This window comes from Medicago sativa, chromosome 2 (genome assembly GCF_051527215.1).
Source record: "Medicago sativa cultivar Bolivia chromosome 2, Bolivia_mono, whole genome shotgun sequence".
Classification (NCBI taxonomy): domain Eukaryota; kingdom Viridiplantae; phylum Streptophyta; class Magnoliopsida; order Fabales; family Fabaceae; genus Medicago; species Medicago sativa.
Genome location: NC_140750.1, coordinates 2,115,480 through 2,259,658, shown reverse-complemented (window position 1 = coordinate 2,259,658; position 144,179 = coordinate 2,115,480). Strand labels below are relative to the sequence as shown.

At 34.0% G+C, this 144,179-nt stretch overlaps 8 protein-coding genes, 1 long non-coding RNA gene and 4 pseudogenes across 14 annotated transcripts; 6 read left to right on the top strand and 7 right to left on the bottom strand.

The window, feature by feature from the left end:
* Positions 1–1,402: 1,402 nt before the first annotated feature.
* LOC146943548 (chaperone protein dnaJ 20, chloroplastic-like) lies at positions 1,403–2,115 on the top strand. The gene has a single exon (XM_085741830.1). The coding sequence runs from the start codon at positions 1,447–1,449 to the stop codon at positions 1,963–1,965; it is 519 nt and encodes a 172-aa protein (XP_085597956.1). The 5' UTR covers positions 1,403–1,446; the 3' UTR covers positions 1,966–2,115.
* Positions 2,116–6,713: 4,598 nt separating this feature from the next.
* LOC146943547 (uncharacterized) lies at positions 6,714–9,128 on the top strand. Its single transcript, XR_015028107.1, has 2 exons — positions 6,714–8,308; positions 8,708–9,128. It is a non-coding gene; the product is annotated as an uncharacterized LOC146943547 (long non-coding RNA).
* Positions 9,129–14,867: 5,739 nt separating this feature from the next.
* LOC146943546 (uncharacterized) lies at positions 14,868–17,663 on the top strand (annotated as a pseudogene). The gene is made up of 8 exons (XR_015025601.1): positions 14,868–15,008; positions 15,113–15,432; positions 15,522–15,759; positions 15,858–16,043; positions 16,136–16,228; positions 16,306–16,410; positions 17,037–17,354; positions 17,458–17,663. The product of XR_015025601.1 is annotated as an uncharacterized LOC146943546 (transcript).
* Positions 17,664–20,762: 3,099 nt separating this feature from the next.
* Positions 20,763–25,355, bottom strand: LOC146943545 (high affinity sulfate transporter 2-like). Its single transcript, XM_085741831.1, has 14 exons — positions 25,309–25,355; positions 24,739–25,092; positions 24,538–24,586; positions 24,255–24,459; positions 24,000–24,174; positions 23,692–23,757; positions 23,481–23,594; positions 23,282–23,398; positions 23,066–23,192; positions 22,478–22,764; positions 21,857–22,047; positions 21,614–21,699; positions 21,448–21,524; positions 20,763–21,118 (listed from the first exon to the last, which is right to left on the bottom strand). The coding sequence occupies exons 2-14, from the start codon at positions 25,081–25,083 to the stop codon at positions 20,978–20,980; spliced, it is 1,980 nt and encodes a 659-aa protein (XP_085597957.1). The 5' UTR covers positions 25,084–25,092; positions 25,309–25,355; the 3' UTR covers positions 20,763–20,977.
* Positions 25,356–65,030: 39,675 nt separating this feature from the next.
* LOC146943544 (uncharacterized) lies at positions 65,031–68,085 on the bottom strand. Its single transcript, XM_085747718.1, has 3 exons — positions 67,808–68,085; positions 65,960–67,741; positions 65,031–65,052 (listed from the first exon to the last, which is right to left on the bottom strand). Exons 1-3 carry the CDS (start codon positions 68,083–68,085, stop codon positions 65,031–65,033), a joined length of 2,082 nt encoding a protein of 693 aa, XP_085603844.1.
* Positions 68,086–70,460: 2,375 nt separating this feature from the next.
* On the bottom strand, positions 70,461–71,898 carry LOC146943543 (uncharacterized). Its single transcript, XM_085747717.1, has 2 exons — positions 71,813–71,898; positions 70,461–71,538 (listed from the first exon to the last, which is right to left on the bottom strand). The coding sequence occupies exons 1-2, from the start codon at positions 71,896–71,898 to the stop codon at positions 70,461–70,463; spliced, it is 1,164 nt and encodes a 387-aa protein (XP_085603843.1).
* On the top strand, positions 71,825–74,231 carry LOC146943542 (F-box/kelch-repeat protein At1g22040 pseudogene; annotated as a pseudogene). 2 transcript variants are annotated; one of them, XR_015025598.1, is made up of 2 exons: positions 71,825–71,933; positions 72,528–74,231. The product of XR_015025598.1 is annotated as an F-box/kelch-repeat protein At1g22040 pseudogene, transcript variant X1 (transcript). The 2 variants fall into 2 exon arrangements; XR_015025599.1 differs by having other exon boundaries at positions 72,492–74,231.
* Positions 74,232–74,693: 462 nt separating this feature from the next.
* On the bottom strand, positions 74,694–78,405 carry ALD1 (AGD2-like defense response protein 1). The gene is made up of 10 exons (XM_085741820.1): positions 78,254–78,405; positions 78,100–78,137; positions 77,937–78,004; positions 77,670–77,786; positions 77,416–77,478; positions 77,174–77,278; positions 77,025–77,075; positions 75,691–76,011; positions 75,393–75,599; positions 74,694–75,233 (listed from the first exon to the last, which is right to left on the bottom strand). Exons 1-10 carry the CDS (start codon positions 78,310–78,312, stop codon positions 74,928–74,930), a joined length of 1,335 nt encoding a protein of 444 aa, XP_085597946.1. The 5' UTR covers positions 78,313–78,405; the 3' UTR covers positions 74,694–74,927.
* Positions 78,406–88,512: 10,107 nt separating this feature from the next.
* LOC146943540 (protein RAE1-like) lies at positions 88,513–97,597 on the top strand. The gene is made up of 10 exons (XM_085741829.1): positions 88,513–88,750; positions 88,846–88,926; positions 90,887–91,080; positions 91,569–91,710; positions 92,849–92,929; positions 93,649–93,777; positions 95,076–95,153; positions 95,260–95,331; positions 96,183–96,263; positions 97,235–97,597. The coding sequence occupies exons 1-10, from the start codon at positions 88,604–88,606 to the stop codon at positions 97,283–97,285; spliced, it is 1,056 nt and encodes a 351-aa protein (XP_085597955.1). The 5' UTR covers positions 88,513–88,603; the 3' UTR covers positions 97,286–97,597.
* Positions 97,598–98,381: 784 nt separating this feature from the next.
* LOC146943539 (BRASSINOSTEROID INSENSITIVE 1-associated receptor kinase 1-like) lies at positions 98,382–105,148 on the bottom strand. The gene is made up of 11 exons (XM_085741821.1): positions 104,937–105,148; positions 104,304–104,433; positions 104,139–104,210; positions 103,889–104,032; positions 102,549–102,620; positions 102,333–102,404; positions 102,168–102,244; positions 101,097–101,225; positions 100,643–100,996; positions 99,873–100,279; positions 98,382–99,216 (listed from the first exon to the last, which is right to left on the bottom strand). The coding sequence occupies exons 1-11, from the start codon at positions 105,031–105,033 to the stop codon at positions 98,833–98,835; spliced, it is 1,938 nt and encodes a 645-aa protein (XP_085597947.1). The 5' UTR covers positions 105,034–105,148; the 3' UTR covers positions 98,382–98,832.
* Positions 105,149–105,795: 647 nt separating this feature from the next.
* On the bottom strand, positions 105,796–111,722 carry LOC146943538 (BRASSINOSTEROID INSENSITIVE 1-associated receptor kinase 1-like). Of its 2 annotated transcripts, XM_085741822.1 has the most exons (11): positions 111,518–111,722; positions 110,662–110,791; positions 110,492–110,563; positions 110,258–110,401; positions 109,206–109,277; positions 108,997–109,068; positions 108,832–108,908; positions 107,988–108,116; positions 107,547–107,888; positions 106,813–107,207; positions 105,796–106,535 (listed from the first exon to the last, which is right to left on the bottom strand). In XM_085741822.1, the coding sequence occupies exons 1-11, from the start codon at positions 111,621–111,623 to the stop codon at positions 106,212–106,214; spliced, it is 1,863 nt and encodes a 620-aa protein (XP_085597948.1). In that variant the 5' UTR covers positions 111,624–111,722; the 3' UTR covers positions 105,796–106,211. The 2 variants fall into 2 exon arrangements, with proteins under 2 accessions (XP_085597948.1, XP_085597949.1); XM_085741823.1 differs by lacking the exon at positions 109,206–109,277.
* A 1,930-nt stretch (positions 111,723–113,652) lies between these two features.
* Positions 113,653–121,971, bottom strand: LOC146943536 (BRASSINOSTEROID INSENSITIVE 1-associated receptor kinase 1-like; annotated as a pseudogene). Its single transcript, XR_015025600.1, has 9 exons — positions 121,878–121,971; positions 120,491–120,623; positions 120,314–120,385; positions 116,508–116,804; positions 116,109–116,185; positions 115,363–115,497; positions 114,919–115,257; positions 114,264–114,658; positions 113,653–114,125 (listed from the first exon to the last, which is right to left on the bottom strand). The product of XR_015025600.1 is annotated as a BRASSINOSTEROID INSENSITIVE 1-associated receptor kinase 1-like (transcript).
* LOC146943537 (uncharacterized) lies at positions 118,858–119,535 on the top strand (annotated as a pseudogene).
* Positions 121,972–144,179: the final 22,208 nt, after the last annotated feature.

Sequence of the window (144,179 nt, the reverse complement as noted above, 5' to 3'; positions counted from 1 at the left end):
TCTAATATTCCTTTCACACACACAAACACTCAAATAGTCGTCTATCGATACGAGTCATTTATCATTTAGGTTCACGCATCAAGTTTAAATAATGTGTTAAGAGTCTTACATTTTGTTGAGATAAAATTGAACATGATTTACAAATAGTGGTAATCATCAAATTCAAAGATATCATAACTTACACAAGATCCATTAAATCATTTGCTAGCACGACACTGTTACAGGGCCATTCATGTCACATTTTTAATGTACGGTCTTGGGTGTAAGGGAGTGCTTTTAGAGCCTGCATTTGATCAACAAGACCTGAACCTATTGAATTATGCCAAACATGAATTTTAACAGGTAAATAGTCATTTTGGTTCATGAATGTGTAACGAGTAGCCACCATAATCCCTCAATATATCGAAATTTCAAACTAGTCTTTAATTGTGCACTTTATTAGTCAAAATAAAAACATGACCGGTCCACTTTTTCTTTTAATTTGTTCGCAGAACCATAAAATTACTCATATACTTCATCCGTTTCAAAATCCATGTCCAAGTCAACCACTTCACATATGCCAATGCACAATTTTGACCGTTAATATCTTTAATTATCTAAAGTAAAAAATTATAAAAATTTAATATTTTAAAAATATTTGTCGAGACAAATCAAACAACATCTTACATGCTAATATTTGTATTTATAGATTAATTAAAACGTATGGTCAAAGTAAGTCAAGTGAATAGTATATATTGCAAAAATTGAACATGTATTTTGAAACGGAGGGAGTATATATTAGCCCTCTCTTGAAATCTATCAAGCATCTTCCAGAAAAAACAACCACTTACCATGTTTTGTATCAATAGGTTTTGTGATAACATAATAAATAGCAACTGCTCTTAGAAGAACAATATAATTTGTCTTTCTTTCAATCTCATCTTCAACCACCTCTCGCATTAATTAGAGATTTGATACCGATGAAGACCATTTCCTGATCATATACAACCGAAGTTCATGTTATAATAATTTTTTACCCAAAGTTGTTTTGTGTCGTTAATATCAATAATGTGTGCAAAACTTTTTCATCAAAACCGCTTAATTAATACTTCTTATGTCTCTAATCATAAGACAATTTTTAAACATTTGTTATTCCTTAAATAAATATTAGAAAATTTAGACACATTCGTTACTTTTTTTCAAATATATCTCTTATTAAGATTATCAAATTGATTAAAAATAACCGATGATCACCATGCAGAAAACGCGTAGACATTGAATAATTAATTCATAAATAGTCTTTCGGTTGAAAAAATTATTAAGTATTCTTATGGTCTAATACAAATCAATTGACAATTATATTAGACGAGTTCAAACAACATTCTTCTAGCTATAAATATTCATATAATTGTGTGTAATGCACTCTCATCACATGCATTCTCAAAAACAGACAGAAAAACAAAATTCATGGATGTTTTATTATCCTTAAACTCAGGCCTCAATACCATTTCCAAACCATATCAACATCATATCCTTCCACTCTCAAATAGACAACCTCGTATGCAGTTTTGTGTTTCATGCAGAGCCACAAAAAATGTTTCAATTCATAATAAGCTGGATGATGATGACAACTTGTACAAAATACTATGTTTGAGTCCAAAAAGTGCAACAATGGATGACATAAAGAGAGCATATAGAACAATGGCTCTTCAGTATCATCCTGATGTTTGTCATGATCGTTTGAAGAAAGAGGAATCAACGAGGATGTTTGTACAACTCAATGCAGCTTATGAGACTTTGTCAAATCCAAAGCTTAAAGAAGAATATGACTTTGAGTTGAGTTTGGGTTTGAGAAGAAGTAGGTGGATGGAACAAATGGTTGAATTGAATAGAAGGTCTCATACACGTGAGGCTGGATCATCATCATGGGGTAGTAGAATGAGGGCCAAAAACAATGTAACCAAAGATGATCATGATAACAACTAGTCTTTTAATTAGCTCCCTTTACATGTGATTATTTTGTTGATGTATTGTTTCATATAATTAACATTAAATTCATTCATGTATTGATCCAAAAAATATTCTTTCATTTATCTAGGTGCAACTCCTTCAAAATATATGGTGGTTTTTATTTGTAAGCGGGCTTCCAAACTATTATAATCGGATTACTATTTTTGGTATAAATTGGTATTTTTGGCGCACATAGAATGTGGTAACTAGTTCGAATCAAATTAATGATGGATATAGAAAATGTTGATTTTCTTTTCCCTTGTTTGGCGGCCATCATTCTTGCTTGAAAAATGAATATTTGTAGTCTTATCCCTTGTACGCAAATGTTTTTTTGGATTCCATAAGTTGTCTTGTACTCTTGTATGACATTTAATCAAGAAAATCACACCTGTTTTAATAGCAAAGTTGTCACAAACGAACAATTGGTTATAGCATATTGTAGGTAGCACACATGTCATCCTCTTAACTTTATAGTCTTAAAATTGACTATAATCCCAGATATGGATGTAATTCCTAAATATAAAAGTTTGAAGAGAAGTAGTATAGTAACATTAGAGTCCAAATTGAAAAAGAGATATAAAGTAAATTGCTTGAAAAAAATATCCACCTACACTAGTTTTATAGTTAGTACTACCTCCGTCCCTAATTATAGGACCCTTTTGAAAAAATAACGGGAATTAAGATAGTGGATATTTGTATTAAATATGTTTCTAATTACTATTGGTTTTACAATTTTATCCTTTAAGAGAGAGGGTTGGTTTATGTTTTCAACATGTTATTTATTGCTTATTGAAGAAAAAGATGTATAATAAATAGGGGCATGTATGTAAAGAAATAATTAATGTAGTTGGAAATAGCAAAAGGGTCTTATAAAAAGGGACAAAAAAAATTCTCAAAAGGGTCTTATAATTAGGGACGGAGGTAGTATATATCAATATCAATATTGTGGGCAAAACGTTTTTCATCAAAACCGCTTAATAAACGCCTAACCAAATACCCAAACAGCACATAAAAATAACCGACACAATGTCGAAAACGCGTAGGCATTGAATAAATAATCAATTAACATAAGACGAGTTCAAGTAACAGTCTTTTATCTATCAAGAGAGTAATATTCTTCTAGCTATAAATATCATACTTCCTCCGGTCACATTTATAAGCAAAAAGTAACTTTTTAAGTTCATTCAATAACTAATGTATCTAGTCTATATATAGGTCAGATACATTAGTTATTGAATGAACCTAAAAAGTTACTTTTTGCTTATAAATGTGACCGGAGGGAGTAATAGTTTTGTAAAAAAAGAAAAAAAAATCATTATAATTGTTTGTAGGAAAATGTTAACAATGAGTGTGTTTGTTAGGTGGGCTTTTAGTTTCTTAAAAAAAAACGAGTGTGTTTGGATAGAGAATTTTAAGAAGGAAATGTAATTTTTTGGAGTATTTAAATTGTCTTGGACCAAATTCCACCGTTTGGGAAAATATTTAAGTCGTTTTTAAAATTCAAGTTATTTAGATAACAATTTCACTCTTGCAAAATTTGAAGGATTTAAAATAACACCTAAATTACAAAAATTCCAAAATTCTCTGTCATTTTCATCACACGTGTTTCTCACACCACTCTCATTCTCTTCTCCCGCGATGTTTTTCTCTCATTCTCTTCATTGCGTCTCTCTCTCCTCGCCGCCATGTGCTTCTCTCTCCTCGTCGCTATTTGCTTCTCTCTCCTCCCATCATCTTCGTGGTTGCAGACATATTTTATCGCATCATCTTCGTCGTCATGTGCTGCTTTCAACCTTGCTATATGATTACCGCATCATCTTCTTCAAATTTCTAGCTCAAGTATGTATATTTTTTTGCTTATAATTGATAGATCAGAGTGCTTATTGACTTATTTCATTGTTTTTCTGATTTAAACCATTAGAATTGTTGAATTTCACTGTGTAAGTGGTTCGAACTCTTTGATTTCAGAGTTTTTTGGATTATAAGTTGTTAGAATTTACTTATTTTATTGTTTTTCTGATTTAAGCCATTAGAATGAGTCAATCATAATGACTTAAATCAGAAAAATAATTCAATTATAACAACTTAAAATCCAAAAAAAAAACTCCGAAATCAACAAGTTTTAACCGCTTACACAGTGAAATCCATCAATTCTAATGGCTTAAATAAAAAAAAACAATGAAATAAGTCAATAAGCACTGAGCTCTGTCAATTATATATAAGCAAAAAAATATACATACATGAGATAGAAATCTGAAGATGATGTGATAATCTGTTTGCAACCGTGAAAATGATGTGAGGAGAGAGAAGCAAACGACGGAGAGGAGAGAGAAGCACACGCCGGCGATGAGAGAGTCATCACCGCGGCGAGGAGAGAGAGGCACAATGAAGAGAATGATAGAGAAGCATTGCGGGAGAAGAGAATGAGAGTGGTGTGAGAAACGCGTGTGATGAAAATGATAAAGAATTTTGAAATTTTTGTAATTTAGGTGATATTTTAAATCCTTCAAATTTTGCAAGAGAGAAAATCTTATCTAAATGTCTTGAATTTTAAAAATGACTTAAATATTTTCCGAAACAGTGGAATTTGGTCAAAGTCAATTTAAATACTTCAAAAAATTACATTCCCTCATTCAATTTTTCTATCCAAACACACTCGTAAGGTATTTGTTTTTGGCTAATAATTTTCTTAGGGTGAGGGGATGATTCCCATGCCCTAATCGAAGGTATAGAAAACTTTCAAGCTCAAAGAAAGAGCTTTCAAATGTATTTACATTTACCCCTCTCTAATTGTATTAGCAGAGCTTGAACCCAAGATCTCTCATATTGAATACCTATCTTTGTATTACTAGCCCAGACCTCTGGGCTATGTTTGAATTGGTGGAGAGTGGTGGAATATAATGGAATGGAGTGGGATGAAGCCAGATTCTATCGTTTGGTTTTGTAAAAAAAAAATTGGAATGGAATGCAGTGTGATGGAACTCATTCCATCTAATACCACTCATTCAACTAATTTTTCATTCCTCCAATTTGAGGTGTATCCAATGGAATTGAATACATTGATAATACAATTACAATTTTGAACCTATTTTTTTTTCTTTCTATTTCATTACACTCGCTTTGTTTCCTCTTTGTTTTTCTCTTTGACCTTTCTTATTCCTTCATTGTTCTCCTCATCTTCTCCAACTCTTCGGTGTTCTCTCTTTTCCTCTCTGCTTCTCCTTTTTGTAACTCCCATGTTATTATATCCTGATTGCACCCAATAATGTTTGGAGGCTTCTATCAAAATAATATATGCTTGTTACTCAAATTGCATTGTTTCTTAGATGCACCCAACCATGAATAGCTTTCGAAGAAACAATATAGGCTTGTTTACAGATCTCATGTTAGTAAATCCCGATATGGTTGCTATGACGTGTGTTGGCTTTGAGTACTCATGAATGAAGGTACTCGTTTAAAAGAAACCATGTATGTTGGTACTTTTTTTTTGCACAAGAACCATGTATGTTGGTACTACTCATGAACATGCTAAAATAACTATATATTAATTGAATTGAGTTGAGAATTTTATCGATTGATTTTTTAAATAAAGCGTGAAATTGGAATAAAAAAATTATAATTTATTCGTTCCGTTAACATTCCAAACAAAAAAATGGAAAATTAGTTTCATTTCGTCATAAAACATCCAAATAGTAGAATGGAGTCTGTATTCCATTCTGCTCCATTCCATTCTGTTGTGCTACATTCCGTTCTGTTAATTTTAAGTTATTCAAACAAAGCCTTGGAGTTGCTTTAGAACACTTGTTAAAGAAACTAATATAGTAATAATATTTTGGAACTTGCGTAAAAATTACTTTAAAAGTTTAAAAACTGTTATTTTGGATACAAAATTTTCTTTTCTGAAATCCTTAGCAAATGTCTTAAATGCAATTATTAGCATGACCTTTAATGCAAATGTTTTTAACAGAGGGAAAAACAAAAGGGAAATGAATGTTTTATTATCCTCAAATTCAAGCTTCAATAGCAATTTCCAAACCACATCTACATCATATCCTTTCACTTTCAAATAAGCAGCAAACACATCCGCCAGATCAATAATAGATGCATATGATTGTCAAAAAAAGGAAGGAACAAAAATAGTCCTAATATGATAATAAAATGAGATGTCAGAAATTAAATGGTAACCGTAGAACCTGCTAAACATAGAAACGGACCAACACTACCTCACCAACTATCACAGTTTTTTCATAAAAATTAAAATTTATTAACTTTTAAAAGAACAAATAATCAGGATTAATCAAATAGGAAAAAAAAAATAGATGAGATCAATGGTGTTAGAATCTAGATGTGTGAAAATAGCAGAATATGTCGTCAGTCCAACCTCCAAGTATTTTGTCTCTACTTACTTATCACATCAGAATGTGTGATTGAGTGGGGTAGAGGTGCATGTGAAAGTAGGGAGCTGAATGTGTCAATCCTTCACTTATTCTTAAAGCTTAATAATTAGGTCATGCAACACCTAAACCTAGAATTTTCCCTCTAATTGTGATGCATCCCTTACTCAAAATGCTTTTTAGGTCTGGCAACACTTTAACCTAATTTTTCCCTCTAATTCCATGCAATTAATGCTAATCCTAATTTTTCCCTCCTAAAGCATGTGCAATTTGAAATTCAAATATTCCCTTGCTGACTGTAAAAACTAAAAACCCACCCACATCGAATTTTCCGTTGCATTTAATATCCATTTTGAATTTTAGTCGTTTAAGCAAGGCTTTCCAGTGTGAGTCTCGAGCCACTCAAAAACAGGTTTAGCATTTTTGTTTCCCAAATTAACATTTATTGATTTATGCTTTCAACATACCAACCTAATTCATTTGAGAATTTTTTTTTTTTTTTTAAAAGCCAAAATTCATTTGAGAATTATGAGAACAGATCTCAGAATACCCAGATGCTATTCTCTTCTTCATCTACCTCAGATAACAATCGATGCTCTCCTCTCAAAATATTCTTCATCTCATCTCTCTCATTTGCTCTTCATCTCTCTATCCATCTCTCTCTCGCTCTAATCGCCGGAAACTTGGGATATTCGATAGATTGTGTTTTTTTATCTGATTATTCTTGAACAGATTATGCCCTATGATCATCGATTTTTACCATTTTAGGGATTTTTTAGTGTTGTCAATCGCGGATCAGAGAAAATATTTGATTGTTCAAATTCCTCTATTTGATAACACTTTGTACTGATTAGCGTATTGCAGAATCATATCAATTTGTTCAAGTTCCGCCACGCTATAGTTCTGCTATAGCTAGTATTTTATAACACCAGTGTACATTTAACTTTGTTGAAAGCTTTTCAAATCAAGAACATGATTTTTTTTCATAATAGTTGTTAATGGATATATTTCACTCTTTGGAGGTGAGAATGATTTAATATTTAGGTGTTTGTAAGCACCAGGTATAGTCTAAAGTTATGAAATGAAACGTTTTGTGCAAATGTTTTGTTCTTTTGCGGAAAATAAACTTGATCATTGTTTTAACTCTTTGTTCCCCTGAACCCTAATATAAAATGTGGCTTTTTGTTGTACCGAATAATGATGTACTCACAATGAGCAGGAAAATAACAAAATGCTATAGACATAGACATCAAGAAGTCTTTGGAAAATAATGATAAGAGGGAACAAAAGCTCTGATTTTTGTATCAGAAATTGTTTTAACATCACTGATGTATTGGCTTTGCTTGGGAAGTATACTCAATCTAGCTTGAGTAGTAAAATACCCTCTATGTTTGTTTATTGTGCTTCTGAATTGTGAAATAGAAGTTAGTTTTTTTTTTGTTAACCCTCATTTTAGCGTTTGATAATCACTTTGATTTGTTGTTATTGCAAATCCATGAGTTTCTTATATCCAGTTTATGTATAGGAAATAGTTTCCTATTCTTTATTGCAAATCCATGAGTTTCTTATATCCAGTTTTCTATCAAATATACTTTCATATATATTTTTTTTCAGTTTGCCATCTTTCTATCAAAATGTAAAGTAATCTATGTGTTGTGAGATTGTGCTACTACAGTAGGAGAAATATAATAATGCCTTAATCAAATACTATCAAGGTTCCAATATTATAGACACTTCTATGAGTAGTGCAAAAAACTCGGTTTGTAATAATCTTCATTAGTTTGAGATAATATTATCAATGGTTTGTTGTTGATGTAGGGAGCAACAATACTGGGGTACCAGTCGCTTTGTTTTGGAGCTTCTGTATGTTGCGGCGAACCCATCCATAAACATGCATTTGGCGACCGAGAAGCGCAACCAAACAGGTACATCCTCTGTTTCTGTATCAATTTTCTGATAGATTTGATCTGAGTTTGGCACCATATATTGATTCTTTTAATAATCTAGAACTGGAGTTTTGCTCCACTAATACTCTGGTTTTGTTTTGGCATTTGATAGTCAATGAAAAGATTTGTTGCTTGATCAATTTTAAGTGGACTTTTAGCTGTTATTGTGTTTGATTGCTATGAAATTTAATTTCTATTCAGATTTACAATAGAAATTATTTATCCAGTAAAATATTTCAAAATATAAGTGTTTAAATAAAATTTGATGGTGAAAACTCTAGGATTGCGACTGAATGGTGTTGGTAAGATTTATTTGGTTTTAGAACAGTCAGATAATGTTTTGCTCATCCGAATGGGATCCTGTTATGGTTTGTGCAGGTTTGGAAAGGTGTTCAATGATATAATTGGAGAAGCTCATGCTATGTTTAGATAAGAGGTAGCAAAGTTAAAATAGGTCAACTTAAAATGTAGTTGTTATGAGTGAGGGATAAAAGAACTAAAATTAGGAAGGCCAATGTTCATTGCAAATGAAAGGAATAAATGAAATGCAGCAGGTTTGGTTTCTATGGCATGAAAAAAGTATAAGTGGGCTGGAACTTTTATAATATTTTGTTTGAATTTCAGTGTGAAATCCTTACTATATTACTTTGTTGGTTGTGTCCATTTTCCTTACTCTTGCTTTATTCTGAATACCTATTTAGGATACAATTATTCTTTGTACTGCTAGCAATTACAATAAGAAATGTATGTGATGCTTTTAAGAGAGAGAACACATTTATCTTTCATGATGGTTATTTCACCCTTCATAGTTTCTGTATATTTGATTTTAATATATTGCTACCGAATTTAGAGGGTGGCTAAGACCCCTGCCTATTCTAAGCACTTTGATTTGATTAACTAAGTGCTTTGATTTGAGTTTGGGATCAAATTAAACGTTCGGATGGATAACTAAGCGCTTTGATTTGGTTATGTTGTGTACTTCGACACGGTTCTGCTGTGAAGGCTGATTTAGAGCGCATCAACAATTTTTTCACCGCAGTTTCTATGCATTTCATTGCATTGATGTGGTTCACGCTAGAGATTTTGGCGCTTCAGTTTGGTTGCATAGATATTACGGTTTGGAGCGGTTGTTTTGCGGCTTTTGTAGCAGGGAGGTTCAATTTTTTTTCTTTGTATTGTTAGGTTTTAGGTTGTTAGTTTTGGCCTGGTGTTACCTTTTTATTTCTTCCTTGCTATTGCAACCATTTTGTGATCTTTGGTTTCAAATATCGATTATTCTTTGCAATTTAAAGTGCTTTAATTAACTTGGTCATTAGTTTTTGTTTGCAATGGCATAAACTTTTGTTGGCAGTGAAGCTCAATGCATAAAAGGTGGTTTGAAAGAAGGAATTGGACTTCTCAAAGAAAAATAGCTGCTGCATCTAATCTTTTTGGTTTTATGTTTTAGTTTTTTTGTTGTAATTTTAGTTATAAAGGGAAAATATACCAAATGTTCAAACTTAAAAGAGATGGTTGTGTGGTATTTTATTTTTTTTACTACGCAAGGGATGAAAAATGAGATTAGCAAATTTTAATTGCTTTAAGAAGTTCGTTGCAATTTTGATGCACGTTAATCAAATATTTTTTTAATTAAGTATGCAGTGTTTTTTTTTTCTCGAGAAAATGATAGCCCTTCCCTCAATTTTTTTGAACTGATATAAGAAATGATAGCCTTCCTTCAATTTTTTGGACCGGTATACTGAATGAGTAAGCACCAATCAATTTCCACAAACACAATTATTTTTGTAGTTGCAGTTAAAACTCTATAAATTAATAATGTCAGGACCAGAGAAATTTATTAATTTAGAGAGTTATTAATTTATCGATAAATTAATAATTATTAATTTAAAGAGTGTTTAAGTAATTATACTGTACATACCAAACAAAAAGGCAAATTAGTCTATGCCTCTTAGAATTACGTTGCAGCGAACCTTGGGACTCAACGTAAATTAGTAACTAGTGCGTTCATATGCATTGGAAACCAATAATGACTTTTGAAGTACAGTAAATGTAAACAAGAGGAACAAATGTGTTCAATGTATTCTTAATATATATTTTTCAGTTTCTATGAATTATTAATTTATGATTTTCTTGGGACCGAAAATTATAAAGGGATCTCCCGAAAAATTATTATCTTATTATTTTATCGAGTTTTTCAATTTTTTACATTGGCCCAAGTCGGGACCGGACAAATTTATTATTTTAGAGAGTTTATTAATTTACCGAGTATTAAATTAAAGAGTTGTAACTCACCAGTACGTCGCACAGGTTTATTGAGATGATGAGTGATAAACTTGAAAAAAAATATTGGCTACTCATCCAAATTCTATAATTATCAATTTGAATTTTTTTATTACGTGATTATTACTCCTCTCTATATTAACTACTAATTCCTAACTCTTTCTATCCTATGCATTGTGAATTATGTTGAGCCACCTTTCTTACATTGTATCTTTGCCTTCTTTTATATATTTCTTTGAGATTAATTTCTATTTTTTTGGTTTTAAAAGCTTTATTTGCTTTCTCCGAATATTAGAGATTATTTAGTGAAACTAATGAACTACATTTTATTATCTTACTGTTTCATATTTATCATAACTGTAATTTTAGTTGAGCTCGGTTGCAAATGGTCATTCTCCACTGTTTTTGCCATTGTGCCACACAAGTTTTGGTTGAATTAAATTCGTTTTTAAAATATGGGAAATGTTAACCAGTGCCCCTGGTTAAGGAGTTAAATATAGAAGTATCTTGCATTGAAAGTTGTGCTGTCATTGCATTAAAAACTTAAAAAGTGTTCTTTTTGACTTAAAATTTCCACTTTAGGCTTCCTTAACCAGTGCCCCGGGGGCACTGGTTAACATGACTCTTAAAATATATATTCACGATATTAATCTTTAATTAATTATACTTTATTAGCAAACATCTAAAATCGCCCCCACTTCTTATCCCAACTTTTCCGCTTCCTATAAATTAAGACCCGTGCAGCACACGGGTCATCAATCTAGTTAATTACTAAAATTGCTAACCCGAAAATATTTCCCTCCAAAGTCTTTGCCAATTTGAATTCCAAAAAAAATAAAATGGTGCACCGTCCTCATTTATATGAGCTGCATCGAAAATGTAATACTTGAGTTGAGATACAGTAGAAACTCTTTAATTTAATACTCGGTAAATTAATAAACTCTCTAAAATAATAAATTTGTCCGGTCCCGATTTGGGCCAATGTAAAAAATTGAAAAACTCGATAAAATAATAAGATAATAATTTTTCGGGAGATCCCTTTATAATTTTCGGTCCCAAGAAAATCATAAATTAATAATTCATAGAAACTGAAAAAAAATATTAAGAATACATTGAACACATTTGTTCCTCTTGTTTACATTTACTGCACTTCAAAATTCATTATTGATTTCCAATGCATATGAACACAGTAGTTACTAATTTACGTTGAGTTCCAAGGTTCGCTGCAACGTAATTCTAAGAGGCATATATAGACTAATTTGCCTTTTTGTTTGGTATGTATGTACAGTATAATTACTTAAAAACTCTTTAAATTAATAATTATTAATTAATAATTATTAATTTATCAATAAATTAATAAGTCTCTAAATTAATAAATTTCCCTGGTCCTGACATTATTAATTTATAGAGTTTTAAGTGTACTTTGTATTGCATTTATTTATGCTATTTTCCATAAAGGTAATATACCACTAAATTTTGGAAATGAAAAAATGGTTAAGCGGTTGTTCCAATCTTACAGCATCTCTACCTTTTAATCTTCATATTCTTCCTTTTTCTTCCCCTCATAATAAAACGAGTTTCCTTCTGCCATGAAACTCCACTTGCTTCTCTCTTTTAATCAACCAATCAGCAGACATGGAAGGTATTTGAAGGGCTTGGTTTAACATCTAGGTATTTAATTAGTTTTTGGTGTATCATCTTTATCAAATTCTATACTTTTGGATTCAACTTAGATGCAAGATTAGCTTCTCTGATATAATTAGCTTTCTCTCTTTTTTGGTGTATCATCTTGATATCATAAAAACATCTTTATAATAATTTTATGGAGTCGGTCCTATATTTCTTTAATGCTATTTTTTCTGTTCCTTTTGAATTTGTTTTATTACTTATATTGTTGCTTGAATGAAGGAAAGATTGTTGAACATAGACTATCAGATGATAAACTACGGTTGTGACTGCCTAAAAGCATACATACTATTATAATTACTCTGATTTTTTTACAAAAAGAAGTGACAGATTATAGATAGTATCTTTGGGTTACATACTGTGTTTCAAATATTTTGTAAGTAGGTTTATTATTGCGAAGGATAGCTGAAATTTTGGCTGTTTTTTTTCTTTTCAATATCTACCCATTAAGCTTGGTTTCAATGTAAGTTACAACCAACATGATTACTCTTTAGTCATTGATCTTCTCATGCAAAAGTGTTTGTTTGATTGGAAACTAGACTAAACCGGTTGATATGGTAAAGTGAAATCACATGTTTATGTATCATACTAATTTATATTGATCTAATTTATATATTATACTAATTTATCGATGTGAGTCTTATGCATCATACTAATTTATATTGTTACTAATTTATATTATATTGTTGCCACAAGTTTATTTTTTAATTAAGACGCAAAGAAGCAAAAGTAAGTTGTAAGAGAAGTCACAATATGAGTATTATGTATCATGGAGACTGTCCGGGTACTAGGTTGCGAGATTGAGGCTGTCCGGTTACAGGCATATGATTTCAATGATCTATTCTTCAAATCTTCTCACTACAAGAAATTTGCCATATAGCAACACACATCTTTAGTGACCGCAAAAAAAGGCGTTGGAATAGATAAAATATAGCAATTAAAATCTCATTCGGGCGTTGCTATAGGGTTGGAGGAAAAAAGGCTTCACGTTTTCATCAAATATTCACATACCTCCAAAAGTTAGCGCTCAATTTTTCAGTCTCTTTTCAGTTTTTTTCCACCTATTCTTTCTCTCACACAACAAAATAAAACAAAACAAAACAAAAAAAATTAGTAATTTTCCTTTCTCCTTTCTCCTTTTGAAACCCAAAATCGTGAAACTATAATCAGTATTACTGAAACCCAAAATTTTCCTTTCTCCTTTCTCCGTCTCAATCTCCATTCTCTGTCTCCATTAAATTTCTCCTTTTCTCACCAAATTACTGAATCGTGAAACCCTTTTTTTACCGTGAAACTCAAACCCAAATCCTCCGTCGAATCCAACCACCCGATTCTGACTTCACCACCGAGCTCCACCGTTGAGCTTCACTCTTTCTTCATCGTCACCAACTTTGCAGTCTCCGATTGAATAGTGTCGCGAGACCCTCTCTCAGTTCCTTTCTAACCGTCGCTGTAAAACCATGTTCCGTTGTGGTTGCTGTGCCACATATGAACAAATCTCAGGTTCACTCTCTTTCTCCTTCCCTTTACATCTCTTGTTGCTTATTTGATTTATTTAGTAAAACTGATGTATAATAAGCATTTAGAAATTTTGAATTACACTAATAAATCTATAATAAACATTTAGAAATTTTGAATTAGGAAATAGGCGTGTGTACAATATGGATATATTGAAGTTTTTAAAACTGAGAAATTCAATTCAAGACCAGTTTTGAGGAAAACATAAATATGATTGTCCCTCATGTGTTTGCTTCATTTGGCTGCTGATTACAAATTTTCATTGTTGCAGATTTTTCTATCACAGTGATCTCTGGTGGTTTCCCCGAATTTGGGTTAGTTTACCTGTTAAATTGTTTTTTCTGTTTTTGATATTATTATTTAAGATAGCTTCTCCTATTTTACATATTGCTTTTAGGAAAAGTACTCGACAACTTTAATAAGGGTTAGGAACTTCTTATAGAATGAAATTGGAGAAATTTTGAATTAAGCTATTAAGCTATTATAAGCGTCTAATAAGCTACTTAATAGTTGTTAGATTTATTTGGTGATTGAATGGATAGAAATTATAAAAAATTTATTCAAGGCATCTGTCTTAGAGGCAAACATTAATCCTTATCATAACCTAGTAAATACTGATCCGAAATATGTAGAGTATATATTATATATAACACTTGGCTATATATGTTGCTATGACTGATTACTTGAATTCAGATGATATTGACTGTAGTTTGCATGCTAAATATTTAGTATGTATCTAAATTGCACACTGTTGATTACTCTTAGAAACCATGAAGCTTGATTTTCTCCTTCTTCACAATTCCCACCTGCACGAGGAAAGTAGAAACATTCTTCCTTTGATCTCCCTGAAGTTGTATGCCTTGTCCCAACTCAGGGTCCTCGACAACAGTACCATTACAGCAGAACTCTTTCTTCAGGTCCATGAGTATCTTGCTATAGCTAGACTCTATCTTTAACCCTTGAACAGTTGTTAAGCTTTTCCTTCCGTTACGCAGATGCACACGAACATGAACATATTCTTTTGTATCAGGTACGCATGATTACCGGAGACAACCTTCAAACTGCAAAGGCAATAGCTCTGGAGTGTGGGACACTGGCTTCAAATGAAAATGCAGTTGAGCCATGTATAATTAAAGGAAAGGTATTTCAGGAGCTATCTGAAAAAGAAAGGGAACAGGTTCCCAAGAAAATTACGGTATGCTTCGTTGTTTCTTCCATTGTGAATGACTTTATACCTTTTTGTATGCAATTGGACTTAACTTATTAGTTCCTTGTGTTCATCACTCACTTAATTGAAAGTATTGAAGCAATGGCAAAGAAGAGAAAATTGAATATTGGGAGTCGTAGGCTAAAAGAATCAAGCCAAGGAACTAGTGCAACTCATACAGCCTCAGCTCATGCCCAAGGAAGTAATGTTGAAGAAATGCATCCAACATCAACTCATGCTCAAGGACGTAATGCAGAAGAAACTCATACAACCTCAACTCATGCCTAAGGAAGTAATGTTGAAGAAACAAGGCCCAACCCAAGTCATGTGGAAGCTGTCACACATGAGTCTGAAGATTCCTACTTTATTCCTTCAGATATGGAAGCAGAAGAAGAACTAGAAATTAATAAAGGTCTCAATTATATATAGTTTCTGTTTTTGTAATTTATTTTATATTTAGTTTATGTTTAAATTATATAACATCTTTTGTTTTACCTGTAGATGTTCAACCCAAAAAAAAAGAGGCCCAACAAGAATGTATGATGTATGGGAAATGGATCCTAACAGTTACATAGTTGTTAAGATGGACAAGCGTGGTCGATTCATTGGTACGGAAGGGTCAACTCTTACTCGTTTCATAGGGAGTTTGGTTCGAAGGAATCAATATGCTCCAATTAACTACACATCTTGGAAAGATATGCCTGATGACAATAAGAATGACATGGTTCTGGAAATAGAGGTATTTGATTAACAATATATTTAAATAATTATGTACCCAATTTTTTTATCACTGATGCTGATGCTGTATTTACTTAACACATCTCTATATGTGTAGAGACTACAAGAGAATATCTGAAATATGAGATGAATATGAAGTGGAAACAATGCAAGTGTTCTATAAAAGAAAAGACATTTGACGCAAGTAAAACGGAAGAAGAAGTTGCATCCGCTAAACTAGATTCTCGAGTTGATCGAAGTCAATATCGTGAATTGGTTCATCATTGGTTTTCTGCAGAGGCACAAGTAAGTCAAATTTAAAAGAGATATTGTCATATTATAAAAATATTCGAACTTGATTCCTTCTTTCGACTAACATTATGTTGTATCAATTGTAGAAAGAAAGTAAAATGAATAGTCAGAATTGTAAAAGATACAAAGATAATCATTGCATGGGTACAAAAAGTCTCCCAAAATTGATGAGAAGGTTAGTTAATATTTGAACTTATAATTGAATAAATTGTATTTATAAAACAAATTACTTATAATTTCATTTGTTTGGTATTAGAAAGAAAAGGCCAAAGGAGTGTCGCCCACACGCAAGGAGATTTACATTGATACACGTACTCGTAAAGATGGTTCAATTGTTAATGTACATGCTGCAAGATTTACTGTAAGACTTTCTTTTGTTCATACCTTTTTTGATTCTATAACTTATACTGAAACAATATGTTAAATCAATGAAATTGGATCCCCGACTGTTGTATAAAATTGAATGTTGTATAAAATTGAATTGAATGTTGTATAAAATTGAATTATGACCGTAAGAATTGAAACTGGTTCAATTGTTCTGTTTTAATTGTTCCCTTTGAATGATTTTTATGATGCCATTCAGGTGGGGAATTTTGTTATTTATATTGGCCTTATTTCGGATTGTCTTGTCATGATGCTGTGTGTTTTTATTGTTGGTAAAATTGAACTAGTTGTTACAAATAACTGATATATTCAAATGAGCGGTCCCCTATTCGAATGACCATCCACAACCATTACTTTGATCCTGCTTATTTTGTTTTAATTGTTCTGGTTCAGTTGTTCTAATTTAATTATGTTCTGAATTTTGTTTTAAATTAATGAACTCTGTTTTGAATTCTGTTCTGAATTATGTTCAGTTGTTCTATTTTAATAATTCTGTTCTGATTATGACATAAAAGTGACCCTTTTCAATTGTTTTGATTGTCATCTTAATGAATTCTATTTTAAAATGAATTCTTATAATCTATATATCTTATAATTTTTCAGGAAGAACTAAAGAAATATAATAATGAGGCAGAAACTTCTCAATCGGTTGGGACACAAAGTCATATGCCTTGGAAGAATGACATTTATTCCCGAGTAAAAGGAGCTGAAAAGAGGGGACATGTGCGTTGTATAGGCAATATTCCCAAACCTAAGAAATCAAAAGCTTCTTTGTCTGAAAATCAAGAATTGAGGGATGAACTTAAGAAAATGCGAGAAAGTCAAGTGTGGACGAATGTGTTTATGGCAAATATGGTGTTAGTGATTCAAAATCGATTATCTCAAGAAGATTTGAATGATATTTTACAAGCTGCAAAACAGGTATATTATATAATTGATATTTTACTTTTCAAGTTCAGATTTCGAATATTATGATAACATGAATTAAGTAGAGTTTGTAACATTTTATTTTTATTTTTAATAGGCCACAAATGGTGCTAGTACTCCAAACCATATAAATTCTTCAAGTCGATGCAGTGATGAAGACGGAAGAGAGGAATATTAGAAATTGTTTTTATCTTGGATATGTTTAGGCTTATCTAGTGTTTTTTTGATGTAGTATCTATTTTTGTGTTGGTTATTATATAAAATTGACATTATTTTGTTATTTTGATATGTTTGTAAGACTTACTACTTTGATCATATAATTAATTTTTTTTTTTTATGTTACCTTAAATTTTGTGTAGTGCAATAAAAAAGTATTGTCGAATATATTTTTTTGGTCAGGAATTATTGTGAAAATTTTATTATTATTAAAAAATATTTATATTAGGGTGAATTTTATTAAAAAAAAAACAGAGAGAACCTATAGCAACGGACAGTTTGGTCCTATACCAACGGATATGGTGGTTGACTAAATCTATTTAATAGGTGTAAAATGCCGTTGCTATAGCTCCGAAATCTATAGCATCAAGCTAATTTTCCGTTGGTATAAGCTATTGGGACGGCATTCTTGCCGTTGGTATAAGCATAGTATCCTAGACGGTAGCAGGTGGGCGTTGGTATAGGTTTTATGACCTATAGCAACGGCTTTTGAGACCTTTACCAACGGTTTCTGCCGTTGCTAAATGGCAAGTTTCTTGTAGTGTCTGCATCATTATCACACATTGAGTGTAGTGAGTGGTGCTGATATGGAGCTACAACCTGCGATTATGGAGAGGTACAAATGAAAGCACAACTACTATGGGCCACCAAACCAGCGTTTTAGTGCAGCAGTGGCACACAAAAAAAAAATTATGACTCGAGACAGACCCTGCATAAGAATTTTAGGAATATGGTTCAATGGAAGAAAAACCAAGCTACTAAACCGTAATGTGGATGCATGTGTTAATTTTATTCTTAATGGAATGATACGAGTTTGCTTGCCTAAAAAAAATCCAGTTTCTCAAAGTAGCATGAATCCTTATTCTTCATATTTAATACTTCTCATGAAAAAATCTTATAGTTATAGCATTCAACTAAAGTCTATAGAAGAAATTGAATATATCTTTAACTTGATCTAAAATAGAATTTTTTATTTCATTTGTTATTTTTGTTGTTCTTTTTAGTCCTCACAAGCTTGAAGAATAGGCTTTGGTAGAGAAAGGTCATTTATTGGAAGAAATTTAAAGAAACAAAAATCATATTTATACCATGAGAGACCAAATCGCAGATATCATGTGTTAGTTGTAGATTGGATCAATCTTTATAATGAAGAACAAGGATACCATCTATGAGTAGTTGTTTGGTGAGATCCTATTTAAAAGTGAAAAATTGGGTAGCATCTGCAATTTTATCTTAAATTTTAGTTAACATCATGAATTATGTAGTTCTTATATATGACTGACCCGTCTAAGATCTAGAGAGGATTACATGAGTTACTTCAAGAGGTGAAGTATATGTTGGAATATATACACGTAAATACTTGTGTTTTTACATTGTAAGTTTTGTCGTAATTTCAAGAGTTACTTCAAGAGAAGGGATGAAGATACTGATAAGTGATGAATATGATGAAAATACTAATGTAACTTCAAATGTGATCTATAAAGAAATATTTTGTATTTTATGATTAAAATAATGTACTTAATTGTATTATACAACTTCTTAAAAAAATTGCATCATACGATTTTTTTAGGGGATTATACAACTTATATAACATCAACTCTTTTATCTGATATACTTTATTCTTATATATTATTGTCAATATGACCCGTGCGATGCACGGGTCGACAATCTAGTTATTATAAAAGCTACACTTGCCAAGCTGGCATGGTAGCCCTAATCCATCCTCATTTTTCCTCCCTAATACGTAATTAATGTTAATCAACTCAGTCAACCACTCTCTACATCTCAGCCCTAGATCTCATAAACTTTCATATATGCTTTTATGGCTGCAATGAATAGTAATTATTACCAATAGAAGACTATGGTCATTCACATTTAGAACTTTCAAATCTCACTTACCACGAATCAATTAATTAGCGTGCTACTGTTGTTTAATGTCCATGCACGTTATTTTGGTTTTTTCAGAACCAAAACCCTACAAGTGTTATCTTCCTTTAAGACTCTATCCTATATGTTAATGACATGTTATTTTTGTTTAGCGAGTACAGATGCATGCCACTGTTCGTAAATACCTGTTGCCAACGATTCAAAAAATGGTTGAAGAAGGAGGAACATATAAGCTAGAGAATGTCATGGTAGGATTTAACGAGGGAAATTACAAACTCTTGCCACACAAGTACAAACTTAGCATGATGGGAAATGCGAGATTTACTAAGGTTAATGCAAGCAATGTGCCTCAGAACGTGTTTGAATTCATGTCCTTCAAAGACATTTTCATCTCTCAGGAAGAGGACGTGGTTGCTGGTATGAAATCCTACCTTTTAGTTATGCGAATTTGTTTTTAGCTGTTTATGTAAATGATAATGCAAATTTTTTTGTTGTAGATGTCCTTGGTCATGTAGTCGAGAAAGATAGTGTAAGAGAAACCGAGAAGAATGGAAGAAAAAGCAAAGTCATTGATGTTAACATGGGTGAAAATAAATAGAGAGAATGAGTTAGGGTTTCTTTTTTTTTTTTTAATGAATGATTGAGTTAGGGTTGAATCTGTTAATTGTGTTCCAATCTTTCTTTTTTATTACCGAAATTATAGTTTCACTTTTTTCTCCTATTTTTTTTCTGGACTATGATTTTATTTGAGTAAGTAAATCATTCTGTTTTAGAAACCTGTTTTTACAGTTATCTACCCCGGGTATTGTGAGGTGGAGTTGAGTTGCATGCCCTTAATTTTGTCTTAATATATTTTGATAGATCAAATAAATTTGTTCTTTGCTTCGCATTATCATGAAAAATAATTTATTTGACTGATTCTTGAATGAAGTAATTATCTATGTGATTTATATATGAATTTAGTTTTCAAACCGTCCAAGTTCATCATGTATCATTCTGTTAATTTAGTTGCATGTGTAGGCCGTGACATCAACTATATAATAAACCCTAACTCCGAAACATTGTTTATTAATTTATAATAATATCCACATCCATTATATATAACTCAATCAATTCATGAAGTCAATTCTCTCTCATTCTTTCATTTTTAATTGTTTTTTTCCTCCAATCATTGAGTATATATAATTCACAAAAGAATATTATCATTATTATTAGATTCCACACTATAAGATAAACAAGAGGCAACTAATTTTTTACAAGTTTTTGCTTAATTATATCCAAGACCATACACCATAGTAGTATAATCAACATAAAAAACATGTATTTCTTCCCTTATGACTATACATCACATCAACTGGAACTAGAAATCAATGAGAATAAACAAAATTAAAGAGAACAATTCAACGTGCCCCTTCATTGTTCCTAAGAGATCCCTTAATAGTTTCACACACCCTTTTCGTTATATTTGATTAAATACACACTTCAATTGGAATAGTTATTATGTTGTACGTTCTTCATAAATCTAACCCCTTTGGACCAAAAGTTGCAACAGCATCACCTACGGTTAGAAATATTTTATCTTCCCCGATTAAGTCTGATAACTTGGACGCATGGAGCTTCTCGATTAAAATTGGTCCCGGGTTTGCCAAGAGAAGCTGTCAAAACATCACAAACATGAATAATTTTTTAGTACAAAGTTGAAGCTGTGTTATAAATTATAATTATATCATCATAGATGGATTTCTTGGCACACAAGAAATTCATTTGACTACTTGATTGAATTAAGCTATGCCATAACAAGCATGTGGTTGTACATTTAATTGATGGATAAAATTATTGGTGTGTAAGGAATAATGTGATAACTTCAAAATCATTTTGAATTTTGTTAATTTCAGAGATCAAACTTTGGAACTGTTTACCATTTGTTTCCAATTTTAAGAAGAGTTCTTATAGTAAATGTTAGAATTTTGAAAATGTTAACGACCTGGATATCTCTTTTCTTGAGGCTCTTAAGTAAATCTTCAAAGGAATGGATGCCACTAGTGTCAATATCAGTAACAGCTGCAATAATATGGTTGCTTAATTATTAAATTGAATCATCAAAATAAATCATGAAAGATTGGATGAAAGGATGTCATTAGAAGTCTTACGTGACATTTCAACAATGAGATGCTGTATGCTTGGATATTCACTTGATGTCCTTAGAATCTCTTCATCAGTCAGCCACTTCAATATTCTGTAAATTATGTTTCACTCATTCATCAGCCTCAATTCCATCAAAATTGATCAGAGAGTGTGTACAAACTTGAATATATATATATATATATATATATATATATATATATATATATATATATATATATATATATATATATATATATATATATATATACCTGTCCTTGATGTAGTTGGAGTTCGAGAAATAGATCGCAGAATCAACCCTGACGATCAACATGCCTGGAATCTGTGCTGCTTTGGGATATTGCAGGATGTTCCTATAAACAGTTGTCCCTGGAAGCTTCCCTAGTACTGCAGTCTTTGGCCTTGTCACTTGTAAAAGAATTTTGGCAAAAGATATTGCCACCTGCATGCATAAATAGGGTTAAGTAAATGTTAAACAAGGTTTTAAATCGTAGATTCGTAGTTGTGGTTTGTAAGTTGAAGTTGTCAAACTCTTCATAATCTCTTTTCAGACATATAAACTCTGACACCAAAAGTAGGTCAAGGGACGGTTTGTAAAGTGACGGTAAGTTTAAGCTCTGATACCATATAAGTTTTTATACTAGATATAACTCATATTTACACAATCGGCTTGTAACGTGAGTAATGTCACTCTTTATATATTTTCAAACTTTATCTCTTATCAACGTGGGACTTGAGTTTTTCCAATGATCACGATATTTAATATCGTAAAATATTATGGCCAAATCTAATATGTAGCTAGCTACAATTGCATTCGCAGAAACATGAAAAAACTTGATTTAAAAGAGAAAGGGTTTTGATATTCTAATTACCGCAATCATAAGGCCAACTTCAACACTTTTGAAGATGACACCAAAGAAGGCTCCCATGCAAGCTAGAAAATCAAATTTGTCAATCTTCCACAGAAGAATGGCTGCTTCATAGTCGATCAGGCTCATCACAGCAGCTATAATAATTGAGGCAAGCACTGCATTTGGAGTGTACTTGAATAGTGGTGTAATCACTAACAGAGTTAACAGCAAGACTGTGGACATAACTAAGTTTGATACAGCAGTTTTACAACCAGCCATATAGTTCACAGCTGAGCGAGAAAATGATCCTGAAAAAAATAATCCGAAACACTCATCAAAATAACAGTAATAATCGTGAAACTAGGGGAACAAAAATCGCGAATCAGCAAAAGTATAGGACCAAAAGAGTATTCAAGCCAAAATAAAAAAGTTGATTAATTGAAGTGCATAAGCTATTTCTATACGAAAAGAGATAATAAAGTCAACTAATTAGTTGTTTTCATTAGCCATCATGGCGAGGTTTTGAAAATAAGCTAAAAACAGCTTATGGACATGTCATAAGCTGTTTCCATAAGCTCTCTCAAACAGTAAATAAACCCTCTTTGGTACCTGTAGCCACATAGCAAGATGTCAAAGAACCAACAACGTTCATTGTTCCTAGTGCCACCATTTCTCTGTTACCATCTAGTGAATAGTCTTTCATAGCAGCAAATGTTCTTCCAATAGCCACAGCTTCCTATAAGGTTAAAAAACAATATTGACTCAAATGTTCCATAAATGTTTATGAAACAAAAGGGATGAGGAATTTTCTGTAAATTTGCTTACCGTGAGTGCTACCATACCAGAAATCAAACCAATCCGAATTGCAGCACTAAAATATTTTCCACTGAAAATTAATTTATTAATAGATAATGGATTGACACCCTTCTCAATATGTCTCACCTGAAATAGAATACATTATGAGTCTTAAAAAAGTGCTTCATTTTGTTTGAAATTATTGCAGAAATAATTATATGCTACTTACAATTGCTACTCCATCCTTGTCTGCCCTTGTAATGTAAACAGATAAAGTAGACACTATAACACAAATCATAGGAGACATTGCAGACACCCAAAAGAGTTTCTTATTCTTCTTAGCCTGTTTTATTGCAACATAAGAATAGTCATAAAAGGCTCAATAAATATAAATAGTAAATGAAAATGAAGAGAGGAAGGGTAGTTTTTGGCATTCTTACAATATATTTTGTTATAAAAAGGAAGACCAAGAATGATAGTCCAATTATTATTGTCTGCCAATTCCACTGTAAGCAGAAACAACTTAATCAAGTACTTATCACATAAACTCTTATCATATAATTGCTTATGTATAAACTCTTTCTATAACAATAGATAAAATAACGTCTAATTGTTTTCATTATAACTTATGAAAATAAGTTGAAAACAACTTACGAACAGTCTTGCAAATACTTATACTAATAGATAAGCTCAAATTTAAATAGATAACGTAGTGGAGAAAGATTTCAAAAGAAAAATGAAGGCTTACCCCATGGTGGGCTGCCTTAAAAACCGATGTCATGACAGAAACAATATCAGTTTTCTTGGTGAATTTTTTTATACCAAGTAGACCTTTAAGCTGTTGGAGTGCAATAGTAATGGCAGCTCCACCCATGAATCCAACAATGGCAGCATGAGATAGGAAGTCAATCAAGAAACCAAGCCTGCAAAATGAAGAAAAAGGAATTAGTCAAAGCATACACAAAGACAAGAACCATGCATTTATAGTAGTACTGTAGTTTACCTTAAAACTCCAAGTGCCATTTGAACGACTCCTGCAAAGAAAGTGGAAGTAAAAGCAAGAGCAAGGTATTCAGGACTTTTGAAGTCACTGATCTCCTCTGAAAGCAGACTTCCAAGCAAGAGAGACACCACAGCTACTGGTCCTATGGCAATATCTCTTGAACTTCCCATGAAAGCATACACAAGAGGAGCAACAAAACTTGTATCTGCAAAACCAACTCGTCGTCAATATTAACTGAAGAAGGTATATAATCTGAACTACATAATATATCAAGGTTGCTTACATAGTGCATACTGAGGTTCCAAATTTGCAAGCTTTGCATATGCAATATCCTATTTATGCATTCACATTTACACAAACGTCTAATCAGATTTCTATGCATTGACATGCCATAATATTTACACAGACGACTAATCAAATAGATTTTACTCTAGCGTCGTGTCATAATATTATTTTTACGAGACATTTGTACAAATAAATCTACCTGAGGAATGCAAAGACTTGCAATGGTGAGTCCAGCAATCAAATCACCCTTGAAACTTTTAAGATTGTAACCTCTTCCCCATTCCAAAATAGGGAAAACAGATTGGAGTCCAAGAACAAACTTTCTTTTCTTTGTTTGGTCTTTAAACTTGGCAAAAGGGTCATCAGAGAAGAAAGTTTCATTGAAATTGTGTTTGAAATCTTGGAAAAGTGTCTGCTTAGGAGGACTTGACACTTTGTGCATGAGTGGATGACTATGATCAGCACCATGTCTACGTGAAGAAGGATTGCTTTTTATTTCTTCCATGGCCCTTGACACAGCCTCATCACTAAAAACTTGACTCATTTTAATAACCTGCAAAAAACCATACACTAATTAGCAATAATTCAGAAACAGAAACTAGCTTTTGTAATTTAGCATGAAAGTCTATTTTTCTTAGAGTCAACAGATAGCTGCATAGTCACATTTTGTCATGTGAAGTTTAGCTTAATTTAAAAGAATAATATTGGAATTGCCGTTTAATTTGGATAAAGAATATAATTGAATCAAAAAGAGACAATGTGAAAGTACCAAAACAAGTGATGTTACAAGGAAAGATATGACCCTTAACTTGTTTTTATTCTTGTGACAAGCCAATGCTATGCCTATATATAGAGTTAGAAATGAGACAGGTGGAAATATATTAATTCATTATTTTAAGCTTTGTATCAGGATGAGATATATTATCACATATTAATTCTATTATTTGATCCAAGTCAACCATTATATTTAAGGTCAAGTTGTTCTAAGAAAATAATTTTTATTTTATCTTTTATTTTTATTAGGGTTTGATAAATATCTCAATTTTTTTTTTCTTTTTCCCTAAACATTTTTCGCACTTTTTGGCCCCCAAAAGCTTTCCATCAACACTTTTAGTCCATGTTATCTATTGAGATTAACTAAGGGTGACATGGCACTGCCACATGTGCTATCTCTAGCCATGTGGTGTTGACATGGCTAAGTTCAGGTTATCATTTAGTTTAGCCACGGTCAAAGCCATTTTAGACACGATGAAACCATGACTAAATAGAAGAATAGAATTTTCAAATTTCTTGATCATTCTTACGGCTTCAACATATCACCACTAAGTCATAGCAATGCTGAAATCTCATATTTGAGGCCATGGTTTAGATCCACCTTCAACATAAGAACGACGAATAAATTTGGGAATTCTATTCTTCTATTTTAAATGTGATTTAACCATGACTAAATAACACATAAATTGTGGAACATGAACTTAACAACGTCTGTGTCATGTCACCCTCCGTTAGTCCCATTTAATAGTTGAGACTAAATGTGGAGAGGATCAAGGAAAATAATGTCTCCGAGCCAACACAACAATGGAAGGCTCATAGAGAGCAAATAATTTTTTGAGTAATAGAGAGCAAATATAATGGTTGACTTGGATCAATTAACTAAATTAACAGCCCCTTATTCAAATATTTATGAGAAGATTTATGGGAACGTCATATAATAATACCAATGTTAATTTGGTTGATGTGCAAAATATGATGTTCAAAATGAGATCCATAGAAATAATCATGAGAAGATTTCGAAGAGAGAAAATATATTGCATTTGTCACAAAACTTTTGTACCTTTAATTCTAATTTTAATCAATCTAAAAGACCACATATGAGGTATCTTTGCACTCCTTTTGCAGATAATGTAGATGAAATGGTCAACTCTTTAAAGAAAAATTCGAGTGATTCTACATTGTTGAAATAGTACTTGATAATCATTGAAATAGTACTTGATAATCATGAAATCAATTTATCTTGATGAAATGGTCCTTTTCTCTCCTTTTGTTTTCCCTATGTTAGGTTTATTTCTTTTTTGTTTGGTGGTGGCGGGGGCGGGGTTTGAACCCGGGATCGAGTGATTCTACACAGTACTTGATAATCATTGAAATAGTACTTGATAATCATGAAATCAATTTATCTTGATGTTGATGAAATGGTCCTTTTCTCTCCTTTTGTTTTCCCTATGTTAGGTTTATTTCTTTTTTGTTTGGTGGTGGCGGGGGTGGGGTTTGAACCCCGGACCTTGCATATTTTTTTGCATTGTCCATACCAACTGAGCTAAGCTCACGAGGACAGGTTTATTTCTTTTGAAAGCCCTATGTTAGGTTTATGTTCCGCTTGTTTTTGTTCTTTTTCCTTTATTATAATATATTTCTAGATTATAAAAAATAATAGCTTTCAACTATAAATTGTTTTTATCAAAAGATTTCAAAATATTCTTTTATATATTCTAAGTGTTTATCATTTAATTTTTCAAAAACAAATTTATTTTTCTCACTTTTAACATTGTTACTCAATAACCCTAGTGTACGATATCCTTTAAAAAAAAAAAAAAAAACATTAGTGTACGATATGTTTTAACACTGTGTTAGAATTTAAGAAATAAAATAAAATAAAAATCTGACTCAAACCTATACGAGGTTTGTCTAAGATTTGTAACATTCATTTATGTAACATTTCTACTTTTCCAAATTTATGTAAAAATAAGTTAAGTACAACTTGCACGTTATTTACATACTTATAGCATAAGGTCAAATATTTGTATAATTGATAACAAAGATAGAAAAATGAAAATAAAATGTATTTTCTCCATACCAAATATTTTAAGACGTATATATAAACAACAAAAGTTTTATATTTTTCAAGTGGTTAGGGAAAAGTGATCAGTTGACAATGGAGAAAAATGGGATATATGATAAAAGTCTTTTAAATGGGATTCTCGTATAATGTAGAAGAACCATGATACATGGATAAGCTTAATTATTGGCATTGACCAAAAATTATCAATTCATTTACACACCGTGGGATGGCAAAGTTTGTTTTTGTTTTTCTTCTCATATGTTGACGTTGGCCATTCATTCACTCAACTAGTATAGTGACCCGTGCCAAGCACGGGAAATAAAAAACTTTTTTGATCAAATGTATAGATTTTATATTATGTTATCTTAAAATTATAAATGTGGCTATAATTTAAATTTGATATGGAAAAAAATATCATCTTAATGTTGTTAATTTTGTATATATTTTGAAATATCTAAACATTGAACATAACGATTAAAGTATTTGAATTTATACTTATACTAATTATTTGTAGTATAAGATGTACTCATTGTTAAACTTAACATATGTAATATTTATGCAAAAATACGCCGACGTACTGTATATTATTATTTGTTGACATAATATATTTTATTAATCATAAAAACTAAAAAGATTATATTTTTTTTATATAATAGTCAGTGTCAGATGTATACCCATAGCCTGTGAATGCAAACGTTAAATTTTTTATGGGTGTGTCTAAATATAGTTTGGGCTACAGAAACGTCGATTGTTATTTGTTTTTATTTTTTACAAAACCAATGGTCTAATGTAAATTTGTATTTTGGGGTAACAACGATGTAAAAAAAAAGTTGTGCGTACTGTTATACCTAAAAAGTGCATCAATTAAAAGTCAATGGCAGGAGGATCTGCTTATATAGAAATTGCATGTCCTGTAATGACCAATACGTAGACATGGCAACGGGGCGGACCGGGGGCGGGTTTGAGAATCCCCACCCCCGCCCCCGCTTCCATGCACCCGTACCCGCCCCCGCCTCCGTCCCCAAACCATATCAGGGGTAAAAATTGAACACCCAACCCCGCCCTCAACTCCCGGCTCCGCCCCCACCCCCACCCGCGAAAACTTTATTTTTTATAAAATATTTAAAAAATGCATATTTTTTCATTTTTTCATAGCAACAAAAACACAATAATTATATTAATAATTATTTATCTAATAAACTTTTTTCAAAAGAGCAAAATAATGATAATAAATATGTTTCTAAAGAGTAATATTATATTAAAATAGGTTGGTACTTATGGAAATAAGATTATAAAATTTAAGAAAGAAAGTTTTAAAAAACGGGTGCGGGGCGGGGGTGGGTGCGGGGCGAGAGTAAGCATACCCCGCACCCGTACTAAAACTCCAAATTTCCCCCACACCCGTACCCGCACCCAGTTAAATCGGCTTTTCCCCGTTAAATTCGGGGCGGGGGCGGCCGGGTCTTGCGGGGGCGGGGTTTGTTGCTATGTCTACCAATACGCCTTACAAAGAAATTAAAAAAGAAAAACGACTTCCAAACAATATGTAACTTTAGTTTTTTAAATTATAGCAACAACAATTCTAAAACATAGCCAATGATCATACTTTTTGAAAAACTTCACGATACACAACATTTTTGGTTTCCTTGCAAACATTATTATCTTCATCCAAGATGAGCAGCTTCAAACCTTTTCTAGAAGTAACTCGAGAGACAACGACATAGAGTTGTCCATGCGTGAACACGGGCTTAGGAAGATAAACTCCCACTCGAGATAAAGATTGACCCTGACTTTTATTTATTGTCATCGCAAAACAAAGCGTCAATGAAAATTGCATGCGTCTGAATTTGAAGGGTAGTTCTGGATCACTCGGAATAAGATTCATCCTGGGAATGAATACCCTGGTACCTGCCCTTTCTCCTGTAATTACAGTAGCAACTACCGTGCTCTTCCCTAGATGTGTAACTGTCAGCCTCGTACCATTACACAGTCCATTGGCCTGATCAATGTTTCTCATCAGCATAGCCGGACATCCCACCCTTAGTTTCAACCGGTGATTTGGAATTCCAGAGCTCTTAATACCATTAAGAAATTCTGTTGTGAAATACTCGCTTTGGACATCATAATTTTCACACGATCGACAAACAGAATCAGAGCTTAAATACTCTTTCTCTTCACTTGGAATCAGCGACATCATATATTCGTTAACATGCTCAACTGAATCAAGCGTTGGTGCGAGTATTCCCCTTTCTTGGAAAAATAGTTGGTCACCAATGTTATCATTCAAATCAGGATACACAAAGTTTATAATTGACATCAACGGATTTGTTGTGTCTGATATGAGCAAATATTCAGGAATTTCTACCTTCATTTCACCATTCTCATCCGAAGCGTCATTGTCGTCTCGAGTTGAGAGTATCCACTTGCCAAAATTAGGAATTTCTTCCTGCTCTGCAGGTACCAAAGATGCACCCAATCTCATATTAACAGTAAGCCTCAACAAATTACAATAAGCCCATATCTTTGATGAATTGATTGAGGCATCAACAATATCCTGCCTCGTTCCTTTTCGGACAACAAACAATATCTGCCTGAAATCACCACCTAAAACTACTGTCATTCCACCAAAAGGTCTAAACTCGTTTAGGGGATCATTCTTGGACATCACACATTGATCGGTCAACTGCCTCAAAGCACCATCGGTGCATCATTGGAGTCTCATCCCAAATTATCAACTTTGCAGCGCACACCAGGTCGGCCCTAGGACTATCCTTTTCCATCGTAAGCGATGATGCCTCATTAATCTCAATAGCGACTGTCAGCGTCGAGTGCGCGGTTCTTCCACCTGGTAATAGAAAAGCCGCTATACCGCTGGATGCAACATTCAATACAATTAACCCCTTCGATCTAACAGCATCTGACAATGTTATCCATATAAAGGTTTTTCCAGTACCACCGTAACCATATAAGAAAAAGAAACCACCGTCGTCAGAACCAACGGACTCCATGATCTTGTCATGCACACATCTTTGTTCATCAGTCAACATCAGCGTGTGTCTTATCCAGTTCATCTTTGTTGTCATTTAGCTTATCAACGATAAGCTTGTTTGTGAAAGTTGGCATGTCTGCTGCATTTGGCCTGGGCATAGATTTGAAGTCAATAAGAGACCGTCCGTTTTCCTGAAGCAGCATTTCAATTTCAATCAAACACAGCTTCTTCAAGTCATCGTCACTGATACGCAGATCTACATATTAAATGTAAAGTCCCAAAATTAATATTAACACCTTTGCATGCATATGTGTGCAAGTTGAAGAGAAAGATAAAATATTAGCTTTATATGAGAATTCTTTATATTTAAACATATCAGCTTAAAAAATGTAGAAAATGCTGAATGGTATCATAGAGTTAGTAACTCTTGGTTTGTTCTTTACTATAATTGCCTCGTCCATGTCATTTGCACCCTGATGCTAAACTCGTCATCCCAGAATTCCAAGCAGTATTTGACTTGTGTTGCTTCAAAAACAACAACAAAGGAGTACGCAAAGAGAAGTGCAGTGGAGACAACACTAACAAAGCATATCTCAGTGGAGACATGTTTTTACTTTGAAGTTTTATGTTACCTCTTAATGCATTTTAAGTGCAGCTTTTCCTTTTAAAGTTGCATAATGACACGCCATTTGTTCTAATTCTCATCAATGACAATTGCAACATGTTCTGGCCTTAAAAAAAAATATCATTATGTCTTGAAACATGTCTATTTTCACTTCTGTCTTTGTCATAAAAACTAAAAATGATAGTAAGAGAATATATGCAATGCAACGGAAAAAATGATATTAAAGTTATGACTCAATTCTTAATCGAAAAAAGTTTCTTTCAGCTTAACTCAAACTAAAAAAATAAGCTTATTTGTAAAGGATTTCCCAAGCCATTATCTAATTAACGTGAAAATAAATAGATATAGAAACTGCTACAAAAAGATGTCATGAATGCTCACTAATCTAGATAACGTGAAAAATTAATCAATTAAAGAACAGTTTTGTGGCGTTGATAGTAGGTCATGCATTAACCTTATGTTGTTTGCATTATTTGTGGGTGTGTTTGTAACGCCGTCCTTTTATTTAATTATTTTTATTAAGTTAGAATCTATTTATGTGATTTATTTATATATATGATGTGTCAGTATTTTATTTTGTGGCATTATTCTACTAATTATTAGAATATGAGAATTATTAGTGTAAGTAGAATTGGAGGTTAGAATAGAAGGAAGAATAAGTTATTGGGCCTAAATAGATTTAGGAAGAGTGATTAGTATTATAAACAAGGAAGCTTAGGTTAGAAAGAGTTTTTACGTTAAACCACTTTTTTTGGAGAAAGAGGAGAAAGAGGAGAACTCAGAGAGTGAGAACCCTAGGAACGAAGAACACTGCTTTTGATTTCAGAAAAACAATCTAAGGTAAGGGTGGGACTATCTTTCACTAATATTAAGTCTGTAGATCATTAGATTGCATCTAACGTGTTTTAGGATGAGTTTTGTAAGATTATGAGAATTAGGGTTTGAGTGAGAATTGATGATTAGGTGATGAAAAACCGTTGAATTGATGTATGAGGGGAGTCTCTATTCATCATAAGGGTTGTGTACTCATGTGGGTAGTGAAGGGTTGCTAATTTTTATTATTTTCTCATTCCTTTGATGAATCTATGATTAAATTCGTGTTCTTTTATGTTGCCGTAGTTATATGTTTGACTGTAATTTCTGAATTGTGATGCTTTCATGTTAAATTTGTGATTGAATGATTTTGTCAATTTAATTTATTGTTATGTGAATATATGATATCCATGTTGCGTTTTTTTTATACGATTCAATTGGAAAATATATACTATGTGTTTGTTTTTATTTCCACCCATTTTTGCATCGTATTGATTGAATTTGATTCATATGGTCGTGTTCTTTTGTTTTGGCTATCTGTTTCTACGGGTTCTTACTTCAAAAGCCATTAATTGTTTTCCTTTGAAAATCACATATGAAATTGGTGGTTTTAAAAATTGTTTTGAGTTAAATAGCCTTTTTGACTTCAAAGTTTAATTAAATACGTGTTAATTTCTAATTTGGCCTATTTAATCTTGGAGTACTAATACTAATATTATGGGATCTTGTTGGAATACACGTTTGGAGTGCCACTGCTAACCGAAATATCTTGCCATAGTTGATTGCTTCTTGGTTAAATATTTTGTTTAACACCTCAAAATTTGTATTCTACTATTCTTTAAAGTGATACCTTCTGATTCTTAATGTTAATTATCAATGCTTTAATCAATTTCAAAGTGCCGATCCAAAATATATGGCAGAATTTGTTTCATGTGTTATGCGCTGTGTAACACCCCGTTTTCCCCAACTTGAAAATTTCATTTAAAATCAGAGTATTTAAATCATAAACGGAATGTCACATACTTCTTGAGAATCATAAAATAGATAATAATGATTATCCTTCAAGTTCAACATCATAAAATCTGAAACTACGCAGCGGAAAATAGTTCAACATAATAGAAATCTTGGCACACAGGCCTTATTGGAAATTCTCATAAATTAGTTCATAAAAGAAACACGTAAGGAATAGAGGTAAAAGCAAGCCCCCATCCCGTTACGTATCAGAGCACCTAGACACCAACTGAGAGTCCACTCATGAACGCCTCTAATCTTTATTACCTGCACATTACCCACGGTCGAGGCAACATATACGCAGAAGGGGTGAGATTTCATAATCAATACATTAAGCATATAATCCAATAAAATGCATTTAACAACTTAAACATTAAAAACATATCAACAATTAACAATTAGCATATTTTTCATTACATAACAAATACAATCATCAAATACCATTACTAATTTTCATCACAAATCATAATCAACTTAACACTCAACTTGACGACACAACTCATCCTTGACCATGCAACTCTATCAACTCAACAACAACCTAACAACATGACTCATCTTTGACCATGCAACTCTATCAACTCGACAACAACTCGACAACTTAAACATCATGAACTTCTTGATATGCAAATGCATGTGGTACCAATCAGCAACAAAATGAGCATAATAGGCTCTTCAACGTGTGAGCACAAAGGCTGCCGGGCCTAAAGCCCCCAACTTTAATGAGCACAAAGGCTGCCGGGCCTAAAGCCCCCAACTTTAATGAGCACAAAGGCTGCCGGGCCTAAAGCCCCCAACTTTAATGAGTATGCAATGAACTCAACTTCCAACAACTTAGACAACGACGTGTACAACTCATACGACTCATAATCATGGACGACTTCTTAAATTCCAACTTTTCACTTAATCTCCTAATTTTAACCTCAATTCAACATCTAATTATCATCTTATGGTATATCTGAGTTCTGTACACTAATTTAGCATCAATCTAACATCTGTTCATGGTTCAATCATCAAAATTGTTCTTAAACCTAATTCTCAATTCTCACCAAAACTTAACCTGATCATGCTAAATTCATCCTATAGAATCATACTCTTAATAATATTGAAAATTAGTCTCACCCTTACCTGGTTATGATGAAATCGCAGCTCTCCCTCTAGTTCTCCTCTTTTCTGACTTTTCTCCCTTTTCTCCAAAAGCGTTTCACGTAAAAACGTTTCTAACTTATGTTTGCCCTATTTATCTTTTCGTATTACTCTTCTCACCTCTAAACTTACTCTTTACACATCACAGCCCAACTTCTAATATTTTTATTTTATTTCTCATATCTTATTTTATTTAATAATAAAATAAGTCACACCAACATAACAACTTCACAACATCAATATACTTCACGTCATTCTAGAAAATCACATAATTTATCTATAAATCATGCAAACTATTTAAATTCTTAAATCATATATATATAAATAAATATATAAATCCTCATTAAATTAAGTAAATAATTAAGACGGGCGTTACAACTCTCCCCAACTTATAAGTACTATAACTATTGTTTATTTTTTTATGTGATAAAGAACAATTAAAATTAATATCGTGTTTTTTTTATACTATTCAATGAAGTGAATTGATGAGTTATTTGAAGATGTGTAATTGATGTGGTATTTAACGAAAAGTAATTGATGACTTATTTGACTAAGTGTAATTTGTGAATTATTTGATGATGTGTATAGATGTGTTATATAAGAGTTGTTATATGCTGCACTTGTTGCTGTTTGCTGTTGTTGACCATTAATGTCATAAAGTTGTAAGTGTCGGTCTAAGTTGTGAAGTCGTAAGAAGTTGTCCAAATTATTGGAATCATATAAGTTGTTTAAGAAGTTCAAGTTGTAAGATGTTGAGTCCATTGCATACTCATTAATGTTGAGGGCTTGATGCCCTGGAGCTTTTGCTCAACCACGACGATGGAGCTTTTGCTCAACTATGTTGAGGGCTTGATGCCCTGGAGCTTTTGCTCAACTATGTTGAGGGCTTGATGCCCTGGAGCTTTTGCTCAACCACGACGATGGAGCTTTTGCTCAACCACGACGATGAGGGCTTATGCCCTAAAATGGTACCACATGCATTTGCATTTTCATGATGATCAAAGATGGTTTAAGACGTTAAGAGTTGCATAGTCGAGTCTAGATGCATTGTCAAGTCAAGTTGTTAAGATGTCAAGTTGTCGAGATGTTAAGATGTTAAGATGTCAATATGATGAGCTATTAATAAAGTGCTTTATGAATGATTATGATGCTTAAGATGATGAATGCTTATGATGTGTATGATGATTGATTTTGAAGTTGCTTATGATGATTGATTATGAAGTTGTTTATGATAAGATGCTATGTGATTTATGGTAAGATGCTATGTGATTTACGGTATGATGCTATGTGATTTACGGTAAGATACTACATGTTTACTAATGATGATATGTGATGATGTATGTGATATTATTGATAATATAAGATGAAGTTTATGAATAATGTAGGAAGATTAATGATACTAGTTAATGAAGTTTATGATGTTAAATGTAATTAATGAGTTACCTGTTTAATATTATTGTTTGAGAAATCTCACCCCTCTGCTTGGAAATGTTGCTCTTCGTATGGGTAACTTGCAGGTAACCAAGATTAGTTGCGGTCGTGAGTGGACTCCTCACAAGTGTGTCTTAGGTGCTCTGATACGTAACGGGATGAGGATTTTAATACTATTTTCTGTTCCTTTACGTATTGCTTTTGAAGTTTAAGAATTATTACTGAACTAAGATTTATGAGACTTTTATGATGAGGCCTGCGTGCCGAGACTATTTCCATTGTTAAAATAAATCCGCTGCGAAGTTTTTTAAATATTATGTTGATGAATTTTTGAAGGATAAATTATTATCTATTTTGTTAAGATTTTATGATAAAGAGATGTAGCATTCCGTTTATGTGAATTACTCTGATAATTTATTATGAAATTTTTACGTTGGGAAAACGGGGTGTTACAGTGTTAGTGTCAGTTCTGCGCTGCTATTACGTGATGTAGCCGCTGGCTGGGAGGCTTTTGTGTGTGCATATTTGCTGTTGCGTCCGGTTGGCTTTTCTGTTTTTTAGTTGCAGTTATTTCAGCCTGTTGTAGTGCAGCTATGCTGCTGTGCAGCTGCGATTTTTTAGAGGATCTTTGTGGGCATTAGGTTGTGAGACAGGGGTACTCTCGTGTAGGCAGCACCACGGTTTGTCGTGGTACTTTGCTGGGTTTGGTCTTTGATTAAGGCAACCTAGTGTACACCTCGGCCTCATGATTATTACACCCGACCCTTGTATATGAATTTACCATCCGCATATATCTCCCTTAGATCATACCCCTATTCAAGCCTTCAAAACACTCCCTACATTCACATTTAGGTTCCCTCGTAGAAAAATATTTTCTCTTAGTGGTATATTTAGAATTAAGCCTCCTAAATCATCCCAAAATTTAATTTTAAAGTTTTTTTTAACCCTGCCCAGGGTGCATAAGCACTAATGATATTAAAGATGTATTGTTCCACTATAACTTTTAGGAATATGATATGATCTTCTATCCTTTTCACATCTATAATATCCTTCTTTCATTCCTCATCAACAATAATGTCTACCCTATTTGTCGGTCTAACTTATAACACTAAAGACGTATTGTTACACTATAAATTGTATAACTATTATATGATGTCCTATCCTCTTTACATATACAACATCCTTCTTTGATTTTGTATTCACTATGATGTCTACCTCATTTCTCGTTCTAACTTTATTAGTGTACCAATTCTAAAACCTTGAACTATCTAATTTTTTCGCCCTTTCATCCACCCACTTAATTGCATGATATTAAAGATGTATTGTTCCACTACACTTTTTAGGAATATGATCTCCTATCCTTTTCACATCTATAATATCATTCTTTCATTCCTCACCAACAATAATGTCTACCCTATTTGTCTGTCTAACTTGTAACACTAAAGACGTACTGTTACACTATAAATTGTATAGATATGATATGATGTCCTATCCTTTTTACATATACAATATCCTTCTTTGATTCTGTATTCATTATAATGTCTACCTCATTTCTCGATCTAACTTTGTTAGTGTACCAATTCTTAAACCTTGAACTATCTAATTTTTTCGCCCTTTAATCCAACCACTTATTTTCCTATATGCACGTACAATAATCTTCCTTCTAGTCATAGCACCAACTATTTCAATATATTTTTCTATAAGAGTGTCTATATTCCATGTTCCAAAACTGATCATACTCTCTTGTACTAACTTCTTTATCCACACATCATTTTTAGAGGTCCATATTACACCTCAAAATGAATGTGATACAAATAACATACATTTTGCCCAAACCATGGGTCGTTTATGCGTATGATGGTTTACCGAAAATTATCATTGATAGTTGAAAGACCAATTTTAAAAGGCTATATTGTGGTAGCAAAATATTTGCATTGATTTTGCTAGACTGTATTTTTTATTCATTGTTTGAAAAATGGAATATGTTATTTAGTATATCAATAATATTAATGAGATTTATACCGTCTTCAATAATTTTTATTTTTAAACCAAAAGTGGGCAATTAGAGTATCACCTCATCAAAATATATTAAATAAAAAATATATACAATAGAAAAAGAGGAGAGACCAAACCAAAACTCTCAGAAATTTAAGAATCTAAAGTTTGATAAACCAAACTTGTCTCCAACAGAATACTCACTAATTTGGGCAGAGATGCTATTGCAGTTAGTATAATCATTAAGAGTCAGACCTAAATTTGCTAAAGCATATAAGCAAAAATTTAATTCTCTATAAATATAAGAAAATATAACTTTCATAAGCATATATGTTCCAAATTTGTTAAACACTCATACAAACTTCTATAAGTAGCTAGCATTTCTCTTTATATATGTTTATATTTGGGTTTCTTAATTAAGATTTCTTTTGTCAAAAAAAAAAATTAAGATTTCTAAAACTTTTTTATATATACATTCAAAAAAAACTTTATTATATATGTTTAAAATTATATTTGTATAAAATTTGTTAAACACTCGTACGAACTTCTTATCGAAGTCAAATATCTTAAAATTCAATAATTTTTTATATACACTTAAAATTATGTTTGTATAAAATTTATTTAATAAAACACTGATAAAAATGTCTCAAGTAAGTCGAATATCTGTAAAGATTAAAACCAGTTTATATGTGATTAATGCATTAAAATCACGTGATTCTCCTTTATTTCTCCATTAAATATCTAAGGTATTTTATTAATGATATTAAATCGATTTAAACAAAATTAAATCATTTAAATAATGTGATTCTCATTACCTGTATAGGAGTAAAGTAGTCATTAAGGAGAATATCTTCATTAATATTAAAATGTGATTAATGATTTAGAAATTTTTTAAAATATGATTCTCATTAACGAAATATATATATATATATATATATATATATATATATATATAAATATAAACACAGCCCTCTCATTAAGGAGAATATCTTCATTAATATTAAAATGTGATTAATGATTTAGAAATTTTTTATTACATTAATATCATTTGTTTTTTTTATGGTCCTTTTGAATATTTGTATTTCTTCATCAGTTTGAAAACAAATCTTTATTGTTTGATGGTGAACAACGAAGACCATATATAGAACTTGAGATTCTTAGAATGCTTTTCCAAAGAATAAATATTTACACCAACAACACAACACGATAAGAAAGTGGTACACACCATATTATTGTAGCCAATATACATATGATTTACTAATAAATCCTTGAATGTCTACACATGACAATTGTCCACAAGTTCATTATGAATATTTCTAAAAAAATAATCATTATAAGCAGTGGTAGATGTGAATCCTTTAGTTATTTTCGTTTTTTTATTAAAAAAATTGATAAAATTTGTCATTTATTATTCTTAATGATTATCGAAAAATAATAATTATTCTTGCTTTTTTTTAGGCATTGTATACTTACTTGTATAAAACTTATAAATATTACCATGTATTGGACCATGTGAGATTGAATCCGTAATCCTTATTTGTAAATGATAAAAAGCGAATTACTCCTTTGATATTATACCAAAAATATAATATCTATTGAGTATATGTGTCTGCAATTAAATGCTCAAAAGATCTGCTCATAGCAATTATGTTTTGCCTTAAGCCAATAGCTTCTTTTGTTTAATGAGTCAATTGATTTTTGAAATTATTGTGAGACCATTATTGGTTAAATTTTACTTAGACTCAGGTCAAACTCCATACTATCATAGACCTTCCACAGAAACTGGAGGGTCAACACAAAAAATCATTATCATTCAAAATTATTATTTGAGAGTTTAGATTATCGGAAATTAAGAAAGTAACTTTTTTTTACATATATTACTTCAAAAAACCTTTTTTACATATATATAATTTGTTTTTTTTTATCATGATGGCCTACTATATTTATCTCTTTTTTTTAGGGATATTATATTCATCTTTTTAGGTGTTAATATTTATCTGTATATTTAATTTTAGCAACATTGTTGTGGTAAAGGGATGAAGATAATAGGAAAAAAAAAGTCATATATATGATACAACACTCATCAAAGAAATTAAATCAATAAAAAAGGATAGTGTCCACTCTAATTTCCTAATTACACAAAGCAAGTTAACAACAACTATCTATAATATTCAATATGATTTTAATCAATATTAAAATCATAACATAGTCGGTGAGCAAAAGAAACATTGCTATTTGAAATGTAAAATATGATCAACAATACAAATCGTAGCTCTAAAATTAAGTGCATGAATAGTTTTAAAAAAAAAGTAGTCATCGTGTGCATCATAATTCATCAAATTCGTTCTTCGAGATCCACATTTTGAACACCTAAAGAGAAGGTGAAATAGGTTTCCATATGCTGAATTTCCATATGTTCAGCTGAAAGAAAGAAAATTAGAGTGAAATAAGTTTAATTGTTGTACCCGTGGAAAATATAAAAAATAGAATCAATTTTTGGAGACAGATCTATGAAAATAAGAAAAAAATCAATACATTGAAAGATGGATTTCGAAAACTATTTTAAAATTCTTGTATGAAATTAGAGATGATCTAAAAATGGTGTGGAAAACATGAGCTTCAAAAGCAATATTTATAGCCAAAAAACACCAAATAACCACAAAAATTATTCCATTGATTAATGGATGCAATAATTGGGAATAAATTATACATTAATTTTTGAAACAAACTCATACACATAATCATGATATATTAGTCTTTTAATTTGAAATAATCAAAGTCACAATTTTTTTTATTATAACAATATATTGATTACGAAAAACGAAAAACATATAATAAAGATTTTTTATTTACGTATCATTTTTTTAACCCTGTGTCGATCTAGATTTAATCTTATAATTTAAATGTGTTAAAAAAATCGAATGAATAATTATTTAATTAAATATGTACAATTTTTTTTTGAAGAATGCACAATTATTTTTTATAAAGCGCATATTTTTTTCCACATCAAGAGTACACAATAAAAACAAATTATTTTTTTATAAAAATATAAAAATACTTGTAAAAACAAAGTAGAGTCTTGGAATAAGGTATGTTCCATGATTTATGTTTTTTTTTTTGAGAGAGTGATTTATGCTTTTTTGTTAAGACTTTTTTTACTATAGCCATATTTACGGTTGTTTTTTTAACTAAAATTGAAATCAATCTTTATGCAATTAATTATCATCAAAGTCTTAATCAATTATTATTAACGCCCAGAAAATGTCATTTTTTTTAAAATTTAAACGTGTATAAAATATAAATTTCTAATATCAAAATAAAAACATTATTTTTTCATACTGAACACTTTTTTTAAAAAAAATTCTTGGAAAATATAATAGAGTGGGGATATTTTTTTTTAAGAATAAAAATAGAAGTTTGAACACTCCTCCAAAATTTTCGGTTCATTAGAGTAATTTCATATGTAAATTTTCGGCTGTCATTCTGGTACATTAAATACTCCTCCGAATTTTAGCAAATAACATTTTGATGTGTATATGAAATAAAATATTAAATGCACCTTTCAATATAAGGTTGTCACGTGTACTATCAAAGTAAAACGTGTGAATTGAAATTCTTATGAATGAAAATAAAAACTAATCTAAAATAATAAAAAATAATGATTTGAAAAATCAAATTATATTTGAACCGTGTTAATAACAAAATGTAGAGATACACATATGTAATATTTTTTTGCATTATTCCTGCGATATTTTTTTTAATAGAAGAGATACACATTGATTGAATGATGTTGGGAATTTTTTTAATAACATTGCCAATTTATTGATATAATCTCGTTTGGCCATTGTGATTTTAGAGGAAATGTGTTGAAATAATTTTTTTTTATCTATTAAGCAATTCCGATTTTTTTTTTGGTTTAAGGCTTATTTTTTTTAGAGCAGGTCCACTAAATAGAATCAACTGAAATCATATTTTTGATATTCTCTAATGATACGTTTTCAATTCAAATTAAATACCTTCAATTCCAATCTTTTTCTGTCCTAAAATAAAGTATCCGATTTTCTTTTTCTTTCATAAAAAAAACATTGACCAATTGAACGAAATTCATTAAATTTTTTTTGGTGAAATCTGTTCAACGGTTTTTGCGATTTTAGAGGAAAGGTCTTGAAATATTATTTTTTTTAGCTATTAAGCAATTCCTAATTTTTTTTTTGGTTTAAGGCTTACTTTATTTTTTTAGGGAAGGTTCAATGTTTATTTTAGCAAGACCATTAAATAGAATCAATTTATATTATTGCCAAAAAAAGAGGAATCAATTTACGTTAAAAAAAAGAGGAACCAATTTAATAGCATTTAATATTTTTCTTTTTGTATTTCAACCAAAATTAAATTACATGATTCTACCAAAAATAGAAATATCTAATAAGAAAAACATGGGGTTTACGTCCTCTTTTTTTTTGCGGTAATCGGCGAAAAAATTAATTGTGGTGGAATTTATTCTTTGACAAAAATAACGTATACTTTTTAGTCTAGTAAATATTTGTATCATACATGACCTTAACAAAATAACCAAATATTATTTTTTTGGGCACCAAGTAAAATGTATCTAGTTAAATTATATAACAAATTAATGGTTACTACCAAATCTAATTAAATTATTTTAAAAAGTTACACTTTTATCAAATCATTTTTTTTTTGACAAATCAAATCATATTTTTATTATTTGACATATATCAATTATTTCATCTCTTTGATATTTAAATAATTATTTCATTAATCGTATTTTAATTAGATATTGCTTGTTTTATTTTAATATCTGAATTCAAATATATTAATTTAAATTATTTGATTATTCAAAAAAAGCATATTAGAATTTGAAATTGTAAAACTTCCTTTTGTATTTGTATTTCTAAAATACGAAACGTTTAGCAGAAAGAAAAAACATTTAATTATTTTTACAAATATAAAGCATACGTTTTCACAAAATAAATCAACAATAATTTGGAATTCGTATTTTTTGAATGAATAGGAAATGTTTGATTTGAAATTTGAAGCACATTAGAATTTGAAATTGTAAAACTTCCTTTTATACATAAACAATAAATACAAATTTGTGAGGATGAATGTGGTGAGAGTATTTTGTGAGGATGAATGTGGTGAGAGTATTTGAAAAAAGAATAGGATGAGAGTGCCACATGTCATAAGAATAGGAGGAGAAAAAACATTTCCATAAAGGGCTATGGAATCGGCCGTAAATTTATATTACATAGATAAGTGTTTTAGGCTACTAAAATGCTAGCTACTAGTTTTAGACCTATATACAGTTGATGAAAATATGTGTTATTTTAGAATTCATATTTTATAAAGGGTGTGATTTTGAGTCTCACGTCATTTGAGCTGTGATGAAACTGCCTAATTGTATTTGAAAATTAATACAACGGAAATAATTTATTATAAATTTTCTAAATATAGTGTATAAGAATTAAGTATGATATTAAAAAAATAAAGTAGTGGTCACACTGACATGCACGTCTATGCTGTAATATCCCGCCTGTCAGTGTCGGTATATTACCCGTGATCGTGCCAGAGGAATTAAATTCATGGAAAATTAAGTTATGGGAAATAATTTATGACATGTCAGCATAATACGGATAAAGTATCAGTGTAGTTTTAAACACGCTTAAGCCAAGGGTAAAATGGTAATTTCATGTGGGAAGGATATTTATTTGGGAGAAATGATATTTTGACAACCACTTTTTGACAACTTTTGGACAACTTTCTCTCTCATACTCACATGATGTTGTTATCCTCTCTCTTTCTTTTTCTCTCTCCATTGTTTTTGACCAATAAGAAGTGAGAAAAACAAGGTTGTCAACAAAGTTGTCATCAAATGGATGTCAAAATATCATTACTCTTTATTTGGTTTTACCCAAAAATATCTCATTTCCCTTACCCACTTCTCTCTCTTCATTGTTGGAAAACATTTTCCTCTTCCTTCTCTCTATCTCTCACGCCACTCTCCCTCTTCTCCCTTTCCATCAAACCTTCCAAATCTTCTTCCTCTCATGGCAAGCTTCTAGTTATGTTTACTTCATGATCTACTAAGCTATTGGAAGCTTGTATTTTGTTTGATTCCTCAACTTCTCTTCTCCTCCATAAATCTAGGGTTTTGGTAAGTTGGGAATTGAGACATGAAGTTGTTTAAGAAGTGGTTCTTTCATGATAAAGATGATGTTTAGAGGTTGGGTTGAAGAGCTAGAAGGTGGATTGTGATTCTTGGAGCTTTGGAAGCAAGGAGGCAAGTTAAGGTTTGTTTGTTGGAAAACTCAAAGATGGTTCAAGTAATGGTTTCTTTATGGATAAGGATCAAGGAGTCTTAGCTTGCAAGAAATCAACAAGATTGAATGGCTTAAGCTAAGGTTGCAAGAGAGTCAAGCTAGGGTTTTGTTGCTTGAGCTTAATGCTTGAAGGATTGTCAAGTTTGCTATGAGGTGAGTTCCTTAGATAGTTTTCCCACCCTTTGGGATTATGTTTATGCCATTTATGATTAGTAAGAAAACAATGAACATTCTAGGATTATGTAAGATGCTAGTTGCCCCTTTTCTTGCCATGCTTACTAAACATGTTTATACTTGCCAAATGAATGTTTTACAAGTTTCCTATGATCAAATATGTACCAATATGCTTAGAGACACTTGGTTTGAGGTTTTTGGGTCAAAAATACCATTTTTAAGTGTTCTGGACTGTCCTAACTCGCCACGGCGAGCTATTACTCGCCACGGCGAGCTAGAACTACGAATGGGGGGTCCTGCTCGCCCCCAACTCGCAGCTGCGAGCTGCTGCTCGCCTCCCCAGCAAATCTACTCGCCTAGGAGAGTAAGACAGGGAGAAATCTCTTTGTTTTGCTCGCTTTAGGTAGGCATGGGGATTAGCGATGCGATTTTCTCCGTGGTGTCTTTTTACGAATGTAAACCCCTCAAACCAAGGTCCCAAATGATGATCAAGGGAAGCAAGATTCTTATGTTAAAGAGGAAAGTATTATGCATGTTAGTAAGGCATGGTATACGAGAGAATCATGTCAGGAATCGGGTAGTAAATTACTCATTAAGCAAGGAAAAACTAGAGCCTCGACATAGTTGTCGAGAACTAGCTAGTTAGCAAGATCCCTAGAATGTTAAGACGCGAAGTGTAATCTCTTCGCATAAGAGTTAAGTGCCATATGAGTATGGCAAGACGTGAATCGATTCCGTATCCATTCACGAAGTAAGTTAAGCAAGCACTAAGCTTACCTCTAGTGGGATCGTTTAAGGGTCCGAGGTAAAAGAGAAGGCATGTTTAAGTTTATTTTTCATGCATAAGACTAAGACTTTTAAGAAAGAAAGAGTGTCATGCCTCTTGTTATCCAAATTGGATTCAAGGGGTTCCCCAAGGGGGAATGGTTAAGCCGCAAGGGAGCCGCATTTCACTAAGTTAAGGTGTCGTGTCTTTTGTATTCCTTCCAAGGTTGGGTACAAAAGGTTCTCCAAGGGGAATGGGGTAAGCCGTAAGGGACCCGCACGTTCACTAAGGGAGTCCGGTGCGCTCTTGCTAAGCATATCACCGGTAGTAAGGGATTATCTTCCGGGGTTACTCCACTCGGGACTAATCCGTAAAATGAACTCAGATAAGTTGTTTGTTACACGCTAACATAATCAATGAAGCTAACTATGCATATCTATTATACATGTTTATGTTATGTCATAGAGCCTTGACGTAGATCGTCAAGAACAAGTAGAGACTTGGCGTAGTTCGTCAAGAAGTAGTAAATAGCAAGAATCACTAAGGTGATAAGAGATGATATGTTGTAGATACAACATATTAAGCAAGTAGAAGCAAGTAAAGAAAGATATGCCGACGACGATCTTAGGTTACCCCTAATCGTCCGGTTTAGAATCGTGTCATAGAGATATAAGAGAGCCTTGATGCTTAGAGTGTACTCTTGGCAATGCGGTTTTAGTTCCCCCTTCACCGCCATGACACGTATAGCAGAGAAGCCAATAACAAGTTAAGAATATTAAGACGGCCCTAGCAAGCACCGCCGTCTAAGAAAGCAAGTCCCCACACACGTATAATCAACCGTCAGGTTGTATTGTAGACACGTGGTGACCGTAGGTTTCCCCCGAGGTTGCCTATAGCCTAGGGTTAGGTGGAACTCACTGAGACTTTATGTCTCATCCCAATCCTTATTTGTTTCAGATATCAAGATGGATTAGCAAGCTAGTAGCCGAATGGATGATGCGACAAGTGTTCGTTCGTACCCGCTGCTGGATGATGTGGATTTTAAGGGATGCATTTATTATTCTTTAGAAAAGCTGAGTTGTAATATTATTGTACGAACGCATTTGTTGTATATAATATTCATTCGAAGTTTTTATGTTGTAAATTTTTAATGTATCCAGTACTAAACTAATACACATGCTGGACTTTCTAGATACGTCTAGTATGGGTGTTACATTTGGTATCAGAGCAGGTCGATTCAGACCGTGCCTTGGGTCATTAAATTACAACTAAGGTAGTGGGACCATTGGGTTCCGGGTAAATGTTTTAATTGTCGTTGTTAGTTGAGCCTGATCAACTCAATTTAGCATTCGATGATTAGAATGGATGCCTGAGAGCTGAATAGGACCCAGGAGGAATGAAGTATGTGATGAAGAGGTTTGATCGTGCCAAAAGGTGGCCGGTGAACTAATCAAGTAGAAGTGTGAATCCTCCGGGAATGTAAGACATGTTAAGAAGGAATGTTCCAACAATGTTGGGTAAGATGATAGTGATATTCCATGTACCCGTAAGTGAAGAAGTTGGATATATGTATCTAACCATGACCGAAAGTTTCGGTAAGAGTTGTTGTTGGAATGGGTTTATGATATTCTGGAATGTCAGAACAAGGTTGCAAGATATTTAGAAGACGACGTATGTTGACGGAGTCAGCATGCTCTCAGGATGCTCTCAGGAATAGTCTTATATGAATGAAGTTCAGAACATGTAAGTTATCAAGTTGCGTTAAGTGGCAATGTAAAGAGGTAAGTTATTCATAGTGGTGGAAGTTAAGAATTCAAGAGAAAGTTTTATGTTATCAGGATTAAGGCATTGATTTACGACGTGCCAAGAATTGTATCGAAAAAGGTTGATGTTGCCATGTATAGGTTATAAAATATTTCACAATGATCGGAATGAATGATGTGCATTGGTTACTTGAGAACTAAAATTTCATGCAAAGAATGTTTTTGGAAAAAAATTAAGTTGGAGAAGCTCAACAATAGTGAACCTGGAACGGAACTTTCCTTTTTTTTTATGAAACCTATCAGTTCGTTCCTATGGTTTGCAATGACTATTGGGGAGATGTCTTCGCAATAATTTTTTTTATGTGACGAAAATATTTTATGACATCAAGTAACATATCTTAAGATTTTCAAGGAAAAAGGCATGGGCAACCATCAACGAAATCGATACGGTTTAAGGTAGCTTTGGAAGTTAATGTTTAAGAAAGATACGTTCAAGTACAAGACGAGTTGGTCAAAGGGATTTGAGTTTACTCGGAAATCAAGTTTAATGTATGTTATGTATACCACAGCAGGAAAATCCAATCAGCAAAACGTAAGTTTTACCCCAAGCTAAGTATTATGAGCTTAAGATAAATTATCACGAGTTTTGAATTTACAAGACAAGTGTAAGGTTGTGATGTTGGGTGCACCATGGAAGATTTTGAGGATAGTTTAAGAAGTAAGTATTCAAGTGATAAGCATGAATTGAAGTCTCAATTGCTCTAACGGATTAGAGTAATGATTTAAGCCAACCGGTGGGGATCAGAGTAGCGCCAAGGAAGCTAATTGTTAATCCCGAAACATGGAATTTTAGTTTGAAAGAATTTTTGGTTGGTAATGCAAGTTTAACAAGAAAGCATTATAAGACAAGCGAGGAGTTCTCGATGTGATAAGTAAGGATGGATGTTTATTCAATCAGTTTTGGCTAAGGTAAAAGTTTTTAAGTACGTGTCTTTTCTTAAGTAAGATGAAAGGACAAGAATTGCCAATTATGAATTATTCAGGATGCATGAATGAGGATATTGGGAAAACATGTGAGGTCCAAGGATTTTCCTACGGATATGTAAGCGGAATTGCGAGTATGTATATTGGTTAGACAAGGGAGGAATTTATCTTCGAAGTCAAGCATGTTATCATGATAGAGAAGCAACTTTTGAGTGATGTGTTATGAGATTCATACTCTTGTATGCAAAAACTTGATGAGTAAAAACGATACTTGTTAAAACATGTCAAGTCATGGTTTTATAACTTTTAAAAACTAAGATTGGTATTAAGGAACTTGGGAACGATGTTTATTTTAAAAACTCATGGAATTTTACATTTACGAAACTGATAAGATACGTTTTAAGCAAACTCACTTAAGACGTACGAGCTTCAGGATCAACTTGTCGTGGACAAGTTTGGGGCGAGTTGTTAAAACTTTTCAAAAATATGGAAACTCGTCCGGTGGTTCTGTGGTACCATTACACAATCAGTTTTGGAAATGATAAAAATCTTTTTAGTCATGTACAAGTTCGTACCAAGGATCCGAATACCAAAGTTTCAGAAAAATTTCTTCAAGAAAGATTTTAGAACACGTATCGTTATCATTTAACAAGAGATGTCACTTGAAAGTATGCACATGTTATTGGAACGACAATGTTCGTATGAAGCCAATATCCTATGGGATACACGGAAATGTATTAAGAATGTTTGATGTATGTGCAAGCAGATTTGCTAGAAAGTTTCAAGAACATGTTAACCACAATATTGGTTATTAGATTGTCAGAAGTACCTATTGGCAAGTTGATTTTACATTCTCATGTCAAGCTATGTAAGTATTTATTGATTCAGGTGCAAATAAATCGCATAAAGTCGGAGTATTTCTCAAAACTCGGAAAGATATAAGAGATTTATGGAATTGTTTATATGAGTAATGCAAGTAAAAAGCATGTGTCTCAAAGTACAGTAAGTAAATTGCTATACGAAGTATATGTTCACCCAATAAGATTACGTATGCATGGAAAGATGCTTTAAAGTTACAAGTAAGAACTGCAGGGCAAACCTAGTATCCGGTAGGATTTCAGTTAAAAGGCAAATCCTGAGTGTTCATGTTTATGATAAGTTACCTTAATGAATGGTTTATGTTAAGCGGGTAAAGTACGAGTCCGAGACGACAAGTCTTTGTGTAGCAAGGAATATTCTAAGTCATGATGTAACAAGTTAACTCTAAATTTTGAGTGATATTAAGATCAAGAAGGCTATGTTCAGTTGCATGTGGACTAAGAAACAAGATGAGGACATGATACGACGAACTTTATGATTATGTATGAATAGAAGATGTATGGATCAAACCATAGATGGTAAGTCTTTGTCATGATGATCGGTAGGTGATCTCTAAATTTCGAGGACGAAATTTTTTTAAGGGGGGTAGAATGTAATATCCCGCCTGTCAGTGTCGGTATATTACCCGTGATCGTGCCAGAGGAATTAAATTCATGGAAAATTAAGTTATGGGAAATAATTTATGACATGTCAGCATAATACGGATAAAGTATCAGTGTAGTTTTAAACACGCTTAAGCCAAGGGTAAAATGGTAATTTCATGTGGGAAGGATATTTATTTGGTTTTACCCAAAAATATCTCATTTCCCTTACCCACTTCTCTCTCTTCATTGTTGGAAAACATTTTCCTCTTCCTTCTCTCTATCTCTCACGCCACTCTCCCTCTTCTCCCTTTCCATCAAACCTTCCAAATCTTCTTCCTCTCATGGCAAGCTTCTAGTTATGTTTACTTCATGATCTACTAAGCTATTGGAAGCTTGTATTTTGTTTGATTCCTCAACTTCTCTTCTCCTCCATAAATCTAGGGTTTTGGTAAGTTGGGAATTGAGACATGAAGTTGTTTAAGAAGTGGTTCTTTCATGATAAAGATGATGTTTAGAGGTTGGGTTGAAGAGCTAGAAGGTGGATTGTGATTCTTGGAGCTTTGGAAGCAAGGAGGCAAGTTAAGGTTTGTTTGTTGGAAAACTCAAAGATGGTTCAAGTAATGGTTTCTTTATGGATAAGGATCAAGGAGTCTTAGCTTGCAAGAAATCAACAAGATTGAATGGCTTAAGCTAAGGTTGCAAGAGAGTCAAGCTAGGGTTTTGTTGCTTGAGCTTAATGCTTGAAGGATTGTCAAGTTTGCTATGAGGTGAGTTCCTTAGATAGTTTTCCCACCCTTTGGGATTATGTTTATGCCATTTATGATTAGTAAGAAAACAATGAACATTCTAGGATTATGTAAGATGCTAGTTGCCCCTTTTCTTGCCATGCTTACTAAACATGTGTATACTTGCCAAATGAATGTTTTACAAGTTTCCTATGATCAAATATGTACCAATATGCTTAGAGACACTTGGTTTGAGGTTTTTGGGTCAAAAATACCATTTTTAAGTGTTCTGGACTGTCCTAACTCGCCACGGCGAGCTATTACTCGCCACGGCGAGCTAGAACTACGAATGAGGGGTCCTGCTCGCCCCCAACTCGCAGCTGCGAGCTGCTGCTCGCCTCCCCAGCAAATCTACTCGCCTAGGCGAGTAAGACAGGGAGAAATCTCTTTGTTTTGCTCGCTTTAGGTAGGCATGGGGATTCGCGATGTGATTTTCTCCGTGGTGTCTTTTTACGAATGTAAACCCCTCAAACCAAGGTCCCAAATGATGATCAAGGGAAGCAAGATTCTTATGTTAAAGAGGAAAGTATTATGCATGTTAGTAAGGCATGGTATACGAGAGAATCATGTCAGGAATCGGGTAGTAAATTACTCATTAAGCAAGGAAAAACTAGAGCCTCGACATAGTTGTCGAGAACTAGCTAGTTAGCAAGATCCCTAGAATGTTAAGACGCGAAGTGTAATCTCTTCGCATAAGAGTTAAGTGCCATACGAGTATGGCAAGACGTGAATCGATTCCGTATCCATTCACGAAGTAAGTTAAGCAAGCACTAAGCTTACCTCTAGTGGGATCGTGTAAGGGTCCGAGGTAAAAGAGAAGGCATGTTTAAGTTTATTTTTCATGCATAAGACTAAGACTTTTAAGAAAGAAAGAGTGTCATGTCTCTTGTTATCCAAATTGGATTCAAGGGGTTCCCCAAGGGGAATGGTTAAGCCGCAAGGGAGCCGCATTTCACTAAGTTAAGGTGTCGTGTCTTTTGTATTCCTTCCAAGGTTGGGTGTAACACCCCGTTTTCCCAACTTGAAAATTTCATCATAAATCAGAGTATTTAAATCACAAACGGAATGTCACATACTTCCTTAAAACCACAAAATAGATAATAATAATTATCTTTCAAAATTCAACATCAAAATCTATAATCATGCAGCGGAAATTATTCGACATAATAAAAGTCTTGGCACACAGGCCTTATCAGAAATCTCATAAGTTTTAGTTAATGTTTATTCATAAAAAGTTCATGAAAGCAAGCCCCATCCCATTACATATCAGAGCACCTAGACACAAGTGAGGAGTCCTCTCACGAACACTTCTAATCTTTATTACCTGCACATTACCCACGGTCGAGGCAACATATACGCAGAAGGGGTGAGATTTCACAGTCAATAAATTAAACATATAATTCGTCAAAATGCATTTAACAACATAAATCATCATTTACATTTAAAACATTTACCATTTAGCATTATATCAAATCATATTCAATTATCATTGTCAAATATCATCATTAGTTCGTAAACAATTATCATCTCTAATTCATAAGCAAAAATCATCATTAAGTCATAATCAAGTATCATCATATATTTAACAACTTAAGACATCATAAACATCAGCATTAATAATCATTTAGTATCATATTATTATCATCATCAATCATAAACAGACATTATCATCAAAATATCATCATCAAATCATAATCAAACGTCATCATCAAAGCATCATCATCAAAACATAATCAAACATCATCATTAAAGGCATCATCGTCAAACATCATCGTTAAATCATCATTAAATATAAGTTATGACGACTCTACAATGCAACTACAACTTCAACAACAACTCAGACAACTTCAACAACAACTCAGACAACCTCAACAACAACTTAGACAACCTCATCAACAACTTAGACAACTTCATCAACAACTTAGACAACTTCATCATGCATGTGGTACCAATACAGAGCATCAAGCTCCCAACCAACTTATATGAGCGTAATTAGGCTCTTCAGGGCATCAAGCCCCCAACATAGTGAGCAAAAGCTCCAGGGCATCAAGCCCTCACCAATCATGTGAATGACTAAGCATTCCAGGGCATCAAGCCCTCAACCAACTTATACGAGTATGCAATGGACTCAACTTCCAACAACTTAGACAACGACGTGTACAACTCATACGACTCATAATCATGGACAACTTCTTAAATTCCAACAACATAGACCGACTCATGCAACCTCAAGACACTAACAGTCGACAACAGAAAACAGCAGCAAGATACAACATATAATAGCGTCTAAATAACATATCAACATTAAAGGGAATGAATCATAACAACTTATAATCATAACGCATCTTAAATAATTCTTATACATCATCACCACTAATCTCAGTCACCTAAACAGACCTCTGGAACTTCTGAAAGTATCCTAAACAACCATTTTTCTTACTTATAAGATCAACTCATGACTACACGTGCGAAAGGATCGCATCGGGACAATTTTGGGCAACTAACAGCCTAACTCGCAGTGGCGAGTAATTTGCTCGCAATGGCGAGCTCGAAGGTCCTACTCGCAGTTGCGAGTAACGTTGCTCGCAGTTGCGAGCGATGCGGTGCAGCTCGCCGTTGCGAGTGTTTCTACTCGCAGTTGCGAGCGATGAATGTCAGTACGGCCAGAAACCTAAAAATCACAACTTTTCACCTATCTTCATGATTCTTTCATCCATATGGCATCTAATTAACACCCTAGACAATATCTAAGGTCTGTAAACTAATTTTGCATCAATCTAACATCTTTTCATGGTTTAATCATCAAATCGGTCATTTAACCCTAATCTCAATTCTCACCAAAACTCAACCTAATCATGTTAAATTCAATTCTCAGAACCATACCCTTAATTATATTGAAAGCTAGTCTCACCCTTACCTTAATTCAGATGAACAAAGCTTGCGAAAAACAAAGTGATGAAAACACCCAAAAATACTGCTTCAGTGCGCGATAGTTTTCTCTCAACTCAGACCTTGTTTCGACGATCCGAACGGTGAAAAGGTAGACCCAGGTGTTGTGAATGCTGTGTCCAAAAATCGTCACGATCCAACGGTTAACGAGTGAGATATCATTGTTTTACTGAGGTAGGTTTCAGAAAAACGGAAATTGCTTTCTCTCTTCTTTTTGGTGGCTACTCTTCTCACAAAACAGTTTCTACGTAATAGCTATTCCAACCTAGTCTCTCATATTTATAACCCTCCAACTATTCTATTTACTCTTTCTAATAATTATAATTACCTACTAAATATAATCTAATAAATAATAAACCAAATAACATATATATATTTTCACACAAAATAACAAGTATATTATACACCGAATAACATATATTCACATAAATACATCACATAAATATAAATATATTTCCAGGCTCACATTACATAATTATTCAGAACACATAAATCATATAAATATATTCTAAATTCACATCACATATATAATCACATAAAATCACACCACATCATATAAATCATATAAAATCATATAAATATACACATCACATCACATAGTTCATATAAACATATAAGTCATATCAATATTCACATCTCATCACATAATTCATATAAATATATATAAATATATTTCTAGGCTCAATAAATAAACCAAATAAATCAAGTAACAAAGAATAAATCAAATAATTAAAAAAAAGTGGGCGTTACAACTCTCCCCCACTTAAAGAATTTTCGTCCTCGAAAATTGAACATCCTGCAAACAACTCTGGATTAGTCTATACCACAAACAACAATTTTAAACAACATACAATCAAACAACAAGTCAGAACAACAAAAGACAATGTAAAATTATTACACAACACTACGTTGCTTGACACGACTCTACTACTTGGCCGGACGGACCGACCTGCTCTGATACCAATTGTAACACCCCGTTTTCCCAACTTGAAAATTTCATCATAAATCAGAGTATTTAAATCACAAACGGAATGTCACATACTTCCTTAAAACCACAAAATAGATAATAATAATTATCTTTCAAAATTCAACATCAAAATCTATAATCATGCAGCGGAAATTATTCGACATAATAAAAGTCTTGGCACACAGGCCTTATCAGAAATCTCATAAGTTTTAGTTAATGTTTATTCATAAAAAGTTCATGAAAGCAAGCCCCATCCCATTACATATCAGAGCACCTAGACACAAGTGAGGAGTCCTCTCACGAACACTTCTAATCTTTATTACCTGCACATTACCCACGGTCGAGGCAACATATACGCAGAAGGGGTGAGATTTCACAGTCAATAAATTAAACATATAATTCGTCAAAATGCATTTAACAACATAAATCATCATTTACATTTAAAACATTTACCATTTAGCATTATATCAAATCATATTCAATTATCATTGTCAAATATCATCATTAGTTCGTAAACAATTATCATCTCTAATTCATAAGCAAAAATCATCATTAAGTCATAATCAAGTATCATCATATATTTAACAACTTAAGACATCATAAACATCAGCATTAATAATCATTTAGTATCATATTATTATCATCATCAATCATAAACAGACATTATCATCAAAATATCATCATCAAATCATAATCAAACGTCATCATCAAAGCATCATCATCAAAACATAATCAAACATCATCATTAAAGGCATCATCGTCAAACATCATCGTTAAATCATCATTAAATATAAGTTATGACGACTCTACAATGCAACTACAACTTCAACAACAACTCAGACAACTTCAACAACAACTCAGACAACCTCAACAACAACTTAGACAACCTCATCAACAACTTAGACAACTTCATCAACAACTTAGACAACTTCATCATGCATGTGGTACCAATACAGAGCATCAAGCTCCCAACCAACTTATATGAGCGTAATTAGGCTCTTCAGGGCATCAAGCCCCCAACATAGTGAGCAAAAGCTCCAGGGCATCAAGCCCTCACCAATCATGTGAATGACTAAGCATTCCAGGGCATCAAGCCCTCAACCAACTTATACGAGTATGCAATGGACTCAACTTCCAACAACTTAGACAACGACGTGTACAACTCATACGACTCATAATCATGGACAACTTCTTAAATTCCAACAACATAGACCGACTCATGCAACCTCAAGACACTAACAGTCGACAACAGAAAACAGCAGCAAGATACAACATATAATAGCGTCTAAATAACATATCAACATTAAAGGGAATGAATCATAACAACTTATAATCATAACGCATCTTAAATAATTCTTATACATCATCACCACTAATCTCAGTCACCTAAACAGACCTCTGGAACTTCTGAAAGTATCCTAAACAACCATTTTTCTTACTTATAAGATCAACTCATGACTACACGTGCGAAAGGATCGCATCGGGACAATTTTGGGCAACTAACAGCCTAACTCGCAGTGGCGAGTAATTTGCTCGCAATGGCGAGCTCGAAGGTCCTACTCGCAGTTGCGAGTAACGTTGCTCGCAGTTGCGAGCGATGCGGTGCAGCTCGCCGTTGCGAGTGTTTCTACTCGCAGTTGCGAGCGATGAATGTCAGTACGGCCAGAAACCTAAAAATCACAACTTTTCACCTATCTTCATGATTCTTTCATCCATATGGCATCTAATTAACACCCTAGACAATATCTAAGGTCTGTAAACTAATTTTGCATCAATCTAACATCTTTTCATGGTTTAATCATCAAATCGGTCATTTAACCCTAATCTCAATTCTCACCAAAACTCAACCTAATCATGTTAAATTCAATTCTCAGAACCATACCCTTAATTATATTGAAAGCTAGTCTCACCCTTACCTTAATTCAGATGAACAAAGCTTGCGAAAAACAAAGTGATGAAAACACCCAAAAATACTGCTTCAGTGCGCGATAGTTTTCTCTCAACTCAGACCTTGTTTCGACGATCCGAACGGTGAAAAGGTAGACCCAGGTGTTGTGAATGCTGTGTCCAAAAATCGTCACGATTCAACGGTTAACGAGTGAGATATCATTGTTTTACTGAGGTAGGTTTCAGAAAAACGGAAATTGCTTTCTCTCTTCTTTTTGGTGGCTACTCTTCTCACAAAACAGTTTCTACGTAATAGCTATTCCAACCTAGTCTCTCATATTTATAACCCTCCAACTATTCTATTTACTCTTTCTAATAATTATAATTACCTACTAAATATAATCTAATAAATAATAAACCAAATAACATATATATATTTTCACACAAAATAACAAGTATATTATACACCGAATAACATATATTCACATAAATACATCACATAAATATAAATATATTTCCAGGCTCACATTACATAATTATTCAGAACACATAAATCATATAAATATATTCTAAATTCACATCACATATATAATCACATAAAATCACACCACATCATATAAATCATATAAAATCATATAAATATACACATCACATCACATAGTTCATATAAACATATAAGTCATATCAATATTCACATCTCATCACATAATTCATATAAATATATATAAATATATTTCTAGGCTCAATAAATAAACCAAATAAATCAAGTAACAAAGAATAAATCAAATAATTAAAAAAAAGTGGGCGTTACATTGGGTACAAAAGGTTCTCCAAGGGGAATGGGGTAAGCCGTAAGGGACCCGCACGTTCACTAAGGGAGTCCGGTGCGCTCTTGCTAAGCATATCACCGGTAGTAAGGGATTATCTTCCGGGGTTACTTCACTCGGGACTAATCCGTAAAATGAACTCAGATAAGTTGTTTGTTACACGCTAACATAATCAATGAAGCTAACTATGCATATCTATTATACATGTTTATGTTATGTCATAGAGCCTTGACGTAGATCGTCAAGAACAAGTAGAGACTTGGCGTAGTTCGTCAAGAAGTAGTAAATAGCAAGAATCACTAAGGTGATAAGAGATGATATGTTGTAGATACAACATATTAAGCAAGTAGAAGCAAGTAAAGAAAGATATGCCGACGACGATCTTAGGTTACCCCTAATCGTCCGGTTTAGAATCGTGTCATGATAGAGATATAAGAGAGCCTTGATGCTTAGAGTGTACTCTTGGAAATGCGGTTTTAGTTCCCCCTTCACCGCCATGACACGTATAGCAGAGAAGCCAATAACAAGTTAAGAATATTAAGACGGCCCTAGCAAGCACCGCCGTCTAAGAAAGCAAGTCCCCACACATGTATAATCAACCGTCAGGTTGTATTGTAGACACGTGGTGACCGTAGGTTTCCCCCGAGGTTGCCTATAGCCTAGGGTTAGGTGGAACTCACTGAGACTTTATGTCTCATCCCAATCCTTATTTGTTTCAGATATCAAGATGGATTAGCAAGCTAGTAGCCGAATGGATGATGCGACAAGTGTCCGTTCGTACCCGCTGCTGGATGATGTGGATTTTAAGGGATGCATTTATTATTCTTTAGAAAAGCTGAGTTGTAATATTATTGTACGAACGCATTTGTTGTATATAATATTCATTCGAAGTTTTTATGTTGTAAATTTTTAATGTATCCAGTACTAAACTAATACACATGCTGGACTTTCTAGATACGTCTAGTATGGGTGTTACATATGCTAAACATCATACATAAAATCCTATTTAATACTATATTGTACTAAAAATTATGAAGAATATATTGCTCTTTTTGTGTTTGATAAAATATTTTAAGAAAATCCTCAAAAATACTATATAGTTTTGAAGTATGGTAATTGTGTAATTTTAGTCTCGTTATACACTCCATTAATATAAACAAGTTTTAATTGTTACACTCCATTTATATTTTAAGAACTTATTTAGACATTATTGGATACATGTAGAAAAAAAAAATTAATGTAGAAAAAAAAAATTATTTCACCAATTAAATTTGTACAAATATTTCAACTAATTTTTTTATTAATACTTTAACTAATAAAAGTTAAAATATTGATAAAAAAAAAATTAGTTCAAATATTTTAACTATTTAAAAGTAACAAAAACTGTACAATTCTGAAAAACTAAAAGTTGAATTAAGCGTCACAATAAATTAAAACCAAGATTCTTGAAAAGAAAGCCAGCTGAGGCTTTCCATGAACAGTGCCCGTATAGTGTCTAAGTTCATGGAGGTTTGAAAGGGTTGAATTTGTGTGTGTGCCACAACATGTACTAGGTGGAGTGCTATTAATTTCATGCTAATTTTAAATCTTCAAATTGCGTGTCACAATAAATTAAATAAGGAAAGCTGTTTTGCTTGCTTTGCTGCTTGATTATACTATACTCCTACTGTACTATATATTGCTAAATATTCATAAATCAATAGTTGTTTTGGAGTTAGTTGACTGTCGACATGGTTGGGTGTTGTGGAGCAATTTGGATTTGCCAGTTGCTATGAAAATGATGATTCAGTCCTGTGTATGTAGTTGAGAATGGATTACTAAATATTTTCTGGGTTTTTATTTTCTTATTAAATACTCCATGTAACATTATTGCATGTAGTAAATCATATTGTCAAATATGAGTATTTAATTGTACACTTCACAATTTTAAAACGTAGTCATTTCAACTTTGATATGTCAAAATCTACGGTTGTAAAACGACAAAATTATGGGAGAATAGGTTCACATTTGAAATTCTGTTTGATTTTACATATGATAAAGAATTTCTGTAATGTAATTCTAAAAAATAAAATTACTGTTTTGTTATTGGTGTTGTTTATACGAATGGTTAAATGAACTATCATTTAGTAAAATATCAATATGATACCAATAACATTGTAAAAATTGTACCAGCCAAAGTTAGTTTTAGTGGAATGACCTAAACTTTCACAAGGCAACAACTTAAAGGATCAATGTTCAAAATTTAACTGAAAGATATATATTCATATTTAGTGTCTGACACGTCTTGTATATATCTCTAAGGAATAAATAAGAACAAAGAAAAATATTGTTGTAACAAAATATTTTGGAGAGAAAAAGTCAATATTTTTTTTAAATAAATAAACAAACACAAAAATTTTTGAAAAGAAAAAGGCATTATGCACAAGCATGATGGGAAAAAAATTATTTATAGTGTTTCTTTCTCTTTTTTTTCTGAAAGGAATTATTTAGTGTTTCTCATTATGCAGATATATAATAGATTTTAAAAAAAAAATGAGAAATACAGATTTCAATAGTAAAAATTGTATGACTACATATTTTAATATTGATTTCACACAAAATTCCCAACCAGAGATTTGCTAATGCAGAACACCTAATTTTTTTTATGATTACAAGACTTTGGAGGTTCCATTAATTAATAGTTGCATATAGTCCATGTAAACTTCTCAATCTAGACTTGACATGATGAAACAAATGCAGAACCATAGAAAGTGTTGAAGAATCTTCAACTGCATTTCCAAATTTAATTTCAACCCCTCTACTTGACCATTTCATTTTTGTATTGTATACTTTGAAGCAAGACGTGGCTTGACATTGTAACCAAGAGAACGTGGAAAAAGGAAATGGATAGGATACTAAGTTACTAACGTTCCAAATATACAAAAGAAAGAAGCAAATAATGCCGTTCGCTTGTAAACAAAAACGTCATTGTTACATGTTAGTTTTCAAATATATGATCATATTTTAACACGTATTGACATGTTATTATTAATGAAATGAAATGAGTTGATTTAACTTTTTGTCAAAAACTTAAAAGTATAATTTGTCTTAATTTTTTAATGAAATGAACTTTTATTACAAGAAGAAATCTAAATAGGTGTTAGAAGTTAGTTTCATTACCCTTGGAGTTGAAATTGAGCCTATGAAAGACACTCACCCTAGAAACTCATTTGTATAATGAAAATTGAGAATTCATTTATTGCCTTATAATAATTCGTATCATAGACTCAACATGAGTCAAACTGTAGTTTCTTCTGGTGAGTGTTTGTTGATAAATTTTGTTATACACGGTTGTTACTCGTCTATTTTAGCTTCAAGATTATTCTTGCATCTCCATCAATTTTTCCTCATGGCTGAATCAAGCAACTTCATGCAACCCACGTTCCTTAAGTTCGATGGTCACTACGATCATTGGACAATGAAAATAGAAAATTTACTTCAATCTAAAGAATATTGGGATTGGTGGGGAACGGAATCACCATTGCTCAGTATCATGTGCGACTCTGAAACAACAAAAATTCGATGATGAAAGCAAACTCAGAGATTTAAAGACGAAAAATAATCTTTTGCAAACAGTTGATAGTATTATCTTGGATTCTTGTTCGAGATAAAGGAAATTGGGACTCCATAATTGCACTGAACTGTTCCTGTTGGAGGCAAGCAAGGATGAGAGAAAGGTAGTTTTTGGTGAAAAGTGATTTTCATGTTTCTTGTTTCCATCAGAATTTGAGTGTGGTGGGTCTTTCCTTGTGCGCAAAATGTACTAGGTTTTTGTTAATCCTAGTAGTATTAGTGACATCAATTAAACTTAGGAGCTAACTTATGTTGATTGCCAAATTAAGATCAATACGGTTCTTAAAATTTGAATTTAGGGTGTGTTTGGATTGGATTGGAAGAGAAGTTCTGAAGAGAGAAATAGGTGAGAGAGAGTGTGGGAAGAGAGAAAAAGGTGAGAAATAGAGTAGATTTGATGGATTGTTTGGTAGAAGAGAAAGATTGGAGAAATAGAAGAGAGAGAAATGCATTTATTTTTGAAAGGACAAAGATACCCTTTAACCCAACAAACAAATACATAATTAATGTTGTTTTGAAGCACATTTTCTATCAATATTAATTTAATTAAACAATTAATTTTAATTATTAATTTCTATTTGATTAATTTATGTTATTTTTTCTTATTAATGTAATTATTTCGTCAAATAGTAATTTATATTTGCTTAATGTAATTGATAAGATTGTGCCGTACATAAAAATAAAAAATAAAAAACAAAACTGATTGTGTCAAAAAATAAAATACTACCCATTTCACAAATTAAAAAACCTATTTTTGTTGCACTACTTATTCTCTCTCGCAGCTATGCACAAACTGTTTCAGACTTTAGGTGTATTTTTTCTTGTCTTTTATGATGCAATGAAAGGGCACAATTGGAAAATCAATAAAAATTGGAACTCTGGCCAGTTTCTTCGTTGTTGTGCGAAGACTAAAAAACACGTGGGCCCTACATGTTTTATCTCTCTCTCCCCTATTTCTCACCACAGCCAAACTAAAGAAATACTCATTTTCTCTTAAATCTCTCTCTTTTCAACTTCTCTCTCTCCTTTTTCTCTTCTACCAAACAGAGTGTTAGAGATGTTAATTTTTTAGGCCCCAACAAACATGTTAATGTGAATTTTTTTTTCCGACCCTATTGCGAAAAAAAAATGAAACATTTGACCCCCTTTCAAAATAAAATACCAAAATGACCCACTTTGGAAGAAAAAAAAATTTGTTTTGTCGTTTTCCCCCATTACCGCCGTTTCATTTGGCGGTAATGGACTGCTTTTTCTGCGCGCGTCAGAGCCATCACTTCTTTGTCTTTTTTTTTTAAAATTTTTTTATTCATTACCTCCATTTGGTTTGGCCGTAATGGTTTTTTTTTTTCGTTTTTCCTCTTTTTTGGCATAATATATTTATTGTAAAATTAAATACAAATAATAATAAATAAATATTAATGATAATGATAAAAAAATATTAATTTAAAAACATTAATTATTTTATTTATAGTGTTACAAATAAAAACAAAAAACTACTTTCGAAACCAATTACGCCAATTTAAATTATGACTGTAACACCCCGTTCTCCCAACAACGTAATATTAATTATTATAATCAGAGTAATCACACAACGGAGTGTCACACTACTTTTCAAAAATTCATAAATAGAAAATATCTATTTATTTAAGGCCAACATAAAGAATCTTAATAAACTGCAGCGGAATAATTCTTTAAAAATATAATTTCAACCAAAATTCAACATCAATGAAAATCTTGGCACAAAGGCCCCAACATAATTCAACTTTATTTTCAACAACGATAAACTCTAATAGCAAGTCTTTTCCAAAATATGTGATACATAAAAGAAATGAGAAGACATTCGCAACGATTTCCCCATTCTAGTATGTATCAGAGCCCTAGACACTTGAGCCGACCAAACCTACAAGTCATCAGTACCTGCACATTACCCACGGTCGAGGCAACATATACGCAGAAGGGGTGAGAAACTTATCCAATAATAATAATATATAATTCATCAAATTAATGAAAACAACAAAGCATATCACAACAGGCATCATTAATAATGTATTTAAATAAACACATAAGCAACGACATAATTATTTTCAGCAACAAGGTACAACAACAACAACAACAACAACGTTATCCACAACGACACCGACAACTCGACAATGCGACAACGACAACAACTCGACAATGCTACAACGACAACAACTCGACAATGCTACAACGACAACAACAACTAATGCATCATGCAGGTGGTACCAATCTACGCGCGTTGAATGCTAAGCATTCCAGGGCATAAGGCCCCAACGATTTGGATGGTTAAAGCATCCCAGGGCATAAGCCCCCAACAGGTGAATGATAACATTCCAGGGCATAAGCCCCCAACAATTTGAATGATAAACATTCCAGGGCATAAGCCCCCAACAGAACATGAGTATGCATATGGACTCGACTTGTGTATATCAACATACAACTTCAACAACGACTACAACAACAACATATGTGCCTACAACAATTATGACACACTCCCCAACTTTGACATTAGACGTTACAACAACGTCAACAACGGGAATCAACAACATAGCATATATTTATAAATCAATTACATTCATCTCAAAGTCTAAAACATCCCCCAAAAGCAATTAAGTTTTGATCAATAGGACATAAGCCAAATACCCATAAAACACCTCAACTAAATCCCTAACACTTAAGTTTGAAGTTGGGAAACCAACCATAAGTTTTTAGACTAACTTGGGATTAGTTTTGCTAAGTTTTCTTAAAGTTTTCTAAAGACCCACTTTGACTATTTTTATCATAACTCAAAATCTACAAATCTTTTCCACTCCAAACCAAGGCCATTAGAAAGCTAACTTAATTATCTACAACTTTCATGTTTACACCGAAAGCTAATTCAAAACAAAAACGGGTGAAAAAGACGCAAGAACACGAAACAGGGGAATGCTGTCACTGTTACAGCGTACTACGATGGAATGCATCGTACTACGATGGGATATACTGAAAATTTTGTTTTTGCTGCTGGAAAAATCGTAGTACGATTTCCCAGCATCGTACTACGATGGGACATGGACAGATTTACGAGAACATACCAGTTTTCACTCCAAAACCCATTTTTTGATCCCCTAATCACCCAAAATGAATTAGAAACATGTTTACAGGTTTATTAGACAACATAGGGGATAAAACAACATATAATCATGCAATTCAACAACAAGTTTCATCATAATTCATCATCTAACATAACTTCTCAAACCCTAAAACACCAAGAACAACAAATTCATCAATTTTCAAATTATATATTATGATTATTGAAAGGAATCCCACCCTTACCTTAGTTTAGATGAATCAAAAGCTTACAGAATTGTTCCTCCTCTTCTAGGTTTTCTCTTCTTCTCCCAAAACTTATGTTTTTCTTTTGTACGTGAAAAATGTTTCTGACTCCTCTCTATTCTATTTCCCAATAAACATAACCTCTCCTTTATTTTTCTTAACTCCCTTAAACTCACATAATTACTAATTAACTCCCATTAACCAAAATATTAATATTTTACTCCTATTTTTATTTCTCCTAATGTTTCCACAAATAATAAAGCCATACTCATTTAAATAATATACAACTCCCTAAATCATATAATAAAATAGCATCACACCATATATCACATAAAATCACCAAAAACACATATTTCACATAAAATCATATATTTAACAGATAAAGTCATATAAAAATATTCACACATCTATTAAAAGTAATAGAATAAAAATGGGGCGTTACAACTCTCCCCAACTTATAGAATTTCGTCCTCGAAATATTACCTCAAGCAAACAACTCAGGATATGACTCCTGCATCTTACTCTCCAACTCCCAAGTAAGACTTTCACCAGTTGCTCCTCCCCAAACAACCCTCACTAGAGGTATATCTTTGCCTCTCAACGTCTTCACCTTACGATCATCAATCCTCAAAGGTAAAGTTTCCACCGTAAGATTGTCCCTAACTTGCACATCATCTCTAGGAATAACATGTGAAGGGTCCGCTACATACTTCCGAAGTTGCGACACATGAAACACATCATGCAAGTTCGAAAGATGTGGTGGCAAACCAACTCTATAAGCCACCGTGCCAATTCTCTCAGATATTTGATAAGGACCAATAAACTTTGGAGTCAACTTCTTGGACTTCAATGCACGACCCACACCGGTCATAGGAGTGACTCTCAAGAACACATGGTCACCCTCTTGAAACTCAAGGTCCTTCCAACGCTTGTCATGATAACTTTTCTGTCGACTCTGCGACGCTTTCATATGCTCTCTTATCATCTTGACCTTCTCCGTAGTCTGCTGAACTATTTCAGGTCCCAACACAATACTTTCACCCGACTCAAACCAACATAAAGGAGTTCTACACCTTCGACCATATAAAGCTTCGAAAGGTGCCATACCAATACTCGAATGGCAACTATTGTTGTACGTGAACTCTATCAATGGTAGGTGACTGTCCCAAGCTCCACCTTGCTCAAGTACACACACCCTCAACAAATCTTCTAATGATTGAATCGTCCTTTCCGACTGACCATCTGTTTGCGGATGATAAGCTGAACTCAACTTCAGCTGAGAGCCCAAAGCTTCTTGCAAGCTCTTCCAAAATCTCGAAGCGAACCTCGGATCTCTATCCGACACAATACTCGACGGGACACCATGCAACTTCACAATATTATGAATATAAATCTCCGCCAACTGGGCTACCGAATAAGTGATATTAATTGGAATAAAGTGTGCCGACTTCGTCAATCTATCGACAACAACCCAAATGGCATCATGCCCTCTTTGAGTGTTTGGTAAACTCGTCACAAAGTCCATGGAGATGCTATCCCATTTCCATTCCGGCACATCTAAAGGCGTCAACAAACCAGCAGGCTTCTGATGTTCAACTTTCGATTTCTGACAAGTCAAACAAGCATATACAAATTGTGCGACATCTCGCTTCAACCCAGACCACCAAAATAGTTTCTTCAAGTCGTGGTACATCTTTGTAGCTCCCGGATGGATACTCAAGTTGCTTCTGTGACTTTCTTCTAAAATCAACTTTTTCAATTCATTATTATTAGGAATACAAATCCTACCTCGGAATCTCAATACTCCTTGATCATCAACCTGAAAATCACCATCTGCATTCTGATTACTAGCACCCATCAAGTCTACAAATTTCACATCAACCTCCTGGGCTTCTTTGATACTCTTCAAGAAATCATTATTAATTTTCAACATACCCAACTGCACACTCTGAGGTGCCAATTCACAAACAAGACTTAAGTCTCTAAACTGTTCCAGCAATTCAAATTCTTTCACCATCATAGCCGACATGTGCAACGTTTTCCTACTCAAGGCATCTGCAACCACATTAGCTTTACCCGGATGGTAATTTAAGCCAAAATCATAATCTTTCAACAACTCTAGCCACCTTCTCTGCCTCATGTTCAACTCTTTTTGATCAAATAAATATTTCAGACTCTTATGATCACTAAACACTTCAAATCTGGAACCGTACAAATAATGCCTCCAAATTTTCAACACAAAAACCACAGCAGCCAACTCTAAATCATGTGTAGGATAATTCTTCTCATGTATTCTCAACTGTCTCGAAGCATAAGCTACTACCTTGCCATCTTGCATAAGCACACCACCTAAGCCCAACTTGGACGCATCACAATATACCACAAAAGGTTTATCCGGCTCTGGTAAAATTAAAATTGGAGCCGTTGTCAATCTTCGCTTCAACTCATTGAAATTATTCTCACACTGAGCATCCCACACAAAAGCTTTACCTTTACAGGTCAACTGAGTCAATGGAAGTGCCAACTTCGAAAATCCTTCGATAAATCTTCTGTAATAACCAGCCAAACCAAGAAAACTTCTAATCTCTGTAACTGACTTAGGAGTCTCCCATTGTGAGACCGCTTCAACCTTCGACGGGTCAACTGCAATACCACTACCAAAAATAATATGGCCAAGGAAACTTACTTCACTTAACCAGAACTTGCACTTTGACAACTTTGCATACAACTTATTCTCTTTCAGCACCTGCAACACAATCTTCAGATGTTCTGCATGCTCTTCTTCAGTCTTAGAATAAATCAAGATATCATCAATAAATACAACAACAAACTTATCCAGAAAAGCATGAAAAATTCTGTTCATATACTCCATGAACACACCTGGCGCATTAGTGACACCGAAGGGCATCACTTTATACTCATAATGGCCATACCGTGTCCTAAAGGCCGTCTTCTGCATATCTTCATCCTTCACCTTAATCTGATGGTAACCTGACCTCAAATCAATTTTACTAAACACGCGAGCACCCAATAATTGATCCATCAAGTCGTCAATTCTCGAAAGTGGATACCTGTTCTTTATCGTCACTTTATTAAGCTGACGGTAATCTATGCACAATCTCATGCTACCATCCTTCTTCTTCACCAACAATACCGGCGCTCCCCAAGGTGAGACACTCGGTCTTACAAACTTCTTATCAAGCAATTCTTCCAACTGCTTCTTCGATTCTGCCAACTCGGGGGCTGACATAAGGTAAGGAGCCATCGACACAGGCTTCGTACCCGGTACAAGATCAATCGAAAATTCAACCTCCCTCTCTGGTGGCACATCTGGAATCTCATCAGGAAAAACTTCAGGAAATTCATTCACCACGGGCAATCTATCAATTATCGACTGACTCTCTACAGACAAATACGCCATCAAGGAAAACATTAAGTTTCCATCATGCTCTAACCGCTTCAGCTGCTTGGTAGATAAAAATTCTGCTCCACTCTCTTCTTCAGCAGAAGAAAAGTACACCATCTTTCTAAAACAATTAATATGCACATGGTTGTATTCCAACCAGTTCATACCAAGGATCACACCCATACCCGTCAATGGCAAACATACAAGATCAACTTCAAAATCTCTACCATACATGGATATAGGGCAACCCTGACAAACAAACGATGTGGTTACTGAACCCTTAGCTGGAGTTTCAACAACCATTTCCACAGGCATACTTGACATAACTAAACCCAACTTATTTGCACAATCAACAGCAATGAAACAATGTGTAGCACCAGTATCAATAATAGCAATTAAAGGAGTACCATTAAAGAAACAAGTACCTCTGATAAGTCGATCTTCATTAGCCGTTTGTGTACCGGCCAATGCAAACACCTTCCCATTAGTCTGAGTCTTCTTAGGCTTCTTGCACTGAGAACTAAGATGACCCTCTTCATCACAATTGAAACAAACCATGTCACCACGCTTGCACTCAGCCATGATATGCCCTTTCTTGCCACAACGATGACACTTCTTCTCATCCCGTTGAGTACATGCATTACTCTTGTGGCCTTTCTCACCACACTTGTAGCAAACTATCTCAGCTTGAACATCTCTTCCCTTGGGTCTCCTTTCCTCAGGCATCCTCTGTTTGCCCTTGTCAGCAGGGGCACTGTAAGGCTTCGGACGACTCTGCTGTCCCTTACCTCTACGGTCACTCATCACCTTGTAGTGAGCTTTGGTATCATCTTCATAGATTCTGCATCTGCTCACCAAAGCAGAAAAGTCACGGATCTGCTGGTAACCAATGGCTCGCTTAATATCAGCACGCAAACCATTCTCAAACTTTATGCACGTAGAAAATTCAGCATTGTCTCCAGTATAGTGTGGATAGAACTGAGCCAACTCCACAAACTTTGCTGCATACTCTGTCACCGACATGTTTCCTTGCTTCAGCTCAAGGAACTCAATCTCTTTCCTTCCGCGAACATCCTCAGGGAAATATCTGTTTAGGAACTCCCTCCTAAACACAGCCCAAGTCACAACTGCATCACCTTGCTCTAATTCAGGTAAGAGACTCACCCACCAATCATCAGCTTCCTCAGCTAGCATGTGCGTACCAAAACGTACCTTCTGGTCATCAGTACATTGCATAACCTTGAAAACACTTTCAACTTCTTTGAGCCATGTCTGTGCTCCATCAGGGTCGTACCTTCCTTTGAAGGTAGGAGGATGATTCCTCAGAAAGGCCTCCAACATTCTTACGTCAGCATTAACACCAGCACCAACATTTTGTTGTTGTCCTATAGCTTGGGCTACAGCTTCCAACGCAGCAGCAACCGCAACATCGTTTCTTCCAGCCATTCTATTTCTCTTGTAACAGATAATATTCGCAGCATCCAGGTCTCTACTCTACATAACAACAAAAATCAGCACAACTAAGACAATATAAATTGTCAAACAACTCTACATGGCTCGACACGACTCTACTAATTGGCCGGACAGACCGACCTGCTCTGATACCAATTGTAACACCCCGTTCTCCCAACAACGTAATATTAATTATTATAATCAGAGTAATCACACAACGGAGTGTCACACTACTTTTCAAAAATTCATAAATAGAAAATATCTATTTATTTAAGGCCAACATAAAGAATCTTAATAAACTGCAGCGGAATAATTCTTTAAAAATATAATTTCAACCAAAATTCAACATCAATGAAAATCTTGGCACAAAGGCCCCAACATAATTCAACTTTATTTTCAACAACGATAAACTCTAATAGCAAGTCTTTTCCAAAATATGTGATACATAAAAGAAATGAGAAGACATTCGCAACGATTTCCCCATTCTAGTATGTATCAGAGCCCTAGACACTTGAGCCGACCAAACCTACAAGTCATCAGTACCTGCACATTACCCACGGTCGAGGCAACATATACGCAGAAGGGGTGAGAAACTTATCCAATAATAATAATATATAATTCATCAAATTAATGAAAACAACAAAGCATATCACAACAGGCATCATTAATAATGTATTTAAATAAACACATAAGCAACGACATAATTATTTTCAGCAACAAGGTACAACAACAACAACAACAACAACGTTATCCACAACGACACCGACAACTCGACAATGCGACAACGACAACAACTCGACAATGCTACAACGACAACAACTCGACAATGCTACAACGACAACAACAACTAATGCATCATGCAGGTGGTACCAATCTACGCGCGTTGAATGCTAAGCATTCCAGGGCATAAGGCCCCAACGATTTGGATGGTTAAAGCATCCCAGGGCATAAGCCCCCAACAGGTGAATGATAACATTCCAGGGCATAAGCCCCCAACAATTTGAATGATAAACATTCCAGGGCATAAGCCCCCAACAGAACATGAGTATGCATATGGACTCGACTTGTGTATATCAACATACAACTTCAACAACGACTACAACAACAACATATGTGCCTACAACAATTATGACACACTCCCCAACTTTGACATTAGACGTTACAACAACGTCAACAACGGGAATCAACAACATAGCATATATTTATAAATCAATTACATTCATCTCAAAGTCTAAAACATCCCCCAAAAGCAATTAAGTTTTGATCAATAGGACATAAGCCAAATACCCATAAAACACCTCAACTAAATCCCTAACACTTAAGTTTGAAGTTGGGAAACCAACCATAAGTTTTTAGACTAACTTGAGATTAGTTTTGCTAAGTTTTCTTAAAGTTTTCTAAAGACCCACTTTGACTATTTTTATCATAACTCAAAATCTACAAATCTTTTCCACTCCAAACCAAGGCCATTAGAAAGCTAACTTAATTATCTACAACTTTCATGTTTACACCGAAAGCTAATTCAAAACAAAAACGGGTGAAAAAGACGCAAGAACACGAAACAGGGGAATGCTGTCACTGTTACATCGTACTACGATGGAATGCATCGTACTACGATGGGATATACTGAAAATTTTGTTTTTGCTGCTGGAAAAATCGTAGTACGATTTCCCAGCATCGTACTACGATGGGACATGGACAGATTTACGAGAACAGACCAGTTTTCACTCCAAAACCCATTTTTTGATCCCCTAATCACCCAAAATGAATTAGAAACATGTTTACAGGTTTATTAGACAACATAGGGGATAAAACAACATATAATCATGCAATTCAACAACAAGTTTCATCATAATTCATCATCTAACATAACTTCTCAAACCTTAAAAAACCAAGAACAACAAATTCATCAATTTTCAAATTATATATTATGATTATTGAAAGGAATCCCACCCTTACCTTAGTTTAGATGAATCAAAAGCTTACAGAATTGTTCCTCCTCTTCTAGGTTTTCTCTTCTTCTCCCAAAACTTATGTTTTTCTTTTGTACGTGAAAAATGTTTCTGACTCCTCTCTATTCTATTTCCCAATAAACATAACCTCTCCTTTATTTTTCTTAACTCCCTTAAACTCACATAATTACTAATTAACTCCCATTAACCAAAATATTAATATTTTACTCCTATTTTTATTTCTCCTAATGTTTCCACAAATAATAAAGCCATACTCATTTAAATAATATACAACTCCCTAAATCATATAATAAAATAGCATCACACCATATATCACATAAAATCACCAAAAACACATATTTCACATAAAATCATATATTTAACAGATAAAGTCATATAAAAATATTCACACATCTATTAAAAGTAATAGAATAAAAATGGGGCGTTACAATGACCTCCCGTAGCACATAATTTATCTTTTTTTCTTCGTACGGGTCGTTGGTTTTGCTCTTCCACTTCCTCAGGCTCTTCCTCTTCGACCTCCTCATCATTAGTTTCCATATTGACGTCATTTTGCACTTGTGGAGCAGAGTTCGTCCAAATTTCATTGATGAAATCATCCTCGTTAAACCCTGCAGCCAGACTTTCTATGGGATTAGTATGTGGTGGTGGCCATTGGGGTGCGTAGTTTGTTTGGGGATAATGTACATTTTGTGGAGGGGTTGGTAAGTTGAAAGAGGTGTATTGTGATTGGTCTCGGTAACTGGTTTGTGGGGTGTTTTGAGTTGGATTAAAGTCATCAAATGAATGGTTTGATATTTGGGAGCTTTCTCCATGATGACTATGTTGAGAATAAGTTGGATATGGAATTGGGGAGTTTTGTAAGAATGGGTTTGTGGGTTGTGGTGGTGATTGGTAAGTTTGGTTGTAGTTGTAGTTGGTGGATGGATTAAAGCTTTGGTCAAAGTAAGGGAGTGAAGGTGTAATGAATTGGTTGTTAGGTGGATGTGTATCTGACCACATGTCTGCATCTGGCATCATATTGGTTTCTGGAGCTGCAGGATAGTATGACGGCAAATCTGCTAAAATTATTCCACAGCGTGCCATTGGGTTTGCCAATAATGCTTCTCTAGAAAGATACAGACGTTCTCTAAAAAAGCTCCAATACCATTGAAAATATGTACGATTCGGATAAACCACATGGGTATATCGGACTCCGTCTAGTGCAAAGTGATGGCGTTGGTTCCACTTTTCGACATAATAATTAAAATAATCTCCCCATGAGCCTTTTATTTTGTTTTTTTTTTTTTTGCAACATATCTTGTGGAGATCTGTCAAATCATCTGGTATGGCAGGCGGATATTGAGGTAAGCCAAATTGAAGCATTACTCTATCTGTCTGATGTCTTTCGACCACTTCGAAACAGATGAGATATGTGTTTGCAGACCATATCTGGTTTTCTTCGTCGTTTGTGTAATGGAAGTCGAGATAATAGCTTTGATGTATTAAAATTTTAAAATAGTCTTTGACGGTTACTTTTATATACTAAGATTAAAATGTTCCCTTACATAAAAAAAAATTCTCCTCAAAAAAAATAAAAAAAATTTCTCTAATCTCCTTCAAAAAAAAATAAAAAAAATTTCTCTAATATTGTCATATCAATCATCTATATACATTCTCTGTAAATATTGTGATTACTATGATATGATATGATATGAATGAACGGACAGGATGGGTTTGTCGTCGATAGAATTAGAATAAGCAGCTACTGTTTTGTTTTCACACGACACGACACGACACGCACGTCAAATCCGTTTTCTGGGTGCAAGGAATGAACTGTTATGTTCCCAATCATCATTTCAATTCAACAACGTTTTCTCTTTCGTTAAGGTTAAGCTTTTCTCTTTTTTCCTTTTTAATTTTCACCCATAATTCTTTCTTGTTTCGATTTTACTATTTGATTCCCTTTATTTCTAGCTATACTATGCTTAATTAACATCTTAACATATATATAATTACTACAGATGCATGACAATGCATTCACATGTTGAAGCCACTTAGATAATCTATATTTGCAATTTCTGTATCCTTGTTTTCATATATATGCAAATTTAAAACCCTAATTTTCTCATCATTTCATAACACCTAATTTAGTTGCTTAATTTTCTGATCAAATTCAACTTTGCTTTTCTGAAATTTCTCGGGGTCTGTTTCGTAAGTACAACTCAGATGGTAAAGACTGTATGGATATTTGATATGCTGGGGCGGGGTTTGAACCCACTATTCCCCACCCACTTAGTGTGTGTGAGTTTCGCCGCCAGACTTTTAGAACCCCAAAAAAAAAAAAATATCGGGGTTCTTTTAATATTTGGTCAAATCTTTTTTTTTTTTTTTAATCATATGTATCTGCTATTCCAATTCATCACTCTTCAATTTCCTCTTGTGTAGTGATAAATGATTCAAAACGATTATGTTCTTGAACAGATACATCTCAGAAGCTTGATGTTTTTGGTGTTGATTTGATTTTGACGTGATTTTATGGGGAATATAATCGGTCCCAGCAATGCAAAGGCTAGGAGGAGTGCTCCAGCAAGTGAGATTTTGCCAGGTGAAGCTTGCAAGAGGCAGAGATTGTTGTCAACTTCTTATGAGGATAATTCAAGACTGATTCCTTCCCTTCCTGATGAGATATCAGCTCAGATTCTCGCTAGAGTACCTCGAATTCATTATTTGAATCTCAAGTTGGTTTCTCGTGCTTGGAAGGCGTCCCTTGCGAGTTCGGAACTATTTTGTTTGAGAAAAGAACTTGGAACGACTGAAGAGTGGCTATACATATTAACAAAAGTCAATGATAATAAGCTTTTTTGGTATGCCTTAGACCCTATTTCCGGAAAATGGCAAAGGTTACCTCCAATGCCAAATGTTTTTGTTGAAGATGAAGCCAAAAAGGGTTTGGCTGCTATTCCCCGTCGGATGTGGAGCATGTTGGGTTCAAGTATCAAAATTGCTGATGTTATCATGAAATGGTTTATAAGGAAAGATGCCTTGGATCAGATGCCATTCTGTGGTTGCTCCATTGGGGCTGTTGATGGTTGCATCTATGCTTTAGGAGGGTTTTCTAAAGCTTCCGCTATGAAATCTGTTTGGCGGTATGATCCTGTTACCAACTCTTGGACCGAGGGTAGTCCAATGTCAGTTGGTAGAGCTTACAGCAAGACAGGTGTATTGAACAATAAGCTTTATGTTGTTGGAGGGGTTACTAGGGGTCGCGGTGGATTGAATCCTCTTCAATCTGCAGAAGTATATGATCCACACACCAGTACGTGGTCCCAATTACCAAACATGCCTTTTGCAAAAGCTCAGGTGCTACCAACTGCTTTTCTGGCTGACTTGCTCAAGCCTATTGCTACGGGAATGACTTCATACAGGGGAAGGTTGTTTGTTCCTCAGAGTTTGTATTGTTGGCCGTTTTTTGTTGATGTTGGGGGAGAAGTTTATGATCCAGATATCAATTCTTGGCTTGAAATGCCAGGTGGCATGGGTGATGGTTGGCCTGCAAGGCAAGCTGGAACAAAATTGAGTGTTACTGTCAATAATGATTTGTATGCACTAGATCCTTCGAGTTCTCTCAACTATGCAAAGATTAAGGTATATGATGAGGAAGGTGATACTTGGAAAGTTGTTGCTGGAGACGTTCCTATTCATGATTTTGCTGATTCAGAATCTCCTTATCTTTTAGCTAGTTTACTTGGAAAACTTCACGTGATAACTAAAGATGCCAATCACAACATTGCAGTGTTGCAGGCTAACATGCAAAATGATTTAGCTTCGTCCCAGTCAATGGTGTCATCGCCAGATAGCGAACGTGCTGAATCATCAGCTGAATCAGAGACAGAAATTTGGAAGGTTTTCGCTTCTAGGAGTGGTAGATCTTCTGAGCTAGTTAGCTGTCAATCTCTTAAAGTGTGACTTTTGGAGGTAAAATCCTCCTGTGGTTCTGATTTTAGATCATTACGCCTGTATTGGCTGGTGTCATTGCGGATAAACCACAATGTTAAGTACAATTTTAAATTTTTAGTGATCGATCCATAAGATGTAATTTCACATTAAATCATACACATACAATTCAAAAGTTTACAAATTATGAATATCTAAGCATAATACATCAAATATGAATGTTTTTCGAAATATTTCTTACATTTTACATTGAATATATCTTCATATAATTGCATTTGGTCTTGTACAATGTGACAGATGATACTATCTTCATTAAATTGGTGTTCAATTTATTCTGTTACATGCTTTATTTTCTCCCTTATAACATTGCAAGCCTTTGATAATTATATTTGTTCCAACTTGTACTTTCTTGAGCTCTCTTTACAGAGAGGGTAAATTTGTTGGCAGAAACAAGCCTACTCTACACTCTCCCAAGCCATTAATGTTTCTGGTAGATGTTTCATGTTATCTATCAGGCTCCCTAAATTACCACTCACCCTTATGTTTTATCAAGGCATTATGTAAATTTGAGTATGTTATGCAATTTGACATTTTAGGCAATGGATAATAGGATCATCTGTTTAATAGTGTTTATCAAGTGCCTTGACAGAAAACCGATGCGATTAATAGAATCACTTTAGTAACTTCAAATGCTTGTAGGAAAGAGAATAATCCTATCCTCTAAATTACCATTCAACCGTACATTTGTTCTGTAACTTTCAGTTGTGACAGTAAAGGATTGAGTTCCGCATATTTGTTACACTGCAAATACACAATATATTATTATAACTAGAAGAAGAAAGTATGTTTCATAGAAGTGGTGAAGGTTCATATTTGCCATTTTGTTTTATTTTATGAATAGGTTATAAAACGGACAGAAATAAAACGTTAGAATCCCTCCTGGTAGAGAAGGTATTTGAGTCTCTCTGAGGCTTCAATGATAGAATCTCTCTGGCCAAAAGCACTAATTCTTATATACCCTTCACCACCTGGACCAAAACCACTCCCTGGAATAGTAATTATGTGTGTATTCTCAAGAATTTCAGCAAAGACATCCCAAGATTTTGAGCCAGGAAAGCGGACCCAAACATATGGTGCATTTTTACCACCATAAACTGTCAAACCAAGAGCGGTCAAAGCAGTGACCAGTATTCTTGCATTCTCCATGTAGTAGTCAACAAGGGACTGCACAGCCTGAGAAATTTTCCAAAACATTATTTGGCAGCAATCACACCATTGACGTAACAATTTCATTAAGATGTATTTTGCATTAGTCGAGGAACTAAACTCGAAATGAAGCACAAATAGGAATTTTGACAAGTTAAACAGGTTGTTAGGGAACTAGAACCTTACATTAAGACCCTCTGGGGAAAGACATGCTAGTCCCCCAGCCTGAGATATGTTGGATGCTCCATTGAAGCAGGTACACACTATGCGGTTGAAATCATGCAAAACAGGGAAGCCATTTGAATATAACAGTTCTTCAGGGACCACTGTCCAACCAAGGCGAACACCTGTGAAGCCAGCAAATTTCGAGAAGGATGACACTTCAATTGCAACCTGGAAGAATGAAACTAAGAGGTTCAGGTTGCCATGCCATTGTAAAGAATAGTGCATAGAAACAAACAACAAATGCCATGCAAAAACATACTTCTTTGGCTCCAGGAATTTCATAGATTGATTTAGGACTACCATCAGTTATATAAGCAGAATATGCAGAGTCATAGATGATGATTGATCCATTAACTTTGGCAAAATCCACAAGTTGCTGCAATTGTTTTCTTGTTGCTGCATGGCCAGTAGGATTGTTAGGTGAACAGAAGAAAATAAGTTGTGCCCTTGAAGTGGTATGCAGATCCGGGAAGAAGTCAGTTTGGGGCCCACATGTCATGTATTCTATGTTCTCATATTTGCCAATTCTATCTACATACTTGCCAGCATGACCAATTATGACACTTGAGTCTATGTAGGCCTGCTTCATAAGAATTTTCTGTGATTAAAAACACTTTTCCAACCATGCATTCAGTCTGAGAATACCTTGAAACAATACTTCCTCCGGTCACATTTATAAGCAAAAAACACCTTTTTAGGTTCATTGAATAAGTAATGTATCCAGTCATATTTATATGTTAGATACATTAGTTATTCAATGTACCTAAAAAGTTGTTTTTTGCTTATAAATGTGACCGGAGGGAGTACATTATTATATTGAAAAGATAGAAAAGACTATACAATTCAAAATGCAAATAGGACAATATTATTGCTTGGTGTCGGCAGTGTCTAGTTCTTTATAGTCCACAAATATGCTTGTAAGCAAATTCAAATCATGGAAAATGGAATACAGTATTTTAGGTTAAATATAATTTTGGTTTTGTTTTGTTTTTAGTCTTTGCAAATATACCATTTATTGTTTTTTTTGCCTTTTGTCATTGTTGTTTTGTTGAGCACATGCAAAGTTTATTCATATTGAATTTCTTCTTGTAATACGTAGAATATTTGATTTTAGTCTGATAAAATGAATGTTACAAGGACCAATTTCAACATGAACAAATTTTGTAGGGACTAAAACAACTCAAATAACCAAAATCAAAAAGTAGTATATACAAAGATTAAAAACATAAAGTTTTTTTTTTTTTAGATAGACAAAATAATAATAGTCATTGAAAATTCACAAGTAAGTTGAGGAATCGGGGTTCGAACTTCGATCACGACATCCGACTTAGCAATTTCGACATTTTTGTCGATTTAAGACTTGGGACAAAACAAAAAGTATTTTTACTACTAGAAGTAAAAAAAAAAAACGTGGTAACTAAGAGTATATTTAGACCTTTTTTTTATTAACTGCATGGCATCAATTGCCTGTTAGTTTAGAGGACTTGGTCCAAAGTAGTTTATTAACGTCTAGATAATAGATCATCATACAATTTAGATAGATGGATTTTTCAATTTTTTTGTTGAAAATAGATTATTGAATATTGACAATACCGGAAAGGATGGATCCTGTACAGCTATCTTCAGATTGGGACCCATTAGCAGCTGCATGTGTTTGAGACAAATCAATGTTCACGTACGTAGAATACTATTGAACAAATGTGATTATTATGAAGAGTAAGTAGTATTGGTTGATCAAATACCTGAAGACGAGAAATATCACATTGTGCACCATCTGAAACAAAAACCTGTGAGGGTTTTATCCCTAGATCTTTGTAAACTTTATAAGCAATTGCCTTCCTCAGAGCCTACAAGTTGTTCAGAAAAACCTGAGTTCGATACTTGGTTGAAACAATTATTGACCAGACATTACTTACATTTCGGCCAAACTCCGAATAATCTGAAGGGTTAACACACAAAAAAGAACGTTCCTAGATATATATACCTTTTCACCTTGCTCAGGTCCATATCCTTTATAACCTTCTGCTGTTGAAAGACCATGCACAAACTGCAAAATGAGTGCACATTTTCTTAACCAAATCAAGAATATTTCCTCTTGTAGAACAAGAGTGCTGGTTATTAGCTATATATCGTACAAAGAAATCCAAGCATAGGAAAACACATCTTCCATAACAGAAATAAAGGAAAAATAAATGTGATTTATATGTATTTTCAACAGAAAGAACCTTTATAACTTACATCAACCATGCTTGATGTTACAATTGTTGGTAAGGGTTTTGTAGTATCACCAATTCCAAGGTCTATAACATTTGCATGTGGATACTTCTTTAAGTGAAGAAGCTCATGTCTTTCAATCTGATGCAACCATGACAATAATAGCTTATAGCAATATGAATTGGTTAAAAAGAAACTTATTTCAACTGTGACTGCAAAAGAATATTTGATAAAAGTATTTAAATCAGATAAAAATAAAAATAAATGAAAATGTTAATTATTTAAGATCACCTCAGGAAATAAATAGCCATGTTGAAGTTTCTCCATGTTTACATTCCGAGGTACCTTTGTGCTGTGTCCTAAACATTTAACAGTCATAATAATAAGTCTAAGATTAAGAAGAATGAAGAGAATGAAAAATTAAACCAAACAAGTATAAGTTATGTGCATATACCAATTCTCACTCTTTGGTTATTCAAGGTACATGAAAACCTGCAAATATCAATTGGATACACAAGTCAATTATTTTGGAGTGTTGATTAGGGGGGAAACTGAAAGCAGAATGAAGCTTATTAGTATAAATTGACATTTTCTAATTTTGTTTTTACCTGTTTACAAACATCCTAGGCTGCAAATAATTTGAAGTGAAATTTGATGTCTTGTACATTTTATGCTAGATATCTGTTCTCTAACTAGAGGCTTATACTCTAAGGTTTGGCTCTTATTTTTTTATGACTATATTGCAATTGTGCTTATATGCACAAACAATTTATAGATGAGCAAGGCCAATTAACAAACAAACTTTAGAGTTGTGTACTAAAATAAGTCTAGATTCTCTCAAACAAATACGTCACAGAAATTGAGTTCCAAAATGTCAATCTCAACAATTCATTTTCCACACCACCTACTTTCAAACTTTTCCATTATGTCTTCCAGATATTTAATATGTTTGGTGTAAATGTCTTGAGTTGAGGACTTTTCATTTTTACCCTGTAATGAATTATCTGTAAATAAAAAAGAGGTGAGAATGACTTTTACTTAACATACATAAAAAATATATGAGAGAAAAAAAGTTTAGTGTGATATTTGAAACACATGAAAAGAACGGATCATGAGAGAGAAAAATGGAGAGAATTCATTCATTCCCCTTTAAACTATACCTCATTCATACTATGATCCATACGATTATACTCCCTCCGATCCTATTTACAAGAAACAATTTACTTTTTAGATACATTAAATAATTTATGTATTTGGTTTAAGTTTTTGACTAGATACATACATTTTTCAATGTATTTAAAAAGTCAACTTTCTCTTATAAATAGGACCAGAGGGAGTAGTCATAAAAAAATAAAAAAATTATTTGCATAAATAGCTACTCTTTCTTTGCTTGCATCAACGTTTGATATGTGGCATCACAATCTGTATCTGTAAAATAATGTCATTTACATAAGAATTTTGATGCCCAAAAGGAAGGACCTTTTAGTAGAAAAAAAATTTGGATGGCATGTTAGATACCTTAATTACTCTCCATAATATTCCAATACTCCAAAAATTTGTATTAAAGATGGTAGGTATCTTAACAACTGACGTGACGATTGAACTTCAAAGGAAATGAAATTTGCAGATACTCTTCCTTGCTAGAAAAAATTATGAATTATATACTTTGAAATTTTTTAAACATTAGTAACATTAATATTTGAGCCTTCATGGCTATAACACTTCACTTCACAATATATCATGCCAACCATTGAATTGCATTAAGCAATCCTACTATGTCCAAATTGAAAGTTAATATTATTTCCTTTAAACAGCTCACAAAATGGGAGGAATTATAATGCAGTTATAAAGTTCTTATCTCATTAATTTTGTTCTTTAATTTAACAGATCCTTTTCATTTGATTAACAATATTAAGAAATGTAACTCCAAAAGAAAAATCTACATTATAATGCAGGGTGTGGCAGTAAGCTGGAAGCTAAAGGAAAAATAGTTGGTCATAGACTATTGAGAATATTCCCATTTTTTGTGTTGAAAAGTAAAACTTTCCTGATGTCCAGCCACGTGTTAAATGAATATGGAACATTGAGCAATATCATATTCATTCTCTTGTTTATGAGGATTGGTTTTGCCATCCAAAAAGGTCTAGCGGCGTAGCTTGTTGCCCGCTTCCCTCCTATTCATGTGTAAGTAATATTGATAGTAAATATTACAGTATTAAATAAAAAAATTCATCTAAAAATAAAAATCATTAAAATATATTAATATTAATATAATAAGATACCGGTATAGTAAGGATTAGATTGACATATTTTTTTATTCTTTAGAAACTGCTTATTATGCTTATATATTTAGAGATTATAAATTATTGTTTGCTTAGGGGATTAAATAAATGGCTTATTCATTATCTGTAGTATAATCGACATAATGAATGGAGTATATGATATGCCTTTGCATTGCATTATACTAGCATGCATTCGAAAATGACAAGTGCCAATGAATGTGATCTTCGTAGGAAAGTTAACCTGGACTCACATTTTTGCATGCAATTATCCACAGAAATTTGACACACGACACAACTTTTGACCATTAACTAAAATACAATACACACAAAACTTCAGGGAAAGTGTGTGAATTAAGAACCTGCATGGAAATTGAACTCATTTCCAAAAGAAAAATAATAGTAGTACAAAGACACATTTGAGAACCTCTTTATAAATTTAATAATAAAGACACATTTTTAATGGAAAGAAGATATATGTGAACAGAAGGAGAAAAACATGAGCTTGGTCTTAGTTCAGTATTTAAAACCCCAATAATGCATCAAAATATTAACTTGAAAGTGAGTTTTAATTAACACCAATACAATTGGTTGTTGGGCACCCACAAAAAAAAAAAAAAACCATTAAAATAAATAAATAAATAAAAGAAGGGTGGACAAATAAAAGTCAACAAATAAACAGAAAAAACCAGATTACAAGTCTTGGACGTTCAAATTATATATTCTATAATGGTTTAAGTTTAAGATAATGCAGATTCTTGATCAATATTAATGGTCCGCTGAAAAAGACTATTCAAATGATACCAAGTTAATAAGTTATCAACCAATTGTATTTATTTACTATGAATTACTATTCATTTACTAGTATCGTGAACACAAGAGTTGCACGGGGGAAAATCTATATTATATACAATTGCAAATGTTTTACATTGACCAAAATTAAATGCAGCTTCTCTCTAGCCTATCCACATGTGTATTGTGCCATTTGGAAAATGATGATTAAATTTAACAATTTTCATGACACTAATCTATAAAAAGCAATATTAATTGGCAAGATTAAATTTCCCATTTGGCTTTTCTCTGTCGTCATTTAAATTAGTTAATTTTTTTTATTTGATCAAACAATAAATAGTAATTCTAAGCTTGATAATCCTTTGGAAGAAAAAAAGAAAGAAAAAAGCCTCTATATTGTTTTCACATGGAATAATACCATTAATATATAATAATTTGTTCTTTAATTGGAAAAATCTGCACAGATGAAAAAAGAGTCACAATAATTTATATGTCTATCTAGCATATAGAATAATTAGTTTTTATTTGAAAAAAAAGGCACATATTCTAACAATCCATTATAATCACTTACATAAAATAAAATAGACCCTACAAAATCAGGACCATTTTTTGTTAAAAAAAAATAAAAAAATAGGACCATAGACTAAAATGAAACCATTAATTTTGAAAAGTCAGGAGACATTCTTAGGGTAACGATTTCAAGTTGTTTTCCATCGGGTCCTTAATTTATGCACTATTTTATTACCATTTATTTATGATGATCCGATTAAAGGTATGAAGTCGTACAATCACTTGGAAATAAAAAATTAAATAAAAAACGGGTTGTACTACACAAGTATTTTGTACTTTTGTGTCCAAAAGAAAACTTAGACTAAAATCAGGGACATTTTGTCGTAAAAAAAAATAGGACCATATACTAAAATGTAACCATTAATTTTGATAAGTCGGGAGACAAAACAATTTGCATTTAGGAATAATACAAATGGAAGTGAATTCTCTTTATTATCAAACAACATAAAATCTTTTATTTATGGTATTATTTTGACCTTAGAAAAATCAGGAGACAAGACAATAATTACAATAGAATAATAATATTAGGAGAAAATTGTTTGACTTGAAATTGTCATGTAATTTTAATGCATATTCATTTCATTAAAATCTAATAACTACAAAAAAAATTTGATTTAACAAAACTACATCCATGGTCGTCCTATAAATAGGTTAATTCTGCGGTCACTTTCCACCACATCTTTCTTCCATCTCTTTTTCAGAATTATACAAATATCCTTGATTTGATGCAAGCTTTCAAAAGGATCATAATGTACTCTACAATGTATGGAGAAGTTTTTTTTTTTTTTTTTATGGGATTTCACTTCTTGGAGCAAAATGTTTCTCTCCTTTTTCTAAACATAGGGTGAAATTAGCTATCACATTCTTATATTTTGATGTGCAATAATCTTTTGATGTGTTATGAAACAAAGTATTAGGTTTATAGGTTTTTTCTAACCCCATGTGCATGGCTATACCATTTTATATTGGTGGATACTTTACTATTCATTTTTGAATACAGAGCTTAATTTTGTATGAATTATCCTTATATAATAATGATTATATTGAAATCTTAGGCTATTTAGGAGATAGATAGTCCTAATTCTAAATGAAACATCGTTAAATCCGACCAATAATCTTTAAAATAATAATATGTATCACTTCAAAGAAAAAGTAAATAGAAGAAGCACTTACCAATTCACTTAAAAGCTATTATTTGCATGTTTCTATGAGGTTTGCCAAATGTATTTTTTTTCACACTCTATTTAGTTTTGTTGCATATATAAGAACTTGCATTGTAATTATTTGAATTAATTGACACATGTATTGTTTTTTCAATATTCTAGCTGCAATTGCATATGGGTAATAAATTGCATCTTTTCAAGCAATCATGATTTAGATACTTTTTCGGTTGGAATATGTATAATTGGTGTCTTTGCAATGCCATTAATGTAATATGAGTTAAGGGGCAAATCTTATGAACATGAGTTGGTCGCAGTTGCTGAAGAAAAAATGGTTCCTATGCCATAATGGCACTGTTGGTAATGTATAAGGGACTATGAATTAGTGCCTATGCTATTGATTGACTTGAAAATTCTAGCTGGGTTGTACTTCCTCCGGTCTCAAATATAAGAAAATATTCATTTTTTAGGTTCATTGAGTAGTTAATGTATCTGGTCTACATTGCAAAGCAGATACATTAATTATTCAATGAATCTAAAAAAGGAATCTTTTCTTATATTTGAGACCGAAGGGAGTAACTTAAATATTTTTTATTGGAATGAAAATTGATGTTTCTATCAGTATCACTAATACTTAGTTTTTTAATAAAAAAATTGTTGTTTCACAAAAATTAAGATGACTAGAATTAAGGCATAGCATTTATGTTGAGTCATTACCTCTGAATCAACTAGATCATTACAATGAGTCGTTCCATGTGAATCAATTAGATCATGAATGAATTTTAGCTATATAAAAAAAAATCTATTTCTATTTTATTACTAAAGTGAGAAGAAGAACACATCGTTCGAAAAAAAAAGGAACATTTCAAAATGTAGAGAGTAAAATATAAGAAGAAAAATTCTTATTTACCCATCAATAAAATACGGATTTACCCATGTGAGTTGACACCAATAAAAATCATTCATTTATGTTAATGAAAAACAGAATAATTTTGATTATTGTCAAGTCAAATGGATAAATTCACCTTTTGTTAACGGATAATATAGTTGTTAACATATAAAAATATAAGAGTGAGAGCGGCATTCTGTCCAAAAAAAAGAAAGAAAGAATGAGAGCGACTTTGTCATTTGATAGGTAAGGGAAAATGAATAAAATAAGTTTAGGATTTTTTTCTAGAGAAAAAAAAAGTTTATTAGGATTAAAAGATGTTGAAGGCTCGCGAAAATAAAGTAGTTGAGTATAGAGACAATGCGTAAAAACAATAAAATAAGTGGGATCATGTAACATATGCACAAAAAATGGGCAATAAAAGGTTAATTATGAGTCATGTTAACATAGACTAGATGCATTAGTTATTTAATCTAATAAGTTGTTTTTTGCTTATAGACGTGACCAGAAGGCATATGCCCTAAGGGTATATGTTAGGATTTCTACGCATAGCAAATATTTATTGAGAAAACTTAAGTTTCAACTTTTTGAAAAATAAATTGACACAATTTCTAACATAAAAGTGTCCTAAAGTTTATTAATATAATATACAAGAAAAATGTTATTAATATATTGATTTTGTGGTTGTCTTTCAGCCCTTTTTTTTTTCTTCTTAAGGAAACGGAGTATTAGTAAAAAAAAATTATAGAAGTAGATGATCAATAATTAAATAATAAATTTATGTTTTTTGTCGAAGAACTAAGAGAAATGACATGCATTAAAGGAAGATTCAGACATCTTAACTAGGTTGACATGTCCAAGGAACCCCCAACGTATATCGTCTTACTCATAATAAATTTACGTTAGAATTTGAGAGTGGAAGTAAAAATTTAAATTAAATAATGAATATTTTTACACAAGTAATTTTTTTTTAAGTCAAATGTATTTTTTGAAATGGAACAAATGTTTGAAGGTAGTGGGAGTGTTTGAAGAAGTCAAAACTTAGTAGAATTTGAATGAGGAGTGATACAAATAGTACTAATTAGAAGGTACAATTATAAAATATAATTAAAGTTGTATTCAAAATTATAAAAAGAACCATTTTGAAACAATTTTCTTTTGCAAATTGATCACTCATTTTAGGATGTAAAGAGTACTTACTCTCAATATTCATTGTTAAGAATATTTTATCAAGAATAATTAAATACTCTTAAAAAAGAACTTAATATTCTTATTAAATTATATATATATATATATATATATATATATATATATATATATATATATATATATTAGGACATATAATTAAGTTGTGAGGTCTTAGGTCATGACCTTAGTTGTCTTACCTTTTATACGGGACCCGATTCCCTCCCATGAATAATTAACTGGAGGGGATCCAATGGCAATCTCAACCATTTAATGTATTTTTTTAACACATAACTGCCTGCAACAAAAACAAATGGATGACAGTGATTTAACTGGATACACTTTTCACGGGAGAGAATCTCCACCCCTTTTATACGGGTTTGTTTTGATCTTTTCACACCGTTAGTGAAGCAAACCCCTATCATTAATTTTCCATTTTATATGTATAAAGAGTATGATTTTCCAGTAAAAAGAAAAAAGAGATGGTTGGGACTATTTTTATATTTTTGATATTACTAATACAATTTCAAAATAAAAATAAAAAGAAAAAACTCAAGTGCTTTTTTTTAGAGAACCTTATGTGCATTTATTAAGTAGTTTCTTAATAGTGATTAAAAAAAAGTTAGAAGGGGGAATTTTATCATAACAGTGATACTTATGACAAAAATACAATTGTCCAAGATGAGATTTGAACTCTTTCATTTGAGGTTACAAAGTCAAACTATGTCTCTTTATATAGTTATCAATTTAACTATGTATGCTTTCTTTTAATCAACAATTGTCTTAAAATTTGTTATTTGTTCAATAATGACTCATCAAAGGCCTTACAATGATCCATCTAAAGACGTGCAGACGAGCACAACGTCTTTCGAAGATGTTCACACAACCAACTCAGGCTCACGGGACGGGATCTCTTGACAACCTCATCTATCATCTTACCATCCAATGGTCAATACTGGCCTTCGATGTCTATATAACACATTTGTCAAGCTAGGTACACAATCACTTTATGCAAACTCATAAACTTAAAACTAAACTTTAAACACTTTTTCCGCCCTCGAGCCAATACTGACTTGAGTGTTGGAGTGTGTGTCTGTTTTGCAGGTACCGTTGTCGCTCGCTCTAACCATCACCGATAAACTCATCAGAGCATCTCCTCCACCGTACTGGTCCTCTATCGCACGAGTATCGTAACCGATTCATCCTTAAACGATGTTCTCGGACAGATCAGTTATAATAACCATGTGAAGAACATGTAAAGAATAGTTTTTCGATAAAACATTTCCCGTGCTGGCACGGGTCTCAAACTAGTTCATAAATAAAAGAAAATGTTGGATTTGATTTATATTTTTTTGCGATTAACATTTAACAATGTTTAAAAAGGTCGTACAATGTCTTTGGATTTAATACAATTTATAGGTTGAAATTTGAACTTGAGTTGAGGAGATTACGTGGAAGGTTTACAAGATAATACAAACAATACTAATGTGTACATTTGATAAGTTATACTATGTATTTATAAACAAATATATAATGATAATGATAATGATGATTAGTCAACTTTGTTCTCTAGTTTGTTTTGAAACAAATTTTTATATATTCTCTTTCAATTCAATTTTTTTTATTATCTCTTCTAATTTTGCATTTAAAAAAAGAAAACTTGTCTATTGAACATAACAAATATTTAACTTACGTAGTGAAAAATAACAAATAAGTGACAAAAGTCATGTCATTTAGTTAGGGTTCAAATGTTAAATTGTTTGTGAGTCATTATTTGTGGGATCAAATTTGAATTTGAGGATTGAGATGATGAGGTGAAAGGTTTAGAATATGACAAAGGTTTTTTATTTTTCTCACATTTAAATAACTTTTATGTGTATAATATAAGACCTAATTAAAGGTAATTTTGTTCACTTTATTTTTGTTTATTACTCTCTCTGTCTCACAATATTAGTCGTTTAAGGTTTGTGCACGATTATTAAGAAAATGATTAATTATGTTGATTTCAATAGTAAAATTAGTTGCATTTACTAAAATATCCTTATTAATTGTAGACAGTGGAGTAGTTAAGTTGGATGAAATTCAATAAATAAGGGTATAATAGTGGAAAAAAATAATAAATGCTGCATTGGTATTGTAAAGTGACAATTATTTTGAGAAAAAGAAAAAATTGTAAAGAGACAATAATTGTGAGACGGAGGGAGTAACAATTTTAGTCCTCAGTACATTTTCAAATATGAAAATACTGTCCTCGATGTTTTAAAATTTCATAAATTTTCTCCACCACTAAATTTAGAGTTTATCTTTTGGTGCATGCGATTCTTGCAAATGATAGGAAAGAGTGCTTATAAAAATATTCATCCCTAACATTTGTTGTAGACCAGAAAATGATAGGAGGTGGGTGCTTTTATAACGTTACATGATATGATACAACCTAGAGATTATTTTTTTTGTAAGGGTGATACAACTAGAGACTTATTAAATATATGATTAAATATGTTTTTTTCTCCATATAAATATACAATATTTTTTTTATTTTAACCTCTCTAAAAGATTTCTTCAAATTTTAGTACGCAAAATTTTTTCATCACCACTTCTTACTCATACTTTTAAATCAACTCTCTCATATCCTTTACATTTTTTAATGAAATTTGTTATGAATGTTTAGAATATAACAACAATCTCTCCCAAAAAAAAAAAAATCAGAATTTGTTAACAAAATATGAATTTTTTAATGTTTTTTACGCTTAAAAATTCATTTTAATCATGTTATGTTAAAAATTTCTAACTTTTTTTTTGGATAGATTCTTATATATGATAAGAATAAGCCAAGTAATTTAACTTATATTTTTGGTAAAATTAATGGTTGAAGCATCTTTTAAATATAAAATGACGTAAAAATGATACATTTAATTTTTTTCAATTAATATTAATGGGGCAAAATTGAGATAAATATAGACAAATTATAAACTGACTAAATTAGCTTATAAGAAATTACTTTAAACTAGTAAATATAAACTACAAGCTCATGAAAATGCGAGAGATACCAAACGAGTTATTTTAGTTAAATAAACTTATAAACATAAATTAAAAACTCAAAAATGAGTCTTACCGAATAGAAAGATGTGTAGGTGTAGTTATTCAATGAATTTAAAAAAGTTGATTTTTACTTATAAATGTAATCGAATGGAGTAATAGCTATAGATAAGGGTGTTCAAATCCAAACCGATCCAAAAAAACCGAAAACTATAAAAAATCAAATATTTTTGGATGCGTTTGGATGTTGTTTTATAAAAACCACTAAGATCAGATCGGATTTTGAATCACTTTTTTAAAACCAAACCAAACAGAACCCCGTAAAAGTAAATATTAATACTTATTTAGTCTTTTATTAGTATTATATATTGAATTATTATGTTGCTTGTTGATTTTTAATCATATATATTGCATTAATTTAATCTATATTATTATTAATTCATATGTTTAAAAAATAATTGATAATTTACATTACGTAATTTTAATTTTTTTAATATATTTTGCATCAAACCTATTATTTTATAGTGTTTGTGTAATATTAATATTAATAAAAAAATTATATTCTTAAAAAAGGTATATATATATATATATATATATATATATATATATATATATATATATATATATATATATATATATATATATTGCATTTTGAATATTCAAAAACCGATCAAAATTAAATTGCATATATTTGAATCGGATTAGTTCAATTTTTTTTAATAGTCTTTCAAACCGAATCAAATTACATATAATTTTTAATTTAGATGGAATGCCAATTAATCTCAAAACCGATTCAAACCGAGGGAAACACCCTTCGCTATAGACTATAGCTCATAGTCCATCACTCTCATGAACAAATAGAAAGGAAAATAAAAAATGAAAATAAAAATAAAGAAGAAAATCCTAGAAGCGCAAGCAAAGCGTGGTAATAACGCATGTATGATTCGATATCCTACACCTTCCCACACTCACACAAAACCCCTTTCATTCCTTCTACTAACTCCCTCTCGCTCCCTCCAATTTTGTTTCAGTGTTGCGTTGAATGCAATGTCGAATTTCTTATCGAATAGCACAAATCCAAACCCTAACCCTAACAAATCCATCGAGGTTAATCAACCTCCAACTGATTCGGTTTCCAGTCTCAATTTCAGTCCCAAATCCAATTTACTTGTTGCTACTTCTTGGGATAATCAGGTACTTCATTTCTTCTTCGTCTTCTTCAATGCAATTGCGAAATTTTCTGTTACTTTTTCTGTTCTTGCAATTATCTTTTACTTCTTTTTTTGTAGGTTCGTTGTTGGGAGGTTGCTCGTGATGGAGCTAATAATGTTGCTACTATGCCTAAGGCTTCTATAGCGCATGATCAGCCGGTAATCTTTTTAACCGTTTCAATTTAATTTTCATACATTGTGTTGTAATTCATTACTAATAATCATATGCGTCACTTTACAAGTAGTTATGATGAAAGTGAAATGTTTATAATGATCTCATGATTATGATCGATTGACAAAAGTACACATTTTACACTGACGGTGTATATAAATTAGATCTGTAAGTTTTATGATATTATTATGAATTTAACTAGTATATGCCCTATCAGTGTACAATTATTTACACATGCATCTAATGATGTGTTGCCACGTCAGTTAATGAATATGACAACTCGTGTGTTTTCATATTTATTAATTGACGTGACAACACATCATTGGATGCATGTGTAAAATAATTGTACACCGTGAGAGTATACTAATTTGATTCATTACTATATGGAGGATGGTCTCAATTGCGAATCTAAAGTAGAATATGGTGATGGTAGGGGGAGAGGACAAGAGTAAGAGTAGTGAAGACTGACAGTGATTTCCATTTGTCATTTGTTTAAACAAAGTAAATAGTTGTATCTTGTGCGTGATTTTTGTTGGGCAATGATGATGTATTTCTGTGATTGCTCATTTATTCAGCATAGTACAGTTTCTATTTTTAAATATTAAGATATTTGTATCCGTGTAGTGGTGTGTTTGTGTGTCTTTTAGGATCCTTTGTTACGTACGATTTTGAGGTTGGATTTTTTTAGTATGTGTGCTCTTTCATTTCCGTGTTTTGTGCTGATTGATGCAACTAATGAATAATAACATGAATTGACTGTTGAGTTGACTGTGTAGATCAATTGATTGATAGCATCAAATTTTACACTTGTGGTTTTCATAATCCTGTTCATTTTCCTGATATTTTGGACCAAGCCCCACTGAAACTATCATCTAGAAAGTCTATTCTAGGAAACATAGGAATCTGTTTTAATAATTGCTATGTTGGGATTTAGTTATAGATTTTAATACTGTTATGTGGGCGTGGCTGTTTATGGAATAGTTACTTAGTTTTAATAACTGCAATGTAGCACTACATGTATTTTCGTATTATTAGTTTCAGCGGGATTCTAAGGCATACCCCTTTTTGATAGGGTACAATGGCACATTGCTGTTCCCCTTGCATGTAACCATGATATTATAATAAAGGGAAATGTTAACTTATGCCCTTAAGGCACAAGTTAATGAATCAAATATGGAAATGATTTATTGAAAGATGTGCATTATATTTAATTTTTAATTTTTTAATGAGTTGAATGCACACAATTTTATACAATATTTCTTCTTTTGGGTTTCTTAACATGTGCCCTAAGGGCACAAGTTAACACTACCCTATAATAAAAGCCCACAGACGGGTATGTGCACTTATTCCATTGGTACATCCGTGTAGAGCATAAAGTGTGGCTGCCATAGTTGTTAAAAAGTTTTAAAGTTTGTCATTTTTTGAAGGCAGTACTTCGATTATAGGGTATAGTTTTAAAGGTGTTCTCTTTATATCAACCCCAAGTAGATGGTCAAGCTGAAGTTGTAAATAGTTGCAGAAGGTGATGATAAGGCTTTGTAGCCAGAGCAAGGTCTCATAGTTATAGATCCATTGTAACGAAAGTTTATTCTTAAAACCGTAGGACTTATTTTTAATAATTGCGATGTTAAGACTTCATTTTTGACTTCTATGTGACAGTTTATGCAGTTGTTAGTTTTATAACTTGATGCTGGCAGTTTATGGAACAGTTATATATTTTTGTTTTTATTGGTGTGGCAGTGTTAGGGGAAAATTAGGTTTCATGTCGGGCTTTTTTATGAACAGAGATCATCTCTGTGGGAGTTTCTGAACTCCGGGACGAAAGAGATTGCTCTTGTTTTTGTAATTTGGTGTGATTTAAGCCTATTATCTTCTATTATCTAGAAACGGTATTCTGTTAAAGTCATCTATATATCATCAGTTTATAATGCATATCTTTTTGCATAGGTTTTGTGCTCTGCTTGGAAGGATGATGGCACAACTGTCTTCTCTGGTGGATGTGACAAGCAAGTTAAAATGTGGCCTCTGTTGTCTGGAGGACAACCAATTACTGTAGCCATGCACGATGCACCTATCAAAGATATTGCTTGGATTCCCGAGATGAACCTCTTAGCCACAGGAAGCTGGGACAAGACTATAAAGTAATGTACCAGCATTCACTTCCTTTACGAAATTTAAATTATCGTTTTCATGTTATATAGTCTCGCATGTCTCTTAGGTTGTCTTCTATTCGAATTAGAATCAATTTAATTACTTCTGGATAGGAATGTCAGAAATGAGTGTTCCAATCTGAAGTTTGTGTAACCATGTAGGATTACTTTGTTGTTTTAAAAGAATATCTTATCTATGAGTTATAAAATATCTCTTATTCTTCCTTTTTTTTTTCTTTCTGGTTATAAGCCTTTACAAAGCAGTTTTGGTAGCCTCCTACATAGACCGTGTCTTTAATCCAATTATTACCTATTGTCGCTCATTAATTATTATAGATTATAGTGCATGCTTTAGCATTTAGTGGTGCTGATATGTATTGGGATTTGCTTCTTTCTAATTAGATATGTTATGGAGCTTACTATTTTACTTTATCTGGGGTTTTCTTCCTCTCCACATGACTTTTCCTGGCCACTTTTAGGTATTGGGATACAAGGCAGCCAAATCCAGTGCACACACAACAACTCCCAGAGCGCTGCTATGCAATGACAGTGAAACATCCTCTGATGGTAGTTGGCACTGCTGATAGAAATATTATTGTTTACAATTTGCAAAATCCTCAGGTAACACATTTGAGCATATTTTCTATCATTCATATTTGCTTTCAGTCATGTAATTAGCTTGTGACAACGGGGCTGTTTTATCTGCATATTTCATAGAGGTTGTGTTTCTTTTTTCTTGCGTATAACATGATTAAAGAGGATCTCTTTTAGGGAGAAGAGAAATTACATGAGGATATTTTATCATCCCAAGGAAAGAAAACAGACAACCAAATTTCAGGTCCTGTTGTTAGTTTAGGATTACACATCCTAACCCAATTGACATTAAATGCAAGTATTCACCCATGTAATGTTGCAATCTCAATGGATGACATAGCACCAAAAGTTAAAATACCATAGTGTTCTAGAAAATTGGATAAAGTCTCCCCTAAAATAGGAGATTTCTGACCATACAAATATAAACATCAACACATAGGTCAAGTAAGGAGCTTGGGGCTTGTAAAGAAAGGCAAGGAGATTGTGTCTACCAACACGCCCAAGTACAAAATCACAAAACAGATGCAGTTACCCATTTCATATGATTCGGAAATTTAGCCAATATCGTAAGTGCACTGAGATGTAGGTACAGTTGATAAACGAGCTTTCAAAAATAGTAGAAAAGAGGGAACAAGTTTACCTAGCAAGCCTCTTTGAGAAATTATTAAGAGTGGAAAATGTTTTTTTTTTTCCTTTTCAAAAGTTCTCTGAAGAAGCTGCATATTCAAACGACACATTCGTCTGTGTTTGTGTGTATTTGTGTGACTAGATTTGCTTTTACGATTCAAATTACAATTTGTAAATGCACAGTATCGTTGGGCTTGAACTGACATGTTAGAAGAACAATTTCGTTCCAAAGGTGCAATTCTTTCTTCTCTTCTCCTCTGCTGTTTGCTTCGATTTGGGATGACCATTTAACAATACGGTGGTGCCTTAGTCACCAGAAAGCTTAGGAACATCACTTCACACTTCTAACTTTTTGATAAAAACATGTCTTTATTAATTAGTTGGTTGAATTCAAGTTCGTTGGAGTTTTGCATCCTATTTCATATTCTCCATTGTGGGCATTCAATGTGTTCACTTATGTATGGCCAGCTGGTCACTATTTATTCAGCTGATCATTGCAAGTATCTCTTAACTTTGACCATATTTTCTTTTGCTACAGGTTGAGTTTAAGAGAATTGTTTCACCCTTAAAGTATCAGACAAGGTGCCTCGCTGCGTTCCCTGATCAACAAGGTTTCTTGGTATGCATCATTCCTCACTTCTTTAAAACATCTTTATGCTTTTCCGTATTCAACAAATCTTATTTCCTATCGTCGTTTTACCTGTGAAAATGATATCCGATTCTTCCCAATAGGCCGCTCTGTTTAGTATCCGTGGAAGAACATTTTCTCTATAACCTATTTTTATTGATTTTTTTTTTTTAAATCTCTTGCACGCATCTTTCTGTTGACTAGAAAAATCCTTTCAGCTCTGCACCTTTCTTTGCCGATATCAAAGCAATATAAATTTTCCTGCCAAAATTAGAATGTGCAGGAGCATGAATGATATTTTGTAGCTTGATGATTACTTTGGTTGTGATAATAATATGAACTAATAAATATTAGTTTCTCTGAAAATGTCAAAAGAAATAAGGAAATTTTGAAGTTTACTCCGTTTTCTGTCCTTTTCAAACTTATGACAAAATCTAATGTTCATCTATTTCCCTAAAGTATCTATGACATGTCTGTTTTAAAGAATAATTTGCAAATCATCCGTCTTCCAGATTCCCTTTCCTGTGTAACTCTTCAGTGGTCCTACAACAACAACCGAAGCCTGTTACCAATAGGTGGAATTGGTTGTGTGGATCAAACAATGCCATAATATCCTGTCATGAAATGTATCCAAATACAGACCATTTACTTGCAATCTAGACCAATTAGTTTGGGATGTTGAAACTGAGACTATACTTACTGTGCTGTAGGTTGGATCAATAGAAGGAAGAGTTGGAGTGCATCATTTGGATGATAGTCAGCAGGCTAAAAATTTCACTTTCAAATGCCACAGAGAGGGGAATGAAATATACTCAGTCAACTCTTTAAACTTCCATCCTGTAAGATTTCTGGTTCCATCTTGGCCTTACTATTCTACTTTAATATGATTTACTTTACATTGTTGTGCACTGTTTACCTTCTTTCTCTTTTTCAATAAATTATATGGTGTCAATTGCACCTTTTTCTTGTTTACTTACACTGCTGAAAAACATTTTTATCATCTTTTTTTATTTTTTAATGATAAAGAAACTAAGAATAGAGTTCCTTCAAGTTGTAGGTGTAGGATACTCTATCATCCCATACTACACCTCTGAATTTTTAAAATAGAAGTCATATGATATATTGATGAATTACCATTACTTTTTTTCCTGACGTTATTCAACTATATCGAAAATCTCTCCATGCCAATATCTCTGGAGAAACAGACACATTGGTCTTGAAAGAACCTATCAATCCCAAGTGCTAGGGAAAGCATAAATCTTAAATTTTTGAGGAATTGATTCTCTGATTATATATATAGGGTATGCTGATTGCTGATACCCATTCGAACCAAAAAATGCAAGTATCCTGTAGTGCCGATTTAAAGAAATCTAAATTCTTATGGAAATGAATCATGAAATTGAAAACCAACCATGCATGAAATTTCCGTAATGAGTATATATTGTTTTCCTTTTTAAAATTTTGTAACATGTGATGCCATCATGAGTTGTTCAAAATGCAATTTAGCTATCTAATTAAAATCACCCTCTTACTGCTTAATTTATTACTGGTTTTTATTCCTCAATTTATGTTTCCTCACGTTTAGGAGCCTCTCTTTGTATAAACTCTATGTTTTTAGCACATTTTATTATTTTGGTCCTAACACTCGGTTCCGTGATGGTCATACTGACAATGACACATTGCAAATTAATAATGCAGTGATATAAGTTAAAATTTCTGCTTTCCTTGTATTTTCAGTTCATGAAATTTTTGTGTGGAATATAGATGTGCAGTAGTAGAAATACTCAAGACTTCTATTTCACCGAAGATCTACAGTGCCGTGATATATGGACACTTTTTATCTATTACATTTTTTGTTTACATATCTCTAGTATCCTACCTTCAATTGTGTAATTTCAAACAAACTTCTTTGCTTCAATTCTGTTGAGTTTTGATAAATGCGTAGCTGATTGTTATATATCTATTAATTATCATCTGTTGGTCTCCCTAAAATTTTGTAGCAAATATTTATCTTTCTTTTGGCACCTCTAGACCTGAATGTACAGCAATTATGGACACAAGATATCATTGACAAAGTATATTCGCTTTAGTCTATTGTCATTCTTCCCCCATCATTTTTTTTTTAAAATTTTTTTAGGTACACCACACATTTGCTACTGCTGGTTCTGATGGTGCTTTTAATTTTTGGGACAAGGATAGTAAACAGAGGCTTAAGGTTATTTCAATCTCTATTATTACTCATTCAATTCCCAACCAATGCATCTTAGAGTGATATTTTGTCATAATACATGCTTATTTAATGTGATCTTCTCTTATTTCAGGCCATGTTAAGATGCAGCCAACCCGTTCCTTGCAGTGCCTTTAACAATGATGGTTCAATATTTGCTTACTCAGTATGCCCGTTATCTCACTCTGCATAAGTTTTTGACATTGTTGAATATGTTTTGGCAATCTTTTTCTATCACACATACTTTTTTACTTTAGCATTTTAAATTGAGATTATTTTTTGGTCTGCTGCTTTTTTTATTCTTTGCTCAATTAGTTATGAAGATACCTTGTAAAAACATTCCTCGAGGGCAGCATGTGCATGAGAGGATGTCAAAATACATGACAACTGTTCAGAATTTTCAAAGTAGGTTTCTGAGCCTACAAATAGAATATGGAAATTTAGAAAGAGAGGTTCCATAAACAGAGAAGGAAGGGAATAATGCTTCATTTATTGAATATTGAATGAGAACAAAGAAAAAAAATTATATTTCCATTTCTTATCATAAAAAAAAGGATTTTCCATAACAGAGGAAAAGCTTAGTTCCCAATTGTTAACCAACCTCCATGCTTTTCCCGTCTATCTCTCCTGCCTTTTAAGTTAAGCCTTTGTCCTTCCAACTAGCACCATCAAACTTCCTGAACCTCGTACTATTAAAAAGGGATCTCATATTTGTTAATGGACTTGCTTTGAGAACTAAGAAGCATCACAGTTTTTACTTCCCAAGTGTTGTATGCATAGGACATATTTTTGCGAACAGTAGCAGTTTTTTTTTATGTGGAGGGGGAAGAGACACCAAACTTCATTTGCTTGCTTGCCTTAACTAATAGAAACTGAGTTGAAAAAAGATGAGAGATCAAGATGCACTATTATACTCATCCGTGTTAGATTTTTCTAAATTTCATGTATTATAATTACAAGCTTTATTGCCATCAGGTTAAAGCATGTGGATTTGATATACTGATTTCCTGCTTGTAGGTCTGCTATGACTGGAGTAAAGGGGCAGAAAATCATAATCCGGCAACAGCAAAGCCGTACATTTTCCTGCACTTGCCACAGGTATTTGGTTCGGCTGCTCCTATGACGTCCATATACTCCAAAATTGCTAAAATATTTATGTTCCAGCCATATCTTATACTGATATGCATACCAAACTCTGGCATATGTTTCCAAAATTGTTTTCTCCATTTTTATTTTCAAAAGAACCATTGATTGGTACATTTGGGATTTAACTCCAAAAAGAGTTTCTTCTCTGGTCTTATTCTTCTTCACGGGCTGAGAAGAATCGGAGTACAGGCTCCTTTATTTGTTACCTGAATAGAAATATAGTGCATTCGAAAAGAAATAACAATTTGGTTTGTGTATTTCAACCTTTGACTTTTGTTCAAGAAAGATAAAGGACATACCACGAGAAAGCAAAGGGTGTTGGACATTGGTGGAGATGTATATGATCCACCTAATATGAGTGTTGTTAAATAGTTGCCATGATGGTACTGTGTCGGAATGACACGATGAATTTTGTGCCAGCTGTTGTAAGATAATTTGCGCCAGCTGCCACCAATGGGCGCAATCACACATTTTTAAGCCGGACATTTTCCATGCGCCATAAATCGTCGTCTGCCATTAACAACATTGCTTAATAGTGGTGGTGGTGGGGGTCTTCTTGATGGTGAATTTGAGTTGGAGTTTATTATTTTGTGAATGATGATAACGGGGGAGATAAAAATGATAGTATTAGTAAGTTGTAGGCTATTGAATATAGTCAAATCTTAACTTTTAGACAGGACTAATGATTCCAAGCAAAAAAAAAGGATAGGACTAATGAAAGTCAAAAGAAAGATGTGTATCTTTTCTATTATGTATTTTTTTGTAAGTTTTGATAGTCATATATTGATTAATTTAGTGATGTATTAATTGCATATTCTCATAGCTGGTATATCATACACATGTATCATACCAAGTTCTTGGACTTGATATCTAAAAGAATATCTTTCTATCATCTGTTACTGATATGTTCCTGTGGGAGGCAGGAATCCGAGGTCAAGGGAAAACCGCGCATTGGTGCGACTGGCAGAAGGTAGGGGACGCTGTCTGCAATATCGGTAGTGGGGTGGGTATACTTGGAAGAATTATCAACTGATAATGCTTAATGATATCTTTCATTAAGTGTATGTATACTATGCAAGTACCTATGGTTTGTGTGTATGTTTTTCAGTTTTATGAACAATAGGTTCTTTCATGACTCTGCAAAACGATACTTTTAGGTGTAAATGTCGATTTAATTCTCGAATTTTGTAAAGGATGTAGAAAATTAGCTATAAAATTTAGTATAAATATACTATCCTTCCAACATCTTTATTTGAGAAATTATATGGAACTCAACCTTGGAACAATATTTTGTTAATTTCATTTCATTAGTTTATACTATCATATTCATATCTCAAGGATTTATCAACGTACTCCCTCAGATCTCGTATATTATTATCAATTCTTTTCAAAATATAATTAAAATTTAACTCTAATTTACTTTATTTAATGTAGTTATTTGAAAAGTATCAAGAAATCAAAATTAGATTGTTCACAACACCTTTGTGAGACATGAGGTATATACTTTAGTCGTTTAACCGTTTGACTTTGGTCAGTGCGTATGAAAAAACATATATGTTAAATTATAGGATATCATCAGTATGGATCAACATAGAAGATAAGAATTCCTATTCCAATAAATGTATCTTGAATCAGATTCAAAATTTTCTCACTGGAAAGCTAAATAAGTTACATTGTAAACTCCCACCGAAACTTCTAGTTCTCTTCGACCTTACATAAGTAGTACCTGTCCTAATTTAAATTTGGGAAATGTTAACGAGTGCCTGCGGGGCACTCTTTAAGACTTTTAAAAGGTAACCTTTTTTGAAAATTTTTGTAATCAATGCATTGGAAATTGAAACATTTGACTTTTTTTATGGAATAATTTCTCCTTTTGGAATGCTTAAAGAGTGCCCCCGGGGCACTCGTTAACAAGACCCTTTAAATTTTTAACTAACAAAACCAACAAAAGTTATAGGATACAACACTGCCAAAATAGGTTCAAGCTTGTGAAATGAGAGGTTCCATATAATTATACGATTATTTAATTTGGAATCAAGCTGTTAGTAGTCTTTGGTGTAACATAATCCATAATCGAAAAACAGATTTCATTATATATTCCAAACATATATTTGCAGAGAAAATGCAATGCCAACCATTACTAAAAGAATAAACACAGCAACCCCCTGAAGTACTACTTATTTCCACATGAAAGAAAAAAAATACTGAAATACAATTATTATCTGAGAACGATAAATAAAGTTGCATATATTTCCATAAAAGCTCTATACTAACTCATTTCTCTCATACACACAATGACAAAAGTGTTGGTTTTGCTTGTTCCCTACGCAATAAAACTTACAAATTTCTATCTTAAAAATCATAACCTGATCAATGGACATGTAACCTGAACATACAAGATAATTTCAAGAAGATTAAAAAGAAAAGATTAAGCATATGCACAAATCATGAAAATTTATCTCTTTCAGGCAAATGAAGGATTGAGTATTCACTAGTGGATATGACAGAATCTTCAAACAGATCATCTAGGACCTGAGAGTTCATCTGGCTCGATATGTGAAGTTGAATCTGCTTGGGTATGTGATGTTGAATCTGCTTGGGTATGTGAAGTTGAACCTACTATCCAATTTGCATTAAGGTGATACATGTGGTTTTTGTTAAAATCTTGTCGGTACGTTTCTTCTTTCTGCCATTGCTCCCATTTTTCGGCCAAACCATCGCCTTCAAGCATTCTCACCACCTCAGACATTTTTGGTCTTTCTATAGGTGAAAATTGTGTGCATAGTAAAGCCACTTGGATTAACTTCTCTACCTCTTGGATTAACTTCTCTACCTCATCATAATTTTTCTTTAATTTTGCATCCACCAGTGTTTCCAACTTCTTGTCTATGAGAAGTCCTTTAAGCTGGATTCAAAACAATGTCAAACAGCTTCCAACTAAGATTCGTCATTGGTTTTGATATTACGTTATAGCCTATGCAATGCAACAATGATCAAGTTTTTCTAGGTCTTCATCTACCTTTAGTGGTTTGACTGCTCTTCATCTTATTTACTCTTACTTCAAAATCTAGAGATCTAATCTCTACATGTCCAGACTACCTAAGCCGAGTTCCCACCATCTTTTCTAGGATAGGTGCTACCCAAACTCTATCTAATGTAGTACTGTAATTTCTAATTCTCTTAGTCCTAGCACACATCCAACACAACAATTTTCATCTCCGCTACACTTATTTTATTCTTGTTGGTTCTTTACCTTCCAACACTCCGTCCCATACAACACCAAGGACCAAAACATAATGCAATTTTAACAAATAGTAACCCTCCCTTTTAGATTAGTACAAGGTAAAGTTTTGGTAGCTGATGAAGGGAATAGGGACTGTTATCATGAATAAAAACAAAATGTCAAGTATTAATGCATGCTTGAGCATATAGAACATTGTGAAGAGATTAATGCATGTCACGGCGTTGGAGGCAGAGTTCAACCAAAAATGACGGTAAATACACTGTTAACAAACATTGTTCAAGTGCTAATGATATGTATAAAGATAATTTAAAACCTACCCAATCATGCAACATCATATCATCATCTTTTTTGGCAAGACCTCCTAGATCATAAGCACTCTGTCCAGTTATTAGTTCAAAAAGCATCATACCGTATCCATAAACATCAGTCTTTTCTGAAGTCTTTCTTGTTGACAGGTTCTCAGGTGCTATATACCCAGGTGTACCTCGAGCATCTGTAGTGACATGAGTATCTTTGTAAGCCATAAGCTTTGCTAAACCGAAATCTCCAACAACTGCTTCAAATTCATCATCCAACAATATATTCGCTGCTTTCACATCACGATGAATAACCTTAGGGTCACAATGATCATGCAAGTAAGCAAGCCCCTTGGCAGCTCCCAGCCCAATATTCTTCCGCATTGGCCAATCAAGCGGCGGTTGAGGCGGTTGAGAGGCATTACGTTCTACAACAACACAAAGAATATACATAGATGGAGTTATAATATGAAACTGCAAATTTTGAAATTCAACAGTAATAGCCGAGCACTCATTTGCATTTGAAAATTTGAGGTGCTTAAGAATTTTCATGTTTGTATTTGCGTAATCTCCAGCAAATAGCTAGGAAATACTAATTATTATTTTTTCAATGATAAACCAAAATAAACCAGAAACAGATTTGACATTGAACTAGCATTTCTACCAGAAAAGGAAATATGAGAGAAAAGATTTATACAGAAAACGGTATATGAGAGAGAAAAATACACAAGGAAGGAAAGTAAATTATGAATAAATAAAAAACAATTCAGATGCTGAACCAATAGTGGCACCTTTGAAACACGACGCTAAACTTCCATTAGCCATTAAAGGATACACAAGCAAACGTTCAGTAGATGTCACACAAAAACCACGAAGACAAAGCAAATTAGGATGCACAGCCATGCCGATCATTTCCACTTCTATCTGAAATTGCAGCTCCCCACCCTGTTCCCCACCACGTGTGCGTTCCTCTCTAAGTCTTTTTACTGCTACACGTGTTCCATCAGCTAAGCGTCCTTTATAAACCTTTGCGAATCCACCTTGACCTATATTGTTTTTGTTGCTGAAGTTATCTGTTGCTACTAGCAGCTCACGCAGCGAAAACCTTTTAAGCTGACCAAGGTGAACTTCAGGACCCTCCTCAGCTGCAGGTAAAAGACAGACAAAATGTTGGTTCATCAGTAATAAATATATAATGCAGCATTGATCAGCATGTATAATCATGTTTTATGATATTTAACTAACCAGGAACGTCAAAGAAATGATCCTGTTGTTTTCTTTTTTGCCAATAAGCAATTGCAACTGCAGGGGCTGCAAACAACAGAGCAGCAGCAGCAGCAACTCCTCCAGCAATAACTCCGGTATTAATGCTACCTGAGAAAAGGATTAACAGTTTAATTAAAAATTATAACACTATTAAAAAAAAATAGATTGTGACTGATTGGAAACAAAAGTTGTCGGCTTTTAGAGGCCACTTCTCAAAAATCAGTCCATCCTTTCCCATAATTACGGTATTAAAATTTGGAAAAAGAAATATAGTCAATGACTATCATTTGCCAAATCTTTTCTCTGTTCTTTGGGGGAAAATGTAGAAAAAAGGACCTTAAGGTGAAAATGGTGGAGAAGAAAGGAGAAAAACTGAAAAGACAATAAAGTTTTAGAGAACAAAGTAAAAAAACTAAGATACTTTGATACATTAAACTGAAGCATACACTACAAATATATAGAGCGAAACCATAAGCTTGCTTGTAAAATTGAAAATAAACGCTGCAGTTAATCTACTTCAAACACTAGTCATCATTACCTAAGGACAGTATACATCATTATCTAGGGACTACTTTACTTACTAAACAAGCAATAATCTAATTATAAAATAAACAGCTGCACAAAAGTGATTATTGACCTAGAAAAATATCAATTTCCAACAGAAAAGGGGCAAAAGAAATAATGCTAGATAAGTGAGAGGTTAGAGTCAGAATCGAAATAATAGCAAAGTGCAAGAAAAATGGAATACTTGTTTGACATGGCCTTAACTTAATGACCTCTAGAAAAACCATCCCTAGCCTTTGAGTAACAACTCAAACTTTTAGGTCAAGTGATTTTTTCACATGACATCTATAGCAAGTTGACCTGGTTTGGTTGTTTTATTCCGTCTTAAAATGAAACTTTCGCAAAATAAAAAGAAGTTAAGTTTGGTTTCAATGCAAGAGTGTTATAAGCAAAGGTAGAGTTAATATTCTGAATCAAAGCTTTCAGTCCAAGTAATTCTTTATCAATTTAAAATCATTGTCAACAAAAAAAATGACGTCAATGAACCTGAAGAAGCTGGTGATGGTGGAGAAAGTGGCACTGGAATGTTTTTTTGTTGTTTCATGCGAGGATTATTATGATAACTGTAAAGTGGAACACGGGGCATTAGCGAAGTTTCAGGCCATCTGTCAACAATAAGACATAGATATGAACATAACTATTTGCACTGACCTGATAGGGGTAAATATTGAAAATGAACCATTCACTGGGAAATCCCCTTCTAGATTATTGTTTGAGACATCACTGTATTCCAAGACGGCCGTTGTGTCAATTTACACATGGAAATATACGATTCTAGTATAAAGAAGACACTTCGATTTTTTCAACAAAAAATAAAATACTTTGACTATAACTCATAGGAAATCTAAATAATGGAGGAACACTCACAGAACTTGCAGCGTCGTAACATTTGTCAAAGAAATGGGAATGACTCCAGTCAAGCTGTTATTGTTGAGACGCCTATTTTGGAGAGAAAGATGAATAAAGTAGAGTAATAAATAATGATTGGTAACTAGTTATCAAATGAATAAAAAAGAAGAGTAGATAACATAGTTTTACCATGCAAAGTGAAATTGTCAAAAATGGAAATTACATCTCACTCGAGGCATAGGCTAATTCTACGGTGCACAAATTAAAAGAGTGTTGCACCATGCATAAATTTCTTTTCCATCATTGGATCAATAAGTCCCATATATCTCACTTGATCTAATGCTGGAACTGTGCATGATGCAACACCAATCTCACTTGTGCACCATAAAACTAGCCCAAGGTATAACTGATACATTCCTAAATTTAAGTTTTAGTTCCAAGTAAATGAATGAATAAGATATTCATATTAGAAATATTTACACATCAGGTAGAGAAAATCCCCTTTAATGCAAAAAAGAAAAAAATGCACGGAAAGAATACACAAACAATTGGGCGCAAGTCTTGGTAGAATATATGAAACTGATTCTATAAGATAAACTGAGATACTATAACATAACATCAATATGTCAAAGATATTAAAAAAGGTCCTTTAGAAATACCATCAGGCTCATAGCTTTAATTCTTTGAAACATGCAGTTGTAGAGTGTTGGATTATCATGTCTAATCAAGATTATTTGATTAAAAAAACAAATATGGCCATGCTAAATCAAGCTTTACTATAATAAACCAGTCAAATCAGAAACTTGAAGAAACTTCAAGTCGCCTTGACCACCCCTTTAGTGCATTAGTATGTATATAAATAAACAGTTATTACGTTGAAGTAGTTAAATCTCTGATAGAGAGAGATTGAATTAATCAAAAAACATGTAACAGATACTGTTAAGATTTCTTTCATCGTATTCAAGGGAGGAAAACCTGCAGTACTAGTTGACCCAAAATAAAGTTTCATCTTGACATAAGGCCCAACTCCGCCATTTTGGTCAGTAGCTTTACGTAGTTACTAATAATTAGAAATACCTTAAATATTTCATTCAATTGGCATACAATCGCACTATTGCATCACATAATAGTAATAACCAGCAGCAGCGATAATGAAAATAGGACTACTTTTTTAAGCATGCACTTTTGTATATTGTAGCTTTGCTTAAAGTGTAATGGTGGCTACAAAACTTACTACATTTTGCATCGGAAAACACACAAAAAAGGATGGTGAACAAGGTAAAGGCAGAAAAAAATTGTAACCAACATAATTTTTTTTTGCAGATCAAAGATATGAGAATAATGAAAGAGTGTCATACATGAAACGTAGTTTTTGAAGCTTGCCAAATGTATTTGGTATGGTACCGCTTAAATTGTTCAAGTAAAGATCCAAGGTCACCAAGTTTGTCAAATTTCCAAACTCTTCTGGGATTGTTCCTGTTATATTATTATTATAAAGTCCCCTTCCATTGAAAAGGGAACACAATTCAGATTTATGCAAGGCTGAGCTTAATCTGCTCAGAAACAGTCAAATTTGCTCAACAAGATCATATCTGATTCACAACTTACAAGTACTGCAAATTTGAGAGACCCCCTAGGCTTGAAACCAGTATACCAGAAAGGTTTGCATTTCCAAGATCACTGTCCAAATATAACAAAAATAATAATAATAAACAATTCATTACGTTGACAAAGATTCATAAAATCACTGATAAAAATGACATAACAACTTACACACGGATTACTCTATCACCGCTGCATGTAACATGAAACCACGTGCAGGGATTGAGAAGGGTAGAATCCCAACTTTCAAGAGCATTGTTAGGATCATTTAAGTTGCTCTTGAATGCAATAAGCATATCACCTGTGCTAAAATGAAGCAATCTTCAGGGTGGAATGCGAAAAAGTGTTACATTCACTAGTCAGCCTCAGTAGCATACACCTAAATACTAAGCCATCGAATACTATAATAACAAGAACAAACCATATTGAAAAGCCATTTAGATATTTCAGATCAAAATTGAAATTGTGTGTATAATTACCAAAAGTAGTTTGAAGTTTAACATGCGTTTAAAAATTTGCAAAGTGTTAAAATTGATTTCACTTCAACGTGAAAGCTACATCCTACAAATAGTTGCTTAAGCAAAACTGATTCTCAAAATAAAAACCAAACATCAAAAAATATGGTCAAACCACGTTTGACCTTGGAAACTCAAGTATGGAAGTTTCCATTGTGGAACCAAACAAACATAACATGTGACCAATAACAATAAAGCTGAAGGGCAACCTAGTATATCAAAAAATAGGTGATTTTTCACCAATTTAACAGATAGAAACATTTATGAAACAATTAAAATAACCACTTACTTTCTTCATTGGAAGAAGCTTGAAGCAGCAAATGAAGCACCAAAGTTGTCCATAAAAGAAAGGAAGCTTTGTTAGAAGATGGAGTCACTCTCTCCATGTTTATTTATTCATAAGCAATTGATCAGTTGATTCGTTGATAACAAAACAAAAACCCTCACTGTCTCTTGATCTACAAGAAACCCATTATCAAACTCCACAACATTTGACCAAACAAAAACTGGGTTAGTGAAGTTGATAATTTATTTAGTATGACTTTTGTTTATTTTCTTTGCATGAATAATAAAAAAAATTATTGTTTCTGAACACAACATTTATATTTTAAAATTGCTGAACATGCAGGTAAACAAGATAGTAATATAATATTGATATTAGTTAGAAATTGAAAGTAAAATGAAGATGAGAGATTCAAAGTTCGAACACCACGTAGGAGCATGGATTCAACTTCTAACGAAAGAGTTTGATTGATGAATAATCTTTGAGCCTTGAAACATTACTGACTTGGTGAAATTCGGTACTCAACTTACCCAAACTTTTCATATAAAAAAATAAAAAATAAAAAAAAATAAAGAATTGTATCTCTTTCATCATCTCTTTTTTTTTTTTTTCTTTCTAAAATCTCAACTGTAATGTTTCTTTTTAATATGGGAAACAACACATATAGTATAAAAAAATGTCCTTCAATTGCTCTTTTCATTCTTTTTATGTTGATGCTTTAGCATTTCAATTTTATTTCAAAATTTGTTTTAGACTTCAAACTCGTATCATGCACAGTTAAAATAGTTCTCATATTAATATGTAGAAGATTTCAATTCTAATAAGATTGTACACACAAATATACGTGAGAGATTCCAAAGAGAAATTGAAAAAACAGATTCTATTATCTTCCAAACATATATATATTTGCAGAGAAAGTGCAATGGCAACCATTATTAAAAGACAAAAACATACCAACCCCCTGAAGTACTAGTTATTTCCAACAATAATTACGTATCATCTGAAAACGATAAATAAAATTGAATATATTTCCATAAAAGTTCTATACTAGTCTAGTTTCTCTCATACATACAGTCTATATCCAATTTGTTAAAATCTTGTCGATACTTCTCTTCTTTCTGACATTGCTCCCATTTTTCAGCCAAACCATCACCTTCTAGCATTTCATAGGTGAAACTTGTGTGCATAGTAAAGCATATGCACAAATCATGAAGTTTATCTCTTTCAGGCAGAGGAAGGATTGTGTATTCACTAGTCAATATGATAGAATCTTCAAAGGGATCATCTAGGACCTGAGAGTTCATCTGGCTGGATATGTGAAGCTGAGTCTTCTACTATCCAATTTGTATTAAAGTGATGCATGTGGTTGTTGTTAAAATCCCGTCGGTTCGTCTCCTCTTTCTGCCATTGCTCCCATTTTTCGGCCAAACCATCGCCTTCTAGCATTCTAACAACCTCAGACATCTTAGGCCTTTCCATAGGGGACCCTTGTGTGCATAGTAAAGCAACTTGAATTAGCTTTTCTATCTCTTCAGCATCATAATTTCCCTTTAGCTCTGCATCAACAAGTGTTTCCAACTTCTTGTCTTGGAGAAGTCCTTTAACCTGCATTCAAAATAATGTCAGACAGTTGACAACAATGATTAGTCATTGGTGTTGGCATTACATTACGGCCGATTCTAACATGCACAAGTGCAATCGGTGTTGCATCATGCACAATATTTATTAACCTTTTTTTATCATTCAGCAAGGGATAATGATAAACTAAATAATGAATGTTGAGCGTATAGAACATTATGAAGAGATTAATTCATGCTACGGTGTTGGAGGCAGAATTTAACTAAAAACCAACGACATGTATAAAAGGTAATTGAAAACCTACCCAATCAAGCAACATCACATCATCATCACTGGCAAGGCGTGCTAGATCAAAAGCCCTCTGTCCAGTTGTCAGTTCAAGAAGCATCGTACCATATCCAAAAACATCAGTCTTTTCTGAAGACTTTCCGGTTGACAGGTACTCAGGTGGTATATGCCCAAGTGTACCTTGAACAGCAGTAGTGACATGGGTATCTTTGTAAGCCATAAGCCTTGCTAAACCGAAATCTCCAACAACTGCTTCAAATTCATCATCCAACAATATATTTGCAGCTTTCACATCACGATGAATAATCTTAGGGTCACAATGATCATGCAAGTAAGCAAGCCCCCTGGCAGCTCCTAGCGCAATATTCTTCCGCATTGGCCAATCAAGCGGCGGTTGAGAGTCATTACGTTCTACAACAACACAATCAATATGCATAGATGCAGTTATAATATGAAACTGCAAATTTTGGAATTTAACAATATAGCAGGCATTTGGGAATTTGAAAATTTGAGGTTACTTAATAATTTTCATGTTTGTATTTGCGTAATTGCCAGCTAATAGTTAGGAAGTACTAATTGTTATGTTTTCAATGATGAACCAAAATTAACCAGAAATAGATTAGACATGGAACACCAACACTTATAGCATGTCTAACAGAAAAGGGTATATGAGAGAATATTCATCCACAAGGAAGGAAAGAAAATTATGAATAAATAAAAACAACTCAAATGCTGAACTAATAGAGGTACCTCGTAAACACGATGCTACACTTCCATTAGCCATTAAAGGATACACAAGCAAACGTTCAGTAGATGTCACGCAAAAACCATGAAGACGAAGCAAATTACGATGCACAGCCATGCCGATCATTTCTACTTCTGTCTGAAATTGTAGCTCCCCACCCTTTGATCTTTCCTCTTTAAGTCTTTTAACTGCTACAAGAGAGCCATCAGCTAAGCGTCCTTTATAAACCTTTGCGAATCCACCTCTACCTATAATGTTTTCGTTGCTGAAGTTATCTGTTGCTACTATCAGCTCACGTAGGGAAAACCTTTTAAGCTGACCAAGGTGAACTTCAGGATCCTCCTCAGCTGCCGGTAAAAGACAGACAAAATGTTGGTTCATAAGTAAAAAATTTAAAATGCAGCGTTTATCAGCATTTATACAATCTTTTCTGTTATTTAACTAACCAGGAACGTCAAAGAAATGATCCTGTGGTTTTCTTTTTTGCCAGTAAACAAGTGTAATTGCAGGGGCTGCAAACAACAGAGCAGCAGCAGCAGCAACTCCTCCAGCAATAGCTCCAGTATTCGTGCTACCTGAAAAAAGGATTAACAGTTAAATTAGAAACAATGACTCTATTAAAAAATAGACTGTGATTGATTAGCAACATAAATCTCTAAGTTCAATACAATTATGTTTTCCTCTAAATTTAACCATGGGGAACAGCAACACCGAGAATATGTAAGCATGGAGGAAACGCAGAAAATCTAGAGGAACTGAAGTTGTCTGCTTTCAGAGATCTCTTCTCAAAAATCAGTCCATCCTTTTCCATAATTACGGAATTAACATTTGGAAAAAACAATATAATCAATGTCTATAATTTATCAAATCTTTTCTCTTTGTTCTCTGGGGGAAAAGAGGCTTAAGAATTAATGTAGGTAGGTGAAAGGTTAGAGTCAGTTTCAAAACAATGGCAAAGTACAACTGTACAAGAAATATAGAATATTGGTTTGACATGGCCTTAACTTTAATGACCTCTAAAAAACCCATCCTTAGCCCTTGCTTAACAACTCAGGATTTTAGGTCAAGTGTATTTTTCACAAAACCCTTGCTTAATTTTAAATACCTAGTTTGGTTTTTTTTTTTTTTATCCCGTCTTAAAATTAAACATTCTAAAAAAAGCTGAGGTCGGTTACAATTCAAGAGAGTTATGAGCAAGCTAGAGTTAATATTCTGAATCAAAGCTTTCAGTCCAAGTAATTCTTTAACAATTTAAAAATGAGTGTCAACAAAAAACAGACGTCAATGAACCTGAAGAAGCTGGTGATGGTGGAGAAAGAGGCGCTGGAATGTTTTTTGGTTGTTTCATGTGAGGATTATTACGATAACTGTAAAGTGGAACGCATTGAGTTAGCAAAGTTTCAGGCCATCTGTCAACAATAAGACATAGATATGAACATAATTATTTGCACTGACCTGATAGGCGTAAATAATGAAAATGAACCATCCACTGGGAAGTCCCCTTCTAGATTGTTGTCTGAGACATCACTGTATTCCAAGATGGCCGTTGTGTCAATTTACACATGGAAATATATGATTCTAGTATAAATAAGAATCAACTTTGATTTCTTCTACAAAATTTGACCATAACTCATAGAAAAACTAAATGAAGGAGCAACACTCACAGAACTTGCAGCGTAGTAACATTTGTCAAAGAAATGGGAATGACTCCAGTCAAGCTGTTATTATTGAGACGCCTATTTTGGAGCGCAACATAGATAAAATAGAGTAATAAATCATAGGTAACTAGTTATCAAATGTATAAAAACTCCCCTTTAAGTTTTAGTTCCGAGTAAATGAATGAATAAGATAATCATATTATAAATTTTTACACATCAGGTAGAGAAAATCCCCTTTAATGCAAAAAAGGAAAGGAAAAGAAGAAAATATGCATGGAAAGAACACACAAACAATTGGGCGCAATATATCATAAGATATTTCAGATATTATAAACTGACCTTTAGAAATACCATCAAGCTCAAAAATTTAATTCTTTGAAATGTGCAGTGGTAGATTGTTGGATTATCACATCTAATCGAGGTTAATTGATTAAAAAAAACAGATTTAGCCATCCTAAAACTTTACTATAAACCAGTCAAATCAGAAACTTGAAGAAACTTCAAGCGGCCTTCACCACCCACTCAGTGCATTAGTATGTGTATAAATAAACAATTATTACGTTGAATTAGTTAAATCTCTGATATAGAGAGAGAGAGATTGAATTAATCAAAAAACAAGTAACAGATACTGTTAAGATTTCTTTCATCGTATTCAAGGGAGGAAAACTGCAATATTAGTTGACCCTAAATAAAATTTCATCTTGACATAAGACCCAATCCCGCCATCTTGGTAAGTAGCTTTATTTATTTACTAAATATTAGAAATACCTTAAATATTTCATTCAATTGGCATATAATCACACTATTGCATCACATAATAATAACCAGCAGCAGCGATAATGAAAATAGGACTACTTTTTTAAGCATGCACTTTTGTATATTGCAGCTTTGCTATAAGCGTAATGGTCATGTTGAAGAGGGTACAAAATCTACTTCATTTTGCATCGGAAAACACACAAAAAAGTATATTGAACAAAGGTAAAGATAGAAAAAAATTGAAATCAACATAAATAAATTTTGCAGATCAAAGATATAAGAATAACGAAAGTATGTCATACAGGAAGCGGAGTTTTTTAAGGTTGCCCAATGTATTCGGTATGATACCACTTATATTGTTCAAGTAAAGATCCAAGCTCTCCAAGTTTGTCAAATTTCCTAGCTCTTCTGGGATTGTTCCTGTTATCTTATTATTATAAAGTTCCCTTCCATTGAAAAGGGAAGAAAATTCAGATTTGTGCAAGGTTGAACTTAATCTGCTCAATCAACAATATCATATCTGATTCACAACTTACAAATACTCCAAATTTGAGAGAACGCCAAGATTTGAAACCAGATTACCAGAAAGGTTTTCATTTGCAAGATCACTGTCCAAATACAAAAAAAAAAAATTAATAATAATAAACAGTTCATTACATTGACAAAGATTCATAAAACCACAGGTAAAAATGACATAACGACTTACACACGGGTTACTCTACCACCACTGCATGTAACATGAAACCACGTGCAGGGATTGACAAGGGTAGGATCCCAACTTTGAAGAACATTGTTAGGATCATTTAAGGCGCTCTTGAATGCATTCAGTGCATCACCTGTTCTAAAAAGAAGCAATCTTTAGTTGCAAACATCGTTAATATTAACATGAGTGGGAGGAGTGAATTCTTCTATACAGCATAGGCTGTCCAACCCAGCCTATGATTATTTCGCAAAGTATTATCATCACCAATTCTGTTCATCCGTGAATCGCCTAGGCTCGGGACTAAGCACTAACGAATGAACAATGAAGAAACTACCCATCACTATATCTGAAATTTACTAAAATTCTTCAATCATATGATCCTATCTTCCTAGCAAAAATATTAGCAGATACAGAATATTTAGGTTGAAATATTACAAAAGCTACTCCAAAGTCTATTATGTATTCATCTCCGGTTTTATTCTTCAATAATTGATTTTAGTTAAAAGTGAGTTAAATGTAAAGTGGTTTATTTATACTTGGATGCGCAAAATTGATTTTGAGCGTATAATTACCAACAGTAGTTTTAAGTTTAACATGTGTATAAAAATTTGCAAAGAGTTAAAATGTGAAAGCTAAAAATAGTTACTTAAGCTCAAAACTGATTCCCAAAATAAAAGTTAAACATAACAAAATCTGGTCAAACTCAAGTTCTGAAGTTCCCATTGTGAAACCAAACAAACACAACATATGATCAGTAACATTAAAAGGCTAAAGGGCAACCTAGTATATCAAAATTTGGTGAATTTTAACCAAATTAACAGATAGAAAGATTTATGAAACAATTAAAATAACCACTTACTTTCTTCATTGGAAGAAGCTTTAAGCAGCAAATGAAGCACCAAAATAGCCAAAAAAAGAAAGGAAGCTGTAGAAGATGAAGTCACTTGCTGCATGTTTATATTCATATAAGCAATTGATTTGATTCCCTAATAACAGAACACAAACCCTCTCTCTCTTGATCTACAAGAAACCCATCATCAAATTCCACAACATTTTGACCAAACAAAAAATAGGTTGGTAAAGTTCATTATTTAAGTATGTATGGCTTTTGTTTGTTTTCTTTGCATGAATAATATTTAATTTAGGACACATGTTAATTAAGAAATATTAAATTATTGTTGAACATGTGGGACATGTTAACAAGATAGTAATATAATATTGATAATGAAGTGTGATTAGTTAGAAATAATGTGAAATGAAATTGAGAGTCAAAGATGTACTACGCTAGTCAAATTTTTCTTTCTCAAACTGTCCTCTTCCAATGTGACAACCTCACCATAAGATCCTATGACTTCACTTAATCCAACGGTCTGGCTTGCAACTTTAAAAAAGGTTCACACGTTAAAAAAGATAGATAAAGCAATACTTTATTATAAAGTAGTGATTATAGGAAATTAAAGGCTAAAATATGGTATTGGTCCCTGCAAAATAGGTCAGTTTTGGTTTTAGTCCCTGCAAATTTTTTTTATAGTTTTTGGTCCCTGCAAAAATATGTCAGTTTTGGTTTTAGTCCCTGCAATTTTTTTTTATAGTTTTTGGTCCCTGCAAAAAATTTTGTTTTTGGAAATAGCCCCTGACCCCAGTTATGTGATGATTTGTCACTTTTATAAATTAAAAAATAATTATTGTATCTGTTTTATTATCATTTTTTAATTAAAAAATAATTATTGCTATATAAATTATAAAAAATAATATTCTTTTTATTAAGTAAGCACATATGCCACATATGCACAAAAGTGACAAATCATCACATAATTGGGGTCAGAGACTATTTCCAAAAACAAAAATTTTGCAGGGACCAAAAACTATAAAAAAAAAAAAAAAAAATTACAGGGACTAAAACCAAAACTGACCTATTTTTGCAGGGACCAAAAACTATAAAAAAAATTTGCAGGGACTAAAACCAAAACTGACCTATTTTTGCAGGGACCAAAAACTATAAAAAAAAAAATTGCAGGGACTAAAACCAAAACTGACCTATTTTGCAGGGACCAATTCCATATTTTAGCCGAAATTAAATGGTCCACATACATCAAAATGTACTTCCTTTGTTGATTCAAGCTTCTAAAATCCAAGTGATCAATTCTTGAGAAATTCTACGGCAAGACGCGAGCTCAACTCCCAGTGTTAACATAATAGATAATTTATATAGATATTTGTTAACATTTTTTAAGTCCTAAAACCTGTCTCAACTCAAGTGAGCCAAATAACTCAATTCATCTAAACTTTTCAAAACAAAAATAATTAAAAAGTGCAATGACAACCATTATTAGAAGACAAAAACCTAAAGTACTGTCCTACTTAGTACTTACTTTATTTTCATGTCTAAAAAAACAAAATTGTGTTATAAGAAATTATAAAAACCTAAATTATCCTAGAATTATAGGTCTTACTATTTATGTTGAAATATCTATCTATAATGTCAACTTATAATAGTAAGGGTCAACTACCTATCTAAATGTCAACTTAGAATAGTAAAACAAATAATTTCATACATGTAATAGTGGTAAATTTAGTAGTATAAATACCACATTTTGGTTCATGTAAAAATGCGCCATTTTGAGAAATCTAAACATATCATCCTACTTCTTTCTCTCTTAATTTCCTTAGTTTGATAAATCCTAGCACTATATACTATTTGAAGTATTATATAATTAAAGTAGTAATTTATATCATCTTGTTAGCTCACTAATATCATAAACGAAATATTTAAATATCTAAATCTTTAACAAATTGCATATATTTTCATAGAAACTCTATACTAGTCTCTCATACATACAAGGACAAAAGTGTTGGTTGCTTGTGTCCTACACTTTATCCTCCAACTTGACAACCAATAAAATTACAAACTGCTTTCTTGAATAATCATAACCTGATCAATGGACATGTTACCTGAACATACAAGATAATTTCAAGAAGATTCAAAAGAAAGTATTAAGTAGAAAAGATGGAGAAAAGCATATGATACAATGTTATACACAAGTTATACACAAATCACGAAGTTTATCTCTTTCTGGCAGAGGAAGGATTACATATTCACTTGTCCATATGATAGAATGTTGAAAGGATCATCTAGAAGAGTTCATCTTGCTGGATATGTGATGTTGAATCTACTACTATATCCAATTTGCATTAGAAGGGTGATGATGCATGCGGTTGTTTCCAAAATCTTGTCGGTATGTCTCTTCTTTCTGCCATTGCTCCCATTTTTCGGCCAAACCATGGCCTTCTAGCATTCTAACCATCTCAGACATCTTAGGTCTTTCCATAGGGGACACTTGTGTGCATAGTAAAGCAACTTGGATTAACTGCTCTACCTCATCATCATCATAATTTCCCTTTAACTCTGCATCTACCAGTGTTTCAAACTTCTTCTCTTTATTCTTCTCTTTAACAAGTCCTTTAACCTGCATACAGAATTTCGCGAAGAAATTAATGCATGCCATAGTGTTGGAGTTAGAATTTAAATAAAGATCACCGTAAATATACGGTTAACAAAATTGTTCAACTACTAATGGCATATTTAAAGTTAAAGGAAAACCTACCCAATCAAGCAATATCACATCATCATCATTGGCAAGATGTGCTAGATCAGAAGCCCTCGGTCCAGTTATTAGTTCAAGAAGCATCACACCATATGCAAAAACATCGGTCTTCTCTGAAGACCTTCCAGTTAAGAGATACTCAGGTGCTATATGCCCAATCGTACCGAAGACAGCAGTAGTATCATGGGTATCTTTGTAATCCATAAGCATTGCATAACCAAAATCTCCAACAACTGCTTCAAATTCCTCATCTAACAATATATTTGCAGCTTTCACATCACGGTGAATAATCTTAGGGTCACAACTATAATGCAAGTAAGCAATCCCCCTGGCAGATCCCAGCGCAATATTCTTCCGCAGTGGCCACTCAAGCGGAGGTTGAGAGTCATTACGTTCTACAACAACAGAATCAATATACATAGACGCGGTTTTAGTTTGAAACTGGAACTTTTGAAATTCAACATTAAGAGAATTAATTTGCATTTGAAAATTCGAGCTGTTTAAGACTTTCCATGTTTGTGTTTACATAGCTTCAAGCTAATATCAAGGAAATATAAATTGTTGTTTTTTCACTAATCGGAAACAAATTACGTTGAACACTAACAATTAAAATATTGATGCAAGAAAAGGATATATGAGAGAAAAGATAGGACACCTCGTAAACACTATGCTACACTTCCATTAGCCATGTAAGGATATACAAGCAAGTGTTCAGTAGATGTCATGCAAAAACCACGAAGGCGAAGCAAATTATGATGCACAGCCATGCTGATCAATCCAACTTCAGTTTGAAATTGCAGCTCTCCACCCGCGACGCGTTCCTCTTTAAGTCTTCGTATTACTACAAGAGTGCCATCAGTTAAGCGGCCTTTGTAAACCTTTCCAAATCTACCTCTACCTAGAACGTTTTTGTTACTGGAATCATCTGTTGCTACTAACAGTTCACGTAGAGAAAACCTTGTAATCTGAACAAGGTGTTCAGGATCCTCCTCAGCTGCCGCGGTAAAAGACAATTAAAATGTTTGGTTCACCAGTAATAGTAACTATAAAATACAGCATTTATCAGCATGTATACCAACTTTTCTGTTATTTAACTAACCAGAAACGTTAAAGAAACAATCCTGTGGTTTTCTTTTTCGCCAACAAGCAAGCGCAATTGCAATTGCAAGGGCTGCAAACAACAGAGCAGTACTAGCAGCTACTCCTCCAGCAATAGCTGCAGTATTACTGCTACCTGAAAAAAGGATTAACAGTTTAATAAGAAATTATAACTTTTTTAAAATTAGAAAGAAAAAAAAAAAAGGTTGTGACTGATTGAAAAAAAAATCCCAAACTTGAATACAATTAATATTTTCTTCTCTAAAATTTAACAATGAGGCATAGCAACATCGAGAAGATTTAGGGCCTGTTTGGGTTGACTTATTTGAGTTTATGTACCGGCATAAGCACTTGCGAGACTGTTTAGGAGTGCTTTTAGAAGTAACCTATGGAATGTCTATAAGCTATTTTCGGAATATTTTCATAACTAATCTGGGATAGCTTATATGAAAATATTTTGACTTTATTTTATCTTTTGGTATGAAAAAGGCTTCTACATAAGCACTTATATGATAAACGATTATGCTATAAGCATTTAGTTAAGTTATTTATCCAAACAGGCTTTTAAGCACAAAGGAAATGCAACTCGGCTAATGCACCTAAGGTTGTGTATGCTTTCCAAGACCACGTTTCAAAAATCAGATCACTCTTTTCGATAATTACACATTAAGCATTTGGAGCTTTCTGTTCAAGTTATTCTTTTTACAATTCAAAATCACTGTCAATAAAAAACAGACATCACTGAACCTGAAGAAGCTGGTGACAGTGGAGAGAGTGGTGCAGGAATGATTTTTAGTTGTTTCAAGTGAGGATTATTTCGATAACTGTGAAGCCGAACAAAGGGCATTAGCTAAGTTTCAGGTCATCTGTCAACAATAAGACATAGATAAGAAAATCATTATTTGCACTGACCTGATAGGGGTAAATAACAACTGATAGAGTGATGTATCATGATAGGAAAATAGTTAACAAATGCATAAAAATGAAGGGTAGATAACAAAGTTCTACTATGCAAAGTGAGTTTGTCAAAAATGGAAATTATATCTCACTCAAGCAATACCTGATACATTCATAAATTAAAGTATTAGTTCCAACTTCCAAGTACATGAATGAATGAATCAGATAATCATATTAGAATTTTTACACGAAAAGAAAAAGAAAAGAATAAAAAATGCACGAAAAGACCATACAGTGATTAAAAAATTGGGCACCAGTCCTGTTCGAATATATGAAACTAGTCCTATAAGATAAATAAATTTTGCAGATCAAAGATATGAGAATAACGAAAGCATGTCAAACAGGAAGCGTAGTTTTTGAAGGTTGGCCAATGTATTCGGTATGGTACCACTTAAATTGTTCAAGTAAAGATCCAAGCTCACCAAGTTTGTCAAATTTCCTAGCTCTTCTGGAATTCTTCCTGTCATATTATTATTAAAAAGTTCCCTGCCATTGAAAAGGGAAGAAATTCAGATTTCTGCAAACAAAAAAGTCCAACAAATAATTGAAAGGTGACAAAACACATTCATATAATCTGTATGAAGCTGATATGTTGTAAACTCGACCAGACAAGTCGAAATGAATGGCCTCTTATAGTGGAATTTAGAATGTTTGCTTGATATATTTAGACAACCATCCTTAAAACCTAGATGTTATAAAGTAAAGCTTATGAAGATATCAAAAGTTTTAGTGATTCAGTCTTCAACGATAAAAGATGTAGAAGAAGTATAGTCCTCCTTATATAGAATGACACATTCTACAATCATATAGAGTTGGGGCAGCAGGCATTTGAGTTTTGAATAATAATGTAACTAAAAAGCAAAATGCAATCAGAAAGGTATAAATAAGTCCATAAATTAAGGGATCATTTGCAATATGTATTAGAGATACTAGTTGTAGTAGTATATATACTTGTAATAACCCCATTAGTGGGATAACTTTTCTCATATTGTAATATTCATTTTCTATCAATACAAAGAACTTTGAGCTATTTCTCTCTTTCCTTCCATGGATGCCATGTTTCCTAACATGGTATCAGAGCTAATCTGGTATCCTCCTTGAAGGATTTTCCGCTGCATTTTCTTGAGAAAATTTAATTTTCTCATCTTCAATTTTTATTTTCTTTTCTCATTCTCTTCTTCAATCAGTTTCCTCTGCGTCATGTTCCTGATTTTTTCGTTTTTTTCTCTTCTTCTGATAATCGGTCGTTCATCCTTCAATCTTTAAATTTGGTTACGATTTCTTGAACGGAATCCTTGTTCTGCTTCAATTTCATAATCGATCAGTGTCCGTTTTCATAGAAATTCGATATGTGTTCGTTTTCGTCTTTTTCCCAAATCCTAGGGTTTCGAAATTTCTTGTTCAATTTCACCTTCGATTTGAGTTTCTTGCTTGAAATAGCTAGCTACTGCAATTTTCCCCAATTCATAGGGTTCGTAATTCCAATTCGTTTCTTGATTCGGTTTTGGTGCATCTGTTTTTTTCTGTTGAACCGATCCTTCCTTCTTCAATTATAGGATTCAATTTTCATCTTTCTTTTCATGTTCAATTCGAGAAACTCAATTGATTGAAGTTTTCAATGAATGACTCTGTTCCTAACTCCTTGTTTGTTCCAAACTCTAGTGTTTTTGATTTCCAATCTTTGATTCGGTTCGGAGTCGTCTTTCTCGCATTGATTCTCCGTGTCGTTGATATTTCATCTTCTTCCATATTTCATTATTGTACTGTATTGAGAAATTTGTTTTTCAGAGGCGAGTTTTATTGTAAATGAAGTTTGTGCCTATTGTGCTCACAAGATGTTTGTGGCAAGTTCTCACTGCAAACATAACGATTCTTGGTTCAGAATTCTTTTGATGAAGTTTTGTGAAACTCATGTGTTTTGATGAAGTTTTGATAGTTCTCTGTTTTGCTATTTGGACAAGGCTGCAATTAGTTCATTTTCTCTGGCTGTATACAATTGTGCATATGGTTCAGATAGAGTTGGATTATACTACTTTGATATTTGGTGTTTTTTGGTCCTTATTGCATATTGCGTTCAGTTTGGTGATGGTGCAATTTGCTCTGATCCAACATTGCATTGGGATTGCATTGGACTTGTTTTGACGTGCTGTTGTTGACTGCTGCAATGTTATTTTTGTACAACATCTCATTGTGGATTGTTGGATGTTAATTGATATCTGGCATTTCTCCAGTTGAGTAGAGAGGTGCTGCTGTTATCCATATAAAGAAGCCTCTTAGCAATCGCTGCCGCATGTCAGTTCAGTGGACTATACTAGTTGTTTACCTTCATGCGTTGTATGTTGCCACTTTGGTTGGGGTAACTGCTGCTGTGCATCATATAGAGTTCAGGTTTGATGAACTCTGAGACCTCTGGCGAGGAATACTTGTATCATCCGTGTCTGCTGCTGTATGGGTTACTGCTTCCATACTTAATGAAATTCATGCCAATATCTCATGGCTTAAAGTTGTCTCCAGTTCTAATATGTCGGTTTGTGATAATTCATTGTGGAGTTATTAGTACTATGTGTCCTGCACAAAGCTTTGCTGGTTATGTACATACCTGCTGCACTACCTTTCCCTTTGTCCCTGGATCGTTGATGAATTTTGGGCAAACCTTTAAAGCATCCTCTTGGGTTCATTTTGATGTCTATTGGCTGCATTTTGGTTTTATTTTGTGCAGCATTACTGCTGCATTTTTGTTCTATTTTTGGCTATGTTGGTATTTTCTTAAGCTTCATTGTGGAAGCATTGGTTTTGGCCTATGGTTTGAATGCATCAACATGGGTTGTTTTCTATGGTTTGAAGACACATCACATGGCTATGCATCTCTATTGGTTTGCCATTAGTTTTTCTTGTCTCGGCTTGGCATAGGAGGGCATCACTTTTATCTTTGGAAGCTTGGTTTTGTTGCTTCATGGTCCTTTTGGTGTGAAGTTTGTTCAACATTTGACCTCCTTCCATTGTTGACTATGGCTCTTCCTTGCATTTGGTTTTTCTTGTCTCGGCTCGGCATAGGAGGGCATCACTTTTATCTTTGGAACCTTGGTCTTACATATGACCTCCTTCCATTGTAGACTATGGCTCTTCCTTGCACTTCTTTTTGGATATCATCATTGATTTTGGATATCCTTGTTCTTCTTGTCTTGTGCTTCTTTCTTGAGTTCTTGAGAACTCTTGATGGTTAAGCGTTGTGCCTTAATTGGCTTTGTTGATATTGGCTTCTACCGGATGGTGGTTAAGCGTTGCTTGGATGCTTATTCCTTCAATTGGTTCAACCTTGAGTTGTGGTTGCTTCTTGTTGGATAAGCACTTGTTTGATGTTTTTTTTAGCCGATGTATTCCCGGCATCTTTCCTTGTATTTTCTCATTTCAAGTTGGAAGTGTTTTGAACACCTTCCAACTTGAGGGGGACTATTAGAGATACTAGTTGTAGTAGTATATATACTTGTAATAACCCCATTAGTGGGATAACTTTTCTCATATTGTAATATTCATTTTCTATCAATACAAAGAACTTTGAGCTATTTCTCTCTTTCCTTCCATGGATGCCATGTTTCCTAACAATATGCTACCCTGATTTATCAATTGATTGGATTTATTCCCTTAATTTACAACACTAAGTACATCTTCCCCGGATTTAAATGATTTTCTGTTGTGTCTTTCTGGTTTTCCTAATGAGGGGAGGTACACCCCCATCCAAGGTCAGAGGGAATCACCGACTTTATTGAAGATTTACAGTGGAATTTATGTATAACCCACCAATTACGGAATTCTGGACTAAAACCCGAATCACGGCTGGTGTGAGCAAAAAGTCTAACCATTTGTGCCAACCACAATTGGTTACTTATAAGATCCTTCAAAACTACTGGAGTATCAATCAAGAAACAAGTTTGAGCTTAATCTGCTTAGAAAGAGACAAATTTACTCGACAATATCATATCTGATTCGCAACTTACAAGTACTGCAAATTTGAGAGATCACCAAGTTGTGAAACCAGTGTTCCAGAAAGGTTCGCATTTCCAAGATTACTGTCCAAATGCAAGAAGCAAAAAAAAAAAAAAAAGAAGAATTAATTATTCAACAGATGGACATTCATTCATAAAACTACAGGTAAAGATGACATATCAACTTACACACGGATCACACGGTTATCACCATTGCATGTAACATGAAACCACGTGCAAGGATTGACAAGGGTAGCATCCCAACTTTGAAGAACATTGTTAGGATCATTCAAGTTGCTCTTCAATGCATTCAGTGCATCACCTATGCTAAAAAAAAAAAAAAAAAAAAGCAATCTTCATATGTAAACATCCTTAATATTAACATGACAAATTATGTTCATCCGTGAATTGCCTAGGTTTGTGATCATGCAATAACCATTGAACAATCAAGAAACAGCCTAATCTATTGATGCATAACACCAACATCATATATATAAATTTTACTAAAATTCTTCAATCACATAATCATATCTTTATAACTTTGTTTTGGTGGTAAGGTCTAGCTCTAGTGGCAATGTCGATACTGTTAAACTGTCCCGACCTCGCAGTTGTGTGTCTGAGTTTCATAATCATGGTAAATATTTAAAACCCTATTTAACGGATAGAAACATTTAGGCTTAATTGCACTTTTGCCCCCTATATTTTGGCAATTGTGCGATTTTGCACCCCATTCTTTCAAACGAGCGATTTTGCACCCTATATTTTGTCAATTGTGCGATTTTGCACCTCATTGTATCAAACGAGCGATTTTGCACCCCATAGTTTTCCCCCTTTCTGATTTTGCACCCCAAAAAATCATAAAAATATTCAGTTTTTTCCAAAAAATTTAAAAAATCGAAAAAAATTTAAAAAATTAGAAAAAAAATCAGAAAATATAATCAGATTTTTTTTAAAATTCTGGAATTTAATTTTCAAAATACAAAAAAAAGTAAATTTTCAAAATTTTTAAAAAAGGTCAGATTTTTTTAAAAAAAAATTCTGAAAAAAAATTTAATTTTTAAAAATCTGGATACCAATTTTAAAAAAAGGTCAGATTTTTTTAAAAAAAATTCTGGAAAAAAATTTAATTTTTAAAAATTTGGATACCAATTTAAACAAAGGTCAGATTTTTTTAAAATTTTGAAAATTTACTTTTTTTTGTATTTTGAAAATTAAATTCCAGAATTTTAAAAAAAATCTGATTTATTTTCTGATTTTTTTCTAATTTTTAAAATTTTTTGGAAAAAACTAAATATTTTTATGATTTTTTGGGGTGCAAAATCAGAAAGGGAAAAAACTATGGGGTGCAAAATCGCTCGTTTGAAACAATGGGGTGCAAAATCGCACAATTGGCAAAATATAGGGTGCAAAATCGCTCGTTTGAAACAATGGGGTGCAAAATCGCACAATTGGCAAAATATAGGGGGCAAAAGTGCAATTAAGCCAAACATTTATTCAACAATTAAAAGCTTATAATAATAAAAATAAAAATAAAGAAGCCTGTAATAGAGTAAAAAAAACAAAAGTAACAACTCACTTTCCACATTTGAAGAAACTTTAAGGAACAAATGAAACACCAAAATAGCCCAAAAAAGAAAGGAAACTTTAGAAGCTGAAGTCACTCTCTCCATGTTTTAGAGTCCACACTGTTCAAGATATCATGGTTGGTAATATATACATTGGGTTCAAGCTCATGATGTAACGCCCGTCTTAATTATTTGATTATTTAAAAATATATTTATATATATGATTTAAGTGATTTTCATGATTGATATGTGTGAATTTTATGATTCATGAAGTTGAGTGGTTTATATGATTTATAAATGAATTATGTGGGGTATTTTGTTGTGGTGAAGTTGTTATGTTGTTATGACTTATTTTATTATTAAATAAAATAAGATATGATAAATAAAATAAAAATATTAGAAGTTGGGCTGTGATGTGTAAAGAGTAAGTTTAGAGGTGAGAAGAGTAATACGAAAGGATAAATAGGGCAAACAGAAGTTAGAAACGTTTTTACGTGAAACACTTTTGGAGAAAAGGGAGAAAAGTCAGAAAAGAGGAGAACTAGAGGGAGAGCTGCGATTTCATCATAACCAGGTAAGGGTGAGACTAATTTTCAATATTATTAAGAGTATGATTCTATAGGATGAATTTAGCATGATCAGGTTAAGTTTTGGTGAGAATTGAGAATTAGGTTTAAGAACAATTTTGATGATTGAACCATGAACAGATGTTAGATTGATGCTAAATTAGTGTACAGAACTCAGATATACCATAAGATGATAATTAGATGTTGAATTGAGGTTAGAATTAGGAGATTAAGTGAAAAGTTGGAATTTTTAGGTTTCTGGCCGTACTGACATTCATCGCTCGCACCTGCGAGCAAGAACACTCGCAACTGCGAGCTAGAACCCAGAACTCGCCACTGCGAGCAATGCAACTCGCAACTGCGAGTGACCTGTAAGCTCGCAACTGCGAGCAGAATAACTCGCCACTGCGAGTAAAGACTTAGGTGTTGGAACAAAATGTGTTTAACAATGAACCTTAAAGGGTTTTGATGATAACAAGGTATTAAAAATTGTAAATTGGACTAGCTAATATTTGTTCAAGTGTACAGGACCATAATTATAAAGTTACATCATCATTGGTTCTGAATGAGCAAATAAAGAGCTATGGAAACAACAAAAATTTGAAGCTTGGACGCTCCTGAAGGCAACTTGCTACTGAAGAGAAAAAGCGCTCCTGAAGTCAAGCTGCTCCTGAAGAAATAGCGCTCCTGAAGTAGGCTGCTCCTGAAGAATAGTGCTTCTGAAGACAAGAGGTCCAGAAGCCACATCATCAGAAGCTGCGTCATCAGAAGCTGCAGAAGTCATATCATCAGAAGCTGCATCATCAGAAGCTGCATCATCAGAAGCCATTTCACCAGAAGCTGAATATCAACTGGATTTGCAAAGAATCAAGAATTGAAGAATTATCAATGCAAAAGCTGTCTATTGGATTCGAAAACACAAACAAAGGATTAGTGGAGTTTGCAACGGTCATTTCAAAGGTGTTTGAAGGCGTGTGTTTGCAATTTGGACGAAAGCGTTGACATTGTACTTTGTACGAATTGTACAACCACGTTCTCCACTACTCTGTTTTGTGTCCGCGCTACAGGACAAGAAAACAGCTCCAGAATACGGTTTCGCCTGCATAGATGTTCCTTTGGATAAGGAATGGATTTCAAATTTGTTCTTCATAGGACAACAGCCAAATCAGGCAAAAGATTATTGGTGAAAGATCAAGCTTCAACAACGACTCTTTGGTGTGCTGGCAATTTCACAACGTCTCTCTCACACCTCTATATAAAGGAGTGAAGACCTAGAGAATTGGTAATGCAAGAACGCTGAACGAAAGACTCACAAGATTTTCACAAGTACCAAACCTCTGCTGAAATTGTTCTGCATTCACTTAGAATTTCTGTGTCTCAAAGTCATATCTTAGAAATTCTTAAGTCCATTGAGTCTGTATCTGATTTGTATTGTGAGCACCTCTGATTGTATATCAAGTGTTCAACCTTAAACAATTTTCTGTGTAATTTTGTTTAGTTAGGAAGTCTCTTGCAGTTGTGCTTGAGCAGGAAGTCTCTTGATTGTGTTCTTGAGCAAAGGAAGTCTCTTGCTTGTGTGCTTGAGCATTGGAAGTCTCTTGCTTGTGTGCTTGAGCATTTGTAATCAGATATTACTCATAGTGAAATCTCCTTGGAAGTGCAAGGGGGACTGGACTACTTCCGGATTGTGGAAGGAACCAGTATAATTGCTTTGTGTCGTTCTTCTTCTCTCTCTCTGTTTTATTCCGCTGCATTTAGATTCTGATTATCACTTCAGAAGCTGTCTCGCTTAGCTTCTGATCAGTGTGTTCAGTTTTTAGGAGAAACGAAGAATTTTTCTAAAACACAATTCAACCCCCCTTCTTGTGTTTTTCTCACCTTCAATTGGTATCTAGAGCCTTGGTCTGTTGTGTATCACTTAACCGTGCAACAGTCAAAGATCTGAGAAAAACATGACTACTCCTCCTCCTGATGGTGATACTAGCTATAAAAATGTCTCACATGATTATAGTGATAGTAAGAAAACCAGTGTTGGAAAAGTTCCAAAGTTCAATGGAGATGCTGAAGAGTTCTCTTGGTGGAAGACCAATTTTTACAGTTACATCATGAGCCTAGATGAAGAATTGTGGGATATTCTGGAAGACGGCGTTGGTGGTTTAGTCCTTGATGAAGAAGGAGCTGCTGTGGATAGAAAGAAACATACTCCAGAACTGAGGAAACTCTACAAGAAGCATCATATTATCAGAGGAGCTCTTGTCACGGCCATACCCAAAGCAGAATACATGAAGATGAGTGACAAATCCACTGCTAAAGCTATGTTTGCTTCTCTCTGTTCAAATTATGAAGGGAGCAAGAAGGTCAAAGAAGCAAAGGCTCTCCTGCTTGTACATCAGTATGAGTTATTCAAGATGAAGGATGATGAAACTATTGAGGAGATGTACTCAAGGTTTCAAACTTTAGTTTCTGGGCTACAGATTCTAAAGAAGAGCTATGTTGCTTCTGATCATGTAAGCAAGATACTCAGAAGCTTACCTGCTAGATGGAGACCAAAGGTGACTGCCATTGAGGAAGCTAAAGATTTAAACACTTTAAGTGTCGAAGATCTTGTTAGTTCTCTCAAAGTTCATGAGTTAAGTCTTAATGAACATGAGTCTACTAAGAAGAGTAAATCAATAGCTCTTCCATCCAAAGGCAAGTCATCAAAAGCTCTCAAAGTGGTTGAATCTGAAGAGGAAGAACAGTCAAGTTCAGATTCTGAACCAGATGCTGCTGAAATGGCCATGCTCTCAAACAGACTTCAATATCTGGCCAAGAAGAACAGAAAGTTTCTCTCCAGAAGGGGTAACTCCAGAAGCTCAAAGAAAGAAGATCAGAAGGGATGCTTGAACTGTAAGAAGCCTGGACACTTCATTGCTGAATGCCCTGATCTTCAAAGAGAAAAGTCAAAGGACAAGTCAAAGAGGTCTACATTCAAACCAAGCAAACTCAAGAAGCAGATTAAGCAGAGTTTAATGGCAACCTGGGATGATTTGGGTAGTGAATCTGGATCTGATAAAGAGGAAGCTGATGAAGATGCAAAGGTAGCTGTTGGGTTGGTAGCAATAGCAACTTCAGAAGCTGGATCAGATTCAGACTCAGAAGATGAAAACGAGGTATATTCCAAAATTCCCAGAGATGAACTTGTTGAGTCACTTAAAGAACTTCTTACACATTTTGAAGTAAGAACCAATGAGTTGAAGGATTTAAAAGAAAAATATGCTGATTTGGTACAACAGCAAAAATCAACTCTATTGGATCTGAAAGCTTCTGAACAAGGACTTAGGGGCTTTGATTTCATGTGTAAAACATATGAAGATCAGCTCAGGTTCTTATGTCAGAAGCTACAAGAAAAGTGTAATGAAAAACCTTTAAGTAATCATGAAATTGCTCTTGAAGATTTCATTATATCTGGCATTGACAGAAGCAGAGTAGCTTCTATGATTTATAGCATTTACAAGAACAATGGCAGAGGAATTGGTTTTCCAGAAGTGAAACTTGATAAAACCAATCTAAAGTCTTGTTGTGAATGCATCAAGGAAGGTCTGAAAACATTCTTTGTACCAGAAGGGGCTGAATTGGAAACTGTTGTTCAATCAGAACCTGAAGCTTCTAGTTCTAAGGCTAAGATTACTTCAAAGCCAAAGAACTCTAAGTCAAAGGCTATGATCAAATCTGATTCCAAGACTTCAAAGGTTAGGATCCTGAAAAGATCAGAACCTATTCCTCAGAGTCTGGTGAAACCAAAATCTGGGGTTCTGAAGTCTAAGTTTCAGAAGAAGACAGTTACTGCTTCTGAAGTACCAAAACCTAAGGTGATGGTTAATCAGAAGCAACCCAACTCACAGCACAAGGTACAAGAAGTGAAGAGTAAAGCCTTAAGTACTAACCTTCCAGGACCCATAGAACAATGGGTACCTAAATCTAAAAATGTCAATGATGCAGGTATGTCTAAGAGCAGTGCCAAAGCAAAGATCATGGTACCTAGACAGCGGTTGCTCAAGACACATGACAGGAGACAAGTCCATGTTCCTCAGCCTAACAATGAAAGAGGGAGGAAATGTGAAATTTGGAGGCAACCAGTCAGGCAAGATCATAGGTACAGGAACTATTGGTAATTCCTCTACCTCAATTAATAATGTATGGTTGGTAGATGGTCTTGAACATAACCTTTTGAGCATTAGTCAATTTTGTGATAATGGTTATGTTGTGCTTTTTGAAAAACCCAACTGTACAGTAATCAACAAGGAAGACAAATCCATTGTGTTCAAGGGAAAGAGAGTTGACAATGTCTATAAAATCAATTTTTCTGAACTGGCTGATCAGAAGGTGATTTGCCTACTATCAGTGAATGATAAGAAATGGATGTGGCACAGAAGCTTGGGACATGCTAACTGGAGGTTAATCTCTAAGCTTAGTAAGTTACAACTTGTGAAAGGGCTACCAGACATTGACTATCATTCAGATGCACTCTGTGGTGCATGTCAGAGAGGGAAAATTGTGAAATCATCTTTTAAAACCAAAGACATTGTTTCAACCTCAAGACCTTTAGAATTACTCCATATTGATTTATTTGGACCAGTGAGTACTGCATCCTTATATGGAAGTAGATATGGATTAGTCATTGTTGATGATTACAGCAGATGGACTTGGGTGAAATTCATAAAGAGTAAAGATGTTGCGTGTGATGTATTCAGTAGCTTCTGCACTCAAATTCAATCTGAAAAAGAATCAAAAATTTTGAAAATCAGAAGTGATCATGGTGGAGAATTTGAAAATGAGCCATTTGAAGCTTTTTGTGAAAAACATGGAATTTTCCATGAATTCTCTTCTCCTAGAACACCACAACAAAATGGGGTTGTAGAGAGAAAGAATAGAACTTTACAAGAAATGGCCAGAACCATGATTCATGAAAACAATTTACCAAAACATTTTTGGGCAGAAGCAGTGAATACAGCATGCTATGTTCAAAACAGGATCTATATTAGACCTATTTTGGAGAAAACAGCATATGAACTCTTTAAAGGAAGAAAACCCAATATCTCTTACTTTCATCAATTTGGATGTACATGTTACATTCTGAACAACAAGCTCTACCTAAAGAAATTTGATGCCAAGGCCCAAAGAGGAATCTTTTTAGGTTACTCTGAAAGGTCAAAGGCATACAGAGTGTATAATTCAGAAACACTTTGTGTTGAAGAATCTATGCACGTTAAATTTGATGACAAGGAGCTTGAAGATAAAACTTCAAAGCAAGGTGAAAGTTCTGCAGAGATACAGGTTCCTGAAGCTACTCCAGAACCTGATCAGATAGCTGAATCTGAAGATAGTTCAGAAGCTGAACCCACATCAGAAGCACAAGATGAAGCTGCTTCTGATGAAGCACAAGATGGCTCACATCAAGCAGATCCTCCCAGAAACACATTCAAACACAAGTCTTCACATCCTGAGGAGCTAATCATTGGAAACAAAGATAGTCCAAGAAGAACAAGATCACATTTCAGACAAGAGGAGTCAATGATTGGACTAATCTCAATGATTGAACCTACAAAAGTTGATGAAGCACTTTCAGATGATGGATGGATCCTAGCTATGCAAGAAGAGTTGAATCAATTTCAAAGAAATGATGTGTGGGATCTGGTACCCAAACCTCAGCACAAGAACATTATTGGAACAAAATGGGTATTCAGAAACAAGCTGAACGAGCAAGGTGAAGTAACAAGAAACAAAGCCAGACTTGTTGCACAAGGGTATAGTCAACAAGAAGGCATTGATTACACTGAAACGTTTGCTCCAGTTGCAAGATTGGAAGCAATCAGGTTACTTCTTTCCTATGCAGTTAATCATGGCATAATATTATATCAGATGGATGTCAAGAGTGCATTTCTCAATGGTGTCATAGAAGAAGAAGTGTATGTTAAGCAACCTCCTGGATTTGAGGATATTAAATATCCTGACCATGTTTTTAAATTGAAGAAATCACTATATGGCTTGAAACAAGCTCCCAGAGCTTGGTATGATAGACTAAGTAATTTCTTAATCAAAAATAACTTTAAGAGAGGACAGGTTGACACTACACTCTTCAGAAGGACCCTTGGGAAAGATATTCTTGTTGTGCAAATATATGTTGATGATATAATATTTGGTTCTACTAATGCATCTCTTTGCAAGGAATTTTCTGAGTTAATGCAGGATGAATTTGAAATGAGCATGATGGGAGAGCTGAAGTTCTTCCTGGGCATTCAAATCAATCAATGCAAAGATGGAGTCTATGTTCATCAATCAAAGTACACAAAGGAGCTTCTGAAGAAGTTCAAACTTGAAGATTGTAAAGTGATGAACACTCCAATGCACCCTACGTGCACCTTAAGCAAAGAAGATGAAGGAGCTAAAGTAGATCAGAAGCTGTATAGAGGTATGATTGGTTCTTTGTTATACCTCACTGCATCTAGGCCAGATATTTTATTCAGTGTATGCTTGTGTGCAAGATTCCAATCAGATCCTAGAGAATCTCATATGACTGCTGTCAAGAGAATCTTCAGGTATTTGAAAGGAACGACCAATCTTGGACTCCTTTATAGGAAATCCTTAGATTATAAGCTAATTGGATTCTGTGATGCTGATTATGCTGGTGATAGGATTGAAAGAAAGTCAACCAGTGGCAATTGTCAATTTCTGGGTGATAATCTTATATCCTGGGCTAGCAAAAGACAAACAACTATTGCTATGTCTACAGCAGAAGCAGAATACATTTCAGCTGCAAGTTGTTGTACACAACTACTTTGGATGAAACATCAGTTGGAAGATTATCAGATAACTGCTAACAGTATTCCCATTTATTGTGATAATACTGCTGCTATTTGTTTGTCTAAAAATCCAATTTTGCATTCAAGAGCGAAGCACATTGAAATCAAACACCATTTTATCAGAGATTATGTTCAAAAAGGAATTTTAGATATACAATTCATTGATACTGAAAATCAATGGGCTGATATATTTACTAAGCCTTTAACAGTTGAAAGATTTGATTTTATAAAGAAAAATTTGAACATGCACTTTGTATCTGATTAAATGCTTGCTTGCTCCTGAATAGGATTTTAGGTTCTGAAGTTAGTTCAGAAGCGGTAGTCCATCAGAAGCTCTTTATTGAGGTTCTGAGGAAAACTCGCTTCTGATGATGACGTCAGCATCTGAAGTCCAGAAGCTGGATTTGTTGCTTCTGAATAGTTGAATTAGTGGAAACGTTGGAAGTTACCTTTTAAAAAGTAACTTCTGGCCCACTAACTTGGTAGTTACTCTGTGAACTTCTTACGTGGCCTGTATGTGTTGGTGTATAACTAAAAGGGCAATGATGATTTAATAGCTTTGAAAGTACTTTTCACGCGCCCCCAATTTTGTCATTAATGTTATGTTTGTTTGTCTCTTTTGAATTGCAATCGTTTTACTTCTAACACTTTGTCAATTCACACACTACTCACTCACAACAAACACATTTGCTCTCAAACCTCTTGCGAAGTAAGCGCATTCTCTCAAACTTAGAACCCTAAAATCTTCATCTTCTTCAAATCTTCGTCAATCATCAAATGGCATCATCAAGCTCAAAAGTTTCAGAATCTACATCAAACAAGCAAAGCGTATCAGAATCTGGGTCCATCTACAAAGAGAAGACTATGGATATTCCATGGGAATCCTTAATAGTTCAAGTAGAGTCACCGGTGGATTTTGCTTCACTCAAGAAGTATGAAGTAAACATGGAAGGATTGATAGAAACTCAGATGCTGTCTGAGTATTTCAAGATGCTAAATGGGCCAACATATGTGAACTTGGTCAAGGACTTTTGGTTAAAAGCTGAAGTGTACAATGAAAAGCCTGCAAAAGTCGTAAGCAAACAAGCTGGGTCAAAGAAAGGGAAAATGGTCATGGATATGAATCCTACATCATTTGATAGCTTAGAAATAAGGTCTGAAGTGATGGGCATTCCTATAACCATCACTGAGGACGTTATAGCTAAAGCTTGTAGGATGGATGCAGAGGGAAGATTCCAAGAAATAGTCAGGAAGGAAGATGTCCTGCTACAAGGTTACTACAACACTCTTTTGGGTGGGAAGAAAGATGCAAAGCCTTCTGAAATGGAGATTCACAACAGGATGTTGGTGAAATTCAGTAATGATTGCTTCTTTCAAAGAGCAGGAGGATCTGACCAACCCAACAATCAACAGAAGCTAGCAATTTACTTCATGGCTATTCTGGAAAAGATAAACTTCCCAAGATATGTAATGGATCATCTCTGCTGGGCCATAAATGAAAGCACTATCAGAGGAAGAAAACAAGTACCCTATGGAAGATTGCTGTCTGAAATCTTTTATCAAGGAAGGGTGCTGGAGTTCTTAAAAAGGACAAGGAGTGCTTCTGATAGATGTTTCGAAGTCTCTATTGCTGAAAGGACTATCAGTAGCAGGAGCTTATGCTCTATGAAGTTCATCAAAGAAGCCCCTAAAGATGAAAAGTGGTTAGAGATGACAACTGCTGAAACTGAGATAATCAGGGACTTTCCTCCCATCTTTAAGGAAAGTGACTCTGATTTCCTAGTTCAATCAGTAGCTGAGTATGTCCTGGAAGAAGATGCAAGCACTCAGGAGGAAGCTGTTCCTGCTAAAGTAAAGAAGGTAAAGAGTGCCACTGCATCAGAAGCAATTACTGATAAGGGCAAGCAAAAGAAGGATGTCAAAAGAAAGAGGGGGAAAGCTGAAACAGTTTATCACAAGGAAAAACTGGATGAAGCTTTGGATGAAATAGAAAAGGAGGAAGTTGAGCCCAAGCTGAAGAAGAAAAAGGCACCTGTTGATATAAAAAGCTCTATGGTTGAGCTGACTCCTGCCAAGGCCAGAATGGCTAAGGAATTTGCTGCTTTTAAGTTATCAGAGTTACAGGAGAAGAAGAGAATAAGGGCTGCTTCTATTCCTGAGAAAAGAGTGACTTCTGATATGAAGAAAGAAGATGATGAGCAAGCTGTTCAGATGCTAGCTGAGATAAAGAGGAAAGAAGCTCAGCACAATCAGGAAAGGGATCAAAGGCTCAAGGCTTCAGGACTGGAGAATTGTGATAAATTTCTCAAGAAGAAGTCTGAAGAAGTCAAGGAAGTGGCTGTTAAAGCTTCAGAAGCGGTTCTGAAAGCACCTAGTGCTACCACTTCTGTAGCTGGCTCTTCAGTCAAGGTATGTCAGATTCCAGTCACCTCTACCCCCATTTCACCCCTTTCACCACAAGCAACTGAGCAAGAAGAAGACACTTCTGTCTTAGACAGTCTTGCTCTCCACTACTCAGGTGAGTTACCTTTAGACAAATCTACCTCAGAAAAGGCCTCTGAAACAACTCCAGAAGCAGCTGCTTCTGAAAATGTTGTTTCAGAAAACCCCCATCAACAAACACCTGAACCACAAAAACCCACAACACCCCCACAATCACCAATAGCCATCATTGACCCCCAACTCAACAATCAAACAACAACTTCACTACAACAACCACCAACTGAAACTGAATTTCAACCTTTACCTGAACACTCTCCAGAAGCAACTCCCATGGATGTTGACATCTCTCTAGTCAATGTTCAAGACTCAACCTCCACCACACACATTGATTCTGACCAGCCTTCATCTTCAAACACACAAACACACCTTACCTTTCCAATTCCTAACCCCATTCAAGATTTAGAAATCAGTGATTCTGATCTTGAAACCCTTGATCATCCACCCACAAACATCCTGGAATCTGGATATATTAATTCTGAGCTTCTCACAATCTTGAGTCAGATGCATAATCTGGTGGATCAAAGAAGGACAATTGATCTCACAGGTGCATATGAAGACTCCTGGGCATCTCTTCAAAACCGGGCAGCTGCGGTTATTGAAGAAATCAAGGCCAAATGCATCAGAGTCAAGCAAGCTTCAGTCAGAAGGCTAATGGAGCAAGTGAATCAGAGTCTTAGAGTAAGAAGTTCTACACTGCTTCTGGCAAACCAGCCTTTCTTCTTTGAAACGGATTACTTGACCAGAGAAGCAAGGCTGTGTAAGCTTCTGAAGAAACAGATGGCACAGCAGCAGCAAGAAGCTAGAGAAAGGGAACAAGCTCTTCTTCAGAGGCAACAACAACTTGAAGAACTGTTGAAGAAGAAGATTGAAGAAATGGAAGAGATGAAGAAACAACAACAAACCAACCCTTAGTTGCACACCCTTGTGTTTTTCTTTGTTTGTTGTCTGTTTTAAAATTTCTTAGTCCTTGCTTCTGAAACCATCTTGTCTTATTTCTCTTGCTTCTGAATGCTTACTGATTCTGACTGTTTAGCTGCTTCTGACAATTGATATACATGTTCATATATTTTGCTCTGACTTATTTAGTTCACTTTCTTTTATACTCTCTCCTGTTTGAGTTTTTCTCATATCTTTTTGTCTTTTATGCTTAAATTTTTTTTGATAATGACAAAAGGGGGAGTATATGTGACAAGTATTTAAAGGCTCTGAGCCCCATTAATGGCATTTGAAATTTTTGAAAACCTTCTATCATTTTTTTTTTTACCTTATTGGTATAAGCTATGAACGAACGAAGGAGTATCAAAATTCAAGTAAAATTAATTGAACCATTCTTCTTATCTATAAGTTAATTCTTTCAATGATTCAATTTTGTTTTTAAGCTCTGATAATATTATTGCGCGAAAAATGAATTTAATTAACCTGGATAGAACTTAGGGGGAGCTTACAAACCTCACCTTAAAGACTATCAGACTCAGGGGGAGTTTGAGCTTACAAACCTCAGATTCTGAGCTTACAAACCTCAGAACCCCAAAATCAACTTGTTAATTAGATTAACAACAATTGATCAATTTTAAATACTTTTGTTTGTCATCATCAAAAAGGGGGAGATTGTTGGAACAAAATGTGTTTAACAATGAACCTTAAAGGGTTTTGATGATAACAAGGTATTAAAAATTGTAAATTGGACTAGCTAATATTTGTTCAAGTGTACAGGACCATAATTATAAAGTTACATCATCATTGGTTCTGAATGAGCAAATAAAGAGCTATGGAAACAACAAAAATTTGAAGCTTGGACGCTCTTGAAGGCAACTTGCTACTGAAGAGAAAAAGCGCTCCTGAAGTCAAGCTGCTCCTGAAGAAATAGCGCTCCTGAAGTAGGCTGCTCCTGAAGAATAGTGCTTCTGAAGACAAGAGGTCCAGAAGCCACATCATCAGAAGCTGCGTCATCAGAAGCTGCAGAAGTCATATCATCAGAAGCTGCATCATCAGAAGCTGCATCATCAGAAGCCATTTCACCAGAAGCTGAATATCAACTGGATTTGCAAAGAATCAAGAATTGAAGAATTATCAATGCAAAAGCTGTCTATTGGATTCGAAAACACAAACAAAGGATTAGTGGAGTTTGCAACGGTCATTTCAAAGGTGTTTGAAGGCGTGTGTTTGCAATTTGGACGAAAGCGTTGACATTGTACTTTGTACGAATTGTACAACCACGTTCTCCACTACTCTGTTTTGTGTCCGCGCTACAGGACAAGAAAACAGCTCCAGAATACGGTTTCGCCTGCATAGATGTTCCTTTGGATAAGGAATGGATTTCAAATTTGTTCTTCATAGGACAACAGCCAAATCAGGCAAAAGATTATTGGTGAAAGATCAAGCTTCAACAACGACTCTTTGGTGTGCTGGCAATTTCACAACGTCTCTCTCACACCTCTATATAAAGGAGTGAAGACCTAGAGAATTGGTAATGCAAGAACGCTGAACGAAAGACTCACAAGATTTTCACAAGTACCAAACCTCTGCTGAAATTGTTCTGCATTCACTTAGAATTTCTGTGTCTCAAAGTCATATCTTAGAAATTCTTAAGTCCATTGAGTCTGTATCTGATTTGTATTGTGAGCACCTCTGATTGTATATCAAGTGTTCAACCTTAAACAATTTTCTGTGTAATTTTGTTTAGTTAGGAAGTCTCTTGCAGTTGTGCTTGAGCAGGAAGTCTCTTGATTGTGTTCTTGAGCAAAGGAAGTCTCTTGCTTGTGTGCTTGAGCATTGGAAGTCTCTTGCTTGTGTGCTTGAGCATTTGTAATCAGATATTACTCATAGTGAAATCTCCTTGGAAGTGCAAGGGGGACTGGACTACTTCCGGATTGTGGAAGGAACCAGTATAATTGCTTTGTGTCGTTCTTCTTCTCTCTCTCTGTTTTATTCCGCTGCATTTAGATTCTGATTATCACTTCAGAAGCTGTCTCGCTTAGCTTCTGATCAGTGTGTTCAGTTTTTAGGAGAAACGAAGAATTTTTCTAAAACACAATTCAACCCCCCTTCTTGTGTTTTTCTCACCTTCATTAGGAACCCAGAATGCACGCTTTGCTCGCCATTGCGAGTAAAGTTACTCGCAACTGCGAGTTAGGCCGTTAGTTGCCCAAAATTGTTCTGATGCGATCCTTTCGCACGTGTAGTCATGAGTTGATCTTAGAAGTAAGAAAGAGGGTTGTTTAGGATGCTTTCAGAAGTCCCAGAAGTCTGTTTAGGTGACTGAGATTAGTAGTGATGTTGTATAAGAATTATTTAAGATGCTATATGATGATAAGTGGTTATGATTCATTCCCTTTAATGTTGTTATGTTATTTAAACACTGTTTTACGATGTAAATGTGTTTACGTTGGATTTTCGTAAACAACCGCTGGTTTACAAATGGTAACTTGCAAGATCAACCAGTAAATCTTAGGACATATTGTGTTTGTTCTTGTTGTTAGAAATTCTGTGTTTTTGGTGTCGAAAATGTAAGAAATACAATAAAAACAATCGAATTCAATCCACTTGAACTCAATCGAACTTAACAAAGTAAAGTGCAAGAACACTTAAAGAAAAAAGGGTAAATTGTATTGATTAAATAAAAGTTGGTACACAGATTCATACATTGCAACTTGTGACTCGTTTCTCGCTTCCATACGGATACTTTGAGTGTAAGTTTGTATGATGGAATTGTGACCCGTTTTTCCTATGAAAAACTACTATTTATACTAAGTCTAGAAATAACTACACTTCTTTGAAATTCAAACTACAACTGCCACAAGTCGACAGTTTTACTTATTTGAAAACAAACTTAAAATACAAACTGACTTAAAGAATAACTGTTGATAACCACCTTCGAAAACTGCTCTATCGAAGTCTTCTACCATCTTCGAACCCATATTTGCTTTCAATACAACACTCTGTTCGAATCTTCTTTAAATCTAGGTCAACTATACTTTGACCATATTTATTACAGCTAGTAAAATATATTGGCTAACAAAATGTTGCTGGTTGCTGCTGTTGACTGTTAGTGTCTTGAAGTTGCATGAGTCGGTCTATGTTGTTGGAATTTTAAGAAGTTGTCCATGATTATGAGTCGTATGAGTTGTTCACGTCGTCGTCTAAGTCGTTGGAAGTTTGAGTCCATTGCATGCTCATTAAAGTTGGGGGCTTTAGGCCCGGCAGCCTTTGTGCTCATTAAAGTTGGGGGCTTTAGGCCCGGCAGCCTTTGTGCTCATTAAAGTTGGGGGCTTTAGGCCCGGCAGCCTTTGTGCTCATTAAAGTTGGGGGCTTTAGGCCCGGCAGCCTTTGTGCTCATTAAAGTTGGGGGCTTTAGGCCCGGCAGCCTTCGTGCTCACACGTTGAAGAGCTTATTATGCTCATTTTGTTGTTGAATGGTACCACATGCATTTGCATATCAAGAAGTTTCATGTTGTCTAAGTTGTTAAGTTGTTGTTGAGTTGATAGAGTTGCATGGTCAAAGATGAGTTGTGTTGTCCAGTTGTTGTTGAGTTGATAGAGTTGCATGGTCAAAGATGAGTTGTGTCGTCAAGTTGAGTGTTAAGTTGATTATGAATTGCGATGAAAATTAGTAACGGTATTTGATGATTGTGTTTGTTATGAAATGAAAAATATGCTAATTGTTAATTGATGATATGTTATTAATGTTTAAGTTGTTAAATGCATTTTATTGGATTATATGCTTAATGTATTGATTATGAAATCTCACCCCTTCTGCGTATATGTTGCCTCGACCGTGGGTAATGTGCAGGTAATAAAGATTAGAGGCGTTCGTGAGTGGACTCCTCACTTGGTGTCTAGGTGCTCTGATACGTAACGGGATGGGGGCTTGCTTTTACTTCTATTCCTTACGTGTCTCTTTTATGAACTAATTTATGAGATTTTCCAATAAGGCCTGCGTGCCAAGACTTTAAAATGTTGAACTATTTTCCGCTGCAACAGTTTAAGATTTTTCATGATGTTGAATTTGAAGGATAATTACTATTATCCATTTTATGATTTAAATGAAGTATGTGACATTCCGTTGTGATCAAAATACTCTGATTTTAAATGAAATTTTTATGTTGGGAAAACGGGATGTTACAATTGGTATCAGAGCAGGTCGGTCCGTCCGGCCAAGTAGTGAGTCGAGTTGTGTCTTTAGGAGTTGGAATACCACTATTATGACATTCTAAATGTTGTGTGTTGTGCAGAGAAGAGACCTGGAGGCTGCGAATCTTATTTGCTATAAGAGGACTAGAATGGCTGGAAGAAATGATGCTGCGATTGCTGCTGCTTTGGAAGCTGTAGCCCAAGCTGTGGGACAACATCCAAATGCTGGTGCTGGTGCGAATGCTGATGTGAGAATGTTGGAGACCTTTCTGAGAAATCATCCTCCTACCTTCAAAGGAAGGTACGACCCTGATGGAGCACAGACGTGGCTCAAGGAGGTTGAGAGAATTTTCAGAGTTATGCAATGTACTGATGATCAGAAGGTGCGTTTTGGAACGCATATGCTGGCTGAGGAAGCTGATGACTGGTGGGTGAGCCTCCAACCTACCCTAGAGCAGGATGATGCAGTTATTACTTGGGCTGTGTTTAAGAGAGAATTCCTAAACAGATATTTTCCTGAGGATGTTCGCGGGAGAAAAGAGATCGAGTTCCTTGAGCTAAAGCAAGGAAACATGTCGGTGACAGAGTATGCAGCAAAGTTTGTGGAGCTGGCTCAGTTCTATCCACACTACACGGGGGACAATGCTGAGTTCTCCAAGTGTATCAAGTTTGAGAATGGTTTGCGTGCTGATATTAAGCGAGCCATTGGTTACCAACAGATCCGTGACTTTTCTGCTTTGGTGAGCAGATGCAGAATCTATGAAGATGACAGCAAAGCTCATTATAAGATTATGAGTGAGAAGAGGGGTAAGGGCCAACAAAGTCGCCCAAAGCCTTACAGTGCTCCTGCTGACAAAGGAAAAGGAAGAGCTAATGATGAGAGGAGGTCTAATAAGAAGGATGCTGGTGCTGAGGTTGTTTGTTACACTTGTGGCGAGAAAGGCCATAAGAGTACTGCTTGTACTAAGGATATTAAACGGTGCTTTCGTTGTGGCAGTAAAGGACATACACTTGCAGAGTGTAAGCATGCAGACATTGTGTGTTTTAACTGCAAAGAAGAGGGTCATATTGGGTCTCAGTGTACGAATCCGAAGAAGACTCAGACTAGAGGGAAGGTGTTTGCTTTGACCGGTACTCAGACTGAAAATGAGGATCGTTTGATCAGAGGTACTTGTTATATTAACAATACTCCTTTAGTTGCTATTATTGATACTGGTGCTACACATTGTTTTGTTGCTTTTGATTGTGCTTCTAAGTTGGGTCTTGATGTGTCTGATATGAGTGGAGAAATGGTCGTCGAAACTCCAGCTAAGGGTTCGGTGACTACTTCTCTTGTTTGTTTACGATGTCCTTTGTCTATGTTTGATCGTGATTTTGAGATTGATTTAGTTTGTCTACCTCTGAGTGGAATGGATGTAATTCTTGGTATGAACTGGTTAGAGTACAACCATGTTCTCATTAATTGTTTTAGTAAGTCGGTGCGTTTCTCTTCTGCTGAAGAGGAAAGTGGAGCAGAATTTTTGTCTACTAAGCAGCTGAAGCAATTAGAACGCGATGGGATCTTGATGTTTTCCTTGATGGCATCCTTATCTTTGGAGAATCAAGCAGTGATTGATAAGTTGCAGGTGGTGTGCGATTTTCCTGAAGTTTTCCCTGATGAAATCCCTGATGTACCACCGGAGAGAGAAGTTGAATTTTCTATTGACCTTGTTCCGGGAACGAAGCCTGTGTCTATGACACCTTATCGTATGTCAGCTTCTGAGTTGGCTGAGTTGAAGAAACAGTTGGAGGAATTGCTAGATAAGAAGTTCATTAGACCGAGTGTTTCACCTTGGGGAGCGCCGGTATTGTTGGTTAAGAAGAAAGATGGAAGTATGAGGTTGTGCATTGATTATCGACAACTGAATAAAGTAACTATAAAGAATAGATATCCACTTCCTAGAATTGATGATTTGATGGACCAGCTGGTGGGTGCACGTGTGTTCAGCAAGATTGATTTAAGGTCGGGTTATCATCAGATTAAAGTAAAAGATGAAGACATGCAGAAGACGGCCTTTAGGACGCGATATGGTCATTATGAATATAAGGTGATGCCTTTTGGTGTGAGTAATGCGCCTGGCGTGTTTATGGAGTATATGAATCGCATTTTCCATGCATTTTTGGATCGCTTTGTGGTTGTGTTCATCGATGATATTTTGATTTACTCTAAGACAGAAGAAGAACATGCAGAACATTTGAAAATCGTTTTGCAAGTGCTGAAAGAGAAAAAGTTGTATGCTAAATTGTCTAAGTGTGAATTCTGGTTGAACGAGGTAAGTTTTCTGGGCCATGTTATTTCCGGTAGTGGTATTGCAGTCGATCCATCTAAAGTTGAAGCAGTATCACAATGGGAGACTCCTAAGTCAGTTACAGAGATTAGAAGCTTTTTGGGTTTGGCAGGATACTATCGAAGATTCATAGAAGGATTTTCTAAGTTGGCACTTCCGTTAACTCAGTTGACGTGTAAAGGTAAAACCTTTGTGTGGGATGTTCATTGTGAGAACAGTTTTAATGAATTGAAGAAGCGTTTGACGACGGCTCCAGTTTTGATTTTGCCAAAACCTGATGAACCTTTTGCGGTGTATTGTGATGCGTCCAAATTAGGTTTAGGCGGTGTGCTTATGCAAGATGGTAAAGTTGTTGCTTATGCATCAAGACAGTTGAGAACTCATGAACGAAACTATCCTACTCATGACCTTGAATTAGCTGCAGTCGTATTTGTCCTTAAGATTTGGAGACACTACTTGTATGGTTCGAGATTCGAGGTGTTTAGTGATCACAAGAGCTTGAAGTATTTGTTTGATCAGAAAGAATTGAATATGCGACAGCGACGGTGGCTCGAATTGTTGAAGGATTATGACTTTAGTTTGAATTACCATCCGGGTAAAGCTAATGTTGTTGCGGATGCCTTAAGTAGGAAGAGTTTACATATGTCTGCTATGATGGTGAAGGAATTTGAATTACTTGAACAGTTTAGAGATATGAGCTTAGTTTGTGAAATGTCGTCTCGGAGCGTTAAGTTAGGAATGCTGAAAATTGATAACGATTTCTTGAAAAGTATTAGAGATGCACAGAAGGTTGATGTTAAGTTTGTGGACTTGTTGGTTGCTAGTAATCAAACTGAAGATGGTGACTTTAAAGTCGATGATCAAGGTGTGTTGAGGTTCCGAGGTAGGATTTGTATTCCAGACAATGACGAGATAAAAAGGATGATTCTGGAAGAGAGTCATAGGAGTAGCTTGAGCATTCATCCAGGAGCTACAAAGATGTATCATGATTTAAAGAAGCTGTTTTGGTGGTCAGGATTGAAACGTGATGTGGCACAATTTGTGTACTCTTGTTTGATTTGTCAGAAGTCGAAGGTAGAGCATCAGAAACCTGCTGGGTTGATGACACCGTTAGATGTACCAGAATGGAAATGGGATAGTATATCCATGGATTTTGTGACGAGTTTGCCAAATACTCCTAAAGGGAATGACGCAATTTGGGTGATTGTTGACAGATTGACGAAGTCGGCACATTTCCTTCCGATTAATATTAGTTTTCCTGTGGCTCAGTTGGCAGATATTTATATTCGAGACATTGTGAAGCTGCATGGTGTTCCTTCGAGCATTGTGTCAGATAGAGACCCACGATTTACTTCTAGATTTTGGAAGAGTTTGCAAGAGGCTTTAGGCTCTAAGTTGAGATTGAGTTCGGCTTATCATCCTCAGACAGATGGTCAGTCGGAAAGAACAATTCAGTCACTCGAAGACTTGTTGAGAGTTTGTGTACTTGAGCAAGGTGGGACTTGGGATAGTCATCTCCCGTTAATAGAGTTCACTTATAATAACAGCTATCATTCAAGAATTGGGATGGCACCTTTCGAGGCTTTGTATGGTCGGAGGTGTAGGACTCCGTTGTGTTGGTTTGAGACCGGTGAAAGTGTGGTTCTAGGACCAGAAATTGTTCAACAGACTACTGAGAAGGTGAAAATGATTCAAGAGAAGATGAAAGCGTCGCAGAGTCGACAGAAGAGTTACCATGATAAGCGTAAGAAAGACCTTGAGTTTCAAGAGGGAGACCATGTGTTCTTGAGAGTTACCCCAACGACCGGTGTTGGTCGTGCATTGAAGTCAAAGAAGTTGACTCCAAAGTTTATTGGTCCTTATCAGATATCTGAGAGAATTGGCACGGTGGCTTATAGAGTTGGCTTACCACCGCATTTATCAAATTTGCACGATGTGTTTCATGTGTCGCAGCTGAGGAAGTATGTTCCAGACCCGTCCCATGTGATTCAGAGTGATGACGTGCAAGTTAGAGACAACCTTACGGTGGAGACTTTACCTTTGAGGATTGATGATCGCAAAATGAAGACGTTGAGAGGCAAAGAAATACCTCTAGTGAGAGTTGTTTGGAGCGGCGCTACTGGTGAAAGCTTGACGTGGGAGCTGGAGAGTAAGATGATGGAGTCTTATCCAGAGTTGTTTGCTTGAGGTAAATTTTCAAGGACGAAAATTCTATAAGTTGGGGAGAGTTGTAACGCCCGTCTTAATTATTTGATTATTTAAAAATATATTTATATATATGATTTAAGTGATTTTCATGATTGATATGTGTGAATTTTATGATTCATGAAGTTGAGTGGTTTATATGATTTATAAATGAATTATGTGGGGTATTTTGTTGTGGTGAAGTTGTTATGTTGTTATGACTTATTTTATTATTAAATAAAATAAGATATGATAAATAAAATAAAAATATTAGAAGTTGGGCTGTGATGTGTAAAGAGTAAGTTTAGAGGTGAGAAGAGTAATATGAAAGGATAAATAGGGCAAACAGAAGTTAGAAACGTTTTTACGTGAAACACTTTTGGAGAAAAGGGAGAAAAGTCAGAAAAGAGGAGAACTAGAGGGAGAGCTGCGATTTCATCATAACCAGGTAAGGGTGAGACTAATTTTCGATATTATTAAGAGTATGATTCTATAGGATGAATTTAGCATGATCAGGTTAAGTTTTGGTGAGAATTGAGAATTAGGTTTAAGAACAATTTTGATGATTGAACCATGAACAGATGTTAGATTGATGCTAAATTAGTGTACAGAACTCAGATATACCATAAGATGATAATTAGATGTTGAATTGAGGTTAGAATTAGGAGATTAAGTGAAAAGTTGGAATTTTTAGGTTTCTGGCCGTACTGACATTCATCGCTCGCACCTGCGAGCAAGAACACTCGCAACTGCGAGCTAGAACCCAGAACTCGCCACTGCGAGCAATGCAACTCGCAACTGCGAGTGACCTGTAAGCTCGCAACTGCGAGCAGAATAACTCGCCACTGCGATTAAAGACTTAGGAACCCAGAATGCACGCTTTGCTCGCCATTGCGAGCAAAGTTACTCGCAACTGCGAGTTAGGCCGTTAGTTGCCCAAAATTGTTCTGATGCGATCCTTTCGCACGTGTAGTCATGAGTTGATCTTAGAAGTAAGAAAGAGGGTTGTTTAGGATGCTTTCAGAAGTCCCAGAAGTCTGTTTAGGTGACTGAGATTAGTAGTGATGTTGTATAAGAATTATTTAAGATGCTATATGATGATAAGTGGTTATGATTCATTCCCTTTAATGTTGTTATGTTATTTAAACACTGTTTTACGATGTAAATGTTGCTGGTTGCTGCTGTTGACTGTTAGTGTCTTGAAGTTGCATGAGTCGGTCTATGTTGTTGGAATTTTAAGAAGTTGTCCATGATTATGAGTCGTATGAGTTGTTCACGTCGTCGTCTAAGTCGTTGGAAGTTTGAGTCCATTGCATGCTCATTAAAGTTGGGGGCTTTAGGCCCGGCAGCCTTTGTGCTCATTAAAGTTGGGGGCTTTAGGCCCGGCAGCCTTTGTGCTCATTAAAGTTGGGGGCTTTAGGCCCGGCAGCCTTTGTGCTCATTAAAGTTGGGGGCTTTAGGCCCGGCAGCCTTCGTGCTCACACGTTGAAGAGCTTATTATGCTCATTTTGTTGTTGAATGGTACCACATGCATTTTCATATCAAGAAGTTTCATGTTGTCTAAGTTGTTAAGTTGTTGTTGAGTTGATAGAGTTGCATGGTCAAAGATGAGTTGTGTTGTCCAGTTGTTGTTGAGTTGATAGAGTTGCATGGTCAAAGATGAGTTGTGTCGTCAAGTTGAGTGTTAAGTTGATTATGAATTGCGATGAAAATTAGTAACGGTATTTGATGATTGTGTTTGTTATGAAATGAAAAATATGCTAATTGTTAATTGATGATATGTTATTAATGTTTAAGTTGTTAAATGCATTTTATTGGATTATATGCTTAATGTATTGATTATGAAATCTCACCCCTTCTGCGTATATGTTGCCTCGACCGTGGGTAATGTGCAGGTAATAAAGATTAGAGGCGTTCGTGAGTGGACTCCTCACTTGGTGTCTAGGTGCTCTGATACGTAACGGGATGGGGGCTTGCTTTTACTTCTATTCCTTACGTGTCTCTTTTATGAACTAATTTATGAGATTTTCCAATAAGGCCTGCGTGCCAAGACTTTAAAATGTTGAACTATTTTCCGCTGCAACAGTTTAAGATTTTTCATGATGTTGAATTTGAAGGATAATTACTATTATCCATTTTATGATTTAAATGAAGTATGTGACATTCCGTTGTGATCAAAATACTCTGATTTTAAATGAAATTTTTATGTTGGGAAAACGGGATGTTACAATTGGTATCAGAGCAGGTCGGTCCGTCCGGCCAAGTAGTGAGTCGAGTTGTGTCTTTAGGAGTTGGAATACCACTATTATGACATTCTAAATGTTGTGTGTTGTGCAGAGAAGAGACCTGGAGGCTGCGAATCTTATTTGCTATAAGAGGACTAGAATGGCTGGAAGAAATGATGCTGCGATTGCTGCTGCTTTGGAAGCTGTAGCCCAAGCTGTGGGACAACATCCAAATGCTGGTGCTGGTGCGAATGCTGATGTGAGAATGTTGGAGACCTTTCTGAGAAATCATCCTCCTACCTTCAAAGGAAGGTACGACCCTGATGGAGCACAGACGTGGCTCAAGGAGGTTGAGAGAATTTTCAGAGTTATGCAATGTACTGATGATCAGAAGGTGCGTTTTGGAACGCATATGCTGGCTGAGGAAGCTGATGACTGGTGGGTGAGCCTCCAACCTACCCTAGAGCAGGATGATGCAGTTATTACTTGGGCTGTGTTTAAGAGAGAATTCCTAAACAGATATTTTCCTGAGGATGT

What these genes read in the sequence shown, in the direction of transcription:
- LOC146943539 (XM_085741821.1), bottom strand. Translation starts at nt 105,033, where the DNA reads ATGGAGAGAGTGACTCCATCTTCTAACAAAGCTTCCTTTCTTTTATGG. An exon ending in TCAATATTTACCCCTATCAG is followed by an intron (nt 102,245 to 102,332) that starts GTCAGTGCAAAT and finishes TCCACTTTACAG; the next exon opens with TTATCATAATAATCCTCGCA. An exon ending in TCATTTCTTTGACGTTCCTG is followed by an intron (nt 100,997 to 101,096) that starts GTTAGTTAAATA and finishes TTTTACCTGCAG; the next exon opens with CTGAGGAGGGTCCTGAAGTT.
- LOC146943543 (XM_085747717.1), bottom strand. Translation starts at nt 71,898, where the DNA reads ATGATTGGGAACATAACAGTTCATTCCTTGCACCCAGAAAACGGATTT. An exon ending in TGTCGTGTGAAAACAAAACA is followed by an intron (nt 71,539 to 71,812) that starts GTAGCTGCTTAT and finishes AATACATCAAAG; the next exon opens with CTATTATCTCGACTTCCATT.
- LOC146943545 (XM_085741831.1), bottom strand. Translation starts at nt 25,083, where the DNA reads ATGAGTCAAGTTTTTAGTGATGAGGCTGTGTCAAGGGCCATGGAAGAA. An exon ending in TTTTTATAACAAAATATATT is followed by an intron (nt 23,595 to 23,691) that starts GTAAGAATGCCA and finishes GCAATAAAACAG; the next exon opens with GCTAAGAAGAATAAGAAACT. An exon ending in AAGTTGGCCTTATGATTGCG is followed by an intron (nt 22,048 to 22,477) that starts GTAATTAGAATA and finishes TTATGCATGCAG; the next exon opens with GTGGCAATATCTTTTGCCAA.
- LOC146943548 (XM_085741830.1), top strand. Translation starts at nt 1,447, where the DNA reads ATGGATGTTTTATTATCCTTAAACTCAGGCCTCAATACCATTTCCAAA.
- LOC146943538 (XM_085741822.1), bottom strand. Translation starts at nt 111,623, where the DNA reads ATGAATATAAACATGCAGCAAGTGACTTCATCTTCTACAGCTTCCTTT. An exon ending in TCATTATTTACGCCTATCAG is followed by an intron (nt 108,909 to 108,996) that starts GTCAGTGCAAAT and finishes TCCACTTTACAG; the next exon opens with TTATCGTAATAATCCTCACA. An exon ending in TGTAGCATCGTGTTTACGAG is followed by an intron (nt 107,208 to 107,546) that starts GTACCTCTATTA and finishes GTGTTGTTGTAG; the next exon opens with AACGTAATGACTCTCAACCG.
- LOC146943544 (XM_085747718.1), bottom strand. Translation starts at nt 68,085, where the DNA reads ATGGCTGGAAGAAACGATGTTGCGGTTGCTGCTGCGTTGGAAGCTGTA. An exon ending in GCTGAGGAAGCTGATGATTG is followed by an intron (nt 67,742 to 67,807) that starts GTGGGTGAGTCT and finishes TGTGTTTAGGAG; the next exon opens with GGAGTTCCTAAACAGATATT. An exon ending in GTGCTGAAAGAGAATAAGTT is followed by an intron (nt 65,053 to 65,959) that starts GTATGCAAAGTT and finishes GGTGATTTTCAG; the next exon opens with GTTGATGATCAAGGAGTATT.
- LOC146943540 (XM_085741829.1), top strand. Translation starts at nt 88,604, where the DNA reads ATGTCGAATTTCTTATCGAATAGCACAAATCCAAACCCTAACCCTAAC. An exon ending in ACAATTTGCAAAATCCTCAG is followed by an intron (nt 91,711 to 92,848) that starts GTAACACATTTG and finishes CTTTTGCTACAG; the next exon opens with GTTGAGTTTAAGAGAATTGT. An exon ending in GTTCAATATTTGCTTACTCA is followed by an intron (nt 95,332 to 96,182) that starts GTATGCCCGTTA and finishes TCCTGCTTGTAG; the next exon opens with GTCTGCTATGACTGGAGTAA.
- ALD1 (XM_085741820.1), bottom strand. Translation starts at nt 78,312, where the DNA reads ATGTACAAGACATCAAATTTCACTTCAAATTATTTGCAGCCTAGGATG. An exon ending in TAACATCAAGCATGGTTGAT is followed by an intron (nt 77,479 to 77,669) that starts GTAAGTTATAAA and finishes CTCATTTTGCAG; the next exon opens with TTTGTGCATGGTCTTTCAAC. An exon ending in AAATTCCTGGAGCCAAAGAA is followed by an intron (nt 75,600 to 75,690) that starts GTATGTTTTTGC and finishes TCATTCTTCCAG; the next exon opens with GTTGCAATTGAAGTGTCATC.